Raw genomic sequence first — 144,179 nt, 5'->3', positions numbered from 1 at the left:
GTGATGGGTGAGTGATGCATGAGTGATGGGTGAGTGATGGGTGAGCGATGGGGGTGTGATGGGTGAGTGATGGGTGAGTGATGGGTGAGTGATGGGGTGTGATGGGTGAGTGATGGGTGAGTGATGGGTGAGTGATGGGGTGTGATGGGTGAGTGATGGGGTGTGATGGGGTGTGATGGGTGAGTGATGGGTGAGTGATGGGTGAGTGATGGGTGAGTGATGGGTGAGTGATGGGGTGTGATGGGTGAGTGATGGGTGAGTGATGGGGGTGTGATGGGTGAGTGATGGGTGAGTTATGGGTGAGTGATGGGGTGTGATGGGTGAGTGCTGGGTGAGTGATGGGTGAGTGATGGGGTGTGATGGGTGAGTGATGGGGTGTGATGGGTGAGTGATGGGGTGTGATGGGTGAGTGATGGGGTGTGATGGGTTAATGATGGTTGAGTGATGGGTGAGTGATGGGGTGTGATGGGTGAGTGATGGGTGAGTGATGGGGGTGTGGTGGGTGAGTGATGGGGTGTGATGGGTGAGTGATTGGTGAGTGATGGGGTGTGATGGGTGAGTGATGGGTGAGTGATGGGTGAGTGATGGGGTGTGATGGGTGAGTGATGGGGTGTGATGGGTGAGTGATAGGTGAGTGATGGGTGAGTGATGGGGTGTGATGGGTGAGTGATGGGTGAGTGACGAGTGAGTGATGAGTGAGTGATGGGTGAGTGATGGGTGAGTGATGGGTGAGTGATGGGTGAGTGATGGGTAAGTGATGGGGGTGTGATGGGTGAGTGATGAGTGAGTGATGAGTGAGTGATGAGTGAGTGATGGGTGAGTGATGGGTGAGTGATGGGTGAGTGATGGGTGAGTGATGGGTGAGTGATGGGTGAGTGATGGGGGTGTGATGGGTGAGTGATGGGTGAGTGATGGGTGAGTGATGGGTGAGTGATGGGTGAGTGATGGGGGTGTGATGGGTGAGTGATGGGTGAGTGATGGGTGAGTGATGGGTAAGTGATGGGGGTGTGATGGGTGAGTGATGAGTGAGTGATGGGTGAGTGATGAGTGAGTGATGAGTGAGTGATGAGTGAGTGATGGGTGAGTGATGGGTGAGTGATGGGTGAGTGAAGGGTGAGTGATGGGTGAGTGATGGGTGAGTGATGGGTGAGTGATGGGGGTGTGATGGGTGAGTGATGGGTGAGTGATGGGTGAGTGATGGGTAAGTGATGGGGGTGTGATGGGTGAGTGATGAGTGAGTGATGGGTGAGTGATGAGTGAGTGATGAGTGAGTGATGAGTGAGTGATGGGTGAGTGATGGGTGAGTGATGGGTGAGTGATGGGTGAGTGATGGGTGAGTGATGGGGGTGTGATGGGTACGTGATGAGTGAGTGATGAATAAGTGATGGGTGAGCGATGGGGGTGTGTTGGGTGAGTGATGGGTGAGTGATGGGTGAGTGATGGGTGAGTGATGGGTGAGTGATGGGTGAGTGATCGGGTGTGATGGGTGAGTGATGGGTGAGTTATGGATGGGTGATGGGTGAGTGATGGGTGAGTGATGGGTGAGTGATGGGTGAGTGATGGGTGAGTGATGGGGGTGTGATGGGTGAGTGATGGGGTGTGATGGGTGAGTGATGGGGTGTGATGGGTGAGTGATGGGTGAGTGATGGGTGAGTGATGGGTGAGTGATGGGGTGTGATGGGTGAGTGATGGGGTGTGATGGGTGAGTGATGGGTGAGTGATGGGTGAGTGATGGGTGAGTGATGAGTGAGTGATGGGTGAGTGATGGGTGAGTGATGGGTGAGTGATGGGTGAGTGATGGGTGAGTGATGGGGGTGTGATGGGTGAGTGATGGGGTGTGATGGGTGAGTGATGGGGTGTGATGGGTGAGTGATGGGTGAGTGATGGGTGAGTGATGGATGAGTGATGGGTGAGTGATGGGTGAGTGATGGGTGAGTGATGGATGAGTGATGGGTGAGTGATGGGTGAGTGATGGGTGAGTGATGGGGTGTGATGGGTGAGTGATGGGTGAGTGATGGGTGAGTGATGGATGAGTGATGGGTGAGTGATGGGTGAGTGATGGGTGAGTGATGGGGTGTGATGGGTGAGTGATGGGTGAGTGATGGGTGAGTGATGGGTGAGTGATGGGGTGTGATGGGTGAGTGATGGGGTGTGATGGGTGAGTGATGGGGTGTGATGGGTGAGTGATGGGGTGTGATGGGTGAGTGATGGGTGAGTGATGGGTGAGTGATGGGTGAGTGATGGGGTGTGATGGGTGAGTGATGGGTGAGTGATGGATGAGTGATGGGTGAGTGATGGGTGAGTGATGGGTGAGTGATGGGTGAGTGATGGGGGTGTGATGGGTGAGTGATGGGTGAGTGATGGGGTGTGATGGGTGAGTGATGGGGTGTGATGGGTGAGTGATGGGGTGTGATGGGTGAGTGATGGGGTGTGATGGGTGAGTGATGGGGTGTGATGGGTGAGTGATGGGGTGTGATGGGTGAGTGATGGATGAGTGATGGGTGAGTGATGGGTGAGTGATGGGTGAGTGATGGGGTGTGATGGGTGAGTGATGGGTGAGTGATGGGGTGTGATGGGTGAGTGATGGGTGAGTGATGGGGTGTGATGGGTGAGTGATGGGGTGTGATGGGTGAGTGATGGGGTGTGATGGGTGAGTGATGGGGTGTGATGGGTGAGTGATGGGTGAGTGATGGGTGAGTGATGGGTGAGTGATGAGTGAGTGATGGGTGAGTGATGGGTGAGTGATGGGGTGTGATGGGTGAGTGATGGGTGAGTGATGGGGTGTGATGGGTGAGTGATGGGTGAGTGATGGGGTGTGATGGGTGAGTGATGGGGTGTGATGGGTGAGTGATGGGGTGTGATGGGTGAGTGATGGGGTGTGATGGGTGAGTGATGGGGTGTGATGGGTGAGTGATGGGGTGTGATGGGTGAGTGATGGGGTGTGATGGGTGAGTGATGGGGTGTGATGGGTGAGTGATGGATGAGTGATGGGTTAGTGATGGGTGAGTGATGGGTGAGTGATGGGGTGTGATGGGTGAGTGATGGGTGAGTGATGGGGTGTGATGGGTGAGTGATGGGTGAGTGATGGGGTGTCATGGGTGAGTGATGGGTGAGTGATGGGGTGTGATGGGTGAGTGATGGGGTGTGATGGGTGAGTGATGGGGTGTGATGGGTGAGTGATGGGGTGTGATGGGGGTGTGATGGGTGAGTGATGGGTGAGTGATGGGTGAGTGATGGGGTGTGATGGGTGAGTGATGGGGTGTGATGGGTGAGTGATGGCTGAGTGATGGGTGAGTGATGGGGGTGTGATGGGTGAGTGATGGGTGAGTGATGGGTGAGTGATGGGTGAGTGATGGGTGAGTGATGGGTGAGTGATGTGTGAGTGATGGGTGAGTGATGGGGTGTGATGGGGGTGTGATGGGTGAGTGATGGGGTGTGATGGGTGAGTGATGGGGTGTGATGTGTGAGTGATGGGTGAGTGATGGGTGAGTGATGGGTGAGTGATGGGTGAGTGATGGGTGAGTGATGGGTGAGTGATGGGGGTGTGATGGGTGAGTGATGGGGTGTGATGGGTGAGTGATGGGGGTGTGATGGGTGAGTGATGGGGGTGTGATGGGTGAGTGATGGGTGAGTGATGGGGGTGTGATGGGTGAGTGATGGGGGTGTGATGGGTGAGTGATGGGTGAGTGATGGGGGTGTGATGGGTGAGTGATGGGTGAGTGATGGGTGAGTGATGGGTGAGTGATGGGTGAGTGATGGGTGAGTGATGGGTGAGTGATGGGGGTGTGATGGGTGAGTGATGGGGTGTGATGGGTGAGTGATGGGGGTGTGATGGGTGAGTGATGGGGGTGTGATGGGTGAGTGATGGGGTGTGATGGGTGAGTGATGGGTGAGTGATGGGTGAGTGATGGGAGAGTAATGGGGGTGTGGTGGGTGAGTGATGGGGGTGTGATGGGTGAGTGATGCGTGAGTGATGGGTGCGTGATGGGTGAGTGATGCGTGAGTGATGGGTGAGTGATGGGTGAGTGATGGGTGAGTGATGGGTGAGTGATGCATGAGTGATGGGTGAGTGATGGGAGAGTAATGGGGGTGTGGTGGGTGAGTGATGGGTGAGTGATGGGTGAGTGATGGGTGAGTGATGCATGAGTGATGGGTGAGTGATGGGTGAGCGATGGGGGTGTGATGGGTGAGTGATGGGTGAGTGATGGGTGAGTGATGGGGTGTGATGGGTGAGTGATGGGTGAGTGATGGGTGAGTGATGGGGTGTGATGGGTGAGTGATGGGGTGTGATGGGGTGTGATGGGTGAGTGATGGGTGAGTGATGGGTGAGTGATGGGTGAGTGATGGGTGAGTGATGGGGTGTGATGGGTGAGTGATGGGTGAGTGATGGGGGTGTGATGGGTGAGTGATGGGTGAGTTATGGGTGAGTGATGCGGTGTGATGGGTGAGTGCTGGGTGAGTGATGGGTGAGTGATGGGGTGTGATGGGTGAGTGATGGGGTGTGATGGGTGAGTGATGGGGTGTGATGGGTGAGTGATGGGGTGTGATGGGTTAATGATGGTTGAGTGATGGGTGAGTGATGGGGTGTGATGGGTGAGTGATGGGTGAGTGATGGGGGTGTGGTGGGTGAGTGATGGGGTGTGATGGGTGAGTGATTGGTGAGTGATGGGGTGTGATGGGTGAGTGATGGGTGAGTGATGGGTGAGTGATGGGGTGTGATGGGTGAGTGATGGGGTGTGATGGGTGAGTGATAGGTGAGTGATGGGTGAGTGATGGGGTGTGATGGGTGAGTGATGGATGAGTGATGGATGGGTGATGGGTGAGTGATGGGTGAGTGATGGGTGAGTGATGGGTGAGTGATGGGTGAGTGATGGGTGAGTGATGGGTGAGTGATGGATGGGTGATGGGTGAGTGATGGGTGAGTGATGGGTGAGTGATGGGTGAGTGATGGGTGAGTGATGGGTGAGTGATGGGTGAGTGATGGGTGAGTGATGGATGGGTGATGGGTGAGTGATGGGTGAGTGATGGGTGAGTGATGGGTGAGTGATGGGTGAGTGATGGGTGAGTGATGGGGGTGTGATGGGTGAGTGATGGGGTGTGATGGGTGAGTGATGGGGTGTGATGGGTGAGTGATGGGTGAGTGATGGGTGAGTGATGGGTGAGTGATGGGAGAGTAATGGGGGTGTGGTGGGTGAGTGATGGGGTGTGATGGGTGAGTGATGGGTGAGTGATGGGTGAGTGATGGGAGAGTAATGGGGGTGTGGTGGGTGAGTGATGGGTGAGTGATGGGTGAGTGATGGGTGAGTGATGGGGGTGTGATGGGTGAGTGATGGGGTGTGATGGGTGAGTGATGGGTGAGTGATGGGTGAGTGATGGGAGAGTAATGGGGGTGTGGTGGGTGAGTGATGGGGGTGTGATGGGTGAGTGATGCGTGAGTGATGGGTGAGTGATGGGTGAGTGATGCGTGAGTGATGGGTGAGTGATGGGTGAGTGATGGGTGAGTGATGGGTGAGTGATGGGTGAGTGATGGGGGTGTGATGGGTGAGTGATGAGTGAGTGATGGGAGAGTAATGGGGGTGTGGTGGGTGAGTGATGGGTGAGTGATGGGGGTGTGATGGGTGAGTGATGGGGTGTGATGGGTGAGTGATGGGGTGTGATGGGTGAGTGATGGGGTGTGATGGGTGAGTGATGGATGAGTGATGGGTGAGTGATGGGTGAGTGATGGGTGAGTGATGGGGTGTGATGGGTGAGTGATGGGTGAGTGATGGGGTGTGATGGGTGAGTGATGGGTGAGTGATGGGGTATGATGGGTGAGTGATGGGTGAGTGATGGGGTGTGATGGGTGAGTGATGGGGTGTGATGGGTGAGTGATGGGGTGTGATGGGTGAGTGATGGGGTGTGATGGGGGTGTGATGGGTGAGTGATGGGTGAGTGATGGGTGAGTGATGGGGTGTGATGGGTGAGTGATGGGGTGTGATGGGTGAGTGATGGCTGAGTGATGGGTGAGTGATGGGGGTGTGATGGGTGAGTGATGGGTGAGTGATGGGTGAGTGATGGGTGAGTGATGGGTGAGTGATGGGTGAGTGATGTGTGAGTGATGGGTGAGTAATGGGGTGTGATGGGGGTGTGATGGGTGAGTGATGGGGTGTGATGGGTGAGTGATGGGGTGTGATGTGTGAGTGATGGGTGAGTGATGGGTGAGTGATGGGTGAGTGATGGGTGAGTGATGGGTGAGTGATGGGTGAGTGATGGGTGAGTGATGGGGGTGTGATGGGTGAGTGATGGGGTGTGATGGGTGAGTGATGGGGGTGTGATGGGTGAGTGATGGGGGTGTGATGGGTGAGTGATGGGTGAGTGATGGGGGTGTGATGGGTGAGTGATGGGGGTGTGATTGGTGAGTGATGGGTGAGTGATGGGGGTGTGATGGGTGAGTGATGGGTGAGTGATGGGTGAGTGATGGGTGAGTGATGGGTGAGTGATGGGGGTGTGATGGGTGAGTGATGGGGTGTGATGGGTGAGTGATGGGGGTGTGATGGGTGAGTGATGGGGGTGTGATGGGTGAGTGATGGGGTGTGATGGGTGAGTGATGGGTGAGTGATGGGTGAGTGATGGGAGAGTAATAGGGGTGTGGTGGGTGAGTGATGGGGGTGTGATGGGTGAGTGATGCGTGAGTGATGGGTGAGTGATGGGTGAGTGATGCGTGAGTGATGGGTGAGTGATGGGTGAGTGATGGGTGAGTGATGGGTGAGTGATGCATGAGTGATGGGTGAGTGATGGGAGAGTAATGGGGGTGTGGTGGGTGAGTGATGGGTGAGTGATGGGTGAGCGATGGGGGTGTGATGGGTGAGTGATGGGTGAGTGATGGGTGAGTGATGGGGTGTGATGGGTGAGTGATGGGTGAGTGATGGGTGAGTGATGGGGTGTGATGGGGTGTGATGGGGTGTGATGGGTGAGTGATGGGTGAGTGATGGGTGAGTGATGGGTGAGTGATGGGTGAGTGATGGGGTGTGATGGGTGAGTGATGGGTGAGTGATGGGGGTGTGATGGGTGAGTGATGGGTGAGTTATGGGTGAGTGATGGGGTGTGATGGGTGAGTGCTGGGTGAGTGATGGGTGAGTGATGGGGGTGTGATGGGTGAGTGATGAGTGAGTGATGGGAGAGTAATGGGGGTGTGGTGGGTGAGTGATGGGTGAGTGATGGGGGTGTGATGGGTGAGTGATGGGGTGTGATGGGTGAGTGATGGGGTGTGATGGGTGAGTGATGGGGTGTGATGGGTGAGTGATGGATGAGTGATGGGTGAGTGATGGGTGAGTGATGGGTGAGTGATGGGGTGTGATGGGTGAGTGATGGGTGAGTGATGGGGTGTGATGGGTGAGTGATGGGTGAGTGATGGGGTGTGATGGGTGAGTGATGGGTGAGTGATGGGGTGTGATGGGTGAGTGATGGGTGAGTGATGGGTGAGTGATGGGTGAGTGATGGGGTGTGATGGGTGAGTGATGGGGTGTGATGGGTGAGTGATGGGGTGTGATGGGTGAGTGATGGGGTGTGATGGGTGAGTGATGGGGTGTGATGGGTGAGTGATGGCTGAGTGATGGGTGAGTGATGGGGGTGTGATGGGTGAGTGATGGGTGAGTGATGGGTGAGTGATGGGTGAGTGATGGGTGAGTGATGTGTGAGTGATGGGTGAGTGATGGGGTGTGATGGGGGTGTGATGGGTGAGTGATGGGGTGTGATGGGTGAGTGATGGGGTGTGATGTGTGAGTGATGGGTGAGTGATGGGTGAGTGATGGGTGAGTGATGGGTGAGTGATGGGTGAGTGATGGGTGAGTGATGGGTGAGTGATGGGTGAGTGATGGGGGTGTGATGGGTGAGTGATGGGGTGTGATGGGTGAGTGATGGGGGTGTGATGGGTGAGTGATGGGGGTGTGATGGGTGAGTGATGGGTGAGTGATGGGGGTGTGATGGGTGAGTGATGGGGGTGTGATTGGTGAGTGATGGGTGAGTGATGGGGGTGTGATGGGTGAGTGATGGGTGAGTGATGGGTGAGTGATGGGTGAGTGATGGGTGAGTGATGGGTGAGTGATGGGGGTGTGATGGGTGAGTGATGGGGTGTGATGGGTGAGTGATGGGGGTGTGATGGGTGAGTGATGGGGGTGTGATGGGTGAGTGATGGGGTGTGATGGGTGAGTGATGGGTGAGTGATGGGTGAGTGATGGGAGAGTAATGGGGGTGTGGTGGGTGAGTGATGGGGGTGTGATGGGTGAGTGATGCGTGAGTGATGGGTGAGTGATGGGTGAGTGATGCGTGAGTGATGGGTGAGTGATGGGTGAGTGATGGGTGAGTGATGGGTGAGTGATGCATGAGTGATGGGTGAGTGATGGGAGAGTAATGGGGGTGTGGTGGGTGAGTGATGGGTGAGTGATGGGTGAGCGATGGGGGTGTGATGGGTGAGTGATGGGTGAGTGATGGGTGAGTGATGGGGTGTGATGGGTGAGTGATGGGTGAGTGATGGGTGAGTGATGGGGTGTGATGGGTGAGTGATGGGGTGTGATGGGGTGTGATGGGTGAGTGATGGGTGAGTGATGGGTGAGTGATGGGTGAGTGATGGGTGAGTGATGGGGTGTGATGGGTGAGTGATGGGTGAGTGATGGGGGTGTGATGGGTGAGTGATGGGTGAGTGATGGGTGAGTGATGGGGTGTGATGGGTGAGTGATGGGGTGTGATGGGTGAATGATGGGGTGTGATGGGTGAGTGATGGGGTGTGATGGGTTAATGATGGTTGAGTGATGGGTGAGTGATGGGGTGTGATGGGTGAGTGATGGGTGAGTGATGGGGGTGTGGTGGGTGAGTGATGGGGTGTGATGGGTGAGTGATGGGTGAGTGATGGGGTGTGATGGGTGAGTGATGGGTGAGTGATGGGTGAGTGATGGGGTGTGATGGGTGAGTAATGGGGTGTGATGGGTGAGTGATAGGTGAGTGATGGGTGAGTGATGGGGAGTGATGGGTGAGTGATGGGTGAGTGATGGATGGGTGATGGGTGAGTGATGGGTGAGTGATGGGTGAGTGATGGGTGAGTGATGGGTGAGTGATGGATGGGTGATGGGTGAGTGATGGGTGAGTGATGGGTGAGTGATGGGTGAGTGATGGGTGAGTGATGGGTGAGTGATGGGTGAGTGATGGGTGAGTGATGGGTGAGTGATGGGTGAGTGATGGGTGAGTGATGGATGGGTGATGGGTGAGTGATGGGTGAGTGATGGGTGAGTGATGGGTGAGTGATGGGTGAGTGATGGGGGTGTGATGGGTGAGTGATGGGGTGTGATGGGTGAGTGATGGGGTGTGATGGGTGAGTGATGGGTGAGTGATGGGTGAGTGATGGGTGAGTGATGGGAGAGTAATGGGGGTGTGGTGGGTGAGTGATGGGGTGTGATGGGTGAGTGATGGGTGAGTGATGGGTGAGTGATGGGAGAGTAATGGGGGTGTGGTGGGTGAGTGATGGGGTGTGATGGGTGAGTGATGGGTGAGTGATGGGTGAGTGATGGGAGAGTAATGGGGGTGTGGTGGGTGAGTGATGGGTGAGTGATGGGTGAGTGATGGGTGAGTGATGGGGGAGTGATGGGTGAGTGATGGGGTGTGATGGGTGAGTGATGGGTGAGTGATGGGTGAGTGATGGGAGAGTAATGGGGGTGTGGTGGGTGAGTGATGGGGGTGTGATGGGTGAGTGATGCGTGAGTGATGGGTGAGTGATGGGTGAGTGATGCGTGAGTGATGGGTGAGTGATGGGTGAGTGATGGGTGAGTGATGGGTGAGTGATGGGTGAGTGATGGGGGTGTGATGGGTGAGTGATGAGTGAGTGATGGGAGAGTAATGGGGGTGTGGTGGGTGAGTGATGGGTGAGTGATGGGGGTGTGATGGGTGAGTGATGGGTGAGTGATGGGTGAGTGATGGCGGTGTGATGGGTGAGTGATGGGGGTGTGATGGGTGAGTGATGGGTGAGTGATGGGTGAGTGATGGGTGAGTGATGGGTGAGTGATGGGGTGTGATGGGTGAGTGATGGGTGAGTAATGGGTGAGTGATGGGGTGTGATGGGTGAGTGATGGGTGAGTGATGGGTGAGTGATGGGGTGTGATGGGTTAATGATGGGTGAGTGATGGGTGAGTGATGGGGTGTGATGGGTGAGTGATGGGTGAGTGATGGGGTGTGATGGGTGAGTGATGGGTGAGTGATGGGGTGTGATGGGTGAGTGATGGGGTGTGATGGGTGAGTGATGGGTGAGTGATGGGGTGTGATGGGTGAGTGATGGGTGAGTGATGAGTGAGTGATGGGTGTGTGATGGGTGGGTGATGGGTGAGTGATGGGGTGTGATGGGTGAGTGATGGGTGAGTGATGGGGTGTGATGGGTGAGTGATGGGTGAGTGATGAGTGAGTGATGGGTGTGTGATGGGTGGGTGATGGGTGAGTGATGGGGTGTGATGGGTGAGTGATGGGTGAGTGATGGGGTGTGATGGGTGAGTGATGGGTGAGTGATGGGGTGTGATGGGGTGTGATGGGTGAGTGATGGGGTGTGATGGGTGAGTGATGGGTGAGTGATCGGGTGTGATGGGTGAGTGATGGGTGAGTGATGGGTGAGTGATGGGGTGTGATGGGTGAGTGATGGGGTGTGATGGGTTAATGATGGGTGAGTGATGGGTGAGTGATGGGTGAGTGATGGGTGAGTGATGGGTGAGTGATGGGTGAGTGATGGGTGAGTGATGGGGTGTGATGGGTTAATGATGGGTGAGTGATGGGTGAGTGATGGGTGAGTGATGGGTGAGTGATGGGTGAGTGATGGGGTGTGATGGGTGAGTGATGGGTGAGTGATGGGTGAGTGATGGGTGAGTGATGGGTGAGTGATGGGTGAGTGATGGGGTGTGATGGGTGAGTGATGGGGTGTGATGGGTGAGTGATGGGGTGTGATGGGTGAGTGATGGGGTGTGATGGGTGAGTGATGGGTGAGTGATGGGGTGTGATGGGTGAGTGATGGGTGAGTGATGGGTGAGTGATGGGTGAGTGATGGGTGAGTGATGGGTGAGTGATGGGGTGTGATGGGTGAGTGATGGGTGAGTGATGGGGTGTGATGGGTGAGTGATGGGTGAGTGATGGGTGAGTGATGGGTGAGTGATGGGTGAGTGATGGGTGAGTGATGGGTGAGTGATGGGTGAGTGATGGGGTGTGATGGGTGAGTGATGGGTGAGTGATGGGGTGTGATGGGTGAGTGATGGGTGAGTGATGGGGTGTGATGGGTGAGTGATGGGTGAGTGATGGGGTGTGATGGGTGAGTGATGGGTGAGTGATGGGGGTGTGATGGGTGAGTGATGGGTGAGTGATGGGTGAGTGATGGGGTGTGATGGGTGAGTGATGGGGTGTGATGGGTGAGTGATGGGGTGTGATGGGTGAGTGATGGGGTGTGATGGGTGAGTGATGGGTGAGTGATGGGGTGTGATGGGTGAGTGATGGGTGAGTGATGGGTGAGTGATGGGGTGTGATGGGTGAGTGATGGGGGTGTGGTGGGTGAGTGATGGGGTGTGATGGGTGAGTGATGGGGTGTGATGGGTGAGTGATGCATGAGTGATGGGGTGTGATGGGTGAATGATGGGTGAGTGATGGGGTGTGATGGGTGAGTGATGGGTGAGTGATGGGTGAGTGATGGGTGAGTGATGGGGTGTGATGGGTGAGTGATGGGGTGTGATGGGTGAGTGATGGGGTGTGATGGGTGAGTGATGGGTGAGTGATGGGTGAGTGATGGGTGAGTGATGGGTGAGTGATGGGTGAGTGATGGGGGTGTGATGGGTGAGTGATGGGTGTGATGGGTGAGTGATGGGGGTGTGATGGGTGAGTGATGGGGTGTGATGGGTGAGTGATGGGGTGTGATGGGTGAGTGATGCGTGAGTGATGGGGTGTGATGGGTGAGTGATGGGTGAGTGATGGGGTGTGATGGGTGAGTGATGGGTGAGTGATGGGTGAGTGATGGGGTGTGATGGGTGAGTGATGTGTGAGTGATGGGTGAGTGATGGGTGAGTGATGGGTGAGTGATGGGTGAGTGATGGATGGGTGATGGGTGAGTGATGGGTGAGTGATGGATGGGTGATGGGTGAGTGATGGGTGAGTGATGGGTGAGTGATGGGTGAGTGATGGATGGGTGATGGGTGAGTGATGGGTGAGTGATGGGAGAGTGATGTGTGAGTGATGGATGGGTGATGGGTGAGTGATGGGTGAGTGATGGGTGAGTGATGGGTGAGTGATGGATGGGTGATGGGTGAGTGATGGGTGAGTGATGGATGAGTGATGGGTGAGTGATGGGGTGTGATGGGTGAGTGATGTGTGAGTGATGGGTGAGTGATGGGTGAGTGATGGATGGGTGATGGGTGAGTGATGGGTGAGTGATGGATGGGTGATGGATGGGTGATGGGTGAGTGATGGATGGGTGATGGGTGAGTGATGGGTGAGTGATGGATGGGTGATGGGTGAGTGATGGGTGAGTGATGGGAGAGTGATGTGTGAGTGATGGATGGGTGATGGGTGAGTGATGGGTGAGTGATGGGTGAGTGATGGGTGAGTGATGGGTGAGTGATGGATGGGTGATGGGTGAGTGATGGGTGAGTGATGGATGAGTGATGGGTGAGTGATGGGGTGTGATGGGTGAGTGATGTGTGAGTGATGGGTGAGTGATGGGTGAGTGATGGGTGAGTGATGGGTGAGTGATGGGTGAGTGATGGGTGAGTGATGGGTGAGTGATGGGTGAGTGATGGGTGAGTGATGGGGTGTGATGGGTGAGTGATGTGTGAGTGATGGGTGAGTGATGGGTGAGTGATGGGTGAGTGATGGGTGAGTGATGGGTGAGTGATGGGTGAGTGATGGGTGAGTGATGGGGGTGTGATGGGTGAGTGATGGGGTGTGATGGGTGAGTGATGGGTGAGTGATGTGTGAGTGATGGGTGAGTGATGGGTGAGTGATGGGTGAGTGATGGGTGAGTGATGGGTGAGTGATGGGGGTGTGATGGGTGAGTGATGGGTGAGTGATGCGTGAGTGATGGGGTGTGATGGGTGAGTGATGGGTGAGTGATGGGTGAGTGATGGGGTGTGATGGGTGAGTGATGTGTGAGTGATGTGTGAGTGATGGGTGAGTGATGGGTGAGTGATGGGGTGTGATGGGTGAGTGATGGATGGGTGATGGGTGAGTGATGGGTGAGTGATGGGTGAGTGATGGGTGAGTGATGGGTGAGTGATGGGTGAGTGATGGGTGAGTGATGGGTGAGTGATGGGAGTGTGATGGGTGAGTGATGGGGTGTGATGGGTGAGTGATGGGTGAGTGATGGGTGAGTGATGGGGTGTGATGGGTGAGTGATGGGTGAGTGATGGGGGTGTGATGGGTGAGTGATGGGTGAGTGATGGGTGAGTGATGGGTGAGTGATGGGGTGTGATGGGTGAGTGATGGGGTGTGATGGGTGAGTGATGGGTGAGTGATGGGTGAGTGATGGGTGAGTGATGGGTGAGTGATGGATGGGTGATGGGTGAGTGATGGGTGAGTGATGGGGTGTGATGGGTGAGTGATGGGTGAGTGATGGGTGAGTGATGGGTGAGTGATGGGTGAGTGATGGGTGAGTGATGGGGTGTGATGGGTGAGTGATGGGTGAGTGATGGGGTGTGATGGGTGAGTGATGGGTGAGTGATGGGTGAGTGATGGGTGAGTGATGGGGTGTGATGGGTGAGTGATGGGGGTGTGATGGGGGTGTGATGGGTGAGTGATGGGTGAGTGATGGGTGAGTGATGGGTGAGTGATGGGTGAGTGATGGGTGAGTGATGGGGGTGTGATGGGTGAGTGATGGGGGTGTGATGGGTGAGTGATGGTTGAGTGATGAGTGAGTGATGGGTGAGTGATGGGTGAGTGATGGGTGAGTGATGGGTGAGTGATGGGGGTGTGATGGGTGAGTGATGGGGGTGTGATGGGTGAGTGATGGGTGAGTGATGAGTGAGTGATGGGTGAGTGATGGGTGAGTGATGGGTGAGTGATGGGTGAGTGATGGGTGAGTGATGGGGGTGTGATGGGTGAGTGATGGGTGAGTGATGGGTGAGTGATGGGGGTGTGATGGGTGAGTGATGGGTGAGTGATGGGTGAGTGATGGGTGAGTGATGGGGGTGTGATGGGTGAGTAATGCATGAGTGATGGGTGAGTGATGGGAGAGTAATGGGTGAGTGATGGGGGTGTGATGGGTGAGTGATGGGAGAGTGATGGGTGAGTGATGGGTGAGTGATGGGTGAGTGATGGGTGAGTGATGGGTGAGTGATGGGGGTGTGATGGGTGAGTGATGGGTGAGTGATGGGTGAGTGATGGGTGAGTGATGGGGGTGTGATGGGTGAGTAATGCATGAGTGATGGGTGAGTGATGGGAGAGTAATGGGTGAGTGATGGGGGTGTGATGGGTGAGTGATGGGGTGTGATGGGTGAGTGATGGGTGAGTGATGGGTGAGTGATGGGTGAGTGATGGGTGAGTGATGGGTGAGTGATGGGGTGTGATGGGTGAGTGATGGGTGAGTGATGGGTGAGTGATGGGTGAGTGATGGGTGAGTGATGGGGTGTGATGGGTGAGTGATGGGTGAGAGATGGGGGTGTGATGGGTGAGTGATGGGGGTGTGATGGGGGTGTGATGAGTTATTGATGGGTGAGTGATAAGTGAGTGATGGGTGAGTGATGGGTGAGTGATGGGAGTGTGATGGGTGAGTGATGGGTGAGTGATGGATGAGTGATGGGTGAGTGATGGGTGAGTGATGGGTGAGTGATGGGTGAGTGATGGGTGAGTGATGGGTGAGTGATGGGTGAGTGATGGGTGAGTGATGGGTGAGTGATGGGGTGTGATGGGTGAGTGATGTGTGAGTGATGGGTGAGTGATGGGTGAGTGATGGGTGAGTGATGGGTGAGTGATGGGTGAGTGATGGGTGAGTGATGGGTGAGTGATGGGTGAGTGATGGGTGAGTGATGGGGGTGTGATGGGTGAGTGATGGGGTGTGATGGGTGAGTGATGGGTGAGTGATGTGTGAGTGATGGATGAGTGATGGGTGAGTGATGGGTGAGTGATGGGTGAGTGATGGGTGAGTGATGGGGGTGTGATGGGTGAGTGATGGGTGAGTGATGCGTGAGTGATGGGGTGTGATGGGTGAGTGATGGGTGAGTGATGGGTGAGTGATGGGTGAGTGATGGGGTGTGATGGGTGAATGATGTGTGAGTGATGTGTGAGTGATGGGTGAGTGATGGGTGAGTGATGGGGTGTGATGGGTGAGTGATGGATGGGTGATGGGTGAGTGATGGGTGAGTGATGGGTGAGTGATGGGTGAGTGATGGGTGAGTGATGGGTGAGTGATGGGTGAGTGATGGGTGAGTGATGGGTGAGTGATGGGGTGTGATGGGTGAGTGATGGGTGAGTGATGGGGGTGTGATGGGTGAGTGATGGGTGAGTGATGGGTGAGTGATGGGTGAGTGATGGGGTGTGATGGGTGAGTGATGGGGTGTGATGGGTGAGTGATGGGTGAGTGATGGGTGAGTGATGGGTGAGTGATGGGTGAGTGATGGATGGGTGATGGGTGAGTGATGGGTGAGTGATGGGGTGTGATGGGTGAGTGATGGGTGAGTGATGGGTGAGTGATGGGTGAGTGATGGGTGAGTGATGGGTGAGTGATGGGGTGTGATGGGTGAGTGATGGGTGAGTGATGGGGTGTGATGGGTGAGTGATGGGTGAGTGATGGGTGAGTGATGGGTGAGTGATGGGGGTGTGATGGGTGAGTGATGGGTGAGTGATGCGTGAGTGATGGGGTGTGATGGGTGAGTGATGGGTGAGTGATGGGTGAGTGATGGGTGAGTGATGGGTGAGTGATGGGTGAGTGATGGGGTGTGATGGGTGAGTGATGGGGGTGTGATGGGGGTGTGATGGGTGAGTGATGGGTGAGTGATGGGTGAGTGATGGGTGAGTGATGGGGGTGTGATGGGTGAGTGATGGGTGAGTGATGAGTGAGTGATGGGTGAGTGATGGGTGAGTGATGGGTGAGTGATGGGTGAGTGATGGGGGTGTGATGGGTGAGTGATGGGGGTGTGATGGGTGAGTGATGGGTGAGTGATGAGTGAGTGATGGGTGAGTGATGGGAGAGTGATGGGTGAGTGATGGGTGAGTGATGGGTGAGTGATGGGTGAGTGATGGGTGAGTGATGGGGGTGTGATGGGTGAGTGATGGGTGAGTGATGGGTGAGTGATGGGTGAGTGATGGGGGTGTGATGGGTGAGTAATGCATGAGTGATGGGTGAGTGATGGGAGAGTAATGGGTGAGTGATGGGGGTGTGATGGGTGAGTGATGGGGTGTGATGGGTGAGTGATGGGTGAGTGATGGGTGAGTGATGGGTGAGTGATGGGTGAGTGATGGGTGAGTGATGGGGTGTGATGGGTGAGTGATGGGTGAGTGATGGGTGAGTGATGGGTGAGTGATGGGTGAGTGATGGGGTGTGATGGGTGAGTGATGGGTGAGAGATGGGGGTGTGATGGGTGAGTGATGGGGGTGTGATGGGGGTGTGATGAGTTATTGATGGGTGAGTGATAAGTGAGTGATGGGTGAGTGATGGGTGAGTCATGGGGGTGTGATGGGTGAGTGATGGGTGAGTGATGGATGAGTGATGGGTGAGTGATGGGTGAGTGATGAGTGAGTGATGGGTGAGTGATGGGTGAGTGATGGGAGAGTAATGGGGGTGTGGTGGGTGAGTGATGGGTGAGTGATGGGTGAATGATGGGTGAGTGATGGGGGTGTGATGGGTGAGTGATGGGTGAGTGATGGATGAGTGATGGGTGAGTGATGGGTGAGTGATGGGGTGTGATGGGTGAGTGATGGGGGTGTGATGGGTGAGTGATGGGTGAGTGATGGGTGAGTGATGGGTGAGTGATGGGGGTGTGATGGGTGAGTGATGGGTGAGTGATGGGTGAGTGATGGGTGAGTGGTGGGTGAGTGATGGGTGAGTGATGGGAGAGTGATGGGTGAGTGATGGGTGAGTGATGGGTGAGTGATGGGTGAGTGATGGGTGAGTGATGGGTGAGTGATGGGAGAGTGATGTGTGAGTGATGGGTGAGTGATGGGAGAGTGATGGGTGAGTGATGGGGTGTGATGGGGGTGTGATGGGAGAGTGATGGGTGAGTGATGGGAGAGTGATGGGTGAGTGATGGGTGAGTGATGGGAGAGTGATGGGTGAGTGATGGGGGTGTGATGGGTGAGTGATGGGTGACTGATGGGTGAGTGATGGGTGAGTGATGGGAGAGTGATGGGTGAGTGATGGGAGAGTGATGGGTGAGTGATGTGTGAGTGATGGGTGAGTGATGGGAGAGTGATGGGTGAGTGATGGCGGTGTGATGGGTGAGTGATGGGTGAGTGATGGGTGAGTGATGAGTGAGTGATGAGTGAGTGATGGGTGAGTGATGGGAGAGTGATGGGTGAGTGATGGGTGAGTGATGAGTGAGTGATGGGTGAGTGATGGGTGAGTGATGAGTGAGTGATGGGTGAGTGATGGGTGAGTGATGGGTGAGTGATGGGTGAGTGATGGGAGAGTGATGTGTGAGTGATGGGTGAGTGATGAGTGAGTGATGGGTGAGTGATGGGTGAGTGATGAGTGAGTGATGGGGTGTGATGGGTGAGTGATGGGGTGTGATGGGTGAGTGATGGGTGAGTGATGGGTGAGTGATGAGTGAGTGATGGGGTGTGATGGGTGAGTGATGGGTGAGTGATGGGTGAGTGATGGGTGAGTGATGGGTGAGTGATGGGTGAGTGATGGGTGAGTGATGGCGGTGTGATGGGTGAGTGATGGATGAGTGATGGGTGAGTGATGGTTGAGTGATGGGTGAGTGATGGATTTTTCTGAATTTCCACCTCTAAAAAAGAAGGCAGGGAGTGAGAGATGAATTTAAGGTCACAAGATTTAAATATAACTTATAAGATGTCAAGTTAGAAGACATCGGCCCTAATTCAAGACTTTAGACAGTAATTGGGTTGAGTTTAAGGGGTGCTGCAGTGTTGAATTGAGACCAGATTGCCTGCCTATTTCGAAGGGCAATATACAAAGTAAGGCAAGGTGTGATTACTAATATCTATCCTTTAACCAGCTGCACCAAAACATACAGGTTAACCCGCCATCTTCTCTTTGCCGTTTGTGGGATCTCACTGTGCAACGGATGGTCTTCATGCCTGCGTTCCTGCCGGCTGCTGGACTTGGGTGGAATGTTTTGGGGTTGTTCCTGATAAGGTGCTACATCTCCAAGAATATTCTGCTAACTGTCTCGAGAGACAGGAGCCCAGTCAGGGTGCCAGACTGTTTGGGTGGAATTACCAAACTGGATTGAACCGACATATGACGGGATTGACTAGCCTGTCGGACTGTCACTCCTCCCTTTCCCCAATTACCCTTTCCTGGGTCAAGGGTCATTACCCATTCATCTATTTTCATGGTGGGCTCTCAGTGGGACCTCTTACCCAGAAACAGACTCCACAATAGTGGGATGACACTCCTGCATGAAACCACAGTCCCGAAGACTCCAATTCTTTATCCACTGAAGGTTACAGAGTTGCCAATTGTGATCAAATGTATTCCTGGAGATTTTATTGCATGCCTTGCCCCCTCATACTAACCATTAGTCGGCCAAGACATTTATCCTCGTGACGCGTAGCCTTCCTACTCCAACTAGAAAGCAAAAAGACTCATCGCCCAATTTCAGCCAAATAGCCTCCCCGTCCTCCCATTTTCAATATTTTTATACCTGGTAGAGAAATGTAAAAGAAAAACTATTTTATCTTTGCCAGGTTTGCACACAGCATGTGTCCTGGAGATTGATCTTCAATTCCTGGAGACTCCAGGTCATCCTGAATGTTGGCAACCCTAGATGGCTGAACAGCTTTCGGTAGGAGGGGCATTGTGACAAGTGATGGGAAAGAAGACCTGAACCAGGCCCTCGCCTTAGGACCTTTCCTTACCCCCAAATGGTTTGTGCCAACCCCATGATCTCCCGCCCAATGGCAGTGGGTCTCAGCCGGGGCAGGAGAGAGTAATTGAATTCTCTAATGTGCCCAAGTCGTCCACAGTTGATTCATCTGGATTTTGAGCAGGATTGTGGAGAAACGTCCATCTCTTAGTTTCCAAAATCCTTGCTCCACTTTATGCAGAATTGATTTGACCATTTGAAAGTAATCCCCCAAACATGAATCAAACAGAAAATGCCGGAATTAGCCAGCAGATGTGGAGAGACAAAGATAGGGCTAATAGGCCAAAATTCTGGAACTCCCTCCCTCACAGCACTGTGGGTGTACCTACACCACATGGACTGCAGAGGTTCAAGGAGGCAGCACTCCTCCACCTTATCAAGGACAATTAGGGATGGGCAACAAATGCTCCTAAGCCAGCGACGTCCACATCCCATAAATGAATACATTTAAAAGAAAAACTTTCATCAGGGCTCCGAAATAGTCATTAATTCCGGAGTCTTTTTCCAGGTTTAATTGTAGCATGATTTTAAATTACCCCGTGGAACATTCATTTTGTGCTCACACTGATTCACCATTGCTGATGTCTGTTTTCTCAAACTGAATGCAAAGAAAGATCCCAGAGGAACCCTTCCATCCAGGTACCCAGGAAGATAACATTTGATGTGAGATTTCCCTTCTTTTGTGCCTGTTCAATTTTTAAATCAGTTTCTGTTGCTGTAACTTTAATGTTTCCAAGTCTTTGAGATCAATCAATTGTCTAATTTCTGCTGATGTTCCTGGTCGTAATGAAGGTAAATCTGCTGATGGGCAGATTCTCCAAGCCCTTTGTCACTCCAGTAGAGAAAGTTATTAGGGACAAAGTGCAAGATAGGAGATTGTTATCTGGCTATAACATAGAAAGAGGGTTGGTCAACGATAAATGCAGCTCTGGTTATTATAACATAGCTGAGACAAAGTGTCACAGCTTAGAGAACCTTGAGAAAAAGATACACAGTGCAATAGTTAGCTCTGGAAGCTGGCAGCTAATAGGAAAACGCCTGATTTGATTTTCTGATCACTAATCTCAGCCTCGGGAATGCCACAGTGTGTCTTGTTGCTGAGAATTCGAGCTGTTATGTGCAACCTCAACCCATTTTACTTTGTCTCAAATCTACCGATCAATTTAGGGTCTGCCTCAGTCTCCCTCTCTCTGTTTACTTAAGCAAGGGGGTGAAAGGTTATCGGGGAAGCGGGTGTAGGCCAGATTGTGGAGTTGAGGTTACAATCAGATCAGCCATGATCGTGTTGAATGGTGGAGCAGGCTCAAGGGCCTACTCCGGCTCCTAGTTCGTATGTTTGTATTTCTTTCTCTATTTCAAACATCCAGCCTCTGACAAAATGATGAGGAACATGAGTTAGAAAGTCATGTTACCGCATTAATTAACTCAGGGTGTCCATTCCAGCTATCAGAGAACTGGGGCAATTAACCTCAACTTGGAAGACATCCCTTGTCAGCAGTGGGGTTGAGAGAAAAGAGTTTCTGCTTTCTCAGCTTTGATGGGATCTGAGTAGTGTTGGAGGCAGATCCTCAGTGAGATAAGGCTTCTGGCCTACGGAAGAATCTGATGGTGGCTGATCAGAGGGTATTTCATTCCAGGGCACCTTCAGGCTCCATGTTTCATTTTCCATGTGTTTGAGATGGAAACTGATGCACAATCAATACGCTTGAGTCCAAGTGGAGTCATATCGACTCAGCTTTAATCAGATAGAACTGTACCTAGCAGCGAAGTTACAGAAGTGAAGGCTGCTGGGTACGACACAGGTTCTTATACCCCGCCTCTCAGGGCGGGGCTATGTACATTGCCCAATGGTAGACCCCGCGGTCTAGCCAAAGGTTATTCCTCTCTCTGGTACCGCAATACCTGGTATTACCACATTCACCCCCTGTTAAAAAAAAGAGCCAGCTGGATGATGGCCAGTATTGCTGTCGCCTTTTCTGGTAGGACCAGGTATTGCAGGTACTATGCTATTGAGGGTTGCGGAGAAAGTTCCTGCGTAGTTAATTCTTCTTCATGGTGCTGCAATCAGACGGTCGGGCGGCCTGGCCGTCTTACTGGAGCGTCTAAGTTTCGGCGGCGATCCTGGTGAGGGCCCCGGCAGTAGTGACTCCGGGAACGTGGTGTCTTCCTCCCAGGCTGTTCCGTCACCCCTAGTCGGCGCTGTAAGGTCGAAGGATGGGCAGAAGGAAGGGGTGCCTGAAGGGGGCGCGGTGCCTGCTCGGCTCCGGGTCGGGGTTCTGGCGGCAGTACTGACCCTCCGGTCAGGTACGGGGGGGGGGGGGTGTGGGTGGCAGTGGCTCGGGCGCACGTGGTGCTCCGGCGGGCGCCAGGTCCCGGAGGGAGACCGTATCTTGGCGTCCGTCGGGGAATGCTATGTAGGCGTACTGGGGGTTGGCATGCAGCAGGTGGACCCTTTCGACCAGCGGGTCCGACTTGTGCGCCCTCGCATGTTTCCGCAGCAGAACCGTTCCAGGTGTTGCTAGCCAGGTTGGGAGCGAGGTCCCCGAGGAGGACTTTCTGGGGAAAACAAGGAGACGTTCATGAGGTGTCTGGTTCGTGGTAGTACATAGCAGTGACCGAATGGAGTGCAGGGCCACTGGCAGGACTACTTGCCAGCGGGAGACTGGGAGATTCCTGGACCGTAGGGCCAGCAGGACGGTCTTCCAGACCGTTCCGTTCTCCCTTTCTGCCTGCCCGTTACCCCGGGGGTTGTAGCTGGTCGTCCTGCTCGAGGCGATGCCTTTGCTCAGCAGGAACTGGCGCAGCTCGTCGCTCATAAAGGAGGACCCCCTATCACTGTGGATGTATGCGGGGAAACCGAACAGTTTAAAAATAGTTTGGAGTGCCTTGATGACAGTGGTTGTGGTCATATCCGGGCAGGGGATGGCGAATGGGAACCGGGAGTACTCATCAATCACGTTAAGGAAGTACGTGTTGCGGTCGGTGGAGGGGAGGGGGCATTTGAAGTCCATGCTGAGGCCTTCAAAGGGACGGGAAGCCTTGATCAGATGCGCCCTCTCTGGTCGGTAGCAGTGCGGTTTGCACTCCGCGCAGATTTGGCAGTCCCTGGTGACAGTCCTGACCTCCTCGATGGAGTAAGGCAGGTTCCGGGACTTAACAAAATGGAAGAACCAGGTGACTCCCGGGTGGCAGAGGTCCTCGTGGAGGGCTCGGAGGCGGTCTACTTGCGCGGTGGCACAAGTGCCGCGGGATAGGGCATCAGGAGGCTCGTTCAGCTTCCCGGGACGATACAAGATCTCGTAATTGACGGTGGCGAGTTCGATCCTCCACCGCAAGATCTTGTTGTTCTTGATCTTGCCTCGCTGTGCATTATCGAACATGAAGGCCACCGACCGTTGGTCCGTGAGGAGAGTGAATCTCCTGCTGGCCAGGTAATGCCTCCAGTGCCGCACAGCTTCCACCATGGCCTGGGCCTCCTTTTCGACCGAGGAGTGCCGAATTTCGGAAGCATGGAGAGTGCGGGAGAAGAAAGCCACGGGCCTGCCTGCTTGGTTGAGGGTGGTGGCCAGAGCTACGTCAGACGCGTCGCTCTCGACCTGGAAAGGGAGGGACTCGTCGATAGCGCGCATCGTGGCCTTTGCAATGTCCGCTTTGATGCAGCAGAAGGCATGGCGGGCCTCCGTCGACAGGGGGAAGGTCGTGGATTGGATTAGGGTCGGGCCTTGTCGGCATAATTGGGGACCCATTGTGCATAGTAGCTAAAGAAGCTGAGGCAGCGCTTTAGGGCCTTGGGGCAGTGAGGGAGTGGGAACTCCAGAAGGGAGCGCATGCGTTCGGGGTGGGGGCCTATGACTCCATTTCGCACTACGTAGCCAAAAATGGCTAGACGGTCGGTGCTAAACACGCACATCTCCTTATTGTAGGTCAGATTCAGGAGGTGCGCGGTCTGGAGAAATTTACGGAGGTTGGTGTCGTGGTCCTGCTGGTCATGGCCGCAGATGGTGACGTTGTCAAGATACGGGAACGTTGCGTGTAAGCCATACCGGTCAACCATTCGGTCCATCTCATGCTGGAAGACTGAGACCCTGTTTGTGACACCGAAGGGAACCCTTAAAAAGTGGTAGAGCCGCCCATCTGCTTCGAAGGCAGTGTACTGGCGGCCACTAGTACGGAGGGGTAGCTGGTGATAGGCAGACTTGAGATCCACCGTGGAGAAGACTTTGTATTGCGCGATCCTGTTCACCAGGTCGGCTATACGGGGGAGGGGGTACGCGTCCAGTTGCGTAAACCGGTTGATTGTCTGGCTATAGTCTATGACCATCCTATGACCACCACTACTTGAGCCCTCCAGGGGCTATTGCTTGCTTCGATGACCCCTTCCTACAGCAGCCTTTGGACATCGGACCTGATGAAGGTCCGGTCCTGGGCACTGTACCGTCTGCTCCTGGTGGCGCCGGGTTTGCAATCCGGGGTGAGGTTCGTAAACAGGGATGGCTGGTCGACCTTAAGGGTCGCGAGGCCGCAAACAGTAAAGGGGGCATAGGGCCGCCGAATTTAAAAGTAAGGCTTTGTAGGTGACACTGGAAATACAGTCCCAGAAGGGTGGCTGCGCAGAGGTGCGGCAGAACGTATAGGCGGAAATTGCGGAATTCCCTGCCTTGGACGGTGAGGTTCGTGAGGCAGAGCCCTTTTATCTGCACCGTGTGTGACCCGGAGGCCAGGGAGATCCTTTGTTGTGTGGGGTAGGTGACCAGAGAACAGCGCCTTACCGTGTCGGGGTGGACGAAACTCTCCGTGCTCCCGGAGTCGATGAGGCATGACATCACGTGGCCGTTGATGCCGATCGTCGTGGTGGCCTTTGCTAGCGTTCGGGGCCGACTCTGGTCCAGGGTGACGGAGGCCAGCTGCAGAAAGAGTGAAGATCGGGCAGCGCATCGTCAGCCGTGTTGGGGGCTTGAGGCCCCATCCAAGATGATGCCGTCCATGGCTCGCACATGGAGTCCGGGGTCTCCGAGGATGGCGGCGGAGAGGGTCAAAACGGTGGCGCACTCTGCTCCCACGTGGCGGAGGCCAGCTGCAACACAGGGTTTTGGTCGGGCGGCGCGTAGCCAGCCGCGCTGGGGGCTTGAGGCCCCATATCCAAGATGGCGCCGGCCATGGATCGCACGTGGAGTCCGGGGACTCGGAAGATGGCGGCGGGGAGGAGCAAACTGGCGGAGGTGGGCCTTGGATGGCCGGGACCCGTCAGAAAGACTGCGCCCGTGGGTCGGCCGTGGCCCTAGGGCAGGGAGGTGGAGGTGAGCGCTGGAGCGGGGCGTGCCGCGGCGTTTTGGGCGGTGAGCGCTGGCCGGTCGGGGCCCGGAGCGGGGCGTGCTGCGTCGTTCCGGGTGCGCAGAAGACTGTGGCCACAGCGCGGGGCGTGGGGAGGTGGGCGGTCGGGGCCTGGAGCGGGGGCGTTTTGGGCAGGGAGGAGTAAATAGTGGCCTTTCTTGCCGCACCCTTTGCAGGTGACGGTTCGGGCCGGGCAGCGCGCGCGCGGGTGATTCGCCTGGCAGCAGAAGAAGCAGCGTTGGCCGGCGACGATAGCGGGGCGCCTTGCTGCGCAGGCCTGCGGAATTTGCAGGTAAGTCTGGGGGTTAGGCGAGTAAGTCGGGGGGGCTGGCGTGGCGGGGTGCCACGCAGCCCAGGGGGGCGCGGTGCGTGTGGGGGCATACGCCAGGGCGTTTCTGTACGCCACATCCATAGATCCTGCCAAGGCCCGGGCCTCGGCGAGGCCCAGCGTCTCCATTTCGAGCAGCCTTTGGCGAATATCGGGGGATATCATACCTGCCACGAAGGCGTCTCGAATTAAAAGTCCGGAGTGCTCGTTCGCCGTCACCGCTGGGCAGCCGCAGCTTTGGCCCAGCACGATCAGCGCCCTGTAGAAATCTTCTAGCGTCTCATCTGGGCTCTGCCGTCTCGTTGCCAGCAGGTGACGGGCGTAGACCTGATTAAGTGGACGAATGTAGTGTCCTTCCAGCAGTTCCATGGCTTTATCATAGTTCGCCGCCCCTTCGATAAGGGGGTAGATCGCCGGGCCGACCCGCGAGCGGAGGAGGTGCATTTTCTGCCTTTCCGTGGGGGTGTCGGCAGCCGTCTCGAGGTAGCTCTGGAAGCATGCCAGCCAATGCTTAAAAATCTCGGTGGAGTTTTCTGCGTGCGGGCTGAGCTGAAGGCACGCCGGCTTGATGTGGAGATCCATCCTTCAAAAGTACTTATCTGATTAAATTGATGCACAATCAATACGCTTGAGTCCACGTGGAGTCATATCGATTCAGCTTTAATCAGATAGAACTGTACCCAGCAGCGAAGTTACAGAAGTGAAGGCTGCTGGGGACGGCACTGGTTCTTATACCCTGCCTCTCAGGGCGGGGCTATGTACATTGCCCAATGGTAGACCCCGCGGTCTAGCCAATGGTTATTCCTCTCTCTGGTACCGCAATACCTGGTATTACCACAGAAACTTCCACTTGTCGTGCTTTAGGATGGATAGGTGACCAGGTGACTTGGATCCAGTAAAATACAAAGCCCTCATCATTCAGAATCGCACTCCCACATTCACTCTGCCTGTTCCTCAACACTCAAGGGCCCACTCCCTCCGCGCCCTGTTTCCCTCGCTGTTCCGTTCCTTGATGGATATCTGGAAATCTCCCCTACAAAAGCCTGTTGCAACCAGGGCCGGGATTCTCTGATCCCATTTTGGCACACCAAAGTGAAAACGGAGAATTTGGCACTCAGCGTGTTGCGAGTTTCTTTTACTCTGTCTTTTCTGTGACTCTGTTCCAATTATGGCAATCAGTGAATTTTCCTTTCTTTCTGTGTTATCTATGTCCTAATGCTTAGAGTTGCCAGGTATCAAATGATACCACCACAAGTTTCAACCGGCTATTGATCAAAGAGCCAAACACCAGTTAGTTAGTTCAAGGTCAAGGGTACTTTATTTACACACAATTAGTCATACAACATAAACACTACTAGTTAACTACACCTATCGACTAAGACAACCTGTACTTAACTTCGGGCACCTGGCTTAGGTCAGGAAACAGTGGCCGCTGTTCGATTCTGGATCTCTCGGGTTCGAAGGAGTAACTGCTGCTCAGCTGGGCTTATCCGTCTGGTAGTGGGCGTTCAACTTGGACTCGCTTCTGGTGTTGCAGCAATTGGCGATGGCCATGACCGGGGTACCAAGGCCAAGAGGGCGCCAAGAGAGAGCGAACATATGGCAAACTCTTCTTCTTATACTCGGTGGGCTTTCGCGCTCTTTTGGGCGGTCCTTCGATTTGGGCCTTACTAATTGGGTGATCCCTGATCATTCCGTTTGATTCCTTAGCCAATAAGTGGGCGAGGATCTGGATGACTGGGCGTGTCCCAAGCGGTCACCGACCCCGTTGTTTGCGTTTCCCTTGGACAGGGAGTGGCGCCGAAATGTCTGGGACTGTCCCGGTTGCTTGAGTACCAGTCCTTTGCTTTGGTGAAGATGGGCCATCAAATGCTAATCGGCCCCATTAAAATGCTAATTGGACGGAGTTTCGATACCGTCTGGGTTTCTTGCTGACAAATGTGCATTTCAGACTCTGAGCCTGCCTGAGTCTTGGCTTGTCCATTTTACCAGCTAGGCTTTGCGAGTTTCTCTACCTAGTTGGAAGTGGCCATCCCAGATGGCTACAAGCGAAAACTCCATTCACTGCAGCGGGATTGGAGAACCCTACCAGCGTGAACAATCGGAGAATTCCGACCGAAGAGTCAAGTGAAAATTTCAAAATGGAGACTTAAATGAAAATCGTGTTTGTCACAAGTAGGCTTCAAATGAAGTTACTGTGAAAAGCCCCTAGTTGCCACATTCCAGCGCCTGTTAGGGGAGGCTGGTACAGGAATTGAACCGTGCTGCTGGCCTGCCTGGGTCTGTTTTCAAAGCCAGCAATTTAGCCCTGTGCTAAACCAGCCTCTGATAGACACTTGTTGGTGAAGACCATTAAAGGTTATGGAACCAAATTGGATAAATGGAATTAAGATACAGATCAACCATGATCTAACTGTTCCAGTAGAAACATGAGTTGTGGTGCTTGTGACATTATCTCAGGTTTTTCCTCTGGTCTGTTAATAATTACAAGGTCTTTCATTTCACTAGAAATTGCACCTCACCCACTTCATTCTCTAAAATGGTTGTGAAATTATTTTGTGCAAACAAGAGATAAAGACATCAGAATAAAAACCGATATGTGTTAATGCTTCAATGTAGCTTACATCTATGTATGATTCAACCTTGCAAAAGGTTAGTACACAGTTCCTTGAGAATAAAGCAGACATTCTGATTAACCTTTAGTTATGACTCACTTGATGACATTTCTTTGCCAATTATGTAAACAAATGCCTTTATTAAAGTCATGGAGAAAGGATATTAATGCATTTGTTATTAATATTGTGCAATGTGAGTTCAGATGCCTTATCAATGAGCCCAAGATATGCTCTGCTAAATTTAGAATGTATGGAAAATTCTGATCAAATTGACCCTTTGTTTTCTCACAAATTTATATGCTCTACTTTGCATGAATAACATAAATAAGACCGTAAGACATAGGAGCAGAAGTAGGCCTCTCGGCCCATCGAGACCGCTCTGCCATTCAATTGGATCATGGCTGATCTGATATAGTCCTCAACTCCATTTCCCCCATAACCCTCACCTTGCTGCGGATATTGCAGGCATGTTGTTGCGGCCTGCTGCTGACCTTGTGTTGTTGCTACCCGTTTATTGTTGAACATGTATTTGGTTTTCTTTGTGTAACTGCACTGTTGTGGTTTTGAGCTTGTACTGCTCTTCTGTGGCACAATGGTGACTGTGTGTGAGTGGCACGGTGCCTCTTACGGGTGATGTAAATAGTTAGGTTTTGTCCACTTGTAATGTTTACCGTTGAATAAACAACATTTTCCCCATAACCCTTGATTCCCTTACTAATTAAATATCTGTCTATCCCAGCCTTGAACATACATAATGACCCAGTCTACAGCTCTCTGCGGTAAATGCTGTATGGGGGCACATAGCGCAGTGGTTAGCACTGTTGCTTCACAGCACCAGGGTCCCAGGTTCGATTCCCGGCTTGGGTCACTGTCTGTGCGGCGTCTGCACGTTCTCCCCGTGTCTGCGTGGATTTCCTCCGGGTGCTCTGGTTTCCTCCCACAAGTCCCCAAAGAGGTGCTATTATGTGAATTGGACATTCTGAATTCTCCCTCTGTGTACCCGAACAGGTGCCAGAGTGTGGCGACTAGGGGCTTTTCACAGTAACTTCATTGCAGTGTTAATGTAAGCCTACTTGTGACAATAAAGATTATTATTGTTACTAATGCTACCCTCTGAAAGAAGAAATTCTTCCACATGTTCATAGTGTTTCAATAATTTTATTTTGCTGATGGTATGTCGTGATATGATCACACAAACTGGTATCCCACTGAAGGCCTTTTGTGCTTCTTTGAATGTGTTTTCCCAATTATTCCCACTCTCCTGTCCTTTCCTTTGACTTGACCCCACTTTCCAGTAGGATTGTCCAATTCCCATTTGAAAGTTATTCTTGCACCTGTAATCCTCACCCTTTCATTTCACAACAATTCATTACATGAAAAAAGATACCCCCCAGGACATTTTGTTTCTGCAAATTACCTAACATCTTTATCCTCTGGTTAGAGATGGAAAGCCTTTCTCTTCATCTGCTCAATCAAACATCCTCACAACTTTCAGCATCTCTATTGCTGTAAGGCCAAGATTCCCAGTTTCACCACATAATTAAACTCTCAAAACTCTCCTTCCTAAAGTGCGGTGCCAGAACTGAACACTCACTCCAGCAGAAGCCTAACCAGGGAATTATAAAGGTTGAACAAAACCTCCTAGATTTTGGATTCATTGCCTCTATGTATAAAGCCAACAGTCCTGTATGCTTTTTAATAGCTTGTTAACTTGCTCCAACCACCTTCAAAGATCTATGTCCCTGAACCACTTCAGTCTCTCTGTTCCTACACTCTCTTTAGAATTTGAATACCTTGGGCGTCATTCTCCGACCCCCCAGAGGGTCGGAGAATGGCCGTTGGCCGCCGTGAATCCCGCCCCGCCGGTTGCCGAAGTCTCCGAAGGGAGAAAAGTCGGCGGGGCGTTAATGTCGCCGCTGCCGTCGGAGAATGGCACGGGTCTGCGCAAGGCAGCCGATTTTCGGCCTGCCGATATTCTCCCTTCCGGATGGGCCGAAGTCCCGTCGACGTGATGACCGTTCACGTCGACGTAAATTAAACCTCCTTTTCATCGGCGTGACCCTGTGCTCCAGGTTCACGCCGACCAGCGTGGAGGTGAGTGATGGCCTGGGGGGTTGGCTCTGGGCAGGCGATGGCGTGGCCGCAGTCTGAATGCGTGAGGAGAGGTGTGTCTCGGCTTGTGTGTGTGTGTGTGCGGCGGGGGGGGGGGGGCGGTGGTTAGAGTAGGCTGGGCTCCGGGGGAGTGCCGGGAGGGGGGTCCATGCCGTGGAGGGGGATGGGGGGTCCGTGCCGGGGTGGAGGTTGGGGGGGGGGGGTCCGTGCCGGGGTGGAGGTTGGGGGGGGGGTCCGTGCTGGGGAGGGGGATGGGGGATCCGTGCCGGGGTGGAGGTTGGGGGGTGGGTCCGTGCCGGGGAGGGGGATGGGGGGGGGGGGTCGTGCTGGGGAGGGGGATGGGGGGGTCCGTGCCAGGGTGGAGGTTGGGGGGGGTCCGTGCCGGGGAGGGGGATGGGGGGGGTCCGTGCCGGGGTGGAGGTTGGGGGGGGGTCCGTGCCGGGGAGGGGGATGGGAAGGGGGGTTCCGTGCTGGGGAGGGGGATGGGAGGGCAAGTGAGTTGGTCCACCTGGCCAGGTGCCAGCCTCCAACAGTTGGACCCATGCGGTCCATGCCACCTGGCTGGGGGGAGGAGGGGATATGGGCAACGATGACATGTCGTCGTTCCCCTCCCCCCACCAGGCCGTCATGTTTTCCGATCATCCAGCGATGTTGGCCGCCGTGGCGGCAGCCGCTCATGTCTATGTTGCCCTGGATGAGGAGGAGGAGGAGGAGGAGGAGCGTGCCAGAGAGGCGGCGCAGGCTGCCGCAGAGGGGCAGGCGGCAGCCGCCCAGGCTGGAGGGACACCTGACCGACAGGACGAGGAGGGGGAGGAGGACGCCGCGGACCCACGGCAACGGAGGCACCCGAGGGCGCCCCGTGTGTACCGGCCCAAGCAGTCATACCAGGACCTCACGGACCGGGAATGCAGGTGGAGACTCCGGATGAGCCGGGAAACCGTGGCACACATCTGCCACCTGCTGGCACACCTGTCACCGCGTGGCACTGGCGGGGGACACCCTCTCCCCGTGTCCGTCAAGGTTACGGTGGCTCTGAACTTTTATGCAACGGGGTCATTCCAGGCACCGAGTGGGGACCTGTCCGGCATATCGCAGACATCGGTGCACCGGTGCATCCGGGCAGTTACAGATGCCCTATATGCCATGGCGCACCGCTACATCCGCTTCCCCGTGGACTGAGCCAGCCAAGATGCCCGGGCCGTGGGCTTCTCTGCCGTGGCTGGGTTCCCCATGGTCCAGGGCGCGATCGATAGGATGCACGTCGCCGTGCAGCCACCTGCAGATAAGAGGGCCGTGTTCACTAATAGGAAGGGGACCTATTCGATGAACGTACAGGTGGTCTGCGACCACCGCATGATGATCCTGCACGTCTGCGCCCGTCACCCAGGCAGTGTACACGACTCATTCGTGTTGTCGCGGTCATCCATCCCCGGCATGTACGAGGGACGCCATCCTCGGCTGAGGGCTGGTTGCTGGGCGACAGGGGCTACCCATTGCGATCGTGGCTGATGACGCCTATACGGAGGCCACGCAATGAGGCGGAGAACCGCTACAATGATGCCCATGTAGCGACAAGGGGAGTGATAGAGTGGTGCTTTGGCGTGCTGAAGATGCGTTTCAGGTGCCTGGACCTCTGGGGGCACCCTCCAGTCTCGGTCAGATAGGGTCGACTGCATCATTGTGGTGTGCTGCGTCCTGCACAACATAGCCCAACAGAGGGGCGATGTGCCGCAGGCAGAGGAGGGCGGAGTGGAGGAGCAGCAGGAAGAGGCGCAGTCCTCCCCAGATGAGGGGGATGGGGGTAATGGTCAGGGCAGACGGGGTAGACACAGGCGGGTGGCTGTCCACCGTTACCGGCTGGCCCAGCGGCACGGGACAGACTGATAGACGCCCGCTTCACTGACTAGATGGGCGTGGGAATCGGGTAGTATGGCCACAGGCCGCACACCATGGCAACAGCCGACCACCCACACACCCCACCCATCCACCCACCCAGCACCCTCACCCCCCTCCCCAACCCCACCCACCCCACCCGCATGCACACCAGCCCCCCCCATTGCCGATCCACCTGCGGCACAACGGGCCGGGCTCACACAGTTGCGGGTGGACGCGTGTCTATCGCAGGCCATGGAGGAGGATGACAACTCGCCCTGCGGTGAGCTCCTGGCTCTACATCGTTGGACTATGTCTGACCCATGGCCACAGTACCACCATCTACCCGGACCATCCCTGCATGCGGCTGTGACACTGCAGCGCACGGTCCCGTCCTCTGCCCGGGGGATGTTGATGGCGGCCCAGGGGGAAGGGGCAGATTCACCTGGGGCTGAGGTAAGACCTCCCCTCACACACACAGTTGCGCTCAACATACATGACACTCCCACACACTTTGGACAGAGCACAAAGGCAGCTTCTGTAGGTGTAACATTGACTTTAATAACCAAAGGAGTTCACGCACGTGCCCTAGCCCCTAAAACTCATCTGTGCCCTGCAACCGTGCCAACTTACTCAGTGTCTAATTGTTTGGCCTTACGGGCCCTTTGACTACGTCTACGTGGTTCCCCAGATGGTACAGCAGAACTGGAGGTGGACTCCTGTGATTCCTGCCCTCTGACACTGGATCCCTTTGGCGGCCGTTTCCTGGGGCGTCCTGGCCTAGATGGGCCAGGCTGCGGCCAAGGCGACTGGGATGGCAAGCTGCCAGCCTGTCCTGCCCGTTGCCCACCCGATGCACCTGGGACGGAAGGGCGGGGGAGTCTGAGGTGTCGCGGTGTACCGGGACCTCCCCTACAGAGGGAGCCGGGACGGACCACACAACCTCCTCCTCCCTCGGGGTGCCCGATGGCCCCCAGGCCTCTACATGGGTGGGGGATGCGAACGGACTGGCCATCCGACGCCCCCCCGACATCTGGCGCTGCCAGCCCTGGAGGCCCATCCTGGTATCGACAGGGGTCTGCAGGTTTGCAGCCATGGAGCCCAGGGGGTTGGCAAACCCTGTCTGTGACAGTGCGACGCCGGCTCGCACATGGCCACTGGCGCCGATGCCCTCAGCGATGGCCTGCAGAGACTGGGCCATGGCCTGCTGAGACTGGGCCATGGCCTGTTGAGACTGGGCTATGGCGTTGAGCGCCTCTGCCATCTGGCGCTGGCACTGGCTCATGGCCTCCTGTGAGAGGGCAGCCATTTCCTGGGCCACAGACGACGCCTGCACGGAAAGCCCCAGGCCTCGCAAACCGTTCCCCATGTCTGACACCGTCGCACTCATTGCCTCCACCGCGGACGCCACCCGTGCGGTGTCGGCCTGGGTGGCACGCATGACCGGCACCACTCCCAGCTCCTGGACGCGGGTGGACTCCTCCACCTGTGACCGCAGCCGCCGCAAGTCGCCCGTCATCCGCTTCGCTCGTCTCCGGGTCGGTGGTTGCATCGGATCTATGTGTGGGTGTGGTAACTCCAGGAACCCGGGATCCATCTGGGCGGCAGATGTTCGCTTGGGCTGGGCTGCCCTCCGACCGCCCGGCCCCTCTGCTGCTCCTACCTCCACCTGCTGTACCGGGACGGCTGTGTTGTGCGCACCAGTGAGTGTACCAGACGCCTCATCACTAAAGTGCCCAACCGTGGTGAGTGTTTCTGCGATGGTGGAGGGTGTTGGTGACAGCAGTGGCGTTGTGTCGTGCTCTTCGTCCCACTCTGAGTCCATGGCACTTTGGGGTGGGGGTTCGTCTCCACCCATCCACTCTGAGTCACTGTCCGGTATTTCGTCTTCCTGGGTAGTGGTGTCCCGGGTAGTGGTGTCCCGGGTAGTGGTGTCCTGGGTAGTGGTGTCCCGGGTAGTGGTGTCCTGGGTAGTGGTGTCCTGGGTAGTGGTGTCCTGGGTAGTGGTGTCCTGGCTCGGATGTGACGGGGGCCTGTGGCTGCCCCCCTCGTCGCTGGGTGGTCGCTCCCGCACGTGACGGGGGTGTCGTCTCCCTGTTGCTCCAGGTCTCTCCGTCTCCCGTGGTGTGCGAGGGGCATCCTGCGGGCGTCGCATGCTGGAGGGTGCGGGTCTCTCCGTCTCCCGTGGTCTCCAAGGGGCATTCTGCGGGCGTTGCATGCTGGAGGGTGCGGGTCTCTCCGTCTCCTGTGGTCTCCGAGGGGCATCCTGCGGGCGGTCTGCATCTGCGGGGATGGGTGCCTGGACGTTTGGTCCTGCAATACACAATGAAGCATGCATGGTTAGACATCAGGCAGTGATCAGGTGATACGGGGGAGGGGGATATAGGGGAGGGGGGATATGGGGACGGGCTGTCGGTGGCTCACTTGCTAGTACGCCCCCGACCTCTGCATCAGCAACCTCCCGGTCCTCAGGTCCGCCAGCCAGTTCCAGGGCCCTTTCCTGGTGTTCGGTCAGTGGCCTCTCATCAGCGGGGCCTCCTCCAGTCCTCACATGCTCCCTATTGTTGTGTGCGCGCTTCTCCTGTGGGGGGGGGGTGCTGGCAGGGGTAAAAGGCAACACTGTTAGGCAGGTATATGAATGCACGCCATCGGTTGCGCGTGCATTGCAGAGGTTAAGGTTAGGGCTGGATTCATTTGGGGATATGGGGGATATGGGGGAGGGGGGGTTATGGGGGAGGGGAGATATGGGGGAGGGGGGATATGGGGGTGGGGGGATATGGGGGAGGGGGGATATGGGGAGGGGGGATATGGGGAGGGGGGATATGGGGAGGGGGGATATGGCGGAGGGGGGATATGGGGGAGGGGGGATATGGGGGATATGGGGAGGGGGGATATGGCGGAGGGGGGATATGGGGGAGGGGGGGATATGGGGGAGGGGGGATATGGGGGAGGGGGGATATGGGGGGGAAGGGGGGATATGGGGGAGGGGAGATATGGAGGATATGGGGAGGGGGGATATGGGGGATATGGGGGAGGGGGGATATGGGGGAGGCTCACCCTGCCTGCTCTGACGAGGTCGTTCACCTTCTTGTGGCACTGGGTGCCTGTCCGTGGTGTCAGGGCCACAGCGGTGACAGCCTCTGCCACTTCCCTCCACAGACGCCGGCTGTGGCGTGGGGCAACTCTGCGGCCGTGCCCGGGATACAGGGCGTCCCTCCTCTGCTTCACCGCGTCCAGGAGCGCCTCCACATCGCGTGACTCGAACCTCGGGGCTGAGCGGCGGCCAGCCATCCAGTCGGGTGTTGCGGTCGGGTGTTCCGGTCGGGTGGGGGGGAGCAGCGTGGCCTTATGAGCCGTCACGCCGTGCGGCACGTATGACGCTGCATGGCGTGAACCACTGCGCAAGCGCGGATCCCGTTACGTCGCTGCTAGCCCATTTCGGGCCGGAGACTATCGACCCATTTTTCCGACGTGACGCAAGTTGGATTTGCGCCGTTTTTTGCGCCGATCGGCGGACTTTCCGCCGATAACGGAGAATTTCGCCCAAGTCTCTCCTCATGTTTTCCTTAAAAGAATGAATCACTTCACACCTTTCTGGATTCAATCTATCATGCGTCTGCTCATTGCACTTGTGCTGTCCATGTCCTCCTGATGCCTCTTACTATCCTGCTCATTGTTTATTGCCGGAGCATGTGGACAACCTGCAGAAGAATACAGACTGGACCTGGCCAATGAGGCCACCTGCTGTACAAGTGGTGCCTCAGAACCTCACCCAGCTGCTACGGCAGAAGCCCAGAGCAAACCATGGAGCACACTATAACATCTGATCCCCGACTCAAGATTGAAGGTGTCATCCTGAAGCAGCTTGCTCTCCAGCAGAGCTTTGGACTGCTTAGGGAACTCGACTTTAATACTTTGATGAGAGTTTCTGCTTCTAAAGCCATACGAAAGAAGAAGACAACAGGCAGGAGTGGGGGGGGGGGGCGGGCGGGGGGATTGTTTCCTGCTACGGAGGCAGAAGGGAAACAACGGCATGTCATCCATCCTCAGGATAATTAATTATGTATCCATGGGGGGTTTCACCAATTTCCGCGGCAAGGCTATCGTGATGGCTCGCGTCCCTCCATCACATCCAGGTGCCATATTTAAAAGGTGCCCAACATCACTGGCCCACCATTGAATAAAGAAGATGGATCTCCAGGAACAATCTGAGGCTGGACAATTGATCTCCTTGAAGACACTGAAGCTGGAAGATCCACATGATGAATACTCCCTCACCCGCCCCCCCCCCCCCCCCCCCCACCCACTGCTGTGGTGCTCCAGGGCCCAGGCTCGCACAAAGCCTCCATCTTGAACTCCAGAGGCTGCCTCAGGCCTCATTCAACTAAGTCTCTACTTTTGCAAGCCACATTGGTCCAGACATTTTCTGGATCGATTTGTTTTCTCGCTGAGGTCATGGAGAATCAAACATGGAGGGGCTGGGGTGCGTGGGTTGGGTGGGGTTGGCGAGGGTGGGGTGCGAGATTCCAGTCGGGCCTTCATCTGTATCATATTAGCAGGGTAAAATTCTGTTTCACACTGGCCTCCAGTGGCATTCCCAATCCGCCATGGTCAGCAGCATCGGAATATCCCACTGTAACTTAATGCTGTCGTGAACCCGCCTGGCTGCCATTGATCCCACTAGCGGGGACTTGGGAGAATTCTGCTCTATCCTTCTGAGGTTCATGCAAACTTTTAAATGATGCCAGATTATTGATATATGTCAAAGATCAGTGTTCTAATACAAACCCCTTAGGGCACTGCTGTATGCCCGTCATGTGAGAGTACCTTTAAGAAATGGGTGTTTAAGAAATGTACCTTTAAGAAATGGGCGTTTATCGGTGATGTCAGAGTGTAGGTGGTGCTGGGCTGTCTTTCAGCTTTTTACTTTTGTTTTAGGCTGTTTGCTGCAAGGTGTATTTTAGTTTCGTTTTCAGAGCTGGATAGCTGTAGTCACAGCCAGAAGGTGTATGAGTCTCTCTCTCTGTAATCTAAAGAATGTAAATCGATCCTTTGGTGATTTAAAACTAATAACTGCTCTCAGTAGTGACTTTAACCTGATGTGCTTCTGTTAAAAATTATGTTTTTTTAAGTCTTATGGATGTTAAAAGGAAAGCTTAAATGATTAAACATAGAACATAGAACATAGAAAATACAGCACAGAACAGGCCCTTTGGCCCACGATGTTGTGCCGAACCTTTGTCCTAGATTAATCATAGATTATCATTGAATTTACAGTGCAGAAGGAGGCCATTCGGCCCTTTGAGTCTGCGCTGGCTCTTGGAAAGAGCACCCTACCCAAACTCAACACCTCCACCCAACACCAAGGGCAATTTGGACATTAAGGGCAATTTATCATTGGCCAATTCACCTAACCCGCACATCTTTGGACTGTGGGAGGAAACCGGAGCACCCGGAGGAAACCCACGCAGACACGGGGAGGACGTGCAGACTCCGCACAGACAATGACCCAAGCCGGAATCGAACCTGGGACCATGGAGCTGTGAAGCAATTGTGCTATCCACAATGCTACCGTGCTGCCCTTAAGAACAAATAAATCCACACTATATCACTTTACCGTAATCCATGTACCTATCCAATAGCTGCTTGAAGGTCCCTAATGTTTCCGACTCAACTACTTCCACAGGCAGTGCATTCCATGCCCCCACTACTCTCTGGGTAAAGAACCTACCTCTGATATCCCTCCTATATCTTCCATCTTTCACCTTAAATTTATGTCCCCTTGTAATGGCGTGTTCCACCCGGGGAAAAAGTTTCTGACTGTCTACTCTATCTATTCCCCTGATCATCTTATAAACCTCTATCAAGTCGCCCCTCATCCTTCTCCGCTCTAATGAGAAAAGGCCTAGCACCCTCAACCTTTCCTTGTAAGACCTACTCCCCATTCCAGGCAACATCCTGGTAAATCTTCTTTGCACCTTTTCCAGAGCTTCCACATCCTTCCTAAAATGAGGTGACCAGAACTGTACACAGTACTCCAAATGTGGCCTTACCAAAGTTTTGTACAGCTGCATCATCACCTCACGGCTCTTAAATTCAATCCCTCTGTTAATGAACGCGAGCACACCATAGGCCTTCTTCACAGCTCTATCCACTTGAGTGGCAACTTTCAAAGATGTATGAACATAGACCCCAAGATCTCTCTGCTCCTCCACATTGCCAAGAACTCTACCGTTAACCCTGTATTCCGCATTCATATTTGTCCTTCCAAAATGGACAACCTCACACTTTTCAGGGTTAAACTCCATCTGCCACTTCTCAACCCAGCTCTGCATCCTATCTATGTCTCTTTGCAGCCGACAACAGCCCTCCTTACTATCCACAACTCCACCAATCTTTGTATCGTCTGCAAATTTACTGACCCACCCCTCAACTCCCTCATCCAAGTCATTAATGAAAATCACAAACAGCAGAGGACCCAGAACTGATCCCTGCGGTACGCCACTGGTAACTGGGATCCAGGCTGAATATTTGCCATCCACCACCACTCTCTGACTTCTATCGGTTAGCCAGTTTGTTATCCAACTGGCCAAATTTCCCACTATCCCATGCCTCCTTACTTTCTGCATAAGCCTACCATGGGGAACTTTATCAAATGCCTTACTAAAATCCATGTACACTACATCCACTGCTTTATCTTCATCCACATGCTTGGTCACCTCCTCAAAGAATTCAATAAGATTTGTTAGGCAAGACCTACCCCTCACAAATCCGTGCTGACTATCCCTAATCAAGCAATGTCTTTCCAGATGCTCAGAAATCCTATCCTTCAGTACCTTTCCATTACTTTGCCTACCACTGAAGTAAGACTAACTGGCCTGTAATTCCCAGGGTTACCCCTAGTCCCTTTTTTGAACAGGGGCACGACATTCGCCACTCTCCAATCCCCTGGTACCACCCCTGTTGACAGTGAGGACAAAAAGATAATTGCCAACGGCTCTGCAATTTCATCTCTTGCTTCCCATAGAATCCTTGGATATATCCCGTCAGGCCCGGGGGACTTGTCTATCCTCAAGTTTTTCAAAATGCCCAACACATCTTCCTTCCTAACAAGTATTTCCTCGAGCTTACCAATCTGTTTCACACTGTCCTCTCCAACAATATCGCCCCTCTCATTTGTAAATACAGAAGAAAAGTACTCATTCAAGACCTCTCCTATCTCTTCAGACTCAATACACAATCTCCCGCTACTGTCCTTGATTGGACCTACCTTCGCTCTAGTCATTCTCATATTTCTCACATATGTGTAAAAGGCCTTGGGGTTTTCCTTGATCCTACCCGCCAAAGATTGTTCATGCCCTCTCTTAGCTCTCCTAATCCCTTTCTTCAGTTCCCTCCTGGCTATCTTGTATCCCTCCAATGCCCTGTCTGAACCTTGTTTCCTCAGCCTTACATAAGTCACCTTTTTCCTCTTAACAAGACATTCAACCTCTCTTGTCAACCATGGTTCCCTCACTCGACCATCTCTTCCCTGCCTGACAGGGACATACATATCAAGGACACGTAGCATCTGTTCCTTGAACAAGTTCCACATTTCACTTGTGTCCTTCCCTGCCAGCCTATGTTCCCAACTTATGCACTTCAATTCTTGTCTGACAACATCGTATTTACCCTTCCCCCAATTGTAAACCTTGCCCTGTTGCACGTACCTATCCCTCTCCATTACTAAAGTGAAAGTCACAGAATTGTGGTCACTATCTCCAAAATGCTCCCCCACTAACAAATCTATCACTTGCCCTGGTTCATTACCAAGTACTAAATCCAATATTGCCCCTCCTCTGGTCGGACAATCTACATACTGTGTTAAATACTTAATGTTGTAGTCTTTGGGGGTTGTATTTGAATTAATGGTTGCTAAGATGTTCACTGTATGTTTTAAAAAGGTTAACTTGAGTTCATAGAATAAACATTGTTTTGCTTTTAAAAATACTTTTCCATTTCTGCAGTACCACACCTGTAGAGTGGGCCGTGTGCTCCCCATACCACAATCTATTATAAGTTGTGGGTCAGGTGACGTCCATGATACACTTCTCTAAACCCTGGCCCATAACACCCTGCAGTCTGAAATGTTCATCATTACTCCCTTCCTTTTTTAACATCTCTTCAATAAATTTTATATTCATGCTGTCATTGTCCCTTTAATCCCATGGGCTCCACTTCATGTCTGTGGGCATGATCTAACCAAATTCGTTCCAAGCGGGAATTGTCAGGAGTTTCCCGACAGCCGACCTGGCTGTGTACCATTAATTGGTCCATTTAACGAAGTCCCATGGGCTTCACACCACAAATGACTGTCCCGCCAGCTGATTCTCCGGGGTCGCACTCGCCAGCCCCCCGCTAACGAGGGAGAGCAGCACTTAAACCAATCTCACTGAGCAAACCACACACAGCATGCAGCCGTGCCACCTCGGAGACTACCAGACCCGGCCAGACTGTTGGATGCTGCGGAGCCAAACCAGGATACCCTGTTCCCCAGAAAGGCTCTGCGGGTCAGCCGCAGGGCAGCCAGTGCCACCTGGGAGGAAGTGGCAGCGGCCGTCAGCGCGGGAAGCGTGACCAGGAAGACCGCCAGACAGTGTTGCAAAAAGCTGAACTGATGTGTTATGTACTCTGGGATAACACAGGCTGCAACTGGATGCAGCTTTAACCAAAAGATACTCCAGACCTTGAAGTTAGTTCAATCTGATTTATTGAACCAGTAGCACAGTTTGCACAGTTCTCTCTGAGTTCGACTCTCTGCTAACCTAAGTGCGGTTACTCTGTCTGACTGAACCAGACTAGCTCTTAGCCACGTGCTGGAGGTGTGATACTGTACATACACCCTGACTCACTCTGCAGATGTTCATCAGTGGAAAGAGGTGGAATGTGAGTGCCTCGTGCCTTTTATAGTGAGATACCATCCCTGCCTGCTCATTGGTCATGTCCTGTTCTCTGTGTTCATTAGCTGCCTGTCTGCCTTTCTGTATATCATTATCTGCATGTCTGCATATCGTGACATCTCCCTTTTTAAAAAATGTTTTGTTGGCACATGTGATGGAATATATTAACATATTTACAAGCGGTGGCATATGTGAACGTATTTACATGTGAAGACAGCTGTCTAATGTGAGAAAACAGAACATAGCAAACAAAACAAATGTTCATACGTCCAGTCTTTGGGGCTTGCGTCTGATCCTTGTCGACCGCCGGAGAGGTGGTGGTGGGGACGACGGCACCTTGACAGGCGGGATGGAAGCCTGACTGGTGGCCTCGTAGTTTGAGGTATCAGGAGGTGGCAAAACAACGGACAGAAACGGAGAAGAAAGCGGTTGCGGAGAGGCAACTTTGCGCAGTGCCCGTCTGTTTCATCGCACCACAGAACCATCAGCCATACGCACAACATATGAGTGGGGCGCAGCCTGTCGAACAACGACATCTGGAGCAGACCAGCCACTATCTGGTATCTTGATCCTGACAGTGTCTGCTGGGGATAACACGGGCAAATCGGTGGCATGAGCATCATAGCCTGCTTTTGCTGGTTTCGGAGCTGCTGCACCTTCTTTTTTTATTTTTAAAAATATGTTTATTCAAATTTTTCCAAACAATGTTTTTAACAAACAAGCCCCTCCCATAACAAAAAGAAGAAAGAACACAAACACCACAATCAAAAATAATAAACTCCTTATACATTGGGTTTCTCCTGCATATATTAACCCCCCCATATGACATTCAAGAGTACCCTTGGGGACCCCCCCCCCACCCGTGCAAATACCCCCCCGAAAGAGACACCCCCCCCCCCCCCCCCCCCCTCCCCCCCCCCCCTCGCCGGGTTGCTGCTGCTGCTGACCTCCTCCTAGCGCTCCGCAAGATAGTCTAGGAACGGTTGCCACCGCCTGAAGAACCCTTGCACAGACCCTCGTAAGGCAAACTTTATCCAGCTTAATAAACCCTGCCATAACATTTATCCAGGCTTCCACACTGGGGGGCTTCGCGTCCTTCCATAATAACAAGATCCTCCGCCGGGCTACCAGGGACGCAAAGGCCAGGATACCGGCCTCTTTCGCCTCCTGCACTCCCAGCTCGTCGGTTACCCCAAATAATGCCAACCCCCAACTCGGCTTGACCTGGACTTTCACCACCTTGGACATAGTCCTCGCAAGACCCCTCCAAAACCCCTCCAGTACCGGGCACGACCAGAACATGTGGACGTGATTTGCCGGACTCCCCGAGCACCTCCCACACCTGTCCTCCACCCCAAAGAACCTACTCATCCTCGCCCCTGTCATATGCGCTCTGTGAACAACCTTGAATTGTATTAGGCTGCGCCTGGCGCAAGAGGAGGAAGAATTAACCCTACTCAGGGCATCAGCCCACACACCCTCACCAATCTCCTCCTCAAGCTCCCCCTCCCACTTTCCCTTTAGCTCCTCTACCGAAACCGCCTCCTCTTCTTTCATCTCTTGATAGATCACCAAAACCTTGCCCTCTCCGACCCATACACCCGAAATCACCCTGTCCTGAATCTTCTGTGCCGGGAGCAACGGGAATTCCCTCACCTGCCGCCTCACAAACGCCCTCACTTGCATATACCTGAACACATTTCCCGGGGGTAACCCAAACTTCTCCTCCAGCACCCCGAGGCTTGCAAACGTCCCATCTATAAACAGGTCCCCCATTCTTCTGGCCCGATGCCAGCTCCGAAACGCCCCCATCCATCCTTCCCGGGATGAACCGATGGTTCTCCCGAATCGGGGACCAAACTGAGGCTCCCATCTCGCCCCTATGCCATCTCCACTGCCCCCAGATCTTCAACGTTGCCGCCACCACCGGACTCGTGGTGTACCTTGTCGGCGAGAGCGGCAGCGGTGCCGTCACCAACGCCCTCAGGCTCGTGCCCCTGCAGGACGCCATCCCCAACCTCTTCCACGCCACCCCCTCTCCCTCCATTACCCACTTACGGATCATCGCCACGTTGGCTGCCCAATAGTAGCCGCACAGATTCGGCAGCGCCAGCCCTCCCTGTCCCTGCTACGCTCCAGAAACACCCTCTTTACCCTCGGGGTCTTATTTGCCCACACGAAACCCATGATGCTCCTACCTACCCATTTGAAAAAGGCCTTGGTGATCACAATGGGAAGGCACTGGAACACAAAGAGAAACCTCGGGAGGACCATCATTTTGACCGACTGTACCCTGCCCGCTAGCGAGAGTGGCAGCGCATCCCATCTTTTGAAATCCTCTTCCATCTGCTCCACCAACCGCGTCAAATTGAGCTTGTGCAGGACCCCCCAACTCCCAGCCACCTGGATCCCCAAGTACCGAAAGTTCCTGTCCGCCCTCTTTAATAGTAGGTCATCTATCCCCCTTCCCTGATCCTCTGGATGCACCACAAAGAGCTCACTTTTCCCTACATTGAGCTTATAGCCCGAGAAGTCCCCAAACTCCCTTAGGATCCGCATGACCTCCACCATCCCCTCCACTGGATCTGCCACATACAGCAACAGGTCGTCCGCATACAGCGACACACGATGTTCCTCTCCCCCTCTGACCAACCCCCTCCATTTCCTGGACTCCCTTAGTGCCATGGCCAAAGGCTCAATTGCCAATGCAAACAACAAGGGGGACAGGGGACATCCCTGCCTCGTCCCTCGGTACAGCCGAAAGTGCTCCGACCTCCGCCGATTCATAGCCACACTCGCCACCGGGGCTCAATGTAGGAGCCTTACCCAACTGATAAACCCCTCCCCGAACCCAAACCTCCGCAGCACTTCCCAAAGATACTCCCACTCCACCCAGTCGAAAGTCTTCTCCGCGTCCATAGCTGCCACTACCTCCGCCTCTCCCTCCACCGATGGCATCATAATCACGTTGAGAAGCCTCCGCACATTAGTGTTTAGCTGCCTGCCCTTTACAAATCCCGTCTGGTCCTCATGAATCACCCTAGGGACACAGTCCTCAATTCTCGTAGCCAGCACTTTTGCCAGCAACTTAGCATCCACACTGAGGAGCGAGATCCGTCTATACGACCCACATTGCAGCGGGTCCTGCTCCTGCTTCAGAATCAGCGAGATCAGCGCCCCGGACATTGTCGGGGGTAGGGTCCCCCCCTCCCTTGTCTCATTGAAAGTTCTCACTAACAACGGGCCTAGCAGGTCCACATATTTCCTATAAAACTCAACCGGGAACCCATCTGGCCCCGGGGCCTTCCCCGCCTGCATGTTCCCCAATCCTTTAACCCAGCTCCTTCAACCCAATTGGCGCCCCTAAACCAGCCACCTCCTTCTCCCCCACCCTCGAGAACCTCAGTTGATCCAAAAATCGTCGCATCCCCTCTTCCCCCGCTGGGGGCTCAGATCTGTACAGCTCCTCATAGAAGTCCTTAAATACCTCATTTACTCTCACCTCACTACGCACCGTATTCCCCCTGCTATCCTTAACTCCACCTATCTCCCTCGCTGCCATCCTCTTAAGGAGCTGATGTGCCAGCATCGCGTTGAAGCAGCACCGCACCAATGCCATCCTGGCTCGCATCTGTTGAGATCTTTGTCTCCCTGTCTGGGTCGAAAAATGCCAAGACGGGTGCAGTGGTGAGCTTGGCTTTCAGCTCCAACCACTCTGCCTGATGTGCTGCCTTCCACTCAAAGGCAGTGGACTTTTTCACCAGGTTTTGTAGGGCCGTGGTGTGTGAGGCCGTGTTTGGGATGAACCTGCCCAGAAAATTGACCATGCCCAGAAAGAGCAACACCTCCTTCTTGTCTTCAGGGACCTCCATGGCTTCGATGGCCTTGACCTTGTCTGTGTCCGGGCGCACGCCCTGCTGAGAGATCTGGTCACGTAGGAACGAGTGTCAACATGCCAAAGAAACATTTGGACCTGTTCAGCTTCAGGCCATTGTCATGGGCACAGCGGAATACCTGCTGGAGACGGGAAACATGCCCTTTAGGAGTCATGGACCATATGATGATGTCGTCCACGTGCACACGAACCCCTTCAATGCAATCCATCATCTGCTCAATGATGCGATGGAAGATCTCCGACGCTGAGACAGTGCCAAACGGCACGCGATTCTCGCAGTATCTGCCAAACGGTGTGTTGAAGGTGCAGAGTTTTCTGCTGGACTCCTCCAGCTGGATTTGCCAAACTCCATGTGACGCATCTAACTTGGTGAAAAAACGTGCGTGTGCCATCTCACTGGTGAGTTCCTCCCGCTTCAGGATGGGGTAGTGTTCACGCATTATATCCTTATTGAGATCCTTGGGATCAATGCAGATGCGCAGGTCTCCCGAAGGCTTTCTAACACATACCATCGAGCTGACCCAGTCAGTCAGTTTGGTTACCTTGGAAATGAGTCCCTGTTGCTGAAGATCCTTGAGCTGTGCCTTCAGGCGCTCTCTCAGCGGATCCAGGACCCGGCGTGGTGCATGGACAACTGGCTTGGTATTAGGTCGTAGCAGAATCTTGTATCGATATGGCAGCGTGCCCATCCCGTCGAACACATCCGGATACTGAGCGAGGATGTCGTCAATGCCGGCCTGAAGGTCCACGTTGGAGGATGTTGTTGTGTAAACCCGCTGCACGATTTTCAGCTGCTTGCAGGCATGTGCGCCAAGTAGGGATGCCCTGTCAGGCTTGACAATTTCAAAACGTAACCATGCATGGGTACTTCGGTTGGAGACGAGTAGATGGCAGGATCCCAGTGCCATGATGGCATTTCCATTGTAGTCCAGGAGCCTGCAGGCTGCTGGAAGGACCTTGGGGGGCTTCTTGATGCGTTTGAAATCTGCCTGTGAGAGGAGGTTACCAGAAGCACCTGTGTCCAGCTTAAACTGTATGGAGCAGTGGTTGACCTGCATCACCGCACGCCATTCGTCCGCAGAATCCACAGCGAGGATGGATTGAATTTGTGATGAGTTGGATGTGACACATTCACATTGGTAATGATGCCCACACAGTAGGCGGAGTCCAGGCATTCTTCCTCTGGGTCCGTTGTGCTGCCAGGATCAGAATCCTGTAATCGTTGTTGCACACTCTGAATGCGCCGTCGTCGGAATTGGGAACGCTGGCCCCTGACTGGTGGTGCAGATTGCACAAGGCTGCATAGTGTCCAGGCTCCCCGCAGTTTAAACATCGCCTGCCTCTTGCAGGGCAGTGTTTCTTTAAGTGGGCGTTGCCGCAGTTCGAGCACGTCATTACGTCGGCATCCTGACACGCCGCACGTCGTCGCACATGCGCAGTGCAGGTATCGGCCGCTTCGTTATCCCGTTTGCATCGTGCATGCGTGGGGTCCCGGGAAAAGCGCGCAAAATGGCCGCTTTCATCAATGCTGAGGCGCTGCATCCGGGAGATGGCCTGCACACTCTCTGCCTCGTGGGAGGCAAGTTTCTAATTTTCAGCCGATTTGTCCTGGGCATAGCGAATTTTGGCGTGCTCATGCACTGTGCATGTTTCAATTGTGACTGGCAGGGTCATATGCTTGATTTTCAGTAGCTGCTCTCTCAGAGGATCAGAGTGAACTCCAAAAACGATTTGGTCTCTGATCATGGAGTCAGCAATATCACCAAAGTTGCAGGACAAAGCGCTTGCAGGCGGAGGTTAGTTAAGAAGGAGTTGAAAGATTCATCTTTACCTTGTCGACACTGTTTGCATATGTAGCGTTCAAAGAGGTGTCCACTTCACAGTGACTGTCAAACTTGTCCAGGTTGGTCTGAAACTTTGTCTTCATAGGTTTCATAGAAGTTACAGTGCAGAAGGAGGCCATTCGGCCCATCGAGTCTGCACCAGCTCTTGGAAAGAGCACCCTTCGCAAGGTCCACACCTCCACCCTATCCCCATAACCCAGTAACCCCACCCAACACTAAGGGCAATTTTGGACACAGGGTAATTTATCATGGCCAATCCACCTAACCTGAATATCTTTGGACTGTGGGAGGAAACCGGAGCACCCAGAGAAAATCCACGCACACACGGGAAGGATGTGCAGACTCCGCACAGACAGTGTCCCAAGCCAGAATCGAACCTGGGACCCTGGAGCTGTGAAGCAGTTGTACTATCCACAATGCTATCATGCTGCCTGTCTTGTCCTGGCCTTCGGTGAAGTGAAAAGAGTTGAAGAGTTCGATGGCTTGATCACCCGCTGTTGAGAGGAGAAGCACATCTTCCTTGCATCAGACGCACCCACGAGGTCTGGAGCTTCAATGTACAGCAGAAACGTTTGCTTGAATGTCCGCCAGTTAGCATTGAGATTGCCGGAGGTCCTGGGCTGGTGAGGAGCCTGAACCTTCTCCATGGTGCCTGGTTACATTCGCTGGTCCTCACGGAACGGACTGAGGTAAACCACCTAGATTAAGCAGTCTCTTGGTAGCATGTCGTGTTATGTACTCTGGGATAACACAGGCTGCAACTGGATGCAGCTTTAACCAAAAGATACTCCAGATCTTGAAGTTAGTTCAATCTGATTTATTGAACCAGTACCACAGTTAGCACTGTTCTCTATGAGTTCGACTCTCTGCCAACCTAAGTGTGGCTACTCTGTCTGACTGAACCAGACTAGCTCTTAGACACGTGCTGGAGGTGTGATACTGTAAATACACCCTGACTCACTCTGTAGATGTTTATCAGTGGAAAGAGGCGGAGTGTGAGTGCCTCAAGCTTTTTATCATGAGATATCACCCCTGAGTGTCCTGCCTGCTCATTGGTCAAGTCCTGTTCTCTGTGTTCATTAGCTGCCTGCCTGTGCCTGTCTGTTTATCATTATCTGCATGTCTGCATATCATGACAAACAACCTCCACAGGGCCGGCATGTGTTAGTTGGCATCGGACCCGGGTACCGGTTTCACCTGTTATCCCTACCCCCCCTGATGATCATGCACCTGGCACCTCCCCCACCCAGCATCATGTCACATCCCACCCCACCCATACCCGGCATTGGTGCCCATGCCTGCCCCCCTCTCCCACCAATGCAGGAAGCGTGGGGCTCACGATGACCTCTGTGTCCCCGCAGGAGGAACTGGCCCATAACAGATGGGAGAGGAACACATGGGCGGCGGGGTGCTGGGCATCAGAGTCCTCTCCCCCCCCCCTACTAGGAATGGTCCTTGGAGGTTGTGGGGGGGCCGAGGACAGATCGGTCACTGGCGCTGAGATTGGCCTGCGTCACAGAGGTGATGTTCCACTGATCCCCACCCAGATGGTCTGTCACACCTAAGTTGTTAATGCCATACAGAATGATCCATTCCTCCTACTGACCACATGCCCATTCTCCTGCAGGATCTCCAGCCAACGAAGCCGATCCATCCGGGGTGGTCCCACTCCATGTCTCTCAAGAGAACAGCATAGAGGAGAGCTCTGAGGATGCCACCATAATACTCGTATCACAGCTGTAATCCCCACCATCCACCAGAGCAGAAGCACACAGCTCGGTGGATAGGCTTCTGGGGCACAATCTGATGAGCACCACATAATTGCAGCTGCCTCAGGCGGAGACAGGAACTCCCAGTTGGATGTCTGCTGGATCCCAGGATCCAGTTGGGTCCCAATCAGATGCTGAACCTCTTGACCAGGTTTACCCAGAGCTGATGCAGTCAATAGGGTGCGTCCCTGAGATTCAGAGGGGGATCCCAGCGACCTGTGATTGGCTGTGGCGTTGTGGTGTGTTGATTGGTCCGTTGATCTGTCCATCAGTGTGTATGTATGTTCACACCATGCTGTTTACCTGAATATCATGACATTGGCCTTCGGTGAAGTGAAAAGAGTTGAAGAATTCGATGGCTTGATCACCCGCTGTTGAGAGGAGAAACACATCTTCCTTGCATCAGACGCGAGGTCCAGCAGGTCCATAGCCGATTGGAGGACTCCCAAAGACTGAGGGCACAGGAGATAGTGCCGGAGATGCGCCGCACCGAGGCCAACACTGCTAGGATGGCGACCGCAGCAGAGAACCTGGAGAACAAGGTCGGCACCATGAGTGGTGGTGTCCAAGGCGTTGCCCAGTCCGGGATGGCCATGGCTGAGCACCTCGGCAGCATGTTCCAGTCTGAGGTGGGCATTATTGAGGCACAGCCGAGCATGTCCCAAATGCTGGGGGAACATGTCCTAGTCTCAGGTGGACATTGCGGGGCCCTGCGGAGCACGTCCCAGTCTGAGGTGGGCATTACTGAGGCACTGTGGAGCATGTCCCAACTGCTGGGGGAGACGAGTCCCAGTCTCAGATGGGCCTTGTTGGGGTGCTGTGGAGCATATCCCAGTCTCAGGTGGGCATTGCTGAGGCCCTCTGGAGCATGTCCCGGTCACTGAGGGGCATCATTGAGGGCATCGACACCATGGTGCTGACATTAGGGAGCCACTAGGGCTGGCAGAGCCAGTTGATGCAGGGGCATCTGGAGCTCAATCCAGCTGCCCCTCCATCTTGAGGAGACAACCAGGGCCCTACGGGCACCGACAGGAGGAGGAGGCACTGGGGGCCAACCTGGAGGCTCCCTACGGGGTGGCACCTCTGGGTCCCTCCCTGTCCTGATGGGCAGCCGGGTCTGCATTGTGTGGGGCGGGGCCCTGCAAATGGGCCGTTGCCTTGAACCTCTGTCGATGCTGCTGTTGCCACCTTCTCCAGCGCGGGCCATCAGGCCTGCTAGCAGCACTGCAAGAGCAGTCTCTGTGGGCTCCAAGATATCATCCATCCCGTGTAATATCATTAAGGAATTGATGAGGGTGAGGGACAGTCAATCAGCGATGGCTTACAGGCCGGCACCCTTTCGTCCCCCATGGCTCCCCCTTTCACATCCCCTGCCACCTCACAGGGTGTGTCCAACACGTCCTGCACACACACGCCCGGTCGCAGCGTGCACCAAGCATTGTTTGAATTTTAAACCAGGCAGTTTGACTCTAATTGGTCAAGATATATGAGGAATGAACCTGCGAATTTCATTTTCTAATTTCTTTGATTTTCTGCTGCGGTAAGAACATTGATCATCAACCTCCCTTTTCCATTTCACTTTACAATTTTAGTTATCCAGAATGGCCTTTCAATTCTCCTTCATATCAATATATCGTTTCTGTACCAAACCTTCTCCCTCTTGTAAACCTTCCATTATTAATTTACAATTTAAGGTTTGTTTTCTGTCTCCCTGGGCCCAGTTGATCCCTCTTCCAATTGAATTCTCCCGTTATCACTACTCTATAATACTTACTACTTTGGGTGATTAGACTGAAAATGTCCCCTTCTATCTCTTTCCCACTATTTGGTGGCCGGCAGTATAAATCCAATGGTTGGCCACACTATGAACAATCGTTACCCACTTATTTCCATTTCCCGCTTTCCTCACTGCCTGCCCAAAGAGGGCCCAGTTCACTTCCTGATATTATCCATCCTGTAAAAGCAAATTACTGCGGATGCTGGAATCTGAAACGAAAGAGAAAATGCTGGAAAATCTCAGCAGGTCTGGCAGCATCTGTAGGGAGAGAAAAGAGTTAACGTTTCGAGTCTGGTGACTCTTTGTCAAAGCTAACAGACAGAGAAAGTGGGAAATATTTATACTGTGGAGTGAGAATGAAAGATGAGCCATAGCCACAGAAACCGAGGGAAACTGGGCACAGAAACCAAGGGGAAAGAGTGCTAATGGCAGTCCCCAGAGAGGACAAAAGATGTGAAAGGCCAAACAGCAGAGAAACTAACATCAGAGGATGAACTGTAGATGTGGGGGGAGGGGAAGAGGGAAGCAAAGAGGAGAAAGGTTAAGGAAAGGTGGGTAAGATTGGGGGGATGGTTAATTATATATTAAGAAAGAAAGAAATGGTAAAAGACAGTTAAAATGAAATGGGATGAAAACAAATGGGTTGAGGTGGGGTAGAGCTGATCATCTGAAGTTGTTGAATTCGATGTTGAGAACGGAAGGCTGTAGTGTGCCTAACCGGAAGATGACATGTTGTTCCTCCAGTTTGCGTTGAGCTTCACTGGAACATTGCAGCAGGCCAAGAACAGACATGTGGGCATGGCAGCAGGGTCTTGTGTTAAAATGGCAAGCAACGGGAAGGTCAGGGTCCTGAATGCGCACAGACTGAAGATGCTCAGCAAAGCGATCACCCCGTCTGCGTTTGGTCTCTCCGATATAGAGGAGACCACATTGGGAGCAACAAATGCAGTAGACCAAATTGGAAGAGATGCAAGTGAAACGCTGCTTAACCTGGAATGAGTGTTTTGGGCCTGGGATGTTAAGCATGGAAGAGGTAAAGGGGCAGGTGTTACACCTTCTTCGATTGCATGGGAAGGTGCCACGGGTGATGGGAGAGGTACTGGGTATGGTGGAGGAGTGGACTAGATTATCTCAGAGGGAACGGTCTCTGCGGAATGCTGACAGAGGGAGTGAAGGGAAGATGTGTTAGGTGGTGGCATCATGCTGGAGTTGGCGAAAATGGCGGAGGATTATGCTTTGCATATGGAGGCTGGTGGGATGAAATGTGAGAACGAGGGGGACTTGTTCTGGGAAGGAGGAGAGGGGGCGAGGGTAGTGGCGCGGGAGATGGACCGCACACTGCTGAGGGCCCTGTCAACAACTGTAGTGGGAAGTCACGGTTGAGGAAGAAAGAACACATTTTCGAAGTACCATTTTGGAACGTGGCATCATTGGAACAAATGCGACGGAGGCGAAGGAGTTGAGAGAAAGGGATGGAGTCCTTACAGGGTGTAGGGTGCGAAGAGCTGTCGTCCAGATAGCTGTGGGAGTCAGTGGGCTTGTAGTGGATATTTGTGGATAGTCTATTGCCGGAAATGGAGACAGAAAGATCAAGGAAGGGAAGGGAAGTGTCTGAGATGGACCAGGCGAAAGTGATGGAGGGGTGGAAATTGGAAGCGAAGTTGATGAATTTTTCCAGGTGTGGCCGAGAGCATGACGCGGCACCAAAATAATCATCAATGTATCAGTAAAGGAGTTGTGTGAGGGGGCCCGGATAGGCCTGGAACAAGGAATGTTCCACATACCCCATAAAAAGGCAAGCGTAGCTAGGCCCCATGCAGGTACCCATTGCTACACCTTTGATTTTATAGAAAGTGGGATGAGTTAAAGGAGAATTATCCATCCTATCTTGGCTCTTCCTTTTGCATCTTTTCCAGGTGTTTATCTTTTCATTACTTCTTTTTCCTTTCCTGTTTGCATCACGTGTTGAATATATTTGAGCTCCTTCATATGACTGTCATAAACAAGTTCCTCTTCACACCTGCTTTCTCGTGCACTGACTTGTTTGACTGCTTGGCTATCCACGACACACATAATATCCGTCTGAGTCCTTTCATTTCAAATGCCCCTATTCAATCCTCGTCAGTCTTCTTGATGGCTCAGCCTTCGCAGACCTTCATTGTCACCAGCCACACAAAGGCTTTCAGAAGATGAATTTCCATTCTAATTGAGATGCTGTGGCTACCCCATACTGTTTTAAGTGAGTGCGGGCAACCCTCAGAATGAGAATGGATGAAGACAAGACAAACCAGGGGCTGGTTTAGCACAGTGGGCTAAACCGCTGGCTTGTAAAGCACACCAAGACCAGCAGCGCGGGTTCAATTCCCGTACCAGCCTCCCCAAACAGGCCCCGGAATGTGGCGACTAGGGGCTTTTCACAGTAACTTCATTGAAGCCTATTTGTGACAAGAAGCAATTTTCATTTCATTTCATTTCAATATAAATCCAATGGTGTAATTGTTCCTTTATTGCTTCTTCATTCTAACCAAATAGATTCTGTGTTGAACATTCAGCATAACATCCCTTTACATAGAACCATAGAATCCCTCCAGTGCAGAAGGAGGCCATTCAGCCCATTGAGTCTGTACCGACCCTCTGAAAGAGCACCTTTCCTAGGCCCACGCCCCTCCCCTATCCCCGTAACCCTACCTAACCTTTGGAGACTAAGGACCAATTTAGCATGGCTAATTCACCTAACCTGCTCATCTTTGGGAGAGGGAAATGTTTACGGAGAGCTGTTGAGAGCTGCTGATGTTACATATTATCAATGACTTCGCCACCATCAATTCATGACCTGATCTGAGAAGGATGGTGAGAATTCTGATCAATTGTTAAAGTTAAGCTTTCTCATCTTACTGTTAATTACTGTTAATTGATACTTTGCTTTTTATCTTTCTGACTAGTTGCCTCTTTAATGGTAAATAAACTTTCTGAATTCACCATTTCTTGCCGTATGGAAATCTCTAGAACCTGATGTGATTTACGGTTGGGGGATTATTGTAAACAAGTGAACCCATAAATCTTCGTTCAAATAAATCAGACATCCGATAGTACCTTTCTGCAGATGCACACAAAACACATCCGAAGCTGCCTACTGTTGCCTCCTATATTGAGCTCTTCTTTAATCTAACACTGTTTGTCTCTCCAGGAACTTGGAGCATCATATATCTCTTCTCTGGTACTTCACTCTGATGGCCTTACCCATCACAAATTAATTTAAACCACCACATTCACTCCCCTTGCTCTGCCGCCCCTATAGGATAGGTTAATCTTTCCTTAAGGCCATTGTTTCAAGCCTTCCCTGTCATGGGGCGAAATTCTCCGACCCCCCGCCGGGTCGGAGAATCGCCGGGGGCCGGTGTGAATCCCGCACCCGCCGGTTGCCGAAGTCTCTGGCACCGGATATTCGGCGGAGGCGGGAATCGTGCCGGTTGGCGGGCCCTCCCGCTCGATTCTCCGGCCCGGATGGGCCGAAGTCCCGCCGCTAAAATGCCTGTCCCGCCGGCGTAAATTAAATCATCTACCTTACTGGCGGGACAAGGCGGTGCGGGCAGGCTCCGGGATCCTGGGGGGGGTCGCGGGGCGATCTGGCCCCGGGGGGTGCCCCCGCGATCGGGGCCCACCGATCCGCGGGCGGGCCTGTGCCGTGGGGGCACTCTTTCCCTTCCGCCTCCGCCACGGTCTCCACCATAGCGGAGGCAGAAGAGACTCCCTCCACTGCGTATGCGCGGGAATGCTGCCAGCGGCCGCTGACGCTTCCGCGCATGCGCCGCCCGGAGATGTCATTTCCGCGCCAGCTGGCGGGGCACCAAAGGCCTTTTCCGCCAGCTGGCGGGCGGAAATTCGTCCGGCACCGGCCTAGCCCCTCAATGTTGGGGCTCGGCCCCCAAAGATGCGGAGCATTCCGCATTTGCGCCGTTTTGGGCGCCAGTCGGCGGACATCGCGCCATTTCCGGAGAATTTCGCCCATGATATTCCAGTGAACATCACAGCACATACATACATACATAATGATGGACAGATCAACGGACCAATCAACACACACAACACGACAGCTAATCACAGACAAGAGCATACACAGTACAAAACAAGGAACACAACACTTCCTGGGCAGTCCAGCAGGAGACGGCTCAGGGCACAGACCTCATTGCCAGCCACTCAGACAGTCACCATGTGCTGAGTACCAGAGTTTACTATGTCAATAGTTAAATGAAATAAAACTGCGTTGTACCATTCGCAACCGTGTTGGTTCGTATGTGTCTCAGAGTATCCAACACCACATTCCCTACTCAGATGTAACCATCACCATGACTGTAGGATAATGTAAACAGTATTTAAGTCAGAGATTTGTGAGGGGGGGGGGGAGATATAGTATAGAGGATTAATGTTCAATATATAATCTACATTATCCGGCCTTGTGGGGGTTCATTTTCAGAAGGAATGAGATCCTTGGAGGAATCAGCTTCAGCCATGCCCTGTGACACTTGTGCACAAGTGTAGCCTCCAGAAGACTTATTGTGGCAAAAGCACTGTTATAACCTGCACGGGTCTTACGGGGTAGGGATAATTAACTACTCATGGATCTTGCAAAATACAAGCTTCCTCGATAAGTGTGTGGGGAATTTTAACAATGTTGGCTATCTATAAATAGAGTCGGCCAGCTAGGTACCGACTAGAATAGGGAACTACTGGAGCTGGATATTATGGTGATTGTAAAATAAAGTACATTTTTGTTTCAACCAAATTGGTGTGGACTCTTCGGCGGGCCACCATCAAGGTCGCGCAAGAAAGGTGCCAAAAGCAACTCAGCAGTCAGTACTAGGATTTTATTTTTGTAACTCATTGACAGCATGCGAGCGTTGCTGGCAAGGTCAATGTTTGTCACCCATCCCGAACTGAGAAATTGGTGGATGCCACTTCCTTGAATACAGCTGAGTGTCTTGCTGAGTCATTTCAGAATTGACCACATTGCTGTGAGTCTGGGGGCCTAGGGTCACACGGAGGAGGTAGTAGGTGAATTTAAATCCCGTCAGCAGCCATAGTAGGATTCGAGCCTGCCTCCCCAGAACATTAGCCTGGGCCTCTGAATTACCAGTCTGATGATATTACCACAATCTCCTCTACAACCTAAAAACATTTTTTTTTAAATTAAGGGGCAATTTAGCATGGCCAATCCCCCTACCCTGTACATCTTTTGGTTGTGGGGTGAGACCCACTGCAAAGTCCACACGGACAGTGACCCGGGGCCGGGATTGAACCCGGGTCCTCGGCAGCGTGAGGCAGCAGTGCTAACCACTGAGCCACCATGCTGCCCTATCTCCCCTATAACTTAACCTCTAAAGTAGCATGGCCCCTGCTTGGCCCACCCACTGATGTCACCCGGGACACAGAGTATAGAAGCAGAGGGAAGTTTAAGTGCAAGCAATAGTAAGTTGCAAAGGGCGATGCTGGATATTCGATAGAACACTGTCTTTTAAAATTAATTATGATGCCACACAGAATTTATTAATTAACACCCCCACCCATCTTGCCCATCATTGAGATCTGCGAACCAATTCATCCTTTCCCTTAATCTATGGTAACTGACAATACAAGATAGGGCCCATTGGATGGATAGGTGGATGAGTGATTTGGCGTGCTTTCTACTGCAAAGACAGGGGAGGGGATTGATGGTGTTGGTGGCTTCACCTTCCTTTTTTCTAGTTGGAATAATCAACTGAACTTTTGAGTTGTTGGTGTACCTTGGGCATCCTGGGCAGCATTGTACTCTGTCGGACTAGCCTTGATTGCCGCCTCCTCCTCCTCTATCATCTGAAGGCGAGTGACGTTCTCCCCGTGTCTGCATGGGTTTCCTCCGGGTGCTCCGGTTTCATCCCACAAGTCCAGAAAGATGTTCTGTTAGGTGAATTGGACATTCTGAATTCTCCCTCTGTGTACCCGAACAGGTGCCAGAATGTGGGAATGTGGCGACTAGGAGCTTTTCACAGTAACTTCATTGCAGAGTTAATGTAAGCCTACTTGTGACAATAATAAAGATTATTATTATTATGTGCCCCTCCTCCTTCCTCATCTGTAATTCTCACTGCTGTTCAATATTTTATGGTCACAGAACATCATTATCGTGCTGGACCCTCTCACTGGAGAGTACTAAATGCCATCCTCGGTCCCTGCCCAGTAACCTGAATAACATCTTTAACATTGAGGGCTTGCGCGATGGCACACATGGTGATCATGTGACTCACATTGTAGCACTCTAGTGTCTCATTGGTCAGATTCCTCACGGGTGTCATGAGCCAGGTTCACAGGGGGTGTCCCTTCTCTTTGAGCAGTCATTCCTCTGATTCCTGAGATGTTAGGCAGTCTCCGTTTGAATGAGTTGTAACAGTTCGCAGGGAATCTGGAGCACGCTCATATGAACCTCCTGTGGTTCGACACCAGCTGCACATTGATGAATAATATCTCTGTCAGTTTATAAACATTCCTGGTTGCTGTGGCGGTGCTCAGATTGTCACGTGTGTCCAGTCGATGGCACATCCTATACCTGAGGAAAGCCAGCCAGAGAGGAGAATCAGTGGGCCAATCATAACTTCCAGCCCTGGCAAACAATGTATCCATCACCTGCCTTAGATATCTGTGTGCAGCAGACATCAAGATGCTCGGTATAATCCTGGCACGCTTTGGAAAGAACCAGGGATAAAGGTGTTAAGGTGAGGTGGTGACCCTCACAGCTATTGACAATGCTTGGTTACCAGGTTAAGCAGGCAACTAGACTTCAATGAGTCTTCTGACTGGACAAGGAAGGTGAGTGTAGACTGGTGGCACCTTAATATTGATGATGCCTCCATGGGCCTCGACCCCTCAGTTGCTGTCTTTAATATTTTCCTTTCTTTTTCCCTCTCTTCTGTTCTCTGCATGGCCTCATTACAGCCTTGGTTCAAACAGTGACAAAAGAGCTGACCTCCAGAGATGACATGAGAGTGACTGCCCTTGATATCAAGGCAGCATTTGACCGAGTATGGCATCAAAGAGCCCCAGCAAAACTGGAGTGAATGGGAATCAAGGGGGAAACTCTCCACTGGTTCGAGTCATGCCTGGCACAAAGGAAGATGGTTATGGTTGTTCGAGGTCAATCATCTCAGTCCCAGGACATCACTGCAGGAGTTCCTCAGGGTAGTGTCCTAGACTCAGCCATCTTCATCTGCTTCATCAATTACCTTCCTTCCAACCTAAGGTTAGATGATTTTTGCTGATGATTGTATAAAGGTCAGTACCATTTGCAACTCTTCAGATTCTGACCCAGTCCATGTTCAAATGCACAAGACTGTACGATAGCCAGGCGGGGGTTAACAAGTGGCAAGTAACAATCGTATCACACAAATGTCAGGCAATGACCATCTTCAACAAGAGAGAATTTAACCATCATCTCTTGACATTCAATGGCATTACTACCTCGGAATTCCCCACTATCAATAGCCTGGAGGTTACCATTGACCAGAAATTGAACTGGGCTAGCCATATAAATACTGTGGTTACACGAGCAGGCCAGAGGCTAGGAATTCTGCTGTGAATAACTCACCTCCTGACTCCCCAGAGCCGGTCCACCATCAATAAGGCACAAGTCAGGAGTACTCAGGAGTGATGGAATATTCACCACTTGCCTGGATGAGTGCAGCTCCAGCAACACTCAAGAAGCTCAACACCATCCTGAACAAAGCAGCCCCGCATGATTGGCACCCCTTGCACCATCTTCAACATTCAATCCCTCCACCACTAATTTGCAATGGCAGCCATGTGTACTGGTCGACAAGATGCATTTCAGAAACTCACCCAGGCTCTTTTCACAACACCTTCCAAATCCCAAACCTCTACCACATAAAAGGACAAAGGCGGCAGATACCTGGGATCACCGCAACCTGGAGGTTCTCCTCCAAGCCAATCATCGAATTTATCACAGAATTTACAGTGCAGAGGAGGCCATTCGGCCCATCGAGTCTGCACCGGCTTTTGGAAAGAGCACCCTACCCAAGCCCACACTTCCACCATATCCCCATAACCCAGTAACCCCACCCAACACTAAGGGCAATTCTGGACACGAGAGACAATTTATCCTGGCCAATCCACCTAACCTGCACATCTTTGGACTGTGGGAGGAAACCGGAGCACCCGGAGGAAACCCACGCACACACGGGCAGAACGTGCAGACTCCACAGACAATGACCCAAGCCAGGAATCGAACCAGGGACCCTGGAGCTGTGAAGCAATTGTGCTAACCACTATTACCGTGCTGCCCACTTGCCTGGATGAGTGCAGCTCCAGCAACACTCAAGAAGCTCAATGCCATTCAGGACAAAGCAGCCCCGCTTGATTGGCACCCCTTGCACCATCTTCAACATTCAATCCCTCCATCACCAATCATCCTGACTTGGAAATATATCACCATTCCTTCACTGTCACTGGGTCAAAGTCCTAGACTCCATCCCTAACAGCACTGTGGGTGTACCTATACCACATGGACTCGGGTCAAGAAAGCAGCTCACCACCACCTTCTGAAGCGCAACTAGGGATGGGCAATGAATGCTTGTGACTGCCACATCCTGTGAATTAATAAATAACGTCTTTGTCATGATATCCACATCAGCATATCATGGTACAATCTCACACACACTGATGGACAGGTAGTTGGGCCAACTAACACACACACAACATCGCAGCCAATCACCAGTGAGAGCACATGCACTATAAAACAGGGAACACCACAGTTCCCGCTCATTCTACCAGGAGATAGCTCAGAGCACAGAGCATAGACCATGTGCTGAGTGCCTCATCAAGATAGTGATAGGGCTGGGGCCACAGGTGAGCTGGTGAAGCACGAACCTAAGCCAGCAGTTAGTTTAGTTGTCATTGTTTAAGACAATAAAACAGAGTTGTACCATCTACAGCCGTGTTGGATCATTTGTGCATCGGAACACCCAACGCGACATGATACCAGTAGTGGAAGCTAACCAGCGACTGTCAGACCTACCTGCATCCTTTCAGAAATCCGCCATCCTGCTCCATGGACACCATCAGCCCGCCGCAGCCGCTCCGAATCGCTGGAAATCTTGGCGTCAACTGGAAGCTGTTTAAACAGCGCTTCCAGCTCTTCCTAGAAGCCACAGACAGGGAGAATGCATCGGACACCAGGGAGATCATCCTCCTCCTCTCCATGGCGGGGCAACACGCCATCCACATCTACAACTCCCTGGCATTCGCGGAAGGCGAGGACAAGACTAAATATAAGATGGTGCTTCTAAAGTTCGAGGAACACTTCAGCATGGAAGTCAATGAGAGCTTCGAGAGGTACCTCTTCCAGCAGCGCCTGGAGGGTAAGGATGAGCCTTTTCAATCTTACTTGACTCACCTCCGTATCCTCGCGCAGTCCTGCAGCTATGAGGCCACCTCCGACTCCATGAAACGGGATCAGATAGTTTTTGGGGTCACCTCGGACACCCTACGCCAGCAGCTCTACAAAATAAAGCGCCTCACCCTAGCGACTGCCACCGAGACCTGCGTCCTCCACGAGAACGCGACCAGCCGGTACTCCCAAATCCAGGCGGCCGAAACGGCACGGCACGGGTCCTACGAGGCGGAGCGGGTCCAGTCTATCGAGTTCCTCCCAGTCCGCGGCCCGGGCGAGGGCGGCCATTTTGCACGCTTTCCGAGGCCTCCTGCACTTGTACGCGCCAAAAGAGGGGACGTTGACGCAGAGGGACGTGATGCGCAGGCGCGCTCTACGCAGGACCGCACCGCGCATGCGCAGTGGCACAACGAACGCCATGATGTCACGACGTGCGGCAACTGTGGCTCCGCCCACTTAAAGCGGCAATGTCCGGCCAAAGCGCGACAATGCCTCCGCTGTGGCAGGATGGGCCACTACACCGCCTGCTGTCGAGCAGCTCAACCTGCCAACTCCCAACAATTCCGCCAGCCTCACAGGGACGTGCGGGCAATTCAGCCCCCATACACTGAGTCATATCCTGACTGTATGCAGATGAGAGATACCGAAGACAGGGAACCCTTCCGTGTTGTAATCCACAAGAACCGGATGTCCCCAAGTTGGAACCACCAACCGCTGCCAGTGCACAGCATTGATCCGGGCGATGAGTGGTGTGCCACCCTAACGGTCAACCCAAATTCGTCGCCCACCTGAGAGACTGGACTTATGAGCCTGTCAGCACATTGGACTCACTGAATTGTTTTACAGTACTGTTAACGTGTTTCTCTCTTGTCGTTCATTGTTCCAGAAGTCTTCTCTCATCGTTTGCTGATTGCATTTGTTCTGTTATTGGTACAACCTCGTTGCTCTGTTGCACCTGACAGCTTCCTATGTATATAGTTTAGCCTCATGTACATGTTGTAAATATTGCACACACATACTCAGATGCACTCAGTACACATTTCTATTTATTAGCATGTAGGCACATATCCTTGTGAAATGTCATGATATCCACATCAGCATATCATGGTGCAATCACACACACACACTGATGGACAGGTAGTTGGACCAACCAACACACACACAACATTGCAGCCAATCACCAGTGAGAGCACACGCACTATAAAACAGGGAACACCACAGTTCCCGGTCATTCTACCAGGAGATAGCTCAGAGCACAGAGCTCACAGCGTGCCACTCAGACATAGACCATGTGCTGAGTGTCTCACTAAGATAGTGATAGGGCTGGGTCCACAGGTTAGCTGGTGAAGCACGAACCTAAGCCAGCAGTTAGTAGTTATCATTGTTTAAGACAATAAAACCGAGTTGTACCATCTACAGCCGTGTTGGATCATTTGTGCATCGGAACACCCAACACGACAGTCTTGGTTATGCATCTCCCTCCTGTGCCCCTCACCCCTATTTCCACTCCCCTCTGTTGGCCTCTCCCTGTCCCCCCATCTCTCATATGCCTCCCTCCAGTGCACTTGTTGATCTCACCACAGCAGGTCAAGGCTGCGTATTTAGCCCCCTACTATATTCCCTGTACACACACGACTGTGTGGCAAAATTTGGTTCCAATTCCATCTCTAAGTTTGCTGACGACACAACCATAGTGGGTCGGATCTTGAACAACGACGAGTCAGAATACATGAGGGAGATACAGAACCCAGTGGAGTGGTGGAGTGACAACAATCTATCCCTCGACTTCCGGTGGCGGCAATGAGTGAGTGAGCCGCACATTCGGGGGCTTTCACTCCGGCGGGATTTGAGGACCTGGTTCCCCGGTTTTGCGGGACTGTGGAGCACTAAAAGGACGGCCACGGGGGGGGGCTAAAGATTGAGCAGAGCTGCATGGAACTGCGGGAGAGCAGAAAGCAGCGCAAACGGGAGAGGAAGGGACAAAGGCAAGATGCAGGGGAAGCTGACCCGGGAGCAAAGATGGCGGACCTACGGACCTCGGACCCGGCGATCCAGCAGGCGCTGGAAAACATGCTGCAGGTGATAAAGAGCAGTTTTGAGTCGTTGAAGCGGGATAACTTGGACCCACTTCAGAAGGCAGTGGATCAATTGAACTAGAGACTGGATGCCCAGGACGAAAAAGTTAAGGAGCTGGGGGAGGCGGTGGAGGAGCAGGCGGATGCGCAGACGATTGCTGCGCTAGAAGTCGACGGGTTGAAGGAGAGACAGAGAAGACTGCTGGACAGAGTAGAGGAGCTGGAAAATAGAGCCCGCAGACAAAATCTGAGGATCATCGGCCTCCCAGAGGGGGCGGAGGGAGCTGATGCCACAGCGTTCATGGCGGACCTGTTGATGCAGCTAATGGGGGCTGAAGCCTGTCCGCGACCACCGGAGCGTCCGGTGGGGGGGGGCCCCCGTCCGATGGTGGTTAGGTTCCACAGGTTTGTGGAGAAGGAGCGGGTGGTGCAGTGGGCAAAGAGCGCTAAGAGCAGCACGTGGAATAACAGTGTTCTTCGCATTTATCAGGACCTGAGCCAGGAAGTGGCCAGGCGGCGAGCAGCCTTTAAACAAGTTAAGGAGGTGTTCAAAAAGCACGTGAAGTTTGGTCTGCTCTTCCCGGCCCGTCTTTGGGTTACGCATCAGGGCGAACACCACTACTTCTCCGAGCCCGAAGAAGCGATGGACTTTGTGAGGGATCAGGGGCTGGTCTTGAAAAAAGGACCCACGGACGCAAGCTAGGGTTGGAGAATTACTGTTTGAAGGGACGCCTACTGTGCCTGGACTGCAGGTCGACTGTTTACTGCTTTAAAGGTGCCATGTGGTGTATTTTGTATGGGCAGTTTTTGCCTGTGGGGGATGTGGGGGGAGGATATCCCCACCCCCTCTCTTTTGGTCTTTTTCCTTTTTTCTGTTGATTTTTTTCCCTCTTTTTTTTCTCTGCTGTGGTGGGTACCTTTTGTTGGGCTCTCTGAGTGCACTGGAGCCTGTATTGTAACAAAAGGGTGGCCGGTCAGCAATGGGGATTAAAGATGTTTGCTGGGGGTTGTGTTTCATTTATGTCTCTGGTTTTTATGTTTGTTTCGGATGGGGGATGTACGGGTACTGGGTTATTGCGGTGTTATTTTTTTTTGGTGCTCAGAAAGGGACGTGGGTTAACACTTTTCCGTGTACACAGCTGGAACTGTGTTGTACCTGGAGCAGCCTCACGGTGCTGTTTGATGTTTACATCCTGTTTGATCTTTCCCATCATTTCCGGACCTAGACGCACTCAAGTTGATAATGGGGGGGGGACTTTAATACGGTCCTTGACCCGGGGCTGGACCGGTCATGTCCCAGAACGGGCAGACTCCCAGCAATGGCAAGGGAGCTGAAAGTGTTCATGGAGCAAATGGGGGCTGTGGACCCATGGAGAGCCAGACAGCCGATGGGAAGGGGCTATTCGTTTTATTCGCATGTTCATAAAGTATATTCTAGGATTGATTTTTTTATCTTGAGCAGTGACTGTGTAGGGGAGGTAAAGAATACGGATTATTCGGCAATCACTATCTCGGACCATGCCCCGCACTGGGTGGACCTGCAGGTCAAGGAGACGAATTGCCAACGCCCGCAATGGAGGTTAGACGTAGGACTGTTGTCGGAGGAGGGGATAAGTGAGAGACTTCGGAAGTGTATGCAAAATTACTTGCAGGTGAACGATACAGGGGAGGTTTCAGCAGCGACCCTGTGGGAGGCGCTGAAGGCAGTAGTGAGGGGGAAGCTGATCTCAATTCGGGCTCACAGGGTCAGGGCGGACAGAGTAGAAATGGACAGATTGGTTAGGGAAATTCACCGGATAGACGAGGAGCATGCGGGGTCCCCGGGGGAGGACCTATTCAGGGAGAGACGGAGATTGCAGGCGGAACTGGGGGTGCTATCCACGAGTAGGGTCGTGGAACAACTTAGGAAGGAGAGGGGAGTGGTGTATGAGCATGGGGAGAAGGCCACCAGATTGCTAGCGCAGCAACTCAGGAAGAGGGAGGCGGCCAGGGAAATAAGTAGAGTGGTTGATGGGAAGGGGAGCGGAGTGGAGGACTCGGCAGGACTGAATAAGGTATTTCGGAATTCTATAGTAAGCTGTACACTTCAGAACCCCCAGAAGAGCAGGAGGAGATGAAAAGGTTCCTGGATGGACTAACCTTCCCAAAAGTAGGTGGGGGACTAGTGGACGGGCTGGGGGCCCCGATTAGAGCGGAGAAGGTACTGGGGGGCATAAAGGCCATGCAGCCGGGGAAAGCCCCGGGGCTGGATGGATACCCAGTAGAGTTTTACAAGAAGTTCTCGGAGATAGTGGGACCGGTCCTGACAAGGGTTTTGAATGAGGCGAGGGACAGAGGGACCCTGCCGCCGCCGATGTCGCAAGCCACCATCTCGCTGATATTGAAGCAGGACAAGGACCGTGGAGATGTGATCATGATGCCCCCGACGGGCAAGGAGGTGGAGGTAGTGGTGGCAATGGACGCTGAGAAGGCCTTTGACCGGGTGGAGTGGGGCTATTTGTGGGAGGTGCTTGGACGGTTTGGGTTCGGGGAGGGACTGGTTAATTTCGTCAGACTATTGCACCAGGCCCCAAAAGCTAACATTAGGACAAACAGGATAATGTCAGATTATTTCAGACTACATCGCGGGACCAGACAGGGATGCCCACTCTCCCCGTTGCTGTTCGCGCTGGCCATAGAGCCGTTGGCGATTGCGTTGAGAGCTGCAAAAGGTTGGAAGGGAATGACTGGAGGGGGTGGAACATAGGGTCTCTCGCTATGCGGACGACCTGCTCCCGTACGTGTCGGACCCACTGGCCAGGATGGAAAATATACTGGAAACATTGAGGCAGTTCGGCCGGTTTTCAGGGTACAAATTAAATATGGCCAAGAGTGAGATGTTTGTGGTGCAGGCAAGGGGCCAGGAGAATCGACTGAAGGAGCTGCCATTTAGGCTGGTTGGGGAAAGTTTCCGGTACTTGGGGATACAGGTGGCACGAGACTGCGGTAGGTTACATAAGTTAAATTTGACTAGAGTGGTGGAACAAATGAAGAGGGAGTTTTGGAGATGGGATGCACTCCCGCTGTCACTGGCAGGGAGGGTGCAGACTGTAAAGATGACAATCCTCCCTAGATTTCTGTTCATCTTCCAGTGCCTCCCGATCTTTATCCCACGGTCCTTCTTCAAAAGGACTGGCAAAATCATCATGAGCTTTGTCTGGGCGGGAAAATCCCCGCGGCTGAAGAAGGTGATGCTTGAAAGGAGTCCAGCAAGTGAGGACTGGCATTGCCGAGTCTGATCAATTACTACTGGGCGGCTAACATAGCCATGATAAGGAAGTGGATGGTGGGTACGGGATCTATCTGGGAGCGAGTGGAGGCGGCTTCGTGCAGGGGCACCAGTTTGGCAGCCCTGGTCACGGCTCCCCTACCGCTGTCGCCGGCCAGGTACTCCACCAGCCGGTAGTGGGGGCGGCCCTGCAGATATGCGGCCAGTGGAGGAGGCATGTAGGGGAGGTAGTGTGTCTGTCTGGGCTCCAATATGTGATAACCATCGATTTGCCCCTGGGAACATGGATGGAGGGTTTCGAACATGGCGGCGGGCGGGGGTGAGGAGGGTGGGCGATATGTTCCTGGAGGGGAGCTTTGCGAGTTTGAGGGGCTTGGAGGAGAAATTTGGGCTGGTAAGGGGAAATGACTTTAGATACTTACAGATGCGGGACTTTGTACGCAGACAGGTCCCATCCTTCCCACGCCTCCCGCCAATAGGAATCCAGGACAGAATAGTCTCTAGAGGAGAAGGAGGAGAGGGTAGAGTCTCGGATATCTACAAGGTGCTCACTAAGGGGGAAGAGTCCCAGACGGAGGAACTGAAACTCAAATGGGCGGAGGAGCTTGGCGGGGAGATGGGGGATGGGCTGTGGGCGGAAGCCCTGAGTAGGGTAAACTCAACCGCAACATGTGCCAGGCTCGGCCGGAATCAATTTAAGGTCGTTCACCGGGCCCACATGACAGTAGCTCGGATGAGCAAATTCTTTGGGGTAGAGGACAAGTGCACTAGATGCGCGGGAGGACCAGCGAACCATGTTCACCTGTTTTGGGCATGTCCTAAGCTTAGGGGGTACTGGGAGGGATTTGCGGGGGTCATGTCCCGGGTGCTGAAAACAAGGGTGGTGATGAGTCCAGAGGTGGCAATTTTCGGGGTTTCGGAAGACCCAGGAGTCCAGGGGGAGAAAGAGGCAGATGTTCTGGCCTTTGCTTCCCTAATAGCCCGGCGGCGAATACTGCTGGCATCGAGGGACTCAAGATCCCCGAAGACTGAACTATGGCTTTCGGACATGTCAGCTTTTCTGGGTATGGAAAAAATTAAGTTTGCCTTGAGGGGATCTGTACTGGGGTTCGCCTGAAGGTGGCAACCATTCATCGACTTCTTCGCGGGAGAGTGAACGTCAGCAGGGGAGGGAGGGGGGAGAAGGGAGATTAGAGTTGAGTAGGAGGGATAAATAGGCGGGTCGTGTCTAGGGGAGAGGAGCGGGCATGTGCAGTATGGTTTGATTGAAGTGTTGGTTTTATATTGATGTTTGCACATTTCTGTTATCTGTAACTGTTTACAATGCCAAAAAATACCTCAATAAAATTGTTTGTTAAAAAAAACAACAATCTATCCCTCAATGCCAGCAAAACTAAATAGCTGGTCATTGACTTCAGGAAGCAAAGCCCCTGTCTGCATCAACGGGGCCGAGGTGGAGATGGTTGAAAGCTTCAATTCCTAGGGGTGCACACCACCAAAAATCTGTCCTGGTCCACCCATGTCGACGCTACCACCAAGAAAGCACAACAGCGCCTCTACTTCCTCAGGAAACTAAGGAAATTCGGCATGTCCACACTGACTCTTACCAACATTTACAGATGCACCATAGAAAGCATCCAATCTGGCTGCATTGGCCCAAGACTGCAAGAAACTTCAGAGAGTCGTGAACACAGCCCAGTCCATCACACGATCCTGCCTCCCATCCATTGACTCCATTTACACCTCCCGCTACCTTGAGAAAGCGGGCAGCATAATCAAAGACCCCTCCCACCCAGCTTACTCACTCTTCCAACTTCTTCCATTGGGCAGGAGATACAGAAGTCTAAGAACACTCACAAACAGATTCAAAAACAGCTTCTTCTCCGCTGTTACCAGACTTCTAAATGACCCTCTTATGGACTGACCTCATTAACACTACACCCCTGTATGCTTCATCCGATGCCGGTGTCTATGTGTTTACATTGTGTACCTTGTGTTGCCCTATTATATATTTTCTTTTTCTTTTCATTTCAATTACTAAATGATCTGTTTGAGCTGCTCGCAGAAAAATACTTTTCACTGTACCTCAGTAAACGTGACAATAAACAAATCTAATCCAATCATCACTGCTTGCGTAGGGCACTGGACTTCCTCATCTGCTCTTGTGTCAAAAAACTCCAAGGTAGCCCCCATCCACCCATTGTTCCTTTGAATGGCTCTAAACTTCTCCAATCCCCAAATGACAAAAAAAATCATTGTTATATACCTTAAATTGGAATTCCAGTTTGAACCAATACCAGCCATTCCCAAATTTTAATGGCTTTTACTTCTGGGATATCTGGCTTGAAACTTCACAAAAATTTACCAGAGGGAAGTTTTTAAAAAATTCATTCATAGGATGTGGGCATCGCTGGCTGGGTCAGCATTTATTGCCCATCCCTAATTGCCCTTGAACTGAGTAGCTTGCTTGGCTTTTTCAGATGGTATTTAAGAGTCAACCACATTGCTGTGGATCTGGAGTAGCTTGTGGCCAGACCAGGTAAGGATTCCTTCTGTAAAGGGCATGGGCGAACCAGATGGTTTTTTACAACAAGCGACAATGGTTTGATGGTCATCATTAGACTTTTGATTCCAGATTTTTATTGAATTCAAAGGTCATCGTCTGCCGTGGTGGGATTCAAACCTGGGTCTCCAGAGCATTACCCAGGGTCTCTGGATTACGCTGGCAGTGATAATACCACTGCGCCACTGCCTCGTCACTGCAGCTGGAAGCACAGAGACGTCACTGGGTTCAGGTTGACTGAAGTTAGTAGACCACAAAAGTGCAACTTAATCTAATCACCTCCTTTTCACAGGAGAGTTTTTCAGAAAGCTGTGCTGCAGGAGGTAAGGCCAATTGCCCACTCAACCCAACAATACAAGCTTTACTATTACATAGAAATCCCTTCCTGGAAAGCACTACTTTCTTTGAAGAATAACACCATCTCGGGCTGCACTCACTAAAGCATTTGCAAAGCTGTCAAGCATTTTAATTCTGCCACTTGGCTGTCGCTCTGCAGATGAATGCAATGTTTACAGTCCACAGTTACCTCTCTTGAATACACCTTCCCGATGAGTTTGTTTGTTGAGATTTCTTTATTCGTTTTCAAATGTCTGACTAAGGTAGTGAGAGGCAATGTGGTAATGACAGGTCTGTGAAGATTGGCAGGATTGTTCAGCGGGTGGAGGGTACGTCCTCTCTTAATAATTAAGCCTTTTACAAACCAGTAAACATATTTTTCCACTTATTCCTTCTGCTGGTTTGTACATGAACGAGAATATAAAGCAAAGTTCTCTGTGGATCATTCACCGTTGTGCCTTTCCAATTGCAAGGATGTCGTTTGGGATTTTGCTCCTTGCTTTCAATCTTTTCCTAGCTACAGAATGGGGTGCCACAGCAGTGAGTCATTTCTGCTTCAAAGGTACGTTGACTTCAGTTGAAGCTTTGATTTTCTTGTTAATTTTCTGATAGCATCACAATTGGAGATGCACTGGGGCACTCGATTACAGCTCATTGCTGGTTCATTTTTGGTCTCAAATAATTTCAGACTTTTTAGCAGAACACCATCGCAGACCATTATACCAGTGCAGATCGAATTAAACATCAGTTCTGAAGTGACGCTGACATTCACTGTATAATACAGATTGTAGTTGTTTCAACAGCTCCTCACTCAGTACTTAACTGTATCGAGCAGTGTTGTTGATCCTTCTCTTAAAGAGTAATATTGCCTTTCTTTGTGAGTTTTATATTTTTCTGATTATATTAATTACAGGATCACCTTATGCTCACAAAGTGCGAATCAGCCTGAATGCCGCCCTTGGAGACCAGGCAGTAAGTTGACCTTAATTGCTCTTTAAGATGATTAAAGGATTTCATAGGGCTTTTTATTACTTTGTTCATTCACAGGATGTGCGTGTTGCTGGCAAGGCCAGCATTTTATGCCCATCTCTTGTTTCCCTTGAGAAGGCGGTGGTGAGCTGCCTTCTTGAACCGCTGCAGTCCATGTGGTGTAGGTACACCCACAGTGCTGTTAGGGAGGGAGTTCCAGGGTTTTGACCCAGTGACAGTGAAGGAACGGCGATATATTTCCAAGTCAGGATGTTGAGAGACTTGGAGGGGAGCTTCCAGATGGTGGTGTTCCCAGGTATCTGCTGCCCTTGCCTTCTAGATTGTGGTGGTTGTGAGTTTGGAAGGCGCTGTCGAAGGACCCTTGATGAGCTGCTGCTGTGCATCTTGTAGATGATACACATGGCTGCTACTGTGCGTCGGAGTGGAAGGATTGAAAGTTGAAGGTGATGGTTGGAGTGCCAGTCAAGCGGGTTGCTTTGACCTGGATCTTGACCAGCTCCTTGACTGTTGTTGGGAGCTGCACTCATCCAGGCAAGTGGGGAATAGTGGGACATAAACTATTTCCGCTTTTAAGGGATTCCAGAACAATTGAGCATAATCTTAAAATTAGCATGAGGTTGATCAAGAGTGATGTTAGGAAGCACTTCTTCTCAGAAAGGGAAGTGGAGATTCAGAACTCTCTTCATGCAAAAAGGTGTTGAGCCTCATAGTTGATTGAAATGATCAAAACTGAAGTTAATAAATTTTAATTACAGCTTAAGGAATCATTCGTACCCTTATAAGACCAAAAGATATAGGAGCAGAATTAAGCCATTTGGCCCATCGAGTCTGCCCCACCATTTGATCATGACTGATATGTTTATCATCCGCATTCTCCTGCTTTCTCTCATAACCCCTGATTCCCTTATTAATCAAGAACCTATTTCTCTCTGTCTTAAAGACACCCAGTGACTTGGCACCCACAGCCTTCTGCAGCAATGAGTTCCATAGATTCACCATTCTCTGGCTGAAGAAATTCCTCCTCATCTCTGTTCTAAAGGATCGTTCCTTCGGTCTGAGGCTGTGCCTCTCCTACTAGTGAAAACATCTTCTCCACATCCACTCTATCTAGGTCTCTCAGCATTCTGTAAATTTCAATGAGATCCATCCTCATCCTTCTAAACTCCATTGAATACAGACCTAGAGTCCTCAACCGCTCCTCATATGGCATGCCCTTCATTCCCAGGATCATTCTTGCGAACCTCCTCTGGACCCGCTCAAAGGCCAGCACATTTTCCTTAGATAAACTGCTCACAGTATTCGAACTGGGGTCTGACCAGACCCTTATATGGCCTCAGCAGTACATCCCTCTTCTATTAGAGTAATCTCAAAATTAATTCTAACATTGCATTTGCCTTCTTAACTGCCAACTGAACCTGCATGTTGACCTTAAGAGAATCCTGAACTAGGCCTCCTAAGTCCCTTTGTGCTTCAGATAACAGAAGCCTTTCCCCATTTAGAAAATATTCTATGCCTCTTTTCTTCCAACCAAAATACATAACCTCACACTTTTCCACATTGTATTCCATCTGCCACTTCTTTGCCCACTCTCCTAGCCTGTCCAAGTCCTTCTGCAGCCTCCCCTGCTTCCTCAATACTACCTGTCCCTCTACAAATCTTTGTACCATCTGCAAACTTAGCAACAGTGCCTTCATTCCTTCTTCCATCTGGTCCGGGTGAATCATTCACCTTCAGAACTTTCAATTTCCCCAGCACCTTCTCCTTCGTGATGGCCACTATGCTCACCTCTGCCCCCTTACTCTCTTGAAGTTCTGGTATGCCACTGGTGTCGTCCACTGTGAAGACTGATGCAAAGTAACTATTCAGTTCCTCTTCCATTTCTTTGTTCCCTATTACTACTTCTCCAGCCTCATTTTCCAGTGGTCCATTTCCATTTTGCCTCTCTCTTACCTTTTATATAATGAAAACAACTTGCAATCTTCTTTTATATTACTAGCTAGCTTACACTCAGGTTTTATCTTCTCCCCTTATTTCTTTTTCAATTGTCCTCTGCTCACTTTTAATCCTTTGGCTTCCCACTAATCCTCGCCATATTGTATGCTTTTTATTTCGTTTTTCAGCTATCGCTGACTTCCCTCGTCAACCATGGCTGCCTTGTCCTGCCCTTAGCATGTTTCCTCCTCCTTAGGATGAATTTCTGTTGTGTCTCCCAAATAACCTCCAAAAACTCCTGCCATTGCTGTTCCACTGTCTTCCCTGCTAGGCTCCTTTTCCAATCAAACCTGCACAGCACCTCCCTCATGTTTTGTAGCTATCTTTATTTAATTGCAATACCGTTACATCTGATTCTAGCTTCTCCCTCTCAAACTGCAGGATAAATTCTGTCATATTATGGTCACTGCCCCCTAAGGGTTCTTTCACCTTCAGCTCCCTAATCAGGTCTGCCCCATTACACATCACCAAATCCAGTATTGCTTCTTCCCTCATGAGCTCGGCTACAAGCTGCTCCAACCAAAAACCATCTCGTAGGCATTCCACAAATTATTTTTCTTGCAAACCGCTACCAACCTGATTTTCCCAGTCCACATGCATATTGACGTCCCCCATGGTTATTGTGATATTGCCTTTTTTACATGCTTTCTCTATCTCCTGATTTATTTACTGCCCCACATCCTGACTACTGCAAGTGGGCCCATATATAATTCCCATCAGGGTCTTTTTACCTTTGCGATTCCTCAACTCTCCCACACAGTGGGCGAGATTTACCGGAAGTTCACGCCAGAGGGAAATTCCGGTCTCATGCCGGCGCACAGGTTTCCCGACAGTGAGGGGTGCTGTCAATGGGAAATCCTGTTGACAACGGCAGGACGGGTATGTCCTCTGGTGATCTTTGTAAATCAATATACATGATCAATAATGCTAGTGCAGGCAATTGAACACTAGGGGCAGGATTCTCCGCCTGCGGGATTCTCCGTTTTGCCAGCGCCCGGGGGTTTCCCGACGGCGTGGGGCTACCCCACAACGGGAAACCCCATTGACTGGCCGGTGTAACGGATAATCCCGCTGGTGGGTCGAGGCAGAAATGTGGCGTGGCGGGGCGGCGAATCCAGCCCTAGATGTCTCAGTGTCAGGACCTATATTAATAACTTTCCCGCTCTTTTTAAGAGGAGTGTGTATCAGGAGTGCAGAGAGAACAGACATAGGAAATCTAGAAAGGGAAGAAGTTATTAGTTATCCAAGAATGATATTGTATAATTTAATTAGTTATCTCTACAATTGTTTCTTTGTTTTACTAGTTGAGTATTAAGTAAAAAGAACTCACAATATTTATTTATATTACTCAATAAATTAATTTATCTTTACAAGAAGACTACTGCTCATTTCAACAACTCGGCTGGTCAAAAGAGTAATATATGTATTACACAAAGTAATATAACATTGTACCAGGATAAATTAGGCTTTTAAGAAAGACTAGCAAAGAAAATTTGAACAAAAGAGAAGAAAAATCGGAATCAACTATTTGACTGGTGAAATCATCGCAACTTCGGAATCCTCGACAAAAACAGAGTATTGATGGACTGCAAGCTGCAAGACATCTAAAGACCACTGGTAGTCTGAAGTTAAATTGGAAGTTAGTGAGTTAAATGCTGCGTCTGATGCAAGACAAATCACTTTGCTTCTGTCCCTAGCAGGGCAGCAAGCAATTGAAATATATAATTCATTTAATTTTACTGCTGGGGAAGATAAGTCGAAGTTTGAACAAATTATCCTGAAATTCGATGACCATTGCAAGGTGCAAACTAATGAAATCTTAGAAAGATTCAGGTTTCATAAGCGAGTCCAAAAAGTTGGTGAACTGGTGAATAACTTCATTACAGATCTCAAACTTTTAGCTCAAACCTGTAACTATGTGGATCTTCATGATTCTCTTGTAAGAGATCAAATTGTTTATGGAATAACTGATGATACTGTATGAGAAGCTTTAATTCGGCAAAATGATTGAACGTTGAAAATTGCAATAGAGAAATTCATCTCCAGTGAACAGACCAAAAGTCAGTATTTAGAATTTTATCCCAAGGAAAAAGGCGCGAAAGTCTAACACGAGGCAGAGAAAATAACAATGGTGTCGCAGGCAGCACAGAAGACTGTTCGGAACAGCAGCTACCCAGCGCACGCATTCTCAAGCTCGGGACATGCGCACTACGCACAGAAATGCGAGACAGGTGCTTCAGCGAATCTTCTCAATTCCAAAGATTTGTCTATGATTAAAAGTCACCATGACATAATTACTCCAGAGTGTTCTTTAAAAGATTATAATGGCAATCCAATTTTCTCACATGGATCGTGTTATTTGAGTGCCACCAACCGGGACATACACAAACAAATTAGATTTGAGATAGTGGATGACAATCGTTCTTCACTACAGGGTGCTCAAGCTTGTAAGGATTTTCAGCTCATTCAAAGAATTTTTCTCAATACTTCTGAATCAGCTACACTTAAAGAAAACATCCAGCAACTTTTACATGAATATCCTGATGTATTTAAAGGCATGGGAACACTGCCTTATCAGTACAAGATACTTTTGAAACAAGATGCCAAGCCTGTGATACATCCATCAAGACATGTACCTGCTCCTCTCAGAGACAGATTGAAGGCTGAACTAACAAGATTGCAATCGCAAGGAATCATATCAAAGGTAACACAACCGACTGACTGGGTTAGCTCCCTAGTTTGTGTCAAAAAAACAATGGGTGACATTAGAATCTGTATGGATCCTAAAGATCTCAATCGTAATATTAGAAGAGAACACTACCCAATACCAAAGAGAGGAAATCACATCAGAAATGGCCAATGCCAGAAATTTTACCAAACTCGATCCCTTGTAAGGTTTTGGCAGATGCAGCTTGTTGACTCCAGCAAGCTCCTCTGTACCTTCAACACAATTTTGGGAAGGTATTTTTTCAACAGAATGCCCTTCGGAATCATTTCTGCATCAGAAATATTTCATCGTACAATGGAATAAATGACAGAGAACATGTTTATATAGATGACATTATCATCTGGTCTACAACACCAGAAGAACACATGAATCGTCTTAGAGAAGTGTTCAAGAGAATACACAGCTACGGTTTAAAGCTGTCCCAAGCTAAATGTATGTTTGCTGCCACTTCTTTGAAATTCTTAGGCGACAACATTACAGCCAATGGTATCAAGCCGGACGAAGACAAAGTACAAGCCATCAAGTCAATGCAAATACCGCAAGACAACTAAGCAGTCTTACGCTTTCTAGGATTTGTCAACTTTCTAGGGAATTTCATCAAGAAACTTTCCATTAGAACAACTGCATTATGCCAGCTGATCAGAAAGAATACTGATTTCAACTGGACTCAGAGTCATACTAAAGAATGGACAGATCTGAAACAACAGTTGATCCAAGTTCCCAGCTTGTCCTTCTTTGACCCAACCAGGCCCACCAACATTTCAGCTGATGCTAGTCAAAATGACATAGATGTAGTTCTACTTCAACAAGACCATTTCAATGAATGGATTCCCATAGTCTACACATCCAGATCCATGACTGCGACTGAGTGTAGGTACGCCCAGATTGAAAAGGAGTGTCTTGGCCTTGTGACTGGAATTTCCAACCAGGAGTATGTTTATGGCTTACCCAGGTTTACTGTAGAGACAGACTATCGTCCACTTGTCCACATCATTGAAAAGAATTTAAATGAGATGACACCAAGACTACAATGACCTATGATGAAATTGCGCAGATATGATTTTAATCTTATATATACTCCAGGTAAAGATTTAGTCATAGCTGACACTCTGTCCAGATCCATCAACACTGATATTCTTCAAGAGGAATCAATCAATGACATTGACTCCCACCTGCAACTTTTCAGAGAGATACTTCCAGCCTCTGATTCAAAGCTTCAACAAATTCGAACAGAAACACAGAAAGATTCTGCTTTGACCAAAGTTATACAGCATCTACAAGATGGGTGGCCCAAAGGTCATTGTCCACAATACCAGAGTATACAGTCTGAACTGACTATCTTGGATCGTATTTTGCTGAGACAGGATCGAATTGTCATACCAGACAGCATGAAGTCAGAAATGCTTACTAGACTTCATGAAGATCATCTAGGGATAGAGAAATGTAAACACTGAGCCAGACAATCAATATATTGCCCAGGTATAAATAAAGATATACCTGACATGGTATCATCATGTACAACGTGTCAAACACATCAGAGTCAACAATGCAAGGAACCATTGCAACAGCATGACATCGTTACGTTACCATGGGTGAAAGTGGGTATCGATCTCTTTCATTTATTGGGCAAGGAATAATTTAGTCATTGGCTATTTTTCAAATTTTCCTGAAGTCATGAAGTTGAATGATCTTACATCCAATACTGTAATCAAAGCATGCAGAGACATATTTGCCAGGCATGGTATTCCTCATACCATCGTGTCTGACAATGGCCCATGTTTTTCGAGTTATGAGTGGAAAGAAGTTTCAACAATTTACAATTTTGAACACATCACTTCAAGTCCTCATTTCCCTCAGTCCAATGGGAAGGTTGAGAAAGGCATCCACATAATTAAACAGTTACTGAGTAAATCAAAAGATTCACAATCTGATTTCCATTTAGCACTACTTACTTATAGATCATCACCTTTATCGTCAAGATTATCTCCAGTTCAGATGTTATTGAACAGGAACATAAGAACAACTCTACCTCAGCTACATATTCCTGATCCTGAACAACATTTTGCTGTGAAGAAACTTCAGCAACAGAGACTGAAACAAAAACAGTATTTTGATCTACATGCAAAAGATTTGTCAATTCTAACAGAAAATTATACTGTTCGATTCAGACTTCCTGAAGGAGGTTGGTCTGACATTGCTCTTATCATTAGGCAATTCTCTCCCAGATCGTATCTGATTAAAACTTCAGATGGCAACATCTATAGAAGAAATTGTCGTGATCTACTTCAAGCCAAAGATCAAACACAGATTTTTCCTCATCTTGACTTACGTCATACAATTTCAAAGCAAGTTGAACAACAACTAAATTCCCAATCTGACAATTAACAAGGATATTAAAACTTCTTCATCACCTTTGAGATTAAGATCCAGAAGGAGAAGAAGACCAAATTGACTGAATCTGTGAACGTTTACATAATTCTAGGAATTGCTGTACTATGTAACCACTGCATTTCAAATGTAAAATTTTCTTTTAATATTTGCAAGAAAATGTTTAAAAAAGGGGGATGTAATGATCTCTGTATATCAATATACATGATCAATATATATAATGCTAGCACAGGGAATTGAACATTATGTCTCACTGTCAGGGCCTATATATTGTATAATTTAAGTAATTATCTCTACAATTGTTCCTTTGTTTTACTAGTTGAGTATTAAGTAAAAAGAACTCACAATATTTATTTACATTACTCAATAAATTAGTTTATCTTTACAAGAAGACTACTGCTCATTTCAATCACTCGGCTAGTTCAAAAGAGTAATACATGTATTACACAAAGTAATATAACAGATCCCACTGGCGGGATACCTCCCCGCCGAAAAATATGCGGCGGGGTGGTCAGTAAATCCTGCCCAGATTCTATGCCTTCTGACCTTATATCGCTTCTTGCTATTGATTTAATTTAATTTCTTACTAATAATGCAGTTCCACTCTGTCTGCCCATCTGCCTGTCTTTTCAATAGGGCACATTTCCTTGGATATTTAGATCCCAGTCCTGATCACTTGCAGCCAAGTCTCTGTGATGCCCACAACATCGTACTGGCTAACTGCAATGTGTGCAACAAGCTCATTTACATTGTTTTGTATACTGCACGCATTTAGGTACAACACCCTCAGTCCTGCATTCACTGCCCCCCTTCTCATATTTGTCCCCTTTATCTGTTATGCCTGAAGTTAAATTCCTGCCACTTTCTCTTCTCTCTGTTCTTTTACTTGTTCTGGAAACTTTACTAACATCTCCTGAGCCCTCAGCCCCATTAACTTGGTTAAAGTACTCATCATTAACCTGCACTCTCACCGTCTCCTTTAACTTTGATTTCCTAATTTTCCATACCACTGGAACCCCCCCATCCCCACAACTATTTAGTTTAAAGTCCTATTTACAGCCTTAATTATGTGATTCGCCAGGGCTCAGGTCCTAGCATGACTCAGATGAAGATCATCCCATCGGAACAGCTCCCTTCTTCCTGCCAAGGTCCCATGAATTGGATTGTTACCCTCTCACTCCAAGTCCCTCTGCAGCTCAGATGAGATATCCCGAACTCTGGCACCAGGTAGGCAATACATCCTTCAGGACTCTCGATCCTGGTCACAGAGAACAGTGTCTATGCCCCTAACTATACTATCCTCAATTACGACTACATTTATTTTGCTTCACCCAACTTGAATGGCTCCCTGTACCATGGTGCTGTGGTCAATTTGCTCATTCTCCCCACTGTCCCAGCTCTCATCCACACAGAGAGCAAGAACCTCAAACCTGTTGGTCTAGGACTGAGGCTTCTGCAACCCTATCTCCTAGATCCCTCTATCTGCCTCACTCATAGTCACCCCCCCCCCCCAATCCCTGACCACTGGCTGAATTTAAGGGGTGTGACTGCCTCCTGAAACACAGCATCCAGGTAACTCTCCCCTTCCCGATGTGTCGCAGCATCTGAAGTTCAGACTCCTGCTCATCAACTCTGAGCCGAAGTTCCTCAAGCAACCAACACTTACTACAGACGTGTTCACTAGGAACCACAGTGGGATCCACCAACTGCGACATCATGCAGGTACAACACATCATCTGGCCCTGCATCTCTATTTTATTTTAATGATAATAATAATTTTTATTGTCACAAGTAGGCTTACATTAACACTGCAATGAAGTTACTGTGCAAAGTCCCTTGTCGCCACATTCAGGTGCCAATTCGGGTACACAGAGAAAGAATTCAGAATGTCCAAATTATCTAATAGCATGTCTTTCGGGACTTGTGGAGGAAACCGGAGCACCCGGAGGAAACCCATGCAGACACGGGGACAATGTGCAGACTCCACACAAACAGTGACCCAAGCTGGGAATCGAACCTGGGACCCTGGAGCTGTGAAGCAACAGTGCAACTGTGCTACGGTGCTGCCCCCAGCAGTATTCAAATTATTTTAAATAGTTATTTAAATAGTTTTTAATTTAAAAAAAAACTTCCAGCTGGTTTTTAGTTTTCTAATCTGTAAAATATTTTTCCTTTTACCTTTAATCTGAAAGCAATTTAGAATAGGTAATGCAAATTAGCAGTTACTTACCAGCCAATGAACTTACCACTTTCCTATGATATAACTCCTGGATTGTTTTACAAACTCAGCCCGCTGCCCAGTCTATCTCAGCTCCCGCTCTTTTTAAATCTTCCCTCTTACTACAGCTCCTGCTCTTTTTAAATCTCCGTTCTGAATCTCAGCTCCCTCTTTTTAAATCTCCCCTCTTACTTTCAGCTCCCGCTCTTTTTAAATCTCCGCTCTGATTCTCAGCTCCCGCTCTTTTAAATCTCCGCTCTGATTCTCAGCTCCCGCTCTTTTTAAATCTCCGCTCTGACTTTCAGCTCCCGCTCTTTTTAAATCTCCGCTCTGACTCTCAGCTCCCGCTCTTTTTAAATCTCCGTTCTGATTCTCAGCTCCCGCTCTTTTCAAATCTCCGCTCTGACTCTCAGCTCCCGCTCTTTTTAAATCTCCGCTCTGATTCTCAGCTCCCGCTCTTTTCAAATCTCCGCTCTGACTCTCAGCTCCCGCTCTTTTTAAATCTCCGCTCTGATTCTCAGCTCCCGCAATATTTAAATCTCCGCTCTGATTCTCAGCTCCCGCTCTATTTAAATCTCCGCTCTGAGTCTCAGCTCCCGCTCTTTTTAAATCTCCGCTCTGACTCTCAGCTCCCGCTCTTTTTAAATCTCTGCTCTGACGCTCAGCTCCCACTCTTTTGAAATCTCCACTCCGACTCTCAGTTCCCGCTCTTTTTATATCTGTGCCCTGGGTCACCTCTTAACCTTTTGCTGTTAGGAGGAGAATAGTCCTAACATTTTCAAGCTCACCTCATAACTATGGCTTAATTGGTGATTGGTGGGTGGCACGGTGGTGCAGTGGTTAGCACTGGTGCCTCACGGTGCTGAGGACCCAGGTTCAATCCCAGACCCGGTTTATTGTCCATGTGGAGTTTGCAAATCCTCCTCGTGTCTGCGTGGGTCGCCGAGAAACATGCAGCTGGGGGGGCTGGCAAAACACACCCATTGTTCGCCTTTAATTTTGTGGTTTTGTGGTTGTTTTAGTTTTCCTCGATTCAGAACCTGATTAAACAAGATGGTAGCACTTATTGGAGTGTACTATTGGCATTTTTGCTTTTGCCATTTGTTACGACACCCTGGGCTAGTGTATGGTCAATTCCAGCCCCATAGTCCCCGGAGTCCCAACACAAATGGATTAACCAATAATTCATACAAATTTTCTGAGACCTTTTGCCCTTGACTGTTCCAATGACTTACAGGCACCAGATTTGTAAGTGAAGCACAACAACTGTTTATTTATAACAACAATAGAGATAAGACATGCAATAATTACAATAGAATAATGGCCAGCTAATCTATTTCCTCCCCTTTTACCCTCTATCCAAAACATACAAGATGGACACACACAGAGGGAAGGGGAGGGTAAAAATAATAGTGGATTAATGTGAGATGGAAGATGAATGTCCTTGTTTCGGATGTTGATGTTGTTTTCCAGCTGACTGTCCCTCCAGAAAACAAAATGATTGAGAATCATTGGTTGGATGGCTAAAGAGGGTCTTCTAGCTGGAACTTTCAGGCAGAACTCTCAGGCTCTGGGATCCCCTCTGGGGAGTCACTTTAACTTGTATTAATCCGGGCTTTCACTTGGAAGATCTGCCTCAGGTCTGTTATAATTCTGGCTTGCTTCCAACTCCACCAGAATAACTACAAGTCTCACTGAGATAAGACTAGAGTTCTCCACACGAGATTGCAAGAAGGACTTTCTGAAGTACTGACCCTGTTCAGTTAGTGGCTGGATTCGATCATTAAGATTACTTGTCGCCACTCAAACTCAGCTTTGGTTTTTAATCTTATTTGGTATCTAGTTTCACGAGGACGTCTCTGCCAGCTATGCTGAGGAGAAATCCGAGCCTCCAACTGGGGTGTTTGAGACAGTTTTACCCTCAGAGAGAGAGATTCCAAAAGGGCATTCTTCAGTTCTGTGTTCAAAATGAAACTAAAACCTTGGAAGCAGTCTCACAGGCCGTGCAGAGAGAAGGCTATTTTCTGTAGGTCTTTAGTCAGAGGCCATCAGGTAAAATAGTGAGATCAGGGGCTGGATTCTCCGCTGGTGGGAGGCTCTGTTTTGCCAGCAGCCCGGGGGTTTCCCGACGGTGTGGGACTGCCCCACAATGGAAAACCCCATTGACCAGACGGCATAACGGAGCATCCCGCCGGCGGGATGAAACAGAAATGTGGCACGGCAGGGCGGTGAATCCAAACCCAGGGCTATGGCCCTCTGGTTTCTTGATCAAAACTAAACTAAACTCGTGAGAACAAGCCTGCCTTTGCAGAACATTCCGAACTGGCCTCCACCAGTCACCATCGAGTGTTGGTTAAGACCGGGAATATAATGTAGTCCATTGGCCCACAGCCAATGGTGTGCCATCATTGATGTCTGAGCAACAGCACAGGCTGCTGGGGGTCCCCTGGTTTTGAATTAAAGGTGCAATTCACCTTAAGGATTCTTTGTCCAGGTACAGAAATTCTAAAAGCCAAAAGAACAGGAAATAAAGGAAAACAAGGACAGATAAGGGTTTATAGGAGGATCTTTACACATTCTGGCTACTGATGATCAAAGGATGCATGTGATTCTGAAATAGGTAGATAGCACAATGGATTAATGATAGTGTCGTTACTGAGGAAGGGAAAATTAAATCAGTGTTCCTGCTCTTAATCACTGCTGGGAAGCGTATGTTGTCAATGGGCAGGATATTCCTGCCCATAGTCAACATGGTCCCACCAGCAACATGCCTCATCATGGGCAGGAGGGTAAATTCCAGCCAATGTGTTACCAATTGTATTGTGAAGATCTATTAGTGTCAATTACATTGTTAAGTTTCAGAGAAACAGGTGATGGCCTTGGAGGGGATTCATAAGAATGATCCTGGGAATGATGGGCTTGTCATATGAGGGGGAGTTGAGGACTCTGGGTCTGCACTCACTAGAGTTTAGAAGGATAAGGGGGGGATCTCATTGAAACTTACAGAACACTGAGAGGTCTAGATAGAGTGAACATGGTGAAGATGTTTCCACTAGTAGGAGAAGTTAGAACCCGAAGGCACAGCGTTAGACTGAAGGATCGATCCTTTTAAACAAATGAGGAGGGATTCCTTCAGCCAGAGGGTGGTGAATCTGTGGAACTCATTTGCGCAAAAGGTTATGGTGGCCAAGCCACTGAGTATCTTTAAGACAGAGATAGATTGGTTCTTGATTAATAAGGTCAGGGGTTATGGGGAGAAGGCAGGAGACTGGGGATGAGAAACGTATCAGCCGTGATCGAACAGCGGAGCACACTCAAGGACCGGATGGTCCATTCTGCTACTATATCCTATGGTGTTATGGGTATTAATTGTCTTTGGGCACATATATGGAGCTTTCATGTGACCTCATCTGGAGTATCTTGTACAGTTTTGGTCTCCTTATCTAAGGAAAGATATTCTTGAAAGAGGGAGTGTAATGAAACTTCAGCAGACTAATCTCTGGGATGTCAGGATTGTTTTATGAGGAGAGATTTTGGAAACTGGACCTGTATTTGCTAGAATTTTGAAGAAAGAGAGGTTATCTCATTGAAACTTAGAAAATTCTTACAGCGCGTGACAGGGTGAATATAGATGTACCCCTGTTTGGTGAATCTAAAACCAGGGGACATAATCTCAGGATAAGGAGCCGGCCATTGAAGATTGGGATGAGGAGGAATTTCTTCACTCAGAGGGTGATGAATCTTTGGAATTCTCTATCCCAGGGCTGCGGAAGTGCAGTCATGTTCAAGACAGAAATTCATAAATTCTGGAGACTAATGGGAATATGGGGACATTGGAAAAAATGAGGTAGTGGTGGATGATCAGTGATGATCTGTTTGAATCACAGAACAGGCTCGACGGGCCCAATCCTGCTCCTAGTTACTATGTCCGTATATACATAAGATACAGCTGGGACACTGGATTGAAACTGAACAAGTGAATAAACTCTCTTCGATAAAGAAAAGCTGTATCTCACTTTCAGCTTGGATCCTGTTAATGTTTGCAAATTGAAATTGGGACAGACTCAAATGCATTCTCTGTTGTCAAGTAGTTTCATGACGCTCAGTTTCCATTGGCAAGAATAAAGAATAATAGAATAGGATTCCTACCGTGCAGAAGGAGGCCATTCGGCCCATTGAGTCGGTACTGACCCTCTGAAAGAGCTCCCAACCCAGGCCCACTCCCCTTCCATGTCCCTGTAACTCCACCTAACCTTTGGATACTAAGAGGCAATTTAACATGGCCAATCCACCTAAGCTGCACATCTTTGGACTGTTGGAGGGAACCGGAGTATCCAGAAAAAGCCCACGCAGCCAAGGGAAGAACATTCAAACTCCACACAGTTACCCAATGCTAGAAGTGAACAGGGTCCCTGGAGCTGTGAGGCAGCAGTGCTAACCATGTGCCACCGTGCCACCCTTATTTCTGAGGATGCACATATGGAGACAGCTCTGTGCACGGCCCAGCTCTGTTAGCTTGTTTCCGGGGATCGTTGTAAAGTGAGATGGAGCTAGGGGGCAGAACCTGGTTTCTTTTGAAAACAACCAGCCTGTGACAGAGAAGCAGCCACATTGCCACTTTGCTGGGCAGGATTGCTGAGAAAATCCCTCACACATACCTAGTCACAAATTTGAAGCTGTATTCAGAATGAAAAAAACTGATTTGATAGGTAAGGGGATTAAGGGTCGTGGAACAAGGGTGCTAAGTTGCAGTTAAGATAAAAATCAGTCAGTTGAAGGTCAGAACAGGCTTGGGAGGTTGAACAGTCTCCTGCTGTTGTTCAAATATAACCAATGATTTCTAAAGGTTTGCAATAATTTCCTTAATTTTGTTCTCTGCATTTACCTATAAAGTCAAGGATCCATCAGCAGATAGGTTTACATGCACAACCATTTTTGGCTTCTGGGGCTCAAAGCTCCGAGGACATGATGGTACATTTAAGGTAATATTGATAGTGAGACTATTTAACCATTCATAATATTCCCCAGAAACAGCAAAATCAGCGATTTGACTCATCACAGTGCATCAATATATTTCATGTCCCTAAAATAGCAATACTCTTGAAGCTGTGTGTTAACTTGTGATAACCCTCACGAGGATCCTCAAGGATCACTCATTGATCTCCCTGTGAGGTTTGTGGAATATGAGTTCCCATGGAAACGGGCAGAGGCCCGTCCAGCTAGGACTCGTTATCGAGCCTTTTAAATACCCGGACTGGGAGTTCCTGTTAGTCCCAGGTTGGGGCACTAATGTACACCGCGGGTGCGGTCTTTTGAGTTAAAATAAATTTGGTTTAACCTTTATCTTCATGTCCCCTGGATTACTACATAACCTCTGACTATGAACGAAGGAGAGGGGTGGGAATGACCAGGCTGCTGCAGAATACAAGTCAAATATTGTGTTTTGTTTGAGAAAAAAGAAAGATGTGAAGCAAAAAAGGTTTTTGAGTGCTGCATTTATGATGTTAAATCTTGTTCACTGACAGTATGTTTGGGATGAATGTGAACAATTCTACTTTCAAGCAACAGTGGCCTATGGTATGAGAAAATCAATGAACAAACCTTTCAAGTAAGTGCTTCGTGAAATGAATCACAGGGGAAATCAAAACTCCCCCCCTCCCCACCCCACCTCTGCAATAAAATGTAAAGAAATCTCTATTTGAACCCAGCTAGTCGCTGTGTTCACTTACTTTCGGTTTCAACATAAATGATGGTGTGGAACGGAGGTAGCCAATCCATTACTAGGAATTGTGTGACTCATTAAAATACCTTAATACCTCAGATTTTATTTACTACAATTTTAACACTGGCTGGTTGGGTTCCCTGAATGTCATGAAGCCCAGCAGCTAAAGGGAAATGAGGATTGCTTGCATGGAGGAAGTAAGTGCTTTTTCAGCACAGCTTGTGGGCCAAGAGGAACAGGAGTGCTTCCCCATTCCAGACACTAATCCTGCCATGAACTTGTTAATATCGCTAGTGATTGGACCACACCTCCCACAATCCAAAAGCCTTTCCCCATGACCCAATTCCTTCACGATATCATCCATGGGCAACTCCAGCCTCCCTGAGATCTTTTCTCTATCTCCCCCCCCCACTCTCTCTTGCCCCATATTGCTATCAGCCATGATTCTAATCTCTCTGGTCCTCCGACATCAACATTTCCTCCAGTCTCCCAACATTAATGCCACCACCCCACTCTAACCCATCGACGGTCGCCTGATCCTTCAGTCTCATTGCATCTCCCACATTAATGTCCCCCTCTACCCTGATTACCATGATCATCCAGTGATACCCTCCCCAATCTATGAACCCTCCCTCCTCCACTCTGCACAGACCCCAACCCCTCCCCCCACCACTCAATTTGACTGGCTGAGGCCAGGAAACAGATTTCAAAACTGTTTCTCAGATCCTGACACTAAACTCGCCGGGTCCTGAGGAAAACTGTTTACCCTGAACTTCCCGACCACAAACTGCTGGCAGCCCTGCTTTCTCCCTGACTCCCTGCATCATTGTGACAGTTCTTTCATAGTATGACTATTCTTGAATTACCCATTGACGTCTCAACATCCAGACAAAGGAGCACAGGTAATTGTTGTCAAATGCATTAGACCATAATATTGGAGGAATGAAGTAAAAATGCAAGTGAGCCAACAATCAGAAGTTAGCAAATGCCTGATTTACTCAGTCCATTCCGTCCAGTTTAGGCAAAAAATAACATCAGATAGTAATCTCTGGGACAGTAGCTTTGTCAAATATCAGCCAAACTGATCCCCCTCCACCCGTCCCACCCAATACATGATTCCTTTGTTAAGTTAAAGTGTTGCTTATCTCACTGAAATTCTGACAGGGATGGAAAGACTGGATGCAGTGATGTTGTTTCCTGTGGCTGGGGAGCCCAGAACAAGAGGTCGCAGTCTCAGGATGTGGGGTAGGCCATTTAGGACTGAGCGGTGAGCCTGTGGAATTCTCTACCACAGAAGGTGTGGAGGCCAATTCAGTGAACATATTTCAGAAGAAAAATAGATAGATTTCCAGACTCTAAAGGTGTGAAGAGGCATGGGGAGAGAACGAGTATATGATGTTAAGATCGAGGATCAGCCATGTTCATATTGCATGGTGAGACAGGCACGAAGGACTAAATGGTCGACTCTTGCCCCTATTTTCTGGGCGCGAGTTAACCGGACAGAAACAAATTCCAGTTTCGGGTGCGTATAAAGGGGTGTTTCTCGGTGCCTTTCCTGGTTTTTTGGCCTTGGAGCGGAACGCCCTGCCAAGGCCACACTTACATCATTTCCTGCACTGCCGAGCTCAGCTCGTCAATGCAGCAAGAGTACTTGTGGATAAGGCGCCATTTTTAAATGCCACCCCGATCTTTCAGCCCCTCTCAGTCATTCCAACGTGGCCTCCGGACCCCCTCCACTGCACTCAATTTACATTTTACGGGGTCCTTGTGCTCCCCCCTCACCTCACCTCTTAAGAGCAAGGCACCTCAGGACGGATCCCTGGCACGGGCCACCTGGCACCCGGGCACCTTGGCACTGCCAGCCTGGCACCTTGGCAATAACGAGATATTCTGTTACTTTCTGAGATATTGGTCAGAAATGGATACAGTCTGAATCACAGGCAGCACAATGGGAGTTACTGGGTGCGAACAGAAAGCTTGAATGAATGGAAAGGTATCTCGGCATAAAAATCCGTTTGATACTTTGGGAGGGATTTTCCCGCCCTCCCTGCCAACTGGGCCAACTTAGGAAGGCTAATTATAACAATATTAGGCGGGAACTGATTGGGGGCGGATGTTTGTGGGTAAATCAACATCTGACATGTGGGAGGCTTTCAAGTGTCAGTTGAAAGGAATTCAGGAACGGCATGTTCCTGTGAGGAAGAAGGATAAATACGACAATTTTCAGGAACCTTGGTTAACGAGAGATATTGTAGGCCTCGTCAAAAAGAAAAAGGAGGCATTTATCAAGGCTAAAAGGCTGGGAACAGACGAAGCCTGTGTGGAATATAAGGAAAGTAGGAAGGAACTTAAGCAAGGAGTCAGGAGGGCTAGAAGGGGTCACGAAAAGTCATTGGCAAATAGGGTTAAAGAAAATCCCAAGGCTTTTTACACGTACATAAAAAGCAAGAGGGTAGCCAGGGAAAGGGTTGGCCCACTGAAGGATAGGCAAGGGAATCTATGTGTGGAGCCAGAGGAAATGGGCGAGGTACTAAATGAATACTTTGCATTAGTACTCACCAAAGAGAAGACATTGGTAGATGCTGAGTCTGGAGAAGGGTGTGTAGATAGCCTGGGTCACATTGTGATCCAAAAAGATGAGGTGTTGGGCGTCTTGAAAAATATTAAAGTAGATAAGTCCCCAGGGCCTGATGGGATCTACCCCAGAATACTGAAGGAAGCTAGAGAGGAAATTGCTGAGGCCTTGACAGAAATCTTTGGATCCTCACTGTCTTCAGGTGATGTCCCGGAGGACTGGAGAATAGCCAATGTTGTTCCTTTGTTTAAGAAGGGTAGCAAGGATAATCCAGGGAACTACAGGCCAGTGAGCCTTACGTCAGGGGTAGGGAAATTACTGGAGAGAATTCTTCGAGACAGGGGCTACTCCCATTTGGAAGCAAATGGACGTATTAGTGAGAGGCAGCATGGTTTTGTGAAGGGGAGGTCGTGTCTCACTAACTTGATCGAGTTTTTCGAAGAGGTCACAAAGATGATTGATGCAGGTAGGGCAGTGGATGTTGTCTATATGGACTTCAGTAAGGCCTTTGACAAGGTCCCTCATGGTAGACTAGTACAAAAGGTTGGTGGAATTGCGGACAGCGATGAGGACTGTCAGAGGATACAGCAGGATTTAGATTGTTTGGAGACTTGGGCGGAGAGATGGCAGATGGAGTTTAATCCGGACAAATGTGAGGTAATGCATTTTGGAAGGTCTAATGCAGGTAGGGAATATACAGTGAATGGTAGAACCCTCAAGAGTATTGAAAGTCAGAGAGATCTAAGTGTACAGATCCACAGGTCACTGAAAGGGACAACACAGGTGGAGAAGGTAGTCAATAAGGCATATGGCATGCTTGCCTTCATTGGCCGGGGCATTGAGTATAAGAATTGGCAAGTCATGTTGCAGCTGTATAGAACCTTAGTTAGGCCACACTTGGAGTATAGTGTTCAATTCTGGTCGCCACACTACCAGAAGGATGTGGAGGCTTTAGAGAGGGTGCAGAAGAGATTTACCAGAATGTTGCCTGGTATGGAGGGAATTAGCTATGAGGAGAGGTTGAATAAACTCGGTTTGTTCTCACTGGAACGACGGAGGTTGAGGGGCGACCTGATCGAGGTCTACAAAATTATGAGGGGCATAGACAGAGTGGATAGTCAGAGGCTTTTCCCCAGGGTAGAGGGGTCAATTACTTGGGGGCATAGGTTTAAGGTGCGAGGGGCAAGGTTTAGAGTAGATGTACGAGGCAAGTTTTTTACACAGAGGATAGTGGGTGCCTGGAACTCGCTGCCGGAGGAGGTAGTGGAAGCAGCAACGATAGTGACATTTAAGGGGCATCTTGACAAATACATGCATAGGATGGGACTAGAGGGATACGGACCCAGAAAATGTCGAAGATTGTAGTTTAGTCGGGTAGCATGGTCGGCACAGGCTTGGGGGGCCGAAGGGCCTGTTCCTGTGCTGTACTTTTCTTTGTTCTTTGTTGTTGGATCTTCTGGTCCTGCTCAGGGCACACCGTAGACATGGGCGGGAATGGAAGATCCTGCTGGTGGCCAATGATGAGCTATGTCCACTATCAGAAAACTTGAGGGGGGTGGTGGTTGGGGGAGCGGGTGGAAAATCCCACCCTTTATTCCTGTCAAAGTATCAACCACATTTACTTATTAAAAGAAAATTAAGGGAAAATATATCCGGCCACTATTGGAAAGGCTAAAATTTTCTCTCCTTTTAGAAATCTTGCCTGTTTAAGATTTTGACTTTTGCGGTTTCCCAACCAATTCTCTTCAGATGGTTTCTCTCTGGTAAATGGTTGAAGCAAAGTTCTCAATGTGAAAGATGCAGTGAAGCAAATGGTGAGCATGGTGATTGCTCACCCTGTGTTTCTATGGCCGGGGATTAAAGCCATTTGTTTTAAGAGGAATGTTTACCGGTCATTACACAACACTAACTGCAAATCAATCACAGGCTGTCCAAAGATCTCCTACAATAAAATTTAAAAGGCACATTTAGTTTCCACATGTTATTTTGAGGTCAAAACGATATATTTCATGTATACCCGTGCCTGCTAACCTGACCAAATAGCAAACATTTGTTCCTTGCTGTTTCCGAAAGCTTGCATTTCAACCCAAATTGTTCAGCAGCGCTTTCTGTTTTGTTTTAATCCCCTTGAGAATATAGTTGCCTTTTCCAAAGACATGGATCATAACCAGTGACAAAGTATGGCACTAAACCTTTACCCTCACTGCCCTGTATATTGGGCATAATCGGCTCCCATGGAAAGCTTGTACTCCACTCTTGAAGTTGATTGTGAATTACATTGACTTATTGGGGCAGGGCAGGAATTAGATTGAAAGGATTCCAAATGATGGGACAGGTGACCATAATAATGAGTGTCAATTAAACCTTTGCGTGGTTAAAGGGCAAAAGGGGAGAGGCAGTTGTGACAGAGGCAGGACGGAGAATGACTTTTTAGGAAGGTGATAGTGCCAGTCATGAAGGGTGGTAGGGCGGAGCCTAAGGGAAGAGCCACTGGTGATATAAACACCCATTGTCCTGAGGAGCCATGATTGGACATGAGGGTTGCGTTGGCAGAGAGTGTGGCATTGATGTTACAGAATGATATGATCTGTCTATTCACTCTGTCTAGACTCCTCATGATTTTGAACACCCCTATTGAATACCCTAAGGGTGGCATGGTGGCACTGTGATTAGCACTGCTGCCTCACAGCGCCACGGTCCCGGGTTCAATTCCAGCTTCGGGTAACTGTCTGTGTGCAGTTTGCGTGTTCTCACCGTGTTTGGGTGGGTTTCCCCCGGATGCTCCTGTTTCCTTCCACAGTCCAAAGTTGTGCGTTAGGTGGATTGGCCATGCTAAATATTTCCCCTTGGTGTCCAAAAGGTTAGGTGGGGTTATTGGGTTACGGGGATAGTGTGGGGGTGTGGGCTTAGGCAGGGCGCTCTTCCGCAAGGTCAGTGCAGGGGCGAATGTCCTCCTTCTGCACTGCAGGTATTCTATGATTCGATGATTAAATCACTACTCAAACTTTCCTTCCCTAAGGAGAATGCCCCTAACTTCTCCAACCCATCCTTGTCACTGAATTTCCTCATCCCTGGAACCATTCTCGTAAATGTTTTCTTCACCTTCTCTGAAGTCTTCCTAAAGTCTGGTGCCCAGAATTGGACACAATATTCAAGTTGATGTTGAACCAGCATTTTAAAAACGTTCATCATAACATTCTTACTTTTGTACTCTATGCCTCAATTTATACAGCCCAGAATCCCAACGCATTCAGTGATTTGTGCTTGGCACACCCATCGCAAGGTGGGCGGGGGGGTATGGGTGGCATAATGGATCGTGTTTGTCAAGGTCAGTATAATCAGTAATGGAATGCGATAGACAATATGGCCAAGCGTCATCACATTTACTGGGGAGGCAGTTTAAAATCCAGGCCTTACATAATCCAGTCACAATCTTTGCCATCCGAGCAGCTAACTGAATGGGACTGTTTGGTTCATCACAGTCTCCACTGCCATTTGATGCTAATATTTTTGAGCTTGAATTCCATCCTCATCATTAAAATGCATTATATCTGGGGAGGAACTTGTCACTAAGAGAGACAGAGGCCAAGGTGGTCAGATCACATGTTTAATGACATCATCATTTGGTGGGCATGCTCAGAACATGAACGCTATTTTAAAAAAGATGAAAAGGGAAACAGCGTGGTGAACTCGACAACTTCAAAACAAATTAAACAAACCTCTAAGAATATTCACATTTGGCAAAATAGTAATCAACTCTCTTTTTCTCTGTAAGCTCTATCAAGCCGACAAACTATGTAGGATAAACCAGAAAGTGGTTAGATGAGGGTGATTTCTTGGTGGGGGTGGGGGTCTCACAAAAATATACCCCCAACCCCCTTTGCTCTTCCATCTTCTTTAGAAAGTATCTGTTTGTCACTACTTATCTTCCTCCAGGTCCCAAAACAAATACTCACCACGTCTGTCACTGTTTCCATGCTCCCTCTGCTCCTTTTATTCCATGGACCTCAATCTGGTTGGTGAACCTATTCTGTGGCACCTTCACAAAAGCCTTTTGGAAGCCCATGTACACACATCAAAGCCGGTACCTCTGCAATTTCCTCTCTCACCTCCCTCAGGATCCTTGAATGCATTTCATTCGGTCCTGGTGATTAATCAACTTGAAGTGCAGCCAGCCTTTAGAATACCTCTTTATGGATAATTGCCATTACCTCCTCCTTCACTTTGATTTTGGTATCACTTTGTTCCTTGGTAAAGACAGATGCAAAGTATTCATGTAGCACATCAACCACGCCCCCTGCCTGCATGTGTCAGTGCTTTTTTTGTCCATATCATCCCCACTCCTCCTTTTACCACCCTTTTCCTATTTATATGTCTGACAAAGACTTTTGGATTCCTCTTTATATTGCCTGCCAATCTTTTCTCATACTCTCTCTTTGCCTTTCTTATTTCCTTGTTCATGTCCCTTCCACAATTCCGACATTTAGCCTGGTTTGTGCTCATATGATCAACCTAACATCTGTCCGATGCCCCTTTTTCTGCTCCATCTTACTCTTGAATTCTTTCATCATAATGGGAGTCCTTGTTTTGTTTGTCATAGCTTTCCCATTCTGGGAATGCACTTGACTGTACCCTTACTATCTCCTCTTTAAAGACAGACCATTGTTCACAGACTAGAACCTAGAATTCCTACAGTGCAGAAGGAAGCCTCAGCCTATCGAGTCTGCACTGACCCTCTGAAAGAACATCTTACCCAGGCCCACACCCCCGCCCTATCCACGTAACCGCATCTAAATTGCACATCTTTGGACGCAAAGGCGCAATTTAGCATGGACAATCCACCTAAACTGCATGGGCGGGATTCTCCATTGGCTGATTCCGAAATCGTGAAACGCGATTGAGCGGAGAATAGGTTTTGACGCCAAAATCGCGGCGGGCGCCAATTTGACGTCAAATCGCAATTCACCATCACATTGACAGCAGCCTCAAGGCAGTCCGGAATGCTTGTACAGTAAACACCATTTGCCTGACCCGGTATTCTCCGGGACCTCAGCGATTCTCCGCCTTCGATGGGCCAAGTTACCGACAGCACGGTTCACTTGTGCTTATAAAAATTGTGAAACCGACGTCGTGGCTGATGAGGGAGAAAGAGGAGGTAGGACACAGAGGTGCAACTATGGGCTGCCGGGCCGGACATTGGCCAGGCTGACTGGGGTGGGGGGGCCCTGCCAGGGCCGGGAGGAGGGGGGTGATGGGGGAACAGGCCGAGTGGCCGGGGGTCCCCGCCGAGGCAGGGCGGTGTCCAGTCACGGGCCGCCATTGCCACGGCCTGCAAGGCAGCCATCTTGCTGCACACCCCACTGACCTTGACCCCTGGCTCTGCAGAGTAACACTGCCTGTATGGGTGACGCCACCCCCTCTCCACCATACCCCTCACTCAGCGACCACTCGCTGGCGGCCCACACAGGGTAATGCCCACAGTAGCCCCTACATGGGTGCCAGGTGGGGGCCGCAGAGTGTACCGTTGGCATGGCAGTGCCAGCCGATAGTACCCCTGGCATCAGGGATTGCCCCCATCGGTAACAGTGCCGGCAATCGATGGGGCCAGGGTTGTGGAGTTGGGGGGGAGGGGGGGAAATGTCGGGGCAGAGTCCACAATGCCAACCGGGGCCATCATGTAGCCCATTGGACCTGGTTGAGCATGAGGGTACGCACCATGCTAACATGTTGGTCTTTCACCCCCTGCAGACAATAGATATTGGAATTCAACTAGCAATTGTGGCCGCAGCCCTGGGGGATTCCCTGTAGCTTTATGAGCTGGAGTTGCACGAGGAGGAGGAAGCTGCCACAGCAGAGCGTGCAGCAGAGGAACAGGAGGGAGCCGCTCAGGATGGAGAACCAGCCGCCCAACAGGCCGAGGAGGAGGTGCTGCCAAGGAGGTTCTGCATGAGGCCTCGCGTGTACCGGCACCGCCTGTCATTCGAGGACCTGCCAGACTGGGCATGCCATCGAAGACTCCAGCTGAGGAGGGAGACAGTGCACCATATCTGCCATATCATGGCACACCTGGCAGTGCGGGGGTATGGGAAAGGACACCCGCTCCCCGTGGCCATCAAGGTAACGATCGCCCTGAACATTAATGCCACGGAGTCCTTCCAGGCACCAGGTGGGCACCTGTCCAGGATCCCACAGACCTCGGTGCAGAGGTGCTGTGACAAATACAGGCGGCTCAATACATCCATTTAATGTGGACCGAGCCCACCAGGATGCCCGGGCAGCGGGGTTCGCCACCATCAACAGGATGCCCCAGTTCCGGGGGGTGATCGACGGGATACATGTCCTCCTACAAGTACCTGCAGATGTCAGGCTGCTCTACACCAACCGGAAGGGGTTCCACTTGATGACCTTTCAGGTAATATGTGACCATCAGCTGTGCATCACACACATCTGCGCCCGATACCCGGGCAGTGTGCACGTCGCCTTCATCCTGGCACACGCGACGATTCCTGACATATTTGAGATGTCCATCCCTGGCTGGGAATTGACTCCTGGGTGACAGGGGCTATCCACTGTGGTCATGGCTGGTGGCACCTATCCGGAGGCCACAGACCGACACGGAGACCCGCTACAACGACGCCCATACAGCAACCAGCAGCATGATCAAGCGGTGCTTCGGCCTCGTGAAGATGTGTTCAGGTGCCTGGACCGCTCTGGAAGGACCCCCCAGTTTGATGCTGAGAGGACATCCCGCCTCGTGGTGGCCTGCTGTTTCTTCCACAACATCGCACAGCAGAGGGGCACCGTGCTGCAGGAGGAACGACGACACAAACGATGCGGGGGAGGGGGAGGATGGGCAGGAAATGGGGCCCAGGCAGGCATGGGAAGCCTCACAACGTGCGCGCCAGGGCTAATGCGCAAGAGATGCTCTGATCAGTTTCAGGTTCACCAACCGGAGGCACGGGTGACTCCTGCATGCGAGCTGGCCATTCCATCACACGGTGCCATTGAATCCCTGGTGTAATGGTGGTGGGGATGGTCGGGGGGGGAGCCCAAGCCACCCGTAACGTCCGCCTATTCCCCACCCCCTCCCTGGCCAGCCCAGACCAGCCCACCCCTCACACTTATCTGACAGAGCACCAGGTTTTATCAGCAGTAACAAGTATTTAATGTGACAACGTATGTACAGTTTGTGCCCTAGCCCCTATAATTAAACTATGATCCTTCATCCTGCCAACTTACCTCGTGTCTAACCTTCTGGCCTCACAGGCCCTAACGTTGCATCTTGGTTGTTCCCTGAATGGTACATCAGGATTGGAGGCGGCGTGCTGTAATACCCGCCCTGCGACCTGGGTCCCCACTGGTGGCCGCCTTCAGGACGATCGTGATGGGATGGGCCTGGCCGCTGCTTGGGTGTCCCAGGTGGCGTGGTGACACCCTGTTCTGCCCGCTGCCCACCAGATGCACCAGGGACAGGAGGGGGGGGGGAATCCAAGGTTGTGCAGTGTTCCGACTCCTCCCCTGCAGGGGTCATTCGCATGGGCCTCATCACCTCCTGCTCCCTTGGGTGCCCGGAGGCCTCCAGGCTACTCCATGGGACGGGGGTGCAAGCGGAGCTATCCACTGAGGCTCTCCCCCTACTTGGTGCTGAACGTCCTGGAGGCCCACTGTGGTCTTGACCAGGGTCTGCATGCTCGCAGCCATAGAGCACATGGAATGGACCATCTCCCTCTGGGACTGGGCCACAACCCTCTGTATCTGCGCCACGTTGGCCAGCGCCTGGGCAATGCCACTGACACTCTCAGCCATGGCCAGCTGTGACTGGGCCATGCTCAGGAGCGCTGCTATAATTTCCAGGTGGCTCGGGCACATGGTTGCCTGTGAGGCAGTAACTCTGTGCAGGGCCTCGGCCAGTGCCCACACAGAATGCTGCAAGCCTTGGGCATGCTGATCCATAGCTAACATCATCTCCCCCAATGCCTCCACTGCAGACGCCACCTGTGCGGTGGCACGCATCGTCAGCACCACCTCCTGCTGCTGCACGCGTTGGACTCCTCCACCTGCACCTTGCAGGTGTTGGATGCTCGCCGACAACCCCTCATTTAGCCCCTGGCTCTGCGACTGCATCTCCACAATCGCTGGGACTGTCAGTTCCAGAAGCCCGAAACCCATCTGGGCGGCAGCTATTCCTTGGGGTCGGCCCGCCCTCCTACCGTCCGCCCCCTCAGGTGCTCCTACCTGCACCTGCTGTGCTGGAGCATGTGTATGGTGAGCACCAGATAGTGTCCCAGGTGCCTCTTCACTAAAGTGCCCAACCGAGGTGAGCGTCTCTGGGATGGTGGAGGGTGCTGGGGACAGCTGTGACGGGACGTCAGTGTCATCCTTGGACTCGTCTCGGGCGGAGGGCTGGTGTCCGAGCTGCTCTCAGCGTCACTGCTCAGCTCACTGGGGGGCAACGGTGGCACTGGCTGGGGTGCAAGATGAACTCGCCCCAGCTCCGGCAGGTCCTGCAAGACACAAGACAAGACGCATGGTTAGACCGTGGGCCGAGGGGGCGGTGGGGTGGGGGGGGGGGGGGGGGTTGCGGGTGGTGGTTGTGAGGGTAGGGGTTAAGATGGTGTAGGGATGGCAGTGGTGTGGGGATGAGGGTGGGGTTGAAGGTGGTGCAGGGCTAGGGTGGTGTGGGGGTGGGGGTGAGGGTGGTGTGGGGGTGAGGGCGGGGTGAGGGTGGGGTGGCGGTGGGGGCAGTGCTGAGGATGGTACTGAGGTAAGGGTGGCAGGGCGGTGAGGGTGTTGGGGGGGTGAGGGTGAGGGTGGTGTGGGGGTGAGGGTGGGGCTGAGGATGGGGTGAGGGTGGGGCTGAAGATGGGACTGAGGTAAGGGTGGCAGGGTGGTGAGGGTGGCAGGGCGGTGAGGGTGTTAGGGGGTGAGGGTGAGGGTGGTGTGAGGGTGGTGTTGGGAGGGGCGAGGTTGACACACTTGGCACGGGGAACCGCAACTCAGCAGGGTCTCACTTCCTCGCTCACGGCCGAACTGCACCCCCGGCGACCTCCCTTTCCTCCGGGCTGCCGAGCACGTCCAGGGCCCTCTGCTCTGCCAAGGTTAGGGGCTGTGGGCCCGGCGGTCCCCCTCCAGTCTTCTCCCGCTACCGGCGGTTGTAGGCTGTTGTCTCCTGGGGGGTGGTGGGTGGGGAGAAAACAGAAATCGACAGTGTTAGACAGTCCGACGCATGCAGCCCAGGGGGTGGGTAGTTGGTGGCCTCAGTGGCCAGGGCACTCGACCATGGCTGCCGGTTATAGGTACCGACATATGGTGCAAGGTGGGGGTTCACCCACTCTCCGAGTGGGGGAGGAAGGGCGTTGGGTTACAGGTGTGGAGGACAGGTTTATTGCCAGGGACACAGTGCTGCCTACTCACCCTGGCCGCTCTGAGGAGGTCGTGCAGTTTTTTCTGGCGCTGCTCGACAGTCCGGACGGTGTTGTCCATGGCGCTGACCGCCTCTACCACCTGCACCCAGACATGGCAAATGGCAGTAGCTGACAGCCTCCTTCCCGGGCCAGGGTACAGGGTCATCCGCCTCATCTCCACAGCGTCCAGGAGGGTCTTGAGCTCGGCCTCTGTGAATCACGGGACCACACGTCTTAATGCCATCTTGTTGGCTGGGTTGGAGTGTGCGGGGAGTGAAGTGTGTATATGCGACTGCAGCTTGTCAGCCTCCTGAGTGCCAATCGTGAAACCGGTGAATCTGGCACCGATTCTCATTGGAATCGATTGTGTTCCATGTGGCGCCGGTACTAGCTCCTGAACGGTCGTTGAATCAGTCCAGTTGCGGCACCAATTTTGCTGTTGTGGAACTCCACGATTCTGCGTCGGCGTCAACACTTAGTCTCAGAAATGGAGAATCCCGTCCCATGTCTTTGGACTGTGGGAGGAAATTGGAGCACTCGGAGGAGCAGAGCTAACTACTATGCCTACCGAGCCAGTAATAGACTTGCCTGCCAATCTTTCATTCCAAGTTATCGAGGGCGGATTTCTTTGCATTTAAATTGGCACTCCCACAATTAATTATTCTTACTCTGGATTGGACCTAGTCCTTTTCCATAGTGAACCTTAAGATTCTGTGATCACTGTCTCCTAGATGAACCCCTACTGACACTTGATCCACATGACCCTGATGCACGATGAATGACCACTAAAGCGAGGTTGCAGTTCAATAAGCTAGATGTTCAATAAGCTAGATGTTTCCCCCAGCAGCTCAGGTACAGAATGAAGGCTGCTGGGGCGGCACGGGCTCTTATACCCCGCCGAGCAGGGCAGAGCTACCATACATCTTAACCAATAGAAAGCATACAGTTTCCACCAATGGTGCTCCAGCATACCAGGTACCGTAATACCTCTACAACCACAGGCCTTGCTCAACCAGATCACACATTCACTATCATCCATTCGCTATGTGAATGTAAATATCGGCACATTCCCTGAGGTCCATAGGCTGCTCTCTGCTTTGAGAGCTGACATGCTTGTGATTCAACCTGAGGTTCACCACACATCAAATTGCGAAGTGGGGTGGGGGGTGGGGGGTGGGGGTGGGGGGGGAGGCTGGTGTACAGGGGGGGGGGGGTATGGGGGGGGCCTTCATGAATAACCTCAGCTGGTACGGGAATTGAACCTATACTGTTGATGTTGCTCTGCATTACAAACCAGCAGTCCAGCCAACAAAGCTAACCAACCATCCATTTGCTATCGCCCATTCACTATCACCCATTCACAATCATCGATTCACTCTCAGCGAAAAACTATCACCTATTCACTATCAGCCATTCACTATCATCTATTCACTATCAGCCATTCACTATCATCTATTCACTATCACCCATTCACTATCACCCATTCACTATCTCTCAAATTGCACATTTAAATTTACCATATTGGCCTTCCTGAAAAAGCAGGTAGTAGCCTTTCCGACGCTGCCGCCACTGAGGACACAGGACAGGGTGGTCTCCAGCACCTGGGTGGGGGAGGGGAAGATGTCGGATATCTACCAGGAACTACAGGAGGCGGAGGAAACCCCGGTGGAGGAACAAAGAACAAAGAACAAAGAAATGTACAGCACAGGAACAGGCCCTTCGGCCCTCCAAGCCCGTGCCGATCATGCTGCCCGACTAAACTACAATCTTCTACACTTCCTGGGTCCGTATCCTTCTATTCCCATCCTATTCATGTATTTGTCAAGATGCCCCTTAAATGTCCCTATCGTCCCTGCTTCCACCATCTCCTCCGGTAGCGAGTTCCAGGCACCCACTACCCTCTGCGTAAAAAACTTGCCTCGTACATCTACTCTAAACCTTGCCCCTCTCACCTTAAACCTATGCCCCCTAGTAATTGACCCCTCTACCCTGGGGAAAAGCCTCTGACTATCCACTCTGTCTATGCCCCTCATAATTTTGTATACCTCTATCAGGTCTCCCCTCAACCTCCTTCGTTCCAGTGAGAACAAACCGAGTTTATTCAACCGCTCCTCATAGCTAATGCCCTCCATACCAGGCAACATTCTGGTAAATCTCTTCTGCACCCTCTCTAAAGCCTCCACATCCTTCTGGTAGTGTGGCGACCAGAATTGAACACTATACTCCAAGTGTGGCCTAACTAAGGTTCTATACAGCTGCAACATGACTTGCCAATTCTTAAAAGAACACATGATGAGGAGCTCCAGGGCAAGTGGGAGGAGGAGCTAGGTGAGGAGTTGGAAGCGGGTCTGTGGGCAGAGGTCCTGGGCAGGGTTAATTCCTCCTCATCATGTGCCAGGCTCAGTCTAATTCAATGTAAGGTGGTCCACCGGGCACACATGACGGCAGCGATAATGGGCAAGTTTTTGGGGGTAGAAGACAGTTGTATGAGGTGCAAGGGCAGCCCTGCAAACCATGTCCCCATGTTTTGGGCATGCCCGGAGCTGAGAGAGTTCTGGCAAGGGTTCGCGAGGTCAATGTCCAAGGTGCTTAACACACGGGTGGTGCCGAGTCCAGAGATAGCGATCTTTGGAGTGTCGGAAGATCCGGGAGTTCAGGGGGCAAAAGAGGCCGACGTCTTGGCCTTTGCCTCCCTAGTAGCCCAGAGACAGATTTTATTAATGTGGAGGGACTCAAAGCCCCCGAGTGTAGAGACTTGGGCTAACGACATGGCTGGGTTTCTCAGCCTCGAGAAAATAAAGTTTGCCTTAAGAGGGTCTACGCTGGGGTTCTCTCGGAGGGGGCAGCCGTTCGTCGACTTTCTCGGGGAAAATTAAAATGTCAGCAGCAGCAGCAATCCGTAGGGGAGCGGAGGGGGGGTGGGGTGGGGGGGGTGAGTGCGTCATTGGGATGGTGTGGGAAGATTGAGTCGCGTGGGGTAATGTCTATTTAATTGTTATTGTATATTCTCTTTTTGCACTATGTTAATGTTCACTTTAGTTTGTTTTGTTACTATTGTTTTATTATGAAAAATTCTGCAAAACCTTAATAAAAACACTTTAAACAATTTTTTTTAACCATATTGCAGCCAATGTAATATAAAAGAGGGGAAGAGTCAGTTTTCCCTTGACTCTGCGAAAAGTGCTGGTGCAGACTCGATGGGCCGAATGGCCTCCTTCTGCTTTGTAAATTCTACGATTATGATTCTATGATTACGATTCCATGTAGTTCTCCAAGGGAGGCAACGCTCCGCATTTTGGGATAGCTGGGTTTAGAAAACCCCAACAGAAATGCAGGGCAGTGTCAGGTTGGGGAAATTTCCGGCAGGCAATTTGACAATGATTGTCTGGGCCACAGTTTTCCTCAGCTTTCTCTCAGTGTCAGAGTGGGAGCAACATTGGGCAATGGCATAACCCAGCTCAAAGAATAATCTACTGAAAGGGACAAGGAAAGCGATACATAGGAGCCTGGAGTAACCAGGAATGGATATTCTAATGGATAAGTGCTCCATGTATGCAGTATTCCACTACCAGAAGGGAGTCAACTCTTTGGATTATTGAGCCTTGAGGCAATCAGACATTCTGACTTTTTATAACTTTTTGTCATTGTGCTATTCCAGCCCTGAGAGGGTTAAAAAAACTCCCTTGGCATTTAGTGTACCAAATGTTACATGAAAGGAGATGGCAATAGCAATGCAGTCGGCAGAAAGAGTTTAGTAAGGCCAAACACCAATCTTTCACAATTAACCTCTTTGCTGTTGTCAATACGTAAGAGTTTACATAATGTGGAATTATTAATAGAAGTAAGAGGCATTGGGGCGCATCCCTACCTCTGAGCCAGAAGCTCTGGGTTCGAGTCCCACCTCAGGACTTGACGTCCAAGGAAGTTGCGTTCATAATCCAGTCAAACAGGTTGAGTGTCAACCTGCAAAATCGTTCCAAACACATCAATGGCTGCCAGTAAGAGCGGGAGAGATCCTCGTCAGTCCGCTTGATGTGGAGTGACGTCCCTTGAGCCATAAGCCCCTAGCGACAGCCCAGCAACCTTTTCCGGGAAAAAATCAATATGGAATCAGATGAAAGTCTACCTTGTGCACCATGAGGTGTGGGAAGAGAAACAACAACAATTAACAGAAGTAATATCACTTCATGAAATGAAACTGTGTATTTGCTGAATCACTAACTGACATTGAGATCCTTCAATTAATCAATTAAATTAATTATTCATCAAACAATTCACATGAGGTAAGGTCTCTCAGTCTTTCATCAGTCTGCTTGTTGTGTTCTACCTTTCACTCTTTCAATTGCTTATTGCAAACACATCTATAATCAAACTGAAATCCCATCTTTATAATATTTTATTTTCCTCTGTTTAGCTTTCTGTGAGCCACATGTGTCACTTCCTCAGCCAAGGAGGCTCTTTGTTTACCGCCTGGTTCTTGATCTGAGTATAACCCTGATTTTTACTCTTTCCCTGTGGCATGTTCTTGATCAGTGAGCTGCTCCTCCACTGTGGGCTGGTTTAGCTCAGTTGGCTGAACAGCTGGTTTTGTGATGCAGAGCTCGGGTAGCAGCGGCAGGTTCATACTAGCTAGCGGCAAACCTGCCTTCTCTACCTTGCTCCTTGCATGCGGTGTGGTGATTCTCAAGGTGAAATCACCACCAGTCAGATCTCCCACGGAGAAAGCAGCCGATGGTTATCTGGGATTATGGTGTCCTTTACCTACCTGCTGCTCCACTGAAAGAACGACTGAAAGTTGGGCCAGAATTGTAGTAAGGTTTCTTTAAATTGAACGGAGGACCTGTTAGCAGATTTCCCCATGGTAACTGGCCCAACATCAGGGCTCTTAGTTGGCCACTCTGCTTATGATTCCTGCATGAATGATTTTATTTATCATAATGAGTTTTATTACACGGGTTGATTTTGGTCTTTCATTCATATTAAATGACATACAAATAATACCATCTGCTTTCTTGCTCCTGACTACCTCTGAGCATATTCTCCTATAACAGCAAACAACAGTAACTAGCTCCAGCCCTTTGGGACTGTCACAATGCTACATTGCTCCTGAGCCTCGAGAAGAGACAGCCTTATAGAGGGAACAAAAACAGAAAATGCTAGACAATCTCAGCAGATCTGACAGCATCTGTGGAGAGAGATGAGAGCTAACGTTTCGAGACTGGATGGCTCTTTGTCAAAGCTTTGAACCTGTAGGTCTCTGGATTACTAGCACAGTGACAATACCGCTATGCCACCAATTCCCCCAGGTCTATGCTTTCATAGATAATAAGACAATAAGAACTTCTTTAAATATACAAAATGGAAGAGAGAGGTCAAAGTGAACATAGGCCCATTAGAAAATGAATCTCGGGAGATAATTATGGGGAACAAGGAAATGGTGGAGGATATGGGGTACCAATTAAATGCCATCACTATCACTGGAGGAGTAGTATCAAACAAACTAATGGGGCTAAAGCCAAATAGGTCCCCTGGCCCTGAAGGCTTTCGTCCTGGGATCCTAAAGGAAGTAGTTACAGAGATAATGGGTGTATTGGTTGTCATATTCCAAATGTTGTTGTATTCTGGCGAAGTCCCTAAGGATTGGAAAACTGCCAATGTGACAGAAAAGGAGGGAGGCAAAAAGCGGGTAACTATAGTCCGATTATCCTACCATCTATTGTTCGAAAAATATTGGAATCAATTATTAAGGAAGTAATAGCACCACATTTGGAAAATGATAATCTAATCAAGCAGAGTCCGCATCACTTCATGCAAGGGAAATCGTGTCTGATTAATTTATAGAGTTTTTTTGAGGAATTCTGAATCAGAGTGGATAGAGGGGAACCAGTAGATGTGATGTATTTAGACTGCCAGAAGACATTTGACAAGGTACCTCGCAAAAGGTTAAGTCATAAGATAAGAGCCCTTGGTGTTGGGGGTCGTAAATTGACATGGATAGAGTATTGGCTAATGGGCAGGAAACAATGAGTGGGGATAAACGATTTGCTTTAAGGTTGGCAACCTGTAACCAGTGGGGTTCCACAGGGATCAGTGCTGGGACCGCTTCTGTTTGCAACATATATTAATAACTTGGAGGAAACAATTTGCAGACAACACAAAAATAGATGGAGAGGCAAGTTGTGAGAGGGATACAAACAGTTTGCAAAGAGATATTGATAGGTTAAGTGATTCCTGCCAGCGGAATGGCTCCCCCCCAACTGTGACGGCGCTGGACACAGTCTGCAGTCTCCACACCAGGTTTACGAAAGTTGAGAGGACTCACAACAGACGATGGCGGGAAGTTGGCCCATCGGGGCGGAGCATCAGGGGAGGACCTCAGGTATGTCCTGAGGCCGTCCCAATGGCGTGCGGCGTACACCTCGAGTACGCAGATTTTGAGGGGGCAGGGCATCGGAAAAACGGCACCGCCCCCGATTTCGGAGTAAAAAGGGATTCTCCGGCCGATCGGCGAATGCAATTTTGGCGTCGGCAATAGGATAATCCTGCCCATATTTTCTCTATTTACTCCAAAAACTTATGGGACAGGATTCTCCGTTTCTGAGACCAATGTTGATGCCAACGCAGAATCCGTGGATTTTCACAACAGCAAACTGCCGCCGCACCTGAACCGATTCAACGACCATGGAGGGGCTAGCACCAGCACCACATGGAATACAAGCGATTCCAATGAGAAACGATGTGGGATTCGCTGGGTCCATCATTGACACTCAGGAGGCTGACAAGCTGCAGCTGCATATACACACATCACTCTCCACACGCATCATCCCAGCCACAAGATGGCAGTAAGGAGAGCAAGGTTCGTGGTCGCAAAGTTGGAGACCCTCATGAACTCCGTGGATGAGAGGAGGATGACCCTGTACCCCAGCCCGGGAAGGAGCATGCCAGCTGCTGCCATTCATCGTGCCTGGGCGCAGGTGGCAGAGACAGTCAATGCCTTAGGCAACATTATCCGGACCGGCCAGCAGTGCCGTAGAAAACTGCACAACCTCCTCATGGCGGCCAGGATGAGTAGGCAGCAGTGTGCCCCAGCACTAAACCCCATCCCACACACCTGTAACCCGAAACCCCCTCCCCCCAACCGGAGAGCACGGAACCCCACCCTGCACCACATGACAGCACCAGTAACGGCCTGCCCGACCGGTTGCCCTTGCCACTGAGGCCACTAGCTACCCAGCCCCTGGGCTGAATGCGTCTGACTGTCTAAAACCGTTGTTTTCTGTTCCCCCCTTACCCCCAGGAGAAGGCCACGCACAATTGCCGGCAGCGGGAGAAGACAGGAGGGGGACCTGCGGCCCCTCACTGTGGCAGAACAGAGGGCCCTCGACGTGGTCAGCAGCCCGAAGGAAAGGGAGGTCACCGAGGTAGAGTTTTGCCGTGGGCGAGGAAGTGAAACCCCGCTTAGTTGCGGTTCCCAATGCCACGTGTGTCAACTACCCTCACCCCCACCTTCACCCCCACCCTCACCCCCACCACACACCAGCCCACCACCCCTACTCCACCCCAACATCACCATCAGACTCACACTACACCTCCTCCCCCACCCCAATGCTCATCCCTACTCCCTCCCGGCCCGCGGTCCAATCATGCATCTGTCTTGTGTCTTACAGGAGCTGCTGGTGATGGGGCGGATCATCTGGCAACCCCTGCCCCCAGCCAGTGCCACAGCCAGAGCCCCCCACGTGAGCCAAGCAGCGATGGGAGCAGGTTGGACATCAGCCCTCCGCCCAAGACTCAGGAGACCCCGGAGCTTGGGTTGGAGGATGACAGTGATTTCCTGTCACAGCTTCTCCTACACCCTCCACCATCCCAGAGACACTCACCTCGGTTGGGCACTTTAGCGAAGAGGCTCCTGGGATACTATCTGGTGCTCACCACACAGCTGACTCGGTACAGCAGGTGAAAGTAGGAACACCCGAGGGGCCGGACGTTCGGAGGGCAGGCCGACCCCAGGAACTAGGTGCCATCCAGACGGTTTTCGGGTTTCAGGAACAGACAGTCCCATCAATCATGGAGATACAGCGCAGAGCCAGGGACTACATGAGGGGTTGTCGGCGAGCATCCACTACCAGCAGGTGTAGCTGGAGGAGTCCAACCACGTGCAGCAGCAGGAGGTGGTGCCAACGATGCATGCCATCCAGGCCAACACGGCATGGGTGGCGTCCGGGTTGAGAGGCATTTGGGCGGCTATGTGTCGGCATGTCGAAGGGCTGGGGCATTCTGTGCAGGTGCAGGCCGAGGCCCAGGACAGGGCTGACCTCTCACAGGCAACAATGTGCTAGAGTCACCTGGACATTGCAGTGGCACTCCTGAGCGTGGCCCAGTCACAGCAGGCCATGGCTGGGAACGTCAGCGGCATTGCCAAGCGCTGGTCAACTGTGGCACAAAGACAGAGGGAGGTGTCCCAGTCCCAGTGGGAGATGGCGCAATCACTGGCTGATGTGAAACAAACCCAGAAGGTGGTGGCGCAGTCACTGCGTGATAAGGTGCAGTCCCAGTCAGAGATAGTCCACTCCCTGTGCTCCATGGCTGCAAGCGTGCAGACTCTGGTCGAGACCTGAGCAGGCCTTCAGGACTGGCAGCACCAGGTGGCGGGGAGCCTCAGGGGATAGCTCCGCTTACACCCCCATCCCATGGAGTAGCCTGGGGGCCATTGGGCACCCCGAGAGAGGAGGAGGTGATGGGGCCCGGTGCCTGAACACCCCAGCACCTCGGACTCCCCTCCTCCTGTCCCTGGTGCATCTGGTGGGCAGTGGGCAGAACAGGGCGGCAGCATGCCACCTGGGACACCCGAGCAGTAGCCAGGCCCATCCAGGCCCGGTCGCCCCAGAAGACACCAGCCAAAGGGACCCAGGTCGTAGGGCAGGAATCACAGCAGGCCACCTCCACTTCTGCTCTACCGTCTGGGGATCTACCTAGGCATATTGTTAGGCCAGAAAGTTAGACATCACTTAGATGGCATGGGTGCAGGGCACAGATTTGTTACAGGGTCTAGGGCACAAATCTGTAACTATTTGTTCACATTAAACACCTGTTATCACTGTTACAACCTGTCTCGGTGCTCTGTCAGATGAGTGTGAGGGGTGGGCTGGTCTGGGCTGGACAGAGGTCGGGGGAATGGGCGGATGTTGTGGGTAGCCCAGCAACCCCCCCCCCCCGCCCCCCCCATCCGTCCTCACCACCCTCACCCCAGGGATTCGATGGCACCGTGTGATGGAAGACCAGCTCACATGCAGAGATCACCCAGGTGGACGGTGGAAAGTGCTACCTGGGCAGAAGTCAGACATTGATCCCACCAATACCCACCCAGGTGGCGAACCTGGAGGCAATCAGAGCATCCCATGCGTGTTGGCCCTGGCGCACACCTCGTGCGGCCTCCCTTGCCTGCCTGGGCCCCATGTCCTGCCTCTCCTCCTACCTCCCTCGCATCCTCCTCATCAGAAGAGGCTGGTGTTCCTCCTCCTCATCCAACACATCGCTCGATCATGCTCCTGGTCGCTGTATGGGCGTTGTTGTAGCGGGTCTCCGCGTCGGCCTGTGGCCTCTGGATAAGTGTCATAAGCCACAACTGTAGTGTGTAACCCTTGTCGCCCAGGAGCCAACCCCCCATCTTGAACATGTCAGGAATCATCGAGTGTGCCAGGATGAAGTCGCCGTGCACACTGCCGGGTATCGGGCGCAGACCTGTATGATGTGCAGCTGATGGTCACATACCAGCTGCATGTTCATCGAGAGGAACTCCTTTCAGTTTGTGTAGAACGGCCTGACATCTGCAGGTGCAAGTAGGGCGACATGCATCCCGTCGATCACCCCCTGGTGGGTTCGTCCACATTGAAATGGATGCATTGAATTGCCTGGGCATATCGGGCATCCATGACAGCGAGGATGCATCTGTGCACCAAGGTCTGTGAGATGCCGGACAGGTCCCCATTCGGTGCCTGGAAGGACCCTGTCACGTAAACATTAAGGGCAACCGACACCTTGTCGGCCACTGGGAGCGGGTGTCCTCCCCACTCCTGTGGTGCCAGGTGTGCTATCATCTGGCAAATATGTCGCATTGTCTCTCTGCTCAGCTGGAGTCTTCGATGGCATGCCCTGACCAGCAGGTCCTCAAATGACAGGCGCTGTCAATACACACGAGCCGTGCCTCCTTTGCACCTCCTCCCCCTCGGCCTGTTGGGGGCTCACTCTCCCTCCTGGGCGGCTGCCACCTGTCCCTCTGCAGCATGCTCCACTGCTGCAGCATCCTCCTCCTCGAGCAGCTGCAGGGCATCCCCCAGGGCTGCGGCGACTAGAGGAAAGCCACCATTGCTGGTTGAATTCCAATATCCATTGTCTGCAGAGTGTGAAAGGCTGACATGTTAGCATGGTGCGTACACCCTGCCCAACCAGGTTCACCGGGCTACAGGGTGGCCCCAGTAGGCATCATGGGCTCTGCCCCCACATGTCCCCCCACCAATCCCGGTACCCTTGGCCCCATCATTGGCCAGCACTGTGGGGGCCTCTGGCCCTAGCGCATGTTCCTGATGCCAGGGGTACCATTGGCTGGCACTGCCCTCACCAGGGGTATGCACCGCGGCCCCCGGAGGGGCTACTGTGGGTGTTGCCCTGGGGGGGTGGGGGGGTGGGGGCGTGGCTGAGGGTGGGGTGGGAGTGGGGGGGGGGGGGAAACCCACACAGTCAGTATCACTCTGCAGAACCAGGCGCATGGGTGGATGGTTAGTGGCGTGTGCAGCATGTTGCCGCGGTAATGGCGGTCCGTGACTGGGCACCGTCTCAGGCCGGTGGTGGGGGTCACCTGGGCCACTTAGCCTATTCCCCCCGTCACCCCCCCCCCTCCCATCCCTGGCAAGGACCCCACCCCAGTCAGCCCGGCCAGTGTCTAGCCCGGCAGCCCACAGTCGTTTCTCTCTGTGTCCTACCTCCTCTCTCTCTCCCTTGTCAGCCATGACACTGGTTTCACGATTTTTAAAGCACAAGTGAACCGCACCGTCAGGAACTCAGCCCATCGAAGGAGGAAAATCGCAGAGGCCCCAGGGAATACCCGGTCGGGACCGCTAATAATATGCAAACAGTGTTTACTGTACGTGCGTTCCAGTACGCATTGACGCCGCTGTCGAGGTGACGGAGAATTGCGATTTGGCAACAGATTGGCACACATCGCGTTTTGGCATCAGAACCTATTCTCTGCCCAATCGCGTTTCGCGATTCCGGCATCAGCCAATGGAGTGACTTCAATAACACTCCCATCTCCAGACTGACTATTTTTCACAGATTATTTCTTCCATCCATACTTTTCAAGTATTTTCATCCCATTTAATTCCCGCTAGGGGTGAATATGAACCTAACAGAAACACCAATTTCACTATACCCTCCCACTCTTCCTTGTGTGCTGAGTGCAGCCGCAAGATTTTTCTCTTTCCAACTATACTGCCCACTTGTGTGATATGAATGTCGCCCTGAGGACCATAGGCTGTATGAAGATCCAGGAGGCCGAACACTTGAGTAAACAATAGATTAGTCACAGGAAACTGCCCCTACGTCGGGACTATCAGGATGCCGGTCCAGTGTAGGCTGGGTTTTGTACCACCTGATTACAAGCCCCAGCTGAGTGGGCCACCGCCCACTAGCAGGGAAGTTTGTATTCCACGAGTCCCCCAGGGAGATTGATTAGAGTTACCTGGTGGGCCTCATGAGGGTTATTACAGGCTGTGTCTCCCTTTTTGAGTGATAGCTGGCTGGTGATTTAACCTGAGCATCACCACACCTCAGGCAAGGGGCGAGAATGAGAAGATGGTATGGGAATTGAACCCATGCTGTTGGGCGCCGCTCTGCATCATAAACCGGCTGTCCAGCCAACTGAGCTAAAAAAAAACACCTTGCATGATACACCCTGTTTAAATAGAAGCACACAAGCTAGTGATATTAGTGCCAGATACAGAAAATATCCTGAAATTATAATCATTATTTTTCCAGTGTATCTGATGTGCACATATGTGCAGAAACAAAGAGGATCTCATTTTACTTTGTGGTGACAAATTCCTCTGACCTGTCGAAACCTCTTCCCAAGACTGCTGTCGAAGAAGCAATCAGGTATGACTTAAATCGTTTGTGTAGAAATTGCAGGAAGAAAATGTGCAATGAGCGGTCCCTTCAATGAAGCCTCGACTTCGGCTGATGTTGTGTTTTTAAACATTTCAGAATGGTCAGACCGCGATTCAATAATGCCTTTTCCCTGGATGATCGCACTTTGGAGTTTCTGGGGATTGAACCCACCTTAGCCCCACACAGTGAACCATCTGTTATGGTTTGGCTGATTGTATTTGGTGTTATCATGGGCTTGATTGTGGTCGGTTTAATTGCGATTACCATCATCGGCCACCGTGACAAGATTAAGTGAGTATTTTCAGTTATTTTTCTGTCCCTTTGAAGAGTCAAATATCTGAGTTCCAGAAAGGATGGATATTGTTGAAATAACACTTGGGAAGCAGGGAATGTTATAAAGGGGCTTTGCTCAAGACATGAAATGGGTGGAATTTGAGTGAACTTGGTAGATACTGTAATGTGTTGAGGGATATCTTCCCATGAACATTCTCTTATTCCTGTTTCGATGATCTTATAGACGCATATGATCATAGAATCTTATGCCATGTAAGGAGACCATTTAGTCCTTCAAGTTTGTCCTGGAGATCTTTGAAGGCGCTATTCAATCTCAATTGATGATCAAGAATCTATTTTACCTCATGGTGTCATGTCTGTAGACATACATTTTCCATGGCAGTGCACCTATTCGCCATCTGTTCCATCCAGACTGCAGATGGGCAGGGAGTCCATGAATATCTTCAGCCAGAAATGCTTTACTCACCATGTTGGATTGGGCTTCTCCATTGGTGCTTACTTATTGAATTATTCATGGGATGCAGGCATTGTTGGATAAGCCTAGCATTTATTGCCCATCGCTATGGGTTATCGCTATGGTTAGCACTGCTGCCTCAAAGCACTAGGGATCGGGTTCAATTCCGGTCTTGGGTGACTGTCTGTGTCAAATTTGCACTTTCTTTCTGTGCTTGTACGGGTTTCCTCCCACAGTCCAAAGATGTGCAGGTTAGGTGGATTGGTCATGCTAAATTTCCCCTCAATGTCCAAAAGTTGCCTAAATGTCCCAAAGGTGAGGTGGAGTTATGTGGCGGGATGCTGGCGTCATCCCAGCGCATGCGCAAAGGGGGGTTTGTCTCTGCACCGGCCATGGTGGAGGTCCACAGCAGCCGGTGCGGAGGGAAAGAGTGGCCCCACGGCACAGGCCCGCCTGTGGATTGATGGGCCCCGATCGCGGGCCAGGTCACCGTGGGGGCACCCCCTGGGGCCAGATCCCCCCGCATCCCCCCGAGGACCCTGGAGGCCCACTGCAGAGCCCAGTCCCGCCGGTAAGTACCAGGTCTAATTTACGTCGGCAGGCCCGGCCTAAAACGGGCGGTCGCTCGGCCCATCGTGGGCGGAAATATCGCCGGGGAGGGCGCTACCAGCGGCCGCCAACCAGCGCGCCGCGATTCCTGCCCCCGCCAAAACCCCGGCGGCGGAGAATTCATCAGCCGGCGGGAGCGGGATTCTCCGGCCCAGCGGGGGTCGGAGAATCCCGCCCATGGAGTTACAGGGTTAGGGCGGGGGAGTGGGCCTAGGTAGAGTGCTCTTTCAGGGGGTCGGTGTAGACTTGTTGGGCCAAATGGTCTCCTTCTGCTGTCATGTGAGAGTACCTTTAAGAAATGGGTGCTTAAGAAATGTACCTTTAAGAAATAGGTGTTTACTACTGCAGTGATGTCAGAGAGTGGGTGGAGCTGGGCTGTCTGTCAGCTTTTTACTTTCATTTTTCAGCAGGCTGCAGGGTGTGTTTTAGTTTTGTTTTCAGAGCTGGATAGCTGCAGTCACAGCCAGAAGGTGTATGAATCTCTCTGTAATCTAAAGACTGTAAATCGTTCCTGGTGATTTAAAACTAAGAAAAATAATGACTTTAACCTAATGTGCTTCTGTTGAAAAGTGTTTCTTCTGTCTTCTGGATGTTGCTTGGGAAGTTATTAAGCATTACTTAGTGTTGTATTCTTTGGGAGTTGTATTTGAATTAATGGTTGCTAAGATGTTCACTGTATGTTTTAAAAAGGTTAACTTGAGTTCATAGAATAAACATTGTTTTGCTTTAAAAAAAATACTTTTCCATTTCTGCTGTACCACACCTGTAGAGTGGGCCGTGTGCTCACCATACCACAATCTATTAAAAGTTGTGGGTCAGGTGACCTCCATGATACACTTTGGGGGTTCTCTAAAACTCTGGCCCGTAACAAATTGGGGGCTCGAGGGGGATAAAAGTCTTACTATTGGATTGGCTTAGTGAAATTAAAGACAGTGAGGGGTGAGCATATTGTGGGTGCTTTTCAGGTGTGGTATTATAGTTTAAGTGGGGAGTGTGTTGTGGACAATGGCTCTTTCAGAGGCTCAGAAGTTTTTAGGGGTGGAGACGGTCACACACAGTACCTTACGGACAGAGACTAAAAGCAGACTGTTAGATTTGGCAAAATCATTGCCGTTAACATTACCTGACAAAATGCGAAAAGATGAGGTAATTATGGTGGTGGCTAAGCATTTAAACTTGCCTGAGATACAGTCTGACTCATTAGAAATGGCAAATATCCAGTTGCAGATTAAGTAACTTGAACATGAAAAAGAATTAAAGCAGCTTGAATATGCAATGAGAGAAAAAGACAGAGAGAGGGAGATACAGATCGGGGGAAAAGAAAAGGAGAGCGAAGAAAGAAACAAAGAAAGAATAGCCCCAGCAGAACAAAAAGAAAGAGATAGAGAGGAAAGGGAAAAGGACAGAGAGTTTGAACTTCAGAAAATGGCTATGAAACCTAACAGTCAGTTAAATTTGGCAGACGTAAAGGGAAACGTACAGTTGGATGATAGTGATGTGGATAGTGAGAAAGAGCGTCAAAGTCGAAGGCTTGGTGGGGATCTATTTAAATATGTCCAAGTATTGCCAAGGTTTGACGAGAATGATGTGGAACCTTTTTCATTTCATTTGAGAAGGTAGCTAAACAAATGAAATGGCCACAGGACATGTGGGTATTACTGATTCAAATAAAGCTGATAGGTAGGGCTAGTGAAGTGCTTGCATCATTACCGGAGGAGGTATCTGGGATGTATGAGGAGGTGAAAAAATCCATCTTGGGTGCATATGAACTGGTGCCTGAAGCCTACAGACAAATGTTTAGAAATTTAAGGGAAGAATTTGGTCAAACATACATGGCATTTGAAAGGCTCAAACAGAGTAATTCTGATAGGTAAATAAGAGCTTTGAAAATAGACCAAACATATGAAGCTCTCAGAGAAATTATACTTTTGGAGGAGTTTAAAACTTCAATTCCTGATGTAGTGAGAACTCATGTGGAAGAGCAGAGGGTTAAAACTGCGAGATTAGCAGCAGAAATGGCAGATGATTATGAATTAGTTCATTATTCAAAGCTTGGTTTCTGACATCAGTTTCAGCCGGTGAGGGATAGAAACTGGGGACATGAGAAATATTCAAGTGGTAAAGGTAAAGGTGATCTGATGGGAGATAATCAGGAGAGTGTACCTCAGATTAAAAATGAAATCCAGGAGGGTGGAAAAGCAATGAAAAGTTTCAAATGTTTTCACTGTAATAAACTAGGCCATGTAAAGTCACAGTGTTGGTGGTTGAAGAAAAGCACTGGGAAAGCTGATGTGGTAAAACAGGATTAGACAGTGTCATGATATTCAAACACACATCACAACACACACATCATGATAGACAGACCAACAGACCAATTAGCACACATAACATGACAGCCAATCACAGACAAGAGCAGACACAGTAAAAGACAAGAAACACGACACCTGGTGGCCAGTCCATCTGGAGACAGGACAAGGCCAGGACCTCATTAACAAGACACTCACACAGTCACCACGTGCTGAGTACCAAGACAGATCTGTAAATAACTAGTTGGAATAAAACTGCGTTGTACCAATCGCAACCGTGTTGGTTCATCCATACCTCAGAGCACCCAACACCACAGACAGTGAGGTTTGTTAAAGTGGTAAAGGAAAGCCCAAGTGAAGCGAAGGAGGGGCAAAAGATTGTACAGCCTGATCAAGAGGGGATTGATAAGAAGGTGCCTTGTCTCTTCATAGAGAAAACGCTGCATCCCAGGCAACATCCTGGTGAATCTCCTCTGAACCCTCTCTACTGCAACCACATCCTTCCAATAGTGTGGGGACCAGCACTGCACACAGTACTCTAGCTGTCTAACGAGCATTTTGTACATCACTGGTACAAGTCATCCAGCCCCAACTGTTATGCACCCGTTGAGTGTTTTCCCTGATTACCCTTTGCTGGCGTGTGTGGAAAAGGAATTGAAATGCTATTCTCCGGAACATCACCACACATAACGAAAAGGGAGGTCATTGCGAGCAGGTTTTGTGAAGTGTCTGCTCTGAAATTCCTCGCGTCTGGTATAACATTCTGGCTTTCTCATTGGTGTTGATCCTGTTTGTCAACTAAAATAAAATAATAAATTAATTGTGGCAATTATCCGGCTGTTGCCAATGATACTATTCATTTGTCTACTTTAAACCTTGGAGTGTGTTGCAAGCCTTGTTACCATAGTGATACTGATCCTGTACAGAATGTTCTCGCTCGGACTGGTATGTAAAGCCGCTGCTGGCTTTAAGGTTGCTAGATTTTGCTGACCTTTGACCTGCAATCAGAAGTATCATAAGAAACGGTCCCAGGGTGTGTTTAACAGAGACTACTTGAAACAGTACATCCAGGAACTTCCAAACATTCATTAACTAGAAACAGTAATGTTCAGGGATAGATAAGCACGAGGCTTCTTCCAGAAGCATCTCTCCCTGAGCTCCAGTGACATGAGATCTGACATCACTGATGATATGTTAGCAGTTAGCATAATAGCTTTTAACCCTTTATACAGCATCCTCCCCCCCCCCCCCCCGCCCCGCCCCCAAGTCTTCCATTATACTCATTGAACTACTATTCACTATTTGCACATCATACTGCTCCCAAACCCCCAACTTCATAGGCTCTTGTATCAGTGGCATCAATTTTCAACTGTGTTCTCCGCTCTCCTAGAGGACGTGTAGGACACATGTTCTCCATAGTCCTCCTGGACCCCATTTGAATCATTAGACAGAGATTCCTGCTTTTGGTGAGCAGTATGAAGGTAGAAACCAGATGTTTGCTTCTTTCTCTTTCATGCGACCCCTTCATAGGGAATGCAGCTAGCTGTTTGTTCTCACAGGAATGAGACCTAGTCAGCTTCTGTCAAAGTTGTGTAGCTGTAGAGGGGCTGAAGTTTTCTGATCCATCAATCTCATTTCTTGGTAAAATTATCCAGTTGCTTAAGTACATCCAATGATCCCTGCACCCGGAATGCTGTGCTAGGCAATCCCAATGTCGTAGTCAAGAATGAATCCGACGGTCACCCCGATAAGGTGGCACAGTGGTTAGCACTGCTGCCTCACAGCACCAATCCACCTAACCTGACCTTGGATGTTTGTCTGTGTGCAATTTACACGTTCTCCCTGTGTCTGCCTGGGTTTCCTCCGGGTGGCCAAATAGACTCTTTCTGCACTGTTGGGATTCTATGATGCTATGAAAAAGAGAAAAATGAAGATTATTATCAATTGAAGTTAGCGATACGTCTGTTGATGCTGTCGGGTTTCATCATTCTGATTGTGGCTGTCATCCTGTGCACCCTCTGCTCCCATGCCAGTGTGAGTTCCTTGTTGACTAGGTATCGGCATTTTGAGGGCTTCAGCAGTCAAGGCAACATCTGGAATAGTGCTGAATGTTACCTCAGGTTCTTTCACTCTGCAATGTTTTACTGGGTGAGGTTGTTATTCTGCTGTCTCTACTAGATTTGGTGAAGTTACTCTCCCATGTACATCTGAGGTGTGTCTGAGATCAGCAGCTAGTATACCAGCAGTTTAGTCACTTCCGGCAGCACGGTAGAATTGTGGATAGCACAATTGCTTCACAGCTCCAGGGTCCCAGGTTTGATTCCGGCTTGGGTCACTGTCTGTGCGGAGTCTGCACATCCTCTCCGTGTGTGCGTGGGTTTCCTCCGGGTGGTCCGATTTCCTCCCACAGTCCAAAGATGTGCAGGTTCGGTGGATTGGCCATGATAAATTGCCCTTAGTTCCAAAATTGCCTTTAGTGTTGGGTGGGGTTGCTGGATTGTGGGGATGGGGTGGAGATGTTGACCTTGGGTGGGGTGCTCTTTCCAAGAGCCGGTGCAGACTCGATGGGCCGAATGGCCTACTTCTGCACTGTAAATTCTATGAATCTATGAATTGACTTCAGGGTTTCGGGAGGCAGCTTTTGTGTTCTGCAGGAGTCACCTTGGCCATTTGCAGAGCTTCTGTTCCTGGTTTCCCTTTGTGAAAGTCAGTACCTGCATCAGATTGTCCTCTGTCATTGGTATCCTTACCAGAACAGTCAGGCAATTTGGAATCCTGGTCACACTCATGAGGGTACTATTTTTCTCATCCACTCTCTCTTCAAAAGTAGCACGAGCTGCTCCTCTGGCTGATCTCCATCATTATGGATGACTCGATAGTACAGTGGTCAGCAATGCTGCCTCACAGCGTCAGGGACCCTGGTTCTATTCCGGCCTTGGATGACTGTTTGAGTGGAGTTTGAACTTTCTCCCCGTCTCTGCGTGGGTTTTCTCCGGCTGCTCCGGTTTCCTCCCACAGTCGAAAGATGTGCAGGTTAGGTGGATTGACCATGATCAATACTGGGTTTACTGGGATAGGGTGGGAGAGTGGGCCTAGGTAGGGTGCTCTTTCGGAGGGTCGTGCAGACTCGATGGCCCGAATAGCCTCCTTCTGCACTGTAGGGATTCTATGGATTAGCGGCGGTCCGGTCTCCTGCTTCATCTGCTCTCCTCTCAAAGAGGAATGTCAGTCCCAGAATGCCCTCCTGTGGCTGTAGATATAGTTTTCTTTTTGGAACCTTGTTCAAACCGTCCTGGGTTACTTTGGGTTTCTACTGTAACATGTGATTTACAAATTTTCCTTCTTGTAGTGAATGTATTCACCTAATGCATGAGCTGCCTGTATAATGATGTGACCTATTGTGACCTATGACCTGGAAGTGGTGATAGGAGCTATTCCAGGTACTGTACTAGAACCCCGGTGGGCTCCGCCTCTGGCTCCGCCCTCACCGGGGCCAAAAAAAGGCCGGCCACCTGTGGGTGGCACTCATTTGTACAGCCGATTCTGGCAGGCGAGTTCATGGTTAATAAAGCCTAATGATCACTCACTCTCACGGTCTCACAGTGAATTGACGGTATAACAATTTATTAACCATCGACAGCACCATGGAAGCCGCTCTAAAGCCAGATAAGATCGAACTTGACGCGTGCGCATCAGAGGCCAAGGAGATCTTGGAACATTGGCTTTGATGCTTCGATGCCTACCTCGACTCCTCCACAATGCCTCCCACGGAAACCCTCAAGCTGCGAATCCTCCACGCTCGGGTGAGCCATCGAATCTCCGTGATGATTGAAAAAGCTGCCATGTACGAGGCGGCGGTCGCAAATCTCAAGGCACATTTTGTGAGGCCTGTAAATGAGGTGTTCGCCCAACACCTCTGATGTTTTGGGTGTTCTGGATCCGTGGAACACATACAGGCCACCAACACTTAAAATAGTGCAACACTATTTTACTAAGTTAGAAACTGTTGAACATACTTTCACTGTGGGTTAACACAATGTTAGATTAAACTAAAGACCTATGCCTGTCTGAACCAGTCTATGCACTCAGCACATGGTGAGGACCTGTGCTGTAAGCTGTAAGCTCTGTCCTTGTAGGAGGCTGCATCCTGAATGAGCGGGAACTCTGATGCCCCCTGTCTTTATAGTGAGTGTGCTGCGGTGATTGGCTGCGGTGTTGTGTGTGTTGATTGGTTTTGCTGTGTGTCAATCAGTGTGTGTGTATCTGCACCATGATATACTGGTGTATATCATGACATCCCCCCTTTTATAAAAGAATGTATGTGTGTGGCAATAAATAATGTATGGTGAGAATGTACCTAACTACGTGTGGGGTGCGAAGACATATTTACAGGACAACGTACATGCGAACTAAGCTATTTACATGGGAAGGTGCCTGTTGCAGAGAAGCAGTATGCAACAAGAATAACGAGATCAACACTATATACAAACCAGGGAAACAATCAAACAAAGCAACAAAATAATTCAGAGAGTCTATAAGTCCGCAAAGTTCATAAATTAAGTCTCTGAGGTGGGCGACAAATTCTGGTTGACCGCCTCAAGGATGGGTCGAGAGCCGGCGATTCAGGAGTGGGCTGGACTGCGTCAGAATCAGGGGGAGGCAGAGTGACAGGGAGCTCTGCATAGTCCGTGGCAGGGTCAGCAGGAGGGCGAGGCAACAGTGGAGGATCATGTGGCGAGCGTGGAACGCGACGAAGGGCGCGTCGATTGCGGCGCAGAATGGAGCCATCTGGTAGACGAACCAGGAACGAGCGGGGAGCCACCTGTCGAAGGACAACAGCAGTCGCAGACCAGCCCCCATCCAGAAGATGGATGCGGACGTTGTCAACAGGAGCCAGAGCAGGGAGATCAGCTGCACGGGAGTCAAGAGCCTCCTTGTGCTGTGCACGAGACAGCTGCATCCGGCGAAGGACCGGAACGTGGTAGAGGTCTGGGACATGGATGGACGGCACCGTCGTCCTCAGGGTACGACTCATGAGTAACTGGGCTGGCGACAGGCCAGTGGACAGCGGGGCAGAGCGATAGGCCAGCAAGGCAAGGTGGGAATTGGACCCAGCACGGCAGCCTTGCAGAGGAGCCGTTTGACTATATGTACTCCCTTCTCCGCTTTGCCGTTGGATTGGGGGTACAGGGGACTGGATGTCACATGGACAAAATTGGACCGCCTGGCAAAGTTGGACCATTCCTGGCTGGCGAAGCAGGGGCCATTGTTCGACATAACCGTGAGCGGGATGCCGTGTCGAGCAAATGTTTCTTTACATGCACGAATGACGGGGGACGAGGTGATGTCGTGCAACCCTATCACCCCCGGGTAATTCGAAAAGTAGTCCATGATCAGGACATAGTCTCTACCCAGCGCGTGGAACAGGTCGATGCCCACCATGGTCCATGGTGACGTGACCAACTCATAGGGCTGCAGGGTCTCACGTAGTTGGGCCGGCTGGAAGCGCTGACAAATGGGGCAGTTGAGCACTATGTTGGCTATGTTCTCATTAATGCCGGGCCAGTACACTGCCTCTCGGGCCCGTCGGCGGCACTTTTCCACGCCAAGGTGGCCCTCGTGTAGTTGTTCCAGGACAAGTTGGCGCATGCTATGCGGGATGACAGTGCGGTCCAGTTTTAGAAGAACCCCGTCTACTACCGCCAGATCATCTCTGATATTATAGAACTGAGGGCATTAGCCCTTGAGCTACCTGTCCATTAGGTGGCGCAGGACAGCAAGGGGTCAGCCGCCATCTCGCGGCGAATTTGGACGAGGCGTTCATCCGTGGCAGGTAGATGGGAGGCCGCGAATGCCTCATGGGCGTCAACCTGGCAGACAAATCCCGCTGGGTCACATGGAGTGTTGACAGAGCGTCAGCAATGATGAGGTCTTTGCGTCGGTCTCGACGTGAATTGAGGAAGTCCGTAGACATAATCGTGAAACTTAACCACACCGGTCAGAAGGCCCAGGCACTCCTTTTCTATCTGCACGTAGCGCTGCTCCGTGGGGGTCATCGCATGTGACGCATATGCAACGGGGGCCCATGATGAGGCCTCAACGTTGAAGGAGCACTGCCCCAATGTCGGATTGGCTGGCATCGGTCGAAATTTTGGTCTCCTTGGCTGGATCAAAGAAAGCTAAGACCAGGGCCGTGGTGAGTTTTGTTTTGAGTTCTCTCCATTCGCGCTCGTGGGCAGGGAGCCATTGGAAGTCTGTCATCTTCCTGACCAGGCTCCTGAGAGCCTTGGTATGAGAGGCGAGGTTATAGATAAATTTCCCTAAAAAGTTGACCATGCCCAGAAATCGGAGGATTTCTTGTCCTCTGGTGTTTTCATAGCTGTGATGGCAGCTACCTTGTCCGCATCCGGCTGCACACCCAATTGGGAGATGTGGTCCCCGAGGAACTTGAGTTCCGTCTGACCAAAAGAGCATTTGGCCCTGTTGAGGCAGAGGCCATGCTCATGTATACGTCTGAATACGCGCTGGAGGCGACTAACATGCTCCTGCGGGGTGGTGGACCAAATGATTATGTCGTCGACATAGACGCGTACACCTTCAATGCCTTCCATCATTTGTTCCATAATCCAATGGAACACTTCTGATGCAGATATGATCCCGAACGGCATCCTGTTGTAACAATATCTGCCAAAGGGGGTATTAAATGTGCAAAGTTTCCTGCTGGATTTCTCGAGCTGGATTTGCCAGAATCCTTTGAGGCGTCGAGTTTGGTGAAGAGCTTGGGGCGAGCCATCTCACATATGAGCTCTTCGCGCTTGGGAATTGGATATTGCTCCCTCATGATATTGCGATTTAGATCCTTGGGATCAATGCAAATTCTCAATTCGGCGGAAGGCTTTTTTTACACATACCATGCAACTGACCCAGTCGGTCGGTTCCGTGACTTTGGAAATCACTCCTTGGTTCTGGAGGTCCTGCAGCTGCTGCTTGAGGCGGTCCTTAAGGGGTGCTGGGACCCTGCACTACAGGCGTGGCATTCGGTTTTAATAAAATCTTGTAGGTGTACGGGAGCGTGCCCATGCCCTCGAAGACGTCGTGGTGCTGGTTGATAATGGCGTCGAGCTGCGCCCTGAAGTCGGTGTCCTGAAAGGCAGACGCGACAGCAGGAGAGAGAGAGTGAAGTCTCTGAACTAGGTGCAACAGCTTGCATGCCTGCGCACCAAGCAGGGAGGCTTTCGAGGAGCCCACGATTTCAAAGGGAAGGATGGCTTTGCGTGACTTGTGCATCACTTCGAGCTGACACGAGCCGCTGGCAGCAATGGCATTGCCATTATAATCTAGTAGCTGGCAGGCTGATGGGAGGATGACTGGTTTGACACGAAGGCTTTGGCGGTCAGACCGCGCAATGAGATTGGCGGAGGCACCAGTGTCCAAGCGGAATCGTATTTGGGACCAGTTGACCGTCAGGGTGGCACACCACTCATCGTCTGGATCGATGCTGTATACCGATAGAGGCTGGATTCTTTGCTTCGGGGACACCCTGTTTTTTGTAACGATACCGACTCGAAAAGGTGTCTTCGGGTCCTCGGTGTCAATATCGGGTAGTAGGTCCGCATCGGACTCGGTGACCATGGGTTGGATGGCCCGGACATTCCTGCGAGGCTGGCTGGAGCGATACGAATTGGCAGGCTGAGCTGATCTGCATAAAGCAACATAGTGTCCAAGTTTGCCACATCTCAGACATTGTCGGGATTTGGCAGGGCAGTGCCTCTTTAAGTGGGCGGAGCCACAGTTGCCGCATGTTGTCGCGTCTGTACGTTCGTTGCGCCACCGCGCATGCACGGTGCGGCCGTACATGATGCGCGCCTGCGCAGTACGTTCGTCGACGTCGCTGTCCCTCGTTCGCTGCGCACAAGCGTGGGAGTCCGCGGAAAGCGTGCAAAATGGCCGCCCTCATCCAGACTGAGGCCCTGGAGTTGTTCGATTGCTTGGACCCGTTCTGCCTCGTGGGGACCTTGCCGCGCCGTTTCAGCCGCTTGGATGTGGGAATACCAACTAGTGGCGTGTTCGTGTAGCACGCAGGTCTCGATGGCAGTCGCTAGGGTGAGCTGCTTTACCTTGAGGAGCTGCTGGAGTAGGGGGTCCGACTGAACACCGAAAACGATCCAGTCGCGTATCATGGAGTCGGAGGTGGGCCCGTAATTACAGGACTGTGCAAGGATGCGGAGATGGGTGAGAAAGGACTGGAAAGGTTCATCCTTACCCTGTAAACGCTGTTGGAATACATGGCGCTCGAAACTTTCATTCACCTCTATGTTGCAGTGAGTGCCAAACCTGAGGAGGACCGTCTTGAATTTTGCTTTATTTTCATCATCGGCAAAGGTGGGAGAATTGAAAATGTGGATGGCATGTTCCCCGGCCGTGGATAGGAAGAGACCGATCTTCTTGGTGTCCGCGGCATCTTCCCGATCTGTGGCTTCCAGGTAGAGCTGGAAGCGCTGTTTGAATATCTTCCTGCTGGCCCCCAGGTTACCGGTGATGTGGAGCGGCGGCGGCAGGCGGACGCTGTCCATTTTGCAGGATGACTGTATGCTGGTGGAAGGCAGATCACTTGCAGGTAGGTCTAAGAAAAGTTCTAATATCCCTCAACTCCTGGTATCATGATGTGTTGGGTGTTCTGGATCCGTGGAACACATACAGGCCACCAACACTTAAAATAGTGCAACACTTTTATTAAGTTAGAAACTGTTGAACATACTTTCACTATGGGTTAACACGATGTTAGATTAAACTAAAGACCTATGCCTGTCCGAACCAGTCTATGCACTCAGCACATGGTGAGGATCTGTGCTGTAAGTTGTAAGCTCTGTCCTTGTAGGAGGCTGCATCCCGATTGAGCGGGAACTCTGATGCCCCCTGTCTTTATAGTGAGTGTGCTCTAACTGGTGATTAGCTGCGGTGTTGTGTGTGTTGATTCGTCTTGCTGTGTGTCAATCAGTGTGTGTGCACCTGCACCATGATATACTGGTGTATATCATGGCAACCTCCTCACTACTCGCCGTCAACGTGCCGGGGAATCGCTGGACGAGTACCTTGAAACCCTGACTCTAACTGCAGCTATCGGGATGTGACGCGGAGGAACACATGAACCTACAGATCCGGGACACCTACGTGGCGGGGGTCTGATCGAACTCTATCAGGCAGCGCCTGCTGGAAAACGGGACCTCTGATCTGCGGGACACGGTAAAGCTAGCTACCTCGTTAGAGGTGGCCTACCAGAGCCTCAGTGCGTTCCCCGCCGGCCCGGCGAACCCCTCGTGGACACCCTCGTCGCGGCCCCCGTCGGACTCGACAACGTCACAGGCCTGTGCCGCGCACCTGCCAGCCCAGCCCGGGGAACGGCAGTGCTACTTCTGCAGCCAGGGTCAACACCCCCGGCCAGGCCTCACAGTGACGTGCAGCGACTGTGGGAAAAAGGGACACTTCGCTCGAGTCTGTCTCGGCCGACCTAAGGCCCAGAAATCGAAAATTCACCAGGCCCTACCCATGGACTCGCAGCCCCACAGACCCTGCAATGTGGCTGTGTGCCTGCCCGGAACACCCCCTTCAGACGCGTCACCAGCCTCGTGCGACTCTTGGGGGCCGCCATCTTGGCCGCCGGTTCCAACACCGTCCGACACCTGCGACTCGTGGGGGCCGCCAACTTGGCCGCTGGCTCCGGCACCGACTGACATGAGCGACCGATGGGGGCGGCCATCTTGGTCGCCATCTTCACCCCAGCCCGACACATGCGACTCATGGAGGCCACCATCTTGGGATACCACCGACCACACAGGCTACCCGCAGCTTGGCGCAGTCACCCTCGATCAATCGCAGCCAAAGCACCTGAAAAACTCAGTGCCCGGGTCAACGGGCACGAGACCCCCTGTCTTTTCGACTCCAGGAGCACGGAGAGCTTCTTCCACCCTGACACGGTAAGGCGCTGCTCCCTCCATACCTACCCCGCCTCACAAACAATCTCCCTTGCCTCCAGTTCCCATTCGGTTTAGATCCGGGGGTACAGTGTCACCAATCTCGCGATGCAGGGTGCAGAGTACACTCGTTTTAAGCTCTAAGCCCTCCCCCACCTCTGCACCCCCCTACTGCTTGGATTAGACTTCCAATGTAGTCACCGAAACCTGACCCTACAGTTCGGCGGACCCTTGTCCCCCTCACGGGATGCAGCCTCGCGACCCTCAAAGTCTCCCCCCCCCCCTTCGCTCTTTACGAACCTCACTCCTGACTTTAAGCCCATCGCCACCAGGAGCAGGCGGTACAGTTCCCAAGACATGATTTTTATCAAGTCGGAGGTCCAGCGACTGTTGAGTGAAGGGATCATCGAAGCCAGCAACAGGCCCTGGAGAGCACAAGTGGTGGTCGTCCGGACCGGGGGAAAGAACCGGATGGTTGTGGACTACAGCCAGACCATTAACCTCTTCACGCAACTGGATGCTTACCCCCCCCCCACATAGCGGAGATGGTCAACCAGATCGCACAATACCGTGTGTTCTCAACGGTCGATCTGAAGTCGGCCTACCACCAGCTCCCAATCCACCTGGAAGAGCACCACTACACTGCCTTCGAAGCAGCCGGCCGACTCTTCCACTTCCTCAGGGTCGCCTTCGGTGTCACTAACAGGGTCTCGGTCTTTCAGAGAACTATGGACCCAATGGTGGACCAGTACGGTTTGCGGGCTAATTACCCGTACTTGGACAATGTGACCATCTGCGGCCATGATCAGCAGGACCATGACGCCAACCTTCAGAGATTCCTCCAGACCGCCCAATCCCTCAACATCACATACAACAAAGAGAAGTGCATTTTCCGCACTACCCGACTGGCCATCCTCGGCTACGCCGCGGAGAACGGAGTCCTAGGGCCCGACCCTGACCGTATGCGCCAACTCACAGAACTCCCCCCACCCCACAGCCTCAAAGCCCTCAAACGATGCCTGGGGCTGTTCTCCTACTACGCCCAGTGGGTCCCCAACTATGCAGACAAAGCCCGCCCACTTATTCAAACCACCACTTTTCCCTTGACGGCTGAGGCCCGCTCGGCCTTCAGCCGCATCAAGGCCGACATCACCAAGGCCGCAATGCACACGGCGGACGAGTCCGCCCCTTTTCAGGTAGAGAGCGATGTGTCAAACGTCGCACTGGCCGCCACACTCAACCAGGAGGGCAGGCCAGTAGCATTCTTCTCTAGAACCCTCCACGCTTCCGAAATCTGACACTCCTCGGTTGAGAAGGAAGCACAAGCCATAGTGGAAGCCGTGCGGCACTGGAGGCACTACCTAGCTGGTAGGAGGTTCACCCTCATCACCAACCAGCGGTTGGTCGCTTTCATGTTTGACAACGCACAACGGGGCAAAATAAAAAAATGACAAAATCTTGAGGTGGAGGATCAAACTCTCCACCTACAATTACGATATCAAGTATCGTCCTGGGAAGCTCAATGAGCACCCAGATGCCCTGTTCCGCGGCACATGCGCCAGCGCGCAAGATAACCGACTTCGGACTATCCACGATGACTTCTGCCACCCGGGGGTCATCCGGCTTACCCACTTCATTAAGGCCCGCAATCTGTCCTCCACCGAGGAGGTCAAGGCAATGACCAGGGACTGCCAGGTCTGCGCGGAGTTCACTTCTACCTGCCAGACAAGGCCCGCCTGGTAAAGGTCTCCCGGCCCTTTGAGCACCTGAGTATTGACTTCAAAGGGCCCCACCCCTCCACCAACCGTAATATATACTTTCTAACTGTCGTCAATGAGTACTCCCGCTTCCCCTTCGCTGTCCCCTGCCCCGACATGACCCCAGCCTCTGTGATAAAGGCACTGCACAGTTCTTCACACTGTTCGGTTTCCCTGCTTATGTCCACAGCGACCGGGCCACATTGTTCATGAGCGATGAGCTACATCAGTACATGCTCAGCAAAGGCATCGCCTCAAGCAGGACTATGAGCTATAACCCACAGAGAAACGGGCAGGTGGAGAGGGAGAACGCAACGGTATGGAAGGCCGTCCTTCTGGCCCTCCGGTGTAGAAGTCTTCCAACCCCCCACTGGCAGGACGTCCACCCCAACGCCCTCCACTCCATTAGATCACTCCTCTGCACAGCCACGAACGAGACCCCTCACGACCGTTTGTTTGTCTTCCCTGGGAAGTCCATCTCCGGGGTCTCTCTTCCATCTTGGCTGACAACTCCAGGACCTGTCCTTCTCCGGAGGCATATGAGGAGCCTTAAGACCGATCCCCTGGTCGAGAGGGTCCAGTTGCTGCGCGCCAACCCCCAATACGCCTACATCGCGCACCAGGACGGACGGCAAGATACGGTCTCCCTACGAGACCTGGCGCCAGCTGGTTCCACTGCCAACGTGCCCCCTCCCCGCTGCCTATCGCCACCCCAGCGCCCCTTATGCCCCTCTGGGTCTCCTGTATTGTCCCGCGCCGGCACTGCCGCCACCCACCACTCCCCTGACTACCCCTACCCCCCCAACCGCCTCCGACACGCCGGACCGAGGCTCAAGCTCCAGGCACAGCGCCCCTGGAGTCACCACCTGCAACAACCATGCCCGCCGCATCGCCAGAGCTGAGGAGGTCTAAAAGAACGATCTGGCCTCCAGACAGACTGAATATTTAATGACCCACGTCACCCCCGCTGGACTTGATTTTTTTAACGGGGGTCAATGTTGTGAATGTATTCACCTAATGCATGAGCTGCCTGTATAATGATGTGACCTATTGTGACCTATGACCTGGAAGTGGTGATACGAGCTACTTCCAGGTCCTGTACTGGAATGCTGGTGGGCTCCGCCTCGGGCTCCGCACTCACCGTGGCCATATATAGGCCGGCCACCTGTGGGTGGCACTCATTTGTACAGCCGACTCTGGCAGGCAAGTTCATGGTTAACAAAGCCTAATGTTCACTCACTCTCACAGTCTCACAGTGATCTGACGGTGTAACACTTCTGTTTATGATTTATAAAAGTGCACTATTCTCTGTTTTCGTGTGTGTATGTGAAGTGAGTGATGTAGCTGTAGACTTTTGGGGTGAATAAATGAATAAACAATCCTTCTTTATAAAAATCCATGAAAACTTTCTGTCCAGTCTAAAGCTTTCAGGACACGGGTTCAAATCACACCATGGCAGCTGGTGGAATTTAAATTCAATTAATAAATCTGCAATCTAAATATTGACCATCGGCTTAATTTTCAGATTTTTTGTCAAAGTGTCGAATCGGGCGGGAAAAGCGAAGGGTATCTCGCCGACGGCATTGCCGGGTTTTCCCGCCATAATTCTAAACTCACTAACGAGAAACAATGAAAAGTGAGCCCCACAACATCATTCTGGTGGGACAAGCTCTGAATGAGCCAGCCCCATCAGCAATTTAAGGTTTTAAACGATCATGGCACCCCCGATTGGAAAAATAATAAAATGGAGACAATCACACGCCATGGAACTCCCGTCTCACCCCCGGCTCTGCCCCCTGTCTCTCCCCGGCGTTGTCACCGGTTCCAAGGGCAGTGCCAGGAGCCATATATGTACAATGGGCACGGTAGGGGGGAACATGGTAGCACAGTGGTTAGCACAGTTGCTTCACAGCTCCAGGGCCCCAGGTTCAATTCCTGGCTTGGGTCACTGTCTGTGTGGAGTTTGCACTTTCTCCCCGTGTGTGTGTGGATTTCTTCCGGGTGCTCCGGTTTCCTCCCACTCGTCCAAAGGTGTGCACGTTAGTGAGTTTAGAATTATTGTGGGATACCCTTCGCTTTTCCAGTCCGAATAGACACAGAGGGCATTCTGGGACTGACATTCCTCTTTGGGGGGGGAGTAGATGAAGCAGGAGACCGGACCGCCGCTAATCCATTGAATTCCGATCAGTGCAGAAGGAGGCCATTCGGTCCATCGAGTCTGCACCGGCCCTCCGAAAGAGCACCCTACTTAGGCCCACTCTTCCACCCTATCCCAGTAAACCCAGTATTGATCATGGCCAATCCACCTAACCTGCACATCTTTAGACTGTGGGAGGAAACCCGAGCACCCGGAGGAAACCCACGCACACACAGGGAAAACGTGTAAACACCACACGGACAGTCGCCCAAGGTCGGAAATGAATCTGGGTCCCTGGCGCTGTAACTAATGTCGTCTCACCTATAATAATCAAACTGCATCTTTATTCTGTGTGAAATAAACCACTTCAATTCTTTCCTGCACCTGGCCCCCTTACTGTGCCGATGAAACCAGAAGAGGAATAATGTGAAGTAGCTTCTAAATATTTTATTGTGAATGATATGTTTGGCAGGCAGACCTGCTTTGGTAACAAAGAGTTTTAAAATAAGGGCTCACACCATAACAATGAATAGCTTCGAACCCAGGTTGGAGAGGGGGTTCGAGTCAGTTGTTGTACAACACCATAATGTTTGTTCTGAACATCTGTTGTAGGAAGACAAGAGCCTCCAAAGAGCGAGATGAAGAAAACGAAGATAAAAGTCTCAGTGGAATTGAGAATGGGATCTCCTGTAATCCACTGGATGGGACTGAAGGCCATAAAAATGAAGCTTTGTATCCAGATGATAAACTAACCCAGCTATAAAAATCAACTACTCACAGTCTGCTGAAAAGTTCTTTACCACCTACTGCTGCACTGTATTTTAAACAGAGGATTTAGATGTTCGTAAGAGATCTTAGAAACAAATACTAACCCATGGATCATCTCGATTTTGTTTGTTTTCTTTCTGAATGTCTATGTTTATTTTGTGTTAAATAGGCAGAACTGTGAGGTGGTCAAAAATCCAGGGGTTCTGTGGCAGCAAATTTGGAGTGGCTGCATTATATGATCCTGGCGTTTGACTTTTCTCCATTTCTGACCAACATTCAGCACACACAGGCTAATGCACGGGGGACGTGCTGCTATAGATGTTGAAGAAAAGGGGTGAGAATCCCCTTAATTAACACCATAACCTCATTAAAAAGCGCAGAATTAGAAAGTAGTGTTCAAATGAGGAAACACTTTCACCTCAGTATGACAGTTCTTGTCTATTTAACATATTAAACATCAAATCATGATTTCACATGGGATCAAGTAAATTGGAATCTTCTGCAAAATACCATTTATAATAATTACTAACAAGCCATACACAAACCTTCTCCTGTTAATAATAGACAATAATCTTAACTGGTTTGTCATCTGCTGACATGTCCGGAGATATGTTTCTTGATTGTTGTGAAGGAGCTGTCTGTTATATTCCAACCGGGATTGGTTTAGCGTGATAACCCACCCCATTCATTGCAACCCCCCCTCCCCATCCACCTTCAACCCCTGAACTAACCTCCCTCCCTCAACCATCCCTTCCCCATACCCACCCGCATCTTGCATCCAGACCCTCAAGCAGCCAGCAACCTTGTAACACCGTCCACGCCCATCACACCCCTCCCCACTCAGTCTCACAACAAAGAATCAGCTGGTACCCTTTCAGCTGCTCAATCTCTAGGCAAAATGTTAAGTCCCTTTACCCCACCCCAGAGCAGATTGGGGAAGGGGGCCTAAAATGTATTGGCATGGCAGGGGCACTGTGCCTGTTGCCTACCTGCTGCTATTGGTACTTTACCAATGGCAGCATGTTGGGCAGCCCATTCACCCTTCAACAAATGAATGACCACTTATGGGTCTTCTCCAAACCAATGGTGGGGTGGGATGGCAGGGGGAGGGGGGGGGGGGACGGGAAGTACATCCACTCTTGGAGGTTGGACTTTCCCTAAGATGGGGACAGAAGTCTCACCCTGAGTTAATTAAAGGACCAACAGCTGTTAGCTCTGCATCGAGCGACACAGCCATATGGAGGCAAGTTCGACCTGACTTTTAAGCCAGGTGATGAGGCCTCCACCTCCTTGTAGAATCCCACCCTTTGTCCTAGATTCCATTAACTTTTCCAGCCTTAAACTGATTGGTCTGTCGTTTCCTGGGCTTGGAGTTCATGGAACCCACCAGAGTGGGCTAGGTGGCGAGCCCACATAATCACAATGGACCCATGTTCGATCAATGGCGAGAATGGGCTGATACAAAGAACCCACCCGCCGGTTAATTACTAAGCCATCTAAAGGCCATTATCTCTGAGCCTATTGGGAGTTAGCGGTGGCTCTTGGGTTCTCTCGTCCTGAGTTCCTGTCTGCCAGTGCCCATCCAGCTGATGCCCTTCTTTCAGAGGCACACCATGTCTTTCAAAGGACTTGGTGTCAGGAAGCGGTGTGTCTGTTTGGAGACACTCATCCTGTTCTTGCATCCAACAAACCCCACCTCCCGCCACCCTCCATTGCTGCTGGCCTCTTCCCTGTGACTCCCAATGTAACCACCCCTCACCTGTCTCCTGCGATGATCCCTGGTAAAGGCCTCAAAAATCTACCAGCAGCTGCCACTGCTCTGAGTGACACTGCCAGTACTGGAGAGATGCTGGCCTCTGACTGGATTGCCACTGGATTGATTTGGTTGCACTGGAGGCCCGAGGCTGCCCACAGCATTGTTGGGCACCCCTTGGAGAGAAGACAAGAGTTTCCAATCCGTTCTTCCAACGGTGGGCTGAAGTGGTGTCATCCAAGCTAAATTCCACTCCGATTTCTTTCTTTCTCCTGTCTTGAATAAGAACAAAGAACAAAGAAATGTACAGCACAGGAACAGGCCCTTCGGCCCTCCAAGCCTGTGCCGACCATGCTGCCCGACTAAACTACAATCTTCTACACTTCCTGGGTCCGTATCCTTCTATTCCCATCCTATTCATGTATTTGTCAAGATGCCCCTTAAATGTCACTATCGTCCCTGCTTCCACCACCTCCTCCGGTAGCGAGTTCCAGGCACCCACTACCCTCTGTGTAAAAAACTTGCCTCGTACATCTACTCTAAACCTTGCCCCTCTCACCTTAAACCTATGCCCCCTAGTAATTGACCCCTCTACCCTGGGGAAAAGCCTCTGACTATCCACTCTGTCTATGCCCCTCATAATTTTGTAGACCTCTATCAGGTCTCCCCTCAACCTCCTTCGTTCCAGTGAGAACAAACCGAGTTTATTCAACCGCTCCTCATAGCTAATGCCCTCCATACCAGGCAACATTCTGATAAATCTCTTCTGCACCCTCTCTAAAGCCTCCACATCCTTCTGGTAGTGTGGCGACCAGAATTGAACACTATACTCCAAGTGTGGCCTAACTAAGGTTCTATACAGCTGCAACATGACCTGCCAATAATGGAATGTCACTGGAAACTTTCAACTTATAAGCATTATTGTTGAATCTTTAAATGTTGAATACTTATGACTGACACATCTACAATTTAAACAGTGGTTTCTTTCAATTTACTGGGATGCAAACTGTTAATTCCTGGAAATTCCTTGTTTTGCATTCCATTTTTTTACTTGTATTAAATTCAGTTAGTTCATCCTCTTTATTTATGTTTACACTTCTTCTGCTGTGGAAACAAAGACAAAAGCCGAGAAATAGAAGGTAAACAGCCTTCTAAGCTGCCAACCTCGGGCCAGAGGGCATAATGTCAGAGTACGGGGTCACTCATTTAAGACAGAGATGAGGAGGAATTTCTTCTCTCAGAGGGGAATGTATCTGGGAAATTCTTTACCACAGAGGGCTGTAGAGATTGGGATGTCAAGCATGTTCCAGACTGAAATAGACAGATTTTTAATCAGTAAGAGAATCAAGGGTTATGGGGATAAGGCGGGAAAGTGGAGTTAAGGATTATCAGATCGGATCAGTCATGAGCTCATTGAATGGTGGGACAGACTGGATGGGCCGAATGGCCGACTTCTGCACTTACATCTTATGGCCTTAAGGTCTAACCGGATTGACAGGAAGTGCATGTTCATTATGAGGTTGAAGTCCACCACCCTTCATTATCGTAAAGCCAACTCCATTGGGGGTCAGGAGTGCCTATCAGAATAACCTCACGACTATGAAGGAACTTGTGGCGTGGATGTTAAAGGCCACAGTAACTTTTACAGTCACAGACAATGCCAACTGTGCCTTGGTTCTAGACTGGCTTTGTGACTGCAACAGGTGATATACTCATTGACTGCCTTCCTGGTGATGTGAAGCTGCCTCAAACGTAGTTCCTCAGTTAGTAGGACATGGGAGAAAAGCTCCCTGAAGGCCTCCTGAGGATGTGGCCTCTTATGTGCTGCCCTTCTCCTCTTCCTCCCTTTCATTCTGTTCTGTGATGTCTTCCTTGCTGCACACAAGTGGTGTGTACCATGTACAAGGTGCACTGTAGCAAGTCGCAAAGTGCCTTTTAACAGCACCTTGCAAACCCCCGACCTCTATTACCTACATTAACAACAGTGAATTCATTATCGCTGGATCAAAACCCTGGAACGTCCTCACTGTGGATGTACCTACACCACATGTACTGCAGCGATTCAAGAAGGCAGCTCACCACCACCTTCTCAATGACAATTAGGGATGGGACTTGCCAATTTATTCACATGCCATGAATTAATTAAAAATCACGTTCCATTCAGAGAGACATGCCTAACACACCACTCACGTTTGCAGCCAAATAGTCTGTGGGAACCAACAATAGCAGTGCAAAAGTCAAACGTCTCACCATGTATTCACAGTGAATTCTGGAGAGTGCTACAACACGGCAAAAAAGAAAACACTGACAGCGGCCAGAAATACTATACTAAGTCAGGAGTGTGATGGAAAACTCTCCACTTGCCTGTGTGACAGCTGCTGCAACAGTACTCCAGAAGCATGACACCATCCAGGACAAAGCAGCCCCGCTTGATTTGCACCTCTTCTACAAATAATCAGTCCCTCCACCACTGATGAACAGTGTGTACCATCTACAAGTTTCACTCCAGTAACTCACCAAGGCTCCTTAGACAGCACCTTCCAATCCTATGATTTCTACAACCTAGAAAGATAAAGGCAGAATATACCGAGCAAAACCCCCAAGATTCCCTCCAAGTCACTCACCATCCTGACTTGGAAATATATCGCTAGTCCTTCACTGTCACTGGGTCAAAATCCTGGAACTCCCTCCCTAACAGCACTGTGGGTCTACCTACACCACAAGGACTGCAGCAGTTCAAGAGGGTGGCGCACCACCACCTCGATGCCATTTTGTCCCCACTAACCCCATATCCCTTGATGTCATTAGAGTCCAGAAATCTATCGATTTTTGTCTTGAATATGCTCAATAGAACATAGAACATAACAGCGCAGTACAGACCCTTCGGCCCTCGATGTTGCACCGACCTGTGAACCCAATCTAAAGCCCATCTACACTATTCCCTTATCATCCATGTGTTTATCCAATGGCTATTTAAATGCGCTTAATGTTGGCAAGTCCACTACTGTTGCAGGCAGAGCATTCCACGCCCTTACTACTCTCTGAGTAAAGAACCTACCTTTGACATCTGTCCTATATCTATCTCCCCTCAATTTAAAGCTACGTCCCCTCATGCTAGCCATCACCATCCGAGGAAAAAGGCTCTCACTGTCCACCCTATCTAATCCTCTGATCATCTTGTATGCCTCAATTAAGTCACCTCTTAACCTTCTTCTCTCTAACGGAAACAACCTTAAGTCCCTCAGCCTTTCCTCATAAGATCTTCCCTCCATACCAGGCAACATCCTGGTAAATCTCCTCTGCACCCTTTCCAATGTTTCCACATCCTTCCTATTATGCGGCCACCAGAACTGCGCGCAATACTCCAAATGTGGCCGCACCAGAGTTTTGTACAGCTGCAACATGACCGCTTGGCTCCGAAACTCAAGCCCTCTACCAATGAAAGCTAACACACCGTATGTCTTCTTAACAACCCTATCAACCTGGGTGGCAACTTTCAGGGATCTATGTACATCAACTGCTTTACCCTCGTCCACCTGTTTGGTCACCTTCTCAAAGAACTCAATAAGGTTTGTGAGGCACGACCTACCCTTCACAAAACCATATTGACTATCCCTAATCAAATTATTCCTTTCTGGATGATTATAAATCCTATCTCGTATAAACCTTTCCAAGACTTTGCCCACAACAGAAGTAAGGCTCACTGGTCTATAGTTACAGGGGTTTTCTCTACTCCCCTTCTTGAACAAGGGGACAACATTTTCTATCCTCCAGTCTTCTGGCACTATTCCTGTAGACAATGACGACATAAAAATCAAAGCCAAAGGCTCAGCAATCTCCTCCCTAGCTTCCCAGAGAATCCTAGGATAAATCCCATCCGGCCCAGGGGACTTATCTATTTTCACACTTTCCAGAATGGTTAACACCTCCTCCTTATGAACCTCAAGCCCTTCTAGTCTAGTAGCCTGTATCTCAGTGTTCTCCTCGACAACATTGTCTTCTCCTGTGTGAATACCTACGAAAAATATTCATTTAGCACCTCTCCTATCTCCTCGGACTTCATGCACAACTTCCCACTACTGTCCTTGACTGGCCCTACTCTTACCCTAGTCATTCTTTTATTCCTGACATACCTATAGAAAGCTTTAGGGTTATCCTTGATCCTACCTGCCAAAGACTTCTCATGTCCCCTCCTGGCTCTTCTTAGCTCTCTCTTTAGATCCTTCCTAGCTAACTTGTAACTCTCGAGCGCCCTAACTGAACCTTCACGTCTCATCTTTACATAAGCCTCCTTCTTCCTCTTGACAAGTGATTCAACTACTTTAGTTCCCTCGCTCGATCACTTCCTCCCTGCCTGACAGGTACATACTTATCAAGGACACGCAGTAGCTGTTCCTTGAACAAGCTCCACATTTCAATTGTGCCCATCTCCTGAAGTTTCCTTTCCCATCCTATGCATCCTAAGTCTTGCCTCGTCGCACCATAATTGCCTTTCCCCCAGCTCTAACTCTTGCCCTGTGGTATATACCGATCCCTTTCCATTGCTAAAGTAAACGTAACAGAATTGTGGTCACTATCACCAAAGTGCTCACCTACCTCCAAATCTAACACCTGTCCTGGTTCATTACCCAGTACCAAATCCAATGTGGCCTCGCCTCTTGTTGGCCTATCTACATACTGTGTCAGGAAACCCTCCTGTACACATTGGCCAAAAATGGTCCCATCTAAAGTACTCGAACTATAGCGTTTCCAGTCAATATTTGGAAAGTTAAAGTCCCCCATAACAACTACCCTGTTACTTTCGCTCCTATCCAGAATCATCTTTGCAATCCTTTCCTCTACATCACTGGAACTTTTCGGAGGCCTATAGAAAACTCCCAACAGGGTGACCTCTCCTTTCCTGTTTCTAACCTCAGCCCATACTACCTCAGTAGACGAGTCCTCCTCAAACGTCCTTTCTGCCACCGTAATACTGTCCTTGACTAACAATGCCACCCCTCCCCCTCTTTTACCACCTTCCCTGAGCTTACTGAAATATCTAAACCCCGGAACCTGCAACAACCATTCCTGTCCCTGCTCTATCAATGATTGAGCTTCCCAGACTTCTGCGGTAGAGAATCCCAATGATTCAACACCCTACGAGGGAAGAAATTCCTCCTCATCTAAGTCTTAAATGGCCGATCCCTGAAACTGAGTCTGTGTTCCCTGGTTCTAGACTCACCAGCCAGGGGTAACATCCTTTTCCAAGTACTCTGCCACATCCTGTAAGAACTTTGCAGGTTTCAATGAGATCACCTCTCAATCTTTGAAACTCTAGAGAATACAGGACCTGTTTCCTCAGTCAAAAGACAACCGTGCCATCCTGGGCTGAAGCTCCATTGTAGTCCCTCTATGGTAAGTATATCCTTAGATGAGGAGACCAAACCTGCACGCAATACTCCAGGCGCCGTCTCATCAAGACTCTATACAATTGCAACAAGACATCTTTATTCCTGTACTCAAATCCTCTTATGATGACAGTCAACATACCATTTGACTTCCTGATTGCTTGCTGCACCTACATGTTCACATTTAGCGACTCATGAATAAGGACACCCAGGTCCCTTTAGACATCAATACTTCACAACCTCTGACCATTTAAGAAATACTCTACCTTTATGTTTTTTCTACCATTTTGAGGATACACTTAAGCCAAGTCCTAGTATCTTTCTTCACAGCTCTGTCTCCACATACAGTACAATCCACTCACATGGGCCTCAGTCATACACTTTCCAGATTTTGGAAATCACCATCTGGACAACTAACTCCCCAGATAAAGGGGCATTGTGTTCAATGTGCACGGAGACGGCAAAACCTGCATGGAAAGAGACCAAGGGAATCCTTTGGGCTGCAGGAAGGGAGAGAGCAAGAGTAAGAAAGACACTCTGTAGGAGTTGGTGAGAAAAATGGACACAGTTGTATGGGAACATTAGCAGCATTTACTTCAATTCAGACGGAATCAAGGCAGGTAAAAAGAGTTTCAAAGTTGATTTTTAAAAAGGGAAGAAGATATGGTAAGAAGTAGTATCCAAATTAAAATGAAAATGGAAAAAGAGACTAATTGGGAACAAAACCAAATTGTAGGCACCATTCAAAGAGATAGATTCTCATTGGCTGGAAATAAGACTGCTAGGCTAATATTCCAACCAACAAAAACCAAGGTTGTAACGGAGCCAAGTTGACATTAGTTGTTCGTAAACCAGATTCAGAGGTTTAATAAATAATGGAAATGTTAACTATGTGAATAAATTATTCACAACATACTTAACTAATTTTTAGGCTAACACAGGGTCAAAATAACTCATTTCACAAAGAAGCAGGAAAAGGACTCGCAGTAAGTATACTTGTCTCTTAGGCAATGGAATAGTTATGTCTGGGTTTTGCAGGGCCTCCATTATTAGTCATCTCTGGTTCATCTGAGCAGGTGACAGGGGGCCGTCTGCCTGAAGCATTGCCTTTCCTCTGATAACAAAACCAATAGATCAGGAATTTTAGGATGTGAAGCCAGTGAGGATAAAATATTGGGATATATGTTCAAGTCTGAGTGGTCATACAGCTGCAAACTTAGTACAACGCAGAGATAGGGCATTCAGCCCATTGAGTTCATGCAAACTCTCAGTAGACCAATCCATTGGCACCATACCCCCATTTTATCCTGTTTTTTTCCCCTCAAGCCCTCACCCAATTAATTTCCTTTTTACATCAATCACCATCGCCACATCCATCACCCTAATAGGCAATGAGTTCCAGGCCATTAACGTTTGCTGCATAAAAGATTTCTCGCTCACATCCACCCTCTTGCCGAACACCTTGGCCGGGATTCCCTGAACCCGCGCCGGCCCCAAGGGAACCCCAGCTCATGCACAGAATCACACCGGCCATTCCACGCCGGCCAGATCCCCCTGCGCCCCCCCCCCCGAGGACTCTGCAGGCCGCCCGTGGAGCCAGGTGCCGCTGGTAAGGACCTGTTGTGATTTACGCCGGTGGGTCCGGCCGAAAACGGGTGGCCACTCGGCCCATCGTGGGCCAGAGAATCGCCGGAGGGGCTGCTGCCAACGGCTCCCGACCGGCGCGGCGGGATTCCCGCCCCTGCCAAAACCCCGGCGGGGGTTCGGAGAATCCCGCCCCTGGTCCCTTAGTGTTTATATGATCAGCCAACAGGACCACCTTTGCATTTCTTCACCTTATCCAGACCTGTCAGCTTCTCTAACCTAGCCATGTAGTTAAAATTACCCACGCCCGAAACCATTCAGGTAGATCTCCTCCCCAGGGCCCTCCCCACAGAGTAATGATCAAGGCTGGATGAACCAGAGCTTAACAGCTCAACATAACTTCCCTGCTTAAGAAGGCCAAGATCCCATGTGTTTTGCTAAACACGCTCTCAATATGTCCTGACACCTTCAAAAGTTTATGCAGATGAACATCCAGGTCCCTCTGTACTTTCACATTCTGTTTAACTGTGCCTTTACGTCCATATTGTCTCTCCCTGACCCTTCTGGCAAAATGTATCACACATATTTCTCTGTGTTAAACTCTATCTGCCATATGTCTGCCCATCCAATTTATGCCCTGTTGCAGTTGAATGGCATCATCATGGTGGTTGACTTGGAAGGGAATTTGATGATGGTAGTGTTCCTGTAATCTTATTGCTCCTATCATTTTTGGCAGTCGAGGTCAGGGGCCTGGGCAGATGCGTCATGGTATAGATATCCAGTCAATTTGATGTATGTACTGCACGGAAAACTGAGTCCAGGGCAATGGGTAACGATTCTTAAATTAGGCTGTAGTGCAGCCACTGAATTGAACAGAACATCGCCATCTCTGTTGTCAAGATTATTTAGTAGTCTGTAAACTGATGGTTCCTAGTTTGCAGAATTCTAGTCACATCTATAGTGAGGGGGATGTATTTTTACACAGAGCTGTAATATAAGACATGGATGCAAAATGCTCATCTAACTTCTGTCATTACATTGATAGGAAGGCTAATGAAATGGTATAAATCTCTGGGCTTTGCCCAAGTTGTGGAGGGAGAACCCGAGGAGGACATTTAACTCCTGATTTTTGATGACGTATCCAAGCCATTGGCCAGAGGACTTCATTGGGGGAGGGATTCTTAACCCCATTTGTCAGCATTGTGAAATGGCAGAAAATGTTCCCACTCCCATCCTAAATATTGCAACATTTTAAGGTACCTGGCTCTAGATACCATGACTGAAGCTTCTGGCCTTTTGACTGTATAGTGTCCTCCCGGGCAACACATCTTCCTGACAGAGTGAGTATGGACAGTAACAATGAAGACTCCATTGAGCACAGTCCATTGCTTGAGTTTGGGGAAATCCTTAAAGCTATTTCATAAAGTTATATAGGAAAACTGAACACCCATCCATAGTGAGCTATTAGGATGGTGAATTGAAGAATTGGACCTTTGGGATGATCTTTGGCGAGATGGGGGGCGGGGGGCTACCGGGGGATAGCTTCTGAGACTGGTATACATGCCCACATTCATACCAAGTCCCATCCATCCAACACCCTGTGCTCGCTGACCTACATTGACTCCAGGTCTGGTGATGCCTTTATTTTGAAATTATCATCCTTGTCTTCAAATCACCTACCTGCCTCTGTCTAACTCTGTAATCTCTTTTCAAGTACCAAGATCTTCAACTGTGAAATTCCCTCCCAAACCCTCCCTATTTCACTTTCCTCCTTTAAGACTATCCTGAAAGCCAATTTTTTGACAAGCTTTTGACCCGAGTTACCTTCTCCTTAAGTGGCTTGGTGTTGAATTGTGTTTCCTAATCACTCCCAAGATATTCCTTTTTGGTGGGGGGTTCCCATGTTAACGTGCTATACAAGTAAAATCTGTTGTTATTTGAATTGTGTGAAGGATCCCGGGGAATGACGGAGGAGTTGGGCTGTGGCCGAGATGGTTTGCAGTCTGGGTCACTGCAGGGCTAGGGGAGATTCCTGAGATAGTAAACTGTGAGGCTACAATGAAGAATCACACAAAAAGGTGCTCATTTTAAATTTGAGGCATTGTTGGGTTAGGAGCCAATATAGGCCTGAGAGGACAGGAATTCTGGAGAGTGGGACCTTGTGCTCAAAAAGATACAGACACCAGAGTTCTGGATAAACTGACTGTCATAATATACACATCAGTAGGTGATAGTGCAGAGACACACACTGACTGACACACTGCAAGACCAATCAACACACACAGCACAGCAGCCAATCACCAGTTAGGGCACGGGCACTATAAAGACAGAGGGCACCAGTTTTCCCGCTCATTCGGGATGCAGCCTCTGAGAGAGACTGTTATAACCTGCCTGCTTACCATTGGCTGGGGACTAATGACAATCCCACAATCCTGTGGGAGTATGAGCTTCCCCAATGAAGGGGGCGGAGAAACCATTAGTAAACTCCATGTATAAATAAAGCTGGCCAGTTCAGGAACCAGCAGGAAGGAGTGAGCAGCAAGGGAAGTTGCTGCTGCTATTATATATATATGTTATTGTAAATAAATGTTATTACTTTGTATCCTTAAAACGCGTGCTGGATTCTTCGTGGCCCTCACAAAAGAGACAGAGCCCGCAGTCAGTAGCACAAACATCCACCTGGTGCTCGCAGTATAGGCTGGTCAGGTTAGGCATAGGTCTTCAGTCAATCTAACATAGTGTTGACCCACAGTGCAAGTATGTTTAACAGCTCTTAGTTAAATAAAATAGAGTTGTACTATTACAAGTGTTGGTAGCCTGTCTATGTTACTGCTAAGGTAAACGCAGTCTCCACAGATCCAGAGTACCCAACACATTACTGACATTTCACGCCGGAATGTGGCGACTCGGGGCTTTTCAGAGTAACTTCATTTGAAGCCTACTTGTGACAATAAGCGATTTTCATTTATGGAATATAGGAGATCAACTAAAATTACTGGGGTATTTGGGATTGATTTTCCTGTTGCGATAACCCTCACGAGGATCATGGGGGAAATCACTGGCAAACAGGTTCTCTTGGTGAGCGGGTGGAGGCCCGCCTAGCTGGGGCTCGTTAGCAGAACCTTTAAATGACCCGGACCGGCAGTTCCCGAAAGTCCTGCACTGCGACATTTGTTTTCTGTGCCGGGGTAGTGGCTTTAGTTTCAGTTTAAAATAAACCAGTTTGGCCTTTCACTCTGTGCCTTCTGGGATTATTGTTGTAGTGTTGAATTCGGAAGGCAGTGACGGGGTATGCAATCGGTTCTGCCAAGGCCGCTAGTCAGAGACCTGAGCCATTTCCAGCATTGGTGTCCCCCCCTGTGGCAGTTCATTTGCTGCGGGCATTCTCTGATTGCTTCAGGAGGGTGGAAACCCAGCACCCTGAAGGCAGTCTCTTAGAGGGGAGGTGTACATTTTGATGGTAGAGAACACAGAGTGATTTCCTGCAACGGCAGATAGCTATTTTCATGAAAGATCCCCAAATTGAATGGTACAGGAGTAACAATGCTTGCACAGCCAGTGAGAAACAGGCCTCATCCTCACCAATGGTGACAGGACCTCAGGCAAGTAGAGTCACAGCAGAGAAAGAGGCCCTTTGCCCAACTGTGTTTGTGCCAGCCATCAAGGTGGGGTGGGTGGGGGGTGGGGGGGGGCTGTGGGGGTGGTGGGGGGGGGGGGGAGGGGGGGCGGTGGGGGGGGGGGTGGTGGGGGGGTGTGGGGGGGTGTGGGGGTGTGGGGGTGGGGGGGTGTGGGGAGGGGGGGTGGGTGGGGGGGTGTGTGGGGGGTGGGGGGGTGGAGGGGGGGTGGAGGGGGGGTGTGGGGGGGGGTGGGGGTGTGGGGGTGGGGGGGTGTGGGGAGGGGGGGTGGGTGGGGGGGTGTGTGGGGGGTGGGGGGGTGGAGGGGGGGTGGAGGGGGGGTGGGGTGGGGGGGTGGGGTGGGGAGGGTGGAGGGGGGGTGGGGTGGGGGGGGGTAGCCTTCTTGACTACCTTCTCCACCTGTGTTGCCCCATTCAGTGACCTGTGGACCTGTACACCTAAATCTCTCTGACTTTCAATACTCTTGAGGCTTCTACCATTCACTGTACATTCCCTCCCTGCATTAGACCTTCCAAAATGCATTACCTCACATTTCATAGATTATCATAGAATTTACAGTGCAGAAGGAGGCCATTCGGCCCATCGAGTCTGCACCGGCTCTTGGAAAGAGCACCCTACCCAAGGTCAACACCTCCACCCTATCCCCATAACCCAGCAACTCCACCCAACACGAAGGGCAATTTTGGACACTAAGGGCAATTTATCATGGCCAATCCACCTAACCTGCACATCTTTGGACTGTGGGAGGAAACCGGAGCACCCGGAGGAAACCCACGCACACACGGGGAGGATGTGCAGACTCCGCACAAACAGTGACCCAAGCCAGAATCGAACCTGGGACCCTGGAGCTGTGAAGCAATTGTGCTATCCACAATGCTACCGTGCTGCCCCATTTGTCCGGATTAAACTCCATCTGCCATCTCTCTGCCCAAGTCTCCAAACAATCTAAATCCTGTTGAATCCTCTGACTGTCCTCATCGCTATACGCAATTCCACCAACCTTTGTGTCGTCTGCAAACATACTAATCAGGCCAGTTACATTTTCCTCCAAATAATTTATATATACTACGAACAGCACTGATCCCTGCGGAACATCACTGGTCACACCCCTCCAATTAGAAAAGCACCCTTCCATTTCTACTCTCTGCCTTCTATGACCTAGCCAGCTCACCCCTGATCCCGTGTGACTTCACCTTTTGTACCAGTCTACCAGGAGGGACCTTGTCAAAGGCCTTACTGAAGTCCATATAGACAACATCCACTGCCCTACCTGCATCAATCATCTTTGTGACTTCTTCGAAAAACTCTATCAATTTAGTGAGACACGCCTTCCCCTTCACCATGCTGCCTCTCACTAATACGTCCATTTGCTTCCAAATGGGAGTAGATCCTGTCTCGAAGAATTCTCTCCAGTAATTTCCCTACCACTGATGTAAGGCTCACCGGCCTGTAGTTCCCTGGATTATCCTTGCTACCCTTCTTAAACAAAGGAACAACATTGGCTATTCTCCAGTCCTCTGGGACATCACCTGAAGACAGTGATGATCCAAAGATTTCTGTCAAGGCCTCAGCAATTTTCTCTCTAGCCATCTTCAGTATTCTGAGGTAGATCCCATCAGGCCCTGGGGACTTATCTACCTTAATATTTTTCAAGACGCCCAACACCTCGTCTTTTTGGATCTCAATGTGACTCAGGCTATCTACGCACCCTTCTCCAGACTCAACATCCACCAATTCCTTCTCCTTGGTGAATACTGATGCAAAATATTCATTTAGTACCTCACCCATTTCCTCTGGCTCCACACATAGATTCCCTTGTCTATCCTTCAGTGGGCCAACCCTTTCCCTGGCTACCCTCTTGCTTTTTATATATGTGTAAAAAGCCTTGGGACTTTCCTCAACCCTATTTGCCAATGACTTTTCGTGACCCCTTCTAGCCCTCCTGACTCCTTGCTTAAGTTCCTTCCTACTTTCCTTTTTTTTAATTAAATATTTTATTGAAAATTTTTGGTCAACCAACACAGTACATTGTGCATCCTTTACACAATATTATAACAACACAAATAACAATGACCTATTTTATAAACAAAAAATGAATAAATAATAAATAACAAAAATGAAAACTAGCCCTAATTGGCAACTGCCTTGTCACAAGTAACACTCTCCAAAAATATAATTTAACAGTCCAATATATAATTATCTGTAACAACGACCTATACATACTATACAGTATATATTAACAACCCTGAGAGTCCTTCTGGTTCCTCCTCCCCCCCCCTCCCCCCCCCCCCCCCCCCCCCCCCCCGATCCTGGGCTGCTGCTGCTGCCTTCTTTTTCCCATTCCGTCTATCTTTCTGCGAGGTATTCGACGAACGGTTGCCGCCGCCTGGTGACCCCTTGAGCCGACCCCCTCAGGACGAACTTAATCCGCTCTAGCTTTATAAACCCCGCCATGTCATTTATCCAGGTCTCCACCCCCGGGGGCTTGGCTTCTTTCCACATTAGCAATATCCTGCGCCGGGCTACTAGGGACGCAAAGGCCAAAACATCGGCCTCTCTCGCCTCCTGCACTCCCGGCTCTTGTGCAACCCCAAATATAGCCAACCCCCAGCTTGGTTCGACCCGGACTCCTACTACTTTTGAAAGCACCTTTGTCACACCCATCCAAAACCCCTGTAGTGCCGGGCATGACCAAAACATATGGGTATGATTCGCTGGGCTTCTCGAGCACCTCGCACACCTATCCTCCACCCCAAAAAATTTACTGAGCCGTGCTCCAGTCATATGTGCCCTGCGTAATACCTTAAACTGAATCAGGCTTAGCCTGGCACACGAGGACGACGAGTTTACCCTGCTTAGGGCATCTGCCCACAGCCCCTCCTCGATCTCCTCCCCCAGCTCTTCTTCCCATTTCCCTTTTAATTCATCTACCATAGTCTCCCCTTCGTCCCTCATTTCCCTATATATATCTGACACCTTACCATCCCCCACCCATGTCTTTGAGATCACTCTGTCCTGCACCTCTTGTGTCGGGAGCTGCGGGAATTCCCTCACCTGTTGCCTCGCAAAAGCCCTCAGTTGCATATACCTGAATGCATTCCCTTGGGGCAACCCATATTTCTCGGTCAGCGCTCCCAGACTCGCGAACTTCCCATCCACAAACAGATCTTTCAGTTGCGTTATTCCTGCTCTTTGCCACATTCCATATCCCCCATCCATTCCCCCCGGGGCAAACCTATGATTGTTTCTTATCGGGGACCCCCCCAAGGCTCCAGTCTTTCCCCTATGCCGTCTCCACTGTCCCCAAATCTTCAGTGTAGCCACCACCACCGGGCTTGTGGTGTAGTTCCTCGGTGAGAACGGCAATGGGGCTGTCAACATAGCCTGTAGGCTAGTCCCCCTACAGGACGCCCTCTCTAATCTCTTCCACGCCGCTCCCTCCTCCTCTCCCATCCACTTACTCACCATTGAAATATTAGCGGCCCAATAATACTCACTTAGGCTCGGTAGTGCCAGCCCCCCCCTATCCCTGCTACGCTGTAAGAATCCCTTCCTCACTCTCGTGGTCTTCCCGGCCCACACAAAACCCATGATGCTCTTTTCAATCCTTTTAAAAAAAGCCTTCGTGATCACCACCGGGAGGCACTGAAACACAAAGAGGAATCTCGGGAGGACCACCATCTTAACCGCCTGCACCCTCCCTGCCAGTGACAGGGATACCATGTCCCATCTCTTGAAATCCTCCTCCATCTGTTCCACCAACCGCGTTAAATTTAACCTATGCAATGTGCCCCAATTCTTAGCTATCTGGATCCCCAGGTAACGAAAGTCCCTTGTTACCTTCCTCAACGGTAGGTCCTCTATTTCTCTACTCTGCTCCCCTGGATGCACCACAAACAACTCACTTTTCCCCATGTTCAATTAATACCCTGAAAAATCCCCAAACTCCCCAAGTATCCGCATTATTTTTGGCATCCCCTCCGCCGGGTCCGCCACGTATAGTAGCAAATCGTCCGCATACAAAGATACCCGGTGTTCTTCTCCTCCCCTAAGTACTCCCCTCCACTTCTTGGAACCCCTCAACGCTATCACCAGGGGCTCAATCGCCAGTGCAAACAATAATGGGGACAGAGGGCATCCCTGCCTTGTCCCTCTATGGAGCCGAAAATATGCAGATCCCCGTCCATTCGTGACCACGCTCGCCACTGGGGCCCTATACAACAGCTGCACCCATCTAACATACCCCTCTCCAAAACCAAATCTCCTCAACACCTCCCACAAATAATCCCACTCCACTCTATCAAATGCTTTCTCGGCATCCATCGCCACTACTATCTCCGTTTCTCCCTCTGGTGGGGCCATCATCATTACCCCTAACAACCTCCGTATATTCGTGTTCAACTGTCTCCCCTTCACAAACCCAGTTTGGTCCTCGTGGACCACCCCCGGGACACATTCCTCTATTCTCATTGCCATTACCTTGGCCAGGACCTTGGCATCTACATTTAGGAGGGAAATAGGTCTATAGGACCCGCATTGTAGCGGGTCCTTTTCCTTCTTTAAGAGAAGCGATATCGTTGCTTCAGACATAGTCGGGGGCAGTTGTACCCTTTCCTTTGCCTCATTAAAGGTCCTCGTCAGTACCGGGGCGAGCAAGTCCACATATTTTCTATAGAATTCGACTGGGAATCCATCCGGTCCCGGGGCCTTTCCCGCCTGCATGCTCCTTATTCCTTTCACCACTTCTTCTACCTCGATCTGTGCTCCCAGTCCCACCCTTTCCTGCTCTTCCACCTTGGGAAATTCCAGCCGATCCAAGAAGCCCATCATTCTCTCCCTCCCATCCGGGGGTTGAGCTTCATATAATTTTTTATAAAATGTCTTGAACACTCCATTCACTCTCTCCGCTCCCCGCTCCATCTCTCCTTCCTCATCCCTCACTCCCCCTATTTCCCTCGCTGCTCCTCTTTTCCTCAATTGGTGTGCCAGCAACCTGCTCGCCTTCTCCCCATATTCGTACTGTACACCCTGTGCCTTCCTCCATTGTGCCTCTGCAGTGCCTGTAGTCAGCAAGTCAAATTCTACATGTAGCCTTTGCCTTTCCCTGTACAGTCCCTCCTCCGGTGCTTCCGCATATTGTCTGTCCACCCTCAAAAGTTCTTGCAGCAACCGCTCCCGTTCCTTGCTCTCCTGCTTCCCTTTATGTGCCCTTATTGATATCAGCCTCCCTCTAACCACCGCCTTCAACGCCTCCCAGACCACTCCCACCTGGACCTCCCCATTATCATTGAGTTCCAAGTACTTTTCAATGCACCCCCTCACCCTTAGACACACCCCCTCATCTGCCATTAGTCCCATGTCCATTCTCCAGGGTGGGCGCCCTCCTGTTTCCTCCCCTATCTCCAAGTCCACCCAGTGTGGAGCGTGATCCAAAATGGCTATAGCCGTATACTCCGTTCCCCTCACCTTCGGGATCAATGCCCTACCCAGCACAAAAAAGTCTATTCGCGAGTAGACTTTATGGACATAGGAGAAAAACGAGAACTCCTTACTCCTAGGTCTGCTAAATCTCCACGGGTCTACACCTCCCATCTGCTCCATAAAATCTTTAAGTACCTTGGCTGCTGCCGGCCTCCTTCCAGTCCTGGACTTCGACCTATCCAGCCCTGGTTCCAACACCGTATTAAAATCTCCCCCCATTATCAGCTTTCCCACCTCTAGGTCCGGAATGCGTCCTAGCATCCGCCTCATAAAATTGGCATCATCCCAGTTCGGGGCATATACGTTTACCAAAACCACCGTCTCTCCCTGTAGTTTGCCACTCACCATCACGTATCTGCCCCCGTTATCCGCCACTATAGTCTTTGCCTCGAACATTACCCGCTTCCCCACTAATATAGCCACCCCCCTGTTTTTCGCATCTAGCCCCGAATGGAACACCTGCCCCACCCATCCTTTGCGTAGCCTAACCTGGTCTATCAGTTTCAGGTGCATTTCCTGTAACATAACCACATCTGCCTTAAGTTTCTTAAGGTGTGCGAGTACCCGTGCCCTCTTTATCGGCCCGTTCAGCCCTCTCACGTTCCACGTGATCAGCCGAGTTGGGGGGCTTCCTACCCCCCCCCCCCCCCCCCCTTGTCGATTAGCCATCACC

General features: G+C 50.7%; 1 protein-coding gene across 1 annotated transcript; it reads left to right on the top strand.

Moving 5' to 3' along the window:
* The first annotated feature begins 67,441 nt into the window (after positions 1-67,441).
* Positions 67,442-128,502, top strand: cltrn (collectrin, amino acid transport regulator). Its single transcript, XM_072514348.1, has 6 exons — positions 67,442-67,753; positions 68,105-68,163; positions 83,033-83,115; positions 107,242-107,358; positions 107,467-107,661; positions 125,511-128,502. Exons 1-6 carry the CDS (start codon positions 67,600-67,602, stop codon positions 125,659-125,661), a joined length of 759 nt encoding a protein of 252 aa, XP_072370449.1. The 5' UTR covers positions 67,442-67,599; the 3' UTR covers positions 125,662-128,502.
* Positions 128,503-144,179: the final 15,677 nt, after the last annotated feature.

Source organism: Scyliorhinus torazame, chromosome 8 (assembly GCF_047496885.1).
Source record: "Scyliorhinus torazame isolate Kashiwa2021f chromosome 8, sScyTor2.1, whole genome shotgun sequence".
NCBI lineage: Eukaryota > Metazoa > Chordata > Chondrichthyes > Carcharhiniformes > Scyliorhinidae > Scyliorhinus > Scyliorhinus torazame.
The sequence above is the reverse complement of the archived record's forward strand: the minus strand, read 5'-3'. Positions and strand labels throughout refer to the sequence as shown.

Excerpts from the sequence above, each read along its gene's own strand:
- cltrn (XM_072514348.1), top strand. The coding sequence starts at position 67,600 with ATGAACGAGAATATAAAGCAAAGTTCTCTGTGGATCATTCACCGTTGT. Across the intron at positions 68,164-83,032 it reads CCGCCCTTGGAGACCAGGCA|TATGTTTGGGATGAATGTGA; the intron begins GTAAGTTGACCT and ends GTTCACTGACAG. Across the intron at positions 107,359-107,466 it reads GCTGTCGAAGAAGCAATCAG|AATGGTCAGACCGCGATTCA; the intron begins GTATGACTTAAA and ends TAAACATTTCAG.